This window comes from Marasmius oreades, chromosome 6, assembly GCF_018924745.1.
Source record: "Marasmius oreades isolate 03SP1 chromosome 6, whole genome shotgun sequence".
Classification (NCBI taxonomy): Eukaryota; Fungi; Basidiomycota; class Agaricomycetes; order Agaricales; family Marasmiaceae; genus Marasmius; species Marasmius oreades.
The window spans coordinates 144,146-282,500 of record NC_057328.1 but is presented as its reverse complement, the minus strand read 5'-3'; the positions used below and the strand labels follow the sequence as shown (position 1 = coordinate 282,500).

The 138,355-nt window shown below is 44.5% G+C and overlaps 27 protein-coding genes across 27 annotated transcripts; 11 read left to right on the top strand and 16 right to left on the bottom strand.

The window, feature by feature from the left end:
• Positions 1-17,544: 17,544 nt before the first annotated feature.
• On the bottom strand, positions 17,545-18,099 carry E1B28_009518 (uncharacterized protein; the record flags this gene model as incomplete). The annotated part of the gene is made up of 1 exon (XM_043154414.1): positions 17,545-18,099. The coding sequence occupies one exon, from the start codon at positions 18,097-18,099 to the stop codon at positions 17,545-17,547; it is 555 nt and encodes a 184-aa protein (XP_043006869.1).
• A 7,831-nt stretch (positions 18,100-25,930) lies between these two features.
• Positions 25,931-27,341, bottom strand: E1B28_009517 (uncharacterized protein; the record flags this gene model as incomplete). The annotated part of the gene is made up of 6 exons (XM_043154413.1): positions 25,931-26,048; positions 26,105-26,240; positions 26,294-26,476; positions 26,523-26,944; positions 27,004-27,146; positions 27,195-27,341. 6 exons carry the CDS (start codon positions 27,339-27,341, stop codon positions 25,931-25,933), a joined length of 1,149 nt encoding a protein of 382 aa, XP_043006868.1.
• Positions 27,342-30,850: 3,509 nt separating this feature from the next.
• On the bottom strand, positions 30,851-31,691 carry E1B28_009516 (uncharacterized protein; the record flags this gene model as incomplete). Its single annotated transcript, XM_043154412.1, has 3 exons — positions 30,851-31,087; positions 31,141-31,413; positions 31,470-31,691. 3 exons carry the CDS (start codon positions 31,689-31,691, stop codon positions 30,851-30,853), a joined length of 732 nt encoding a protein of 243 aa, XP_043006867.1.
• A 698-nt stretch (positions 31,692-32,389) lies between these two features.
• On the top strand, positions 32,390-34,993 carry E1B28_009515 (uncharacterized protein; the record flags this gene model as incomplete). Its single annotated transcript, XM_043154411.1, has 14 exons — positions 32,390-32,524; positions 32,581-32,920; positions 32,985-33,111; positions 33,177-33,283; positions 33,336-33,488; positions 33,553-33,800; positions 33,855-33,872; positions 33,932-33,945; positions 34,000-34,223; positions 34,280-34,345; positions 34,405-34,440; positions 34,495-34,554; positions 34,615-34,780; positions 34,843-34,993. 14 exons carry the CDS (start codon positions 32,390-32,392, stop codon positions 34,991-34,993), a joined length of 1,845 nt encoding a protein of 614 aa, XP_043006866.1.
• A 4,927-nt stretch (positions 34,994-39,920) lies between these two features.
• E1B28_009514 (uncharacterized protein) lies at positions 39,921-40,938 on the top strand (the record flags this gene model as incomplete). The annotated part of the gene is made up of 7 exons (XM_043154410.1): positions 39,921-40,015; positions 40,070-40,091; positions 40,151-40,229; positions 40,288-40,440; positions 40,494-40,581; positions 40,651-40,750; positions 40,816-40,938. 7 exons carry the CDS (start codon positions 39,921-39,923, stop codon positions 40,936-40,938), a joined length of 660 nt encoding a protein of 219 aa, XP_043006865.1.
• A 1,799-nt stretch (positions 40,939-42,737) lies between these two features.
• E1B28_009513 (uncharacterized protein) lies at positions 42,738-46,331 on the top strand. The gene is made up of 4 exons (XM_043154409.1): positions 42,738-42,913; positions 42,963-43,409; positions 43,474-43,675; positions 43,753-46,331. Exons 3-4 carry the CDS (start codon positions 43,504-43,506, stop codon positions 45,918-45,920), a joined length of 2,340 nt encoding a protein of 779 aa, XP_043006864.1. The 5' UTR covers positions 42,738-42,913; positions 42,963-43,409; positions 43,474-43,503; the 3' UTR covers positions 45,921-46,331.
• A 6,237-nt stretch (positions 46,332-52,568) lies between these two features.
• Positions 52,569-53,522, bottom strand: E1B28_009512 (uncharacterized protein; the record flags this gene model as incomplete). The annotated part of the gene is made up of 2 exons (XM_043154408.1): positions 52,569-53,294; positions 53,358-53,522. 2 exons carry the CDS (start codon positions 53,520-53,522, stop codon positions 52,569-52,571), a joined length of 891 nt encoding a protein of 296 aa, XP_043006863.1.
• A 744-nt stretch (positions 53,523-54,266) lies between these two features.
• E1B28_009511 (uncharacterized protein) lies at positions 54,267-56,144 on the top strand (the record flags this gene model as incomplete). Its single annotated transcript, XM_043154407.1, has 7 exons — positions 54,267-54,372; positions 54,432-54,482; positions 54,545-54,719; positions 54,771-54,849; positions 54,899-54,946; positions 55,006-55,155; positions 55,224-56,144. 7 exons carry the CDS (start codon positions 54,267-54,269, stop codon positions 55,341-55,343), a joined length of 729 nt encoding a protein of 242 aa, XP_043006862.1. The 3' UTR covers positions 55,344-56,144.
• Positions 56,145-56,226: 82 nt separating this feature from the next.
• On the top strand, positions 56,227-57,705 carry E1B28_009510 (uncharacterized protein). The gene is made up of 5 exons (XM_043154406.1): positions 56,227-56,718; positions 56,773-56,808; positions 56,859-57,322; positions 57,396-57,446; positions 57,534-57,705. The coding sequence occupies exons 3-5, from the start codon at positions 57,208-57,210 to the stop codon at positions 57,581-57,583; spliced, it is 216 nt and encodes a 71-aa protein (XP_043006861.1). The 5' UTR covers positions 56,227-56,718; positions 56,773-56,808; positions 56,859-57,207; the 3' UTR covers positions 57,584-57,705.
• A 152-nt stretch (positions 57,706-57,857) lies between these two features.
• Positions 57,858-60,114, bottom strand: E1B28_009509 (uncharacterized protein; the record flags this gene model as incomplete). Its single annotated transcript, XM_043154405.1, has 11 exons — positions 57,858-58,465; positions 58,524-58,548; positions 58,623-58,920; positions 58,983-59,128; positions 59,200-59,221; positions 59,285-59,345; positions 59,432-59,458; positions 59,520-59,565; positions 59,628-59,690; positions 59,911-59,923; positions 59,984-60,114. The coding sequence occupies 11 exons, from the start codon at positions 60,112-60,114 to the stop codon at positions 57,858-57,860; spliced, it is 1,440 nt and encodes a 479-aa protein (XP_043006860.1).
• A 2,095-nt stretch (positions 60,115-62,209) lies between these two features.
• Positions 62,210-64,626, top strand: E1B28_009508 (uncharacterized protein; the record flags this gene model as incomplete). The annotated part of the gene is made up of 18 exons (XM_043154404.1): positions 62,210-62,384; positions 62,439-62,477; positions 62,534-62,638; positions 62,694-62,732; positions 62,789-62,884; positions 62,939-62,977; positions 63,029-63,130; positions 63,185-63,223; positions 63,280-63,384; positions 63,438-63,476; positions 63,533-63,643; positions 63,698-63,736; positions 63,793-63,900; positions 63,955-63,993; positions 64,046-64,150; positions 64,205-64,243; positions 64,296-64,352; positions 64,414-64,626. The coding sequence occupies exons 1-18, from the start codon at positions 62,211-62,213 to the stop codon at positions 64,624-64,626; spliced, it is 1,488 nt and encodes a 495-aa protein (XP_043006859.1). The 5' UTR covers position 62,210.
• Positions 64,627-66,018: 1,392 nt separating this feature from the next.
• Positions 66,019-66,237, bottom strand: E1B28_009507 (uncharacterized protein; the record flags this gene model as incomplete). The annotated part of the gene is made up of 1 exon (XM_043154403.1): positions 66,019-66,237. One exon carries the CDS (start codon positions 66,235-66,237, stop codon positions 66,019-66,021), a length of 219 nt encoding a protein of 72 aa, XP_043006858.1.
• Positions 66,238-73,345: 7,108 nt separating this feature from the next.
• E1B28_009506 (uncharacterized protein) lies at positions 73,346-73,651 on the bottom strand (the record flags this gene model as incomplete). The annotated part of the gene is made up of 1 exon (XM_043154402.1): positions 73,346-73,651. The coding sequence occupies one exon, from the start codon at positions 73,649-73,651 to the stop codon at positions 73,346-73,348; it is 306 nt and encodes a 101-aa protein (XP_043006857.1).
• A 2,967-nt stretch (positions 73,652-76,618) lies between these two features.
• E1B28_009505 (uncharacterized protein) lies at positions 76,619-79,203 on the bottom strand. Its single transcript, XM_043154401.1, has 3 exons — positions 79,062-79,203; positions 78,975-78,999; positions 76,619-78,920 (listed from the first exon to the last, which is right to left on the bottom strand). Exons 1-3 carry the CDS (start codon positions 79,136-79,138, stop codon positions 76,746-76,748), a joined length of 2,277 nt encoding a protein of 758 aa, XP_043006856.1. The 5' UTR covers positions 79,139-79,203; the 3' UTR covers positions 76,619-76,745.
• Positions 79,204-79,679: 476 nt separating this feature from the next.
• On the bottom strand, positions 79,680-85,517 carry E1B28_009504 (uncharacterized protein). Its single transcript, XM_043154400.1, has 32 exons — positions 85,223-85,517; positions 85,033-85,149; positions 84,658-84,973; positions 84,554-84,604; positions 84,445-84,501; positions 84,275-84,379; positions 84,016-84,207; positions 83,808-83,952; positions 83,609-83,748; positions 83,420-83,541; positions 83,263-83,356; positions 83,127-83,207; positions 82,893-83,056; positions 82,620-82,822; positions 82,511-82,554; positions 82,405-82,452; positions 82,281-82,346; positions 82,149-82,221; positions 82,009-82,080; positions 81,909-81,952; positions 81,597-81,841; positions 81,509-81,530; positions 81,253-81,435; positions 81,107-81,187; positions 81,039-81,043; positions 80,845-80,980; positions 80,600-80,771; positions 80,407-80,538; positions 80,204-80,340; positions 79,855-80,136; positions 79,772-79,793; positions 79,680-79,716 (listed from the first exon to the last, which is right to left on the bottom strand). Exons 3-31 carry the CDS (start codon positions 84,829-84,831, stop codon positions 79,782-79,784), a joined length of 3,282 nt encoding a protein of 1,093 aa, XP_043006855.1. The 5' UTR covers positions 84,832-84,973; positions 85,033-85,149; positions 85,223-85,517; the 3' UTR covers positions 79,680-79,716; positions 79,772-79,781.
• Positions 85,518-86,801: 1,284 nt separating this feature from the next.
• Positions 86,802-89,324, top strand: E1B28_009503 (uncharacterized protein). The gene is made up of 12 exons (XM_043154399.1): positions 86,802-87,052; positions 87,113-87,125; positions 87,200-87,271; positions 87,338-87,400; positions 87,463-87,508; positions 87,580-87,606; positions 87,700-87,760; positions 87,821-87,842; positions 87,914-88,059; positions 88,134-88,437; positions 88,515-88,539; positions 88,619-89,324. The coding sequence occupies exons 1-12, from the start codon at positions 86,901-86,903 to the stop codon at positions 89,224-89,226; spliced, it is 1,539 nt and encodes a 512-aa protein (XP_043006854.1). The 5' UTR covers positions 86,802-86,900; the 3' UTR covers positions 89,227-89,324.
• Positions 89,325-91,927: 2,603 nt separating this feature from the next.
• Positions 91,928-93,432, bottom strand: E1B28_009502 (uncharacterized protein; the record flags this gene model as incomplete). The annotated part of the gene is made up of 4 exons (XM_043154398.1): positions 91,928-92,358; positions 92,408-92,449; positions 92,503-92,637; positions 92,691-93,432. The coding sequence occupies 4 exons, from the start codon at positions 93,430-93,432 to the stop codon at positions 91,928-91,930; spliced, it is 1,350 nt and encodes a 449-aa protein (XP_043006853.1).
• A 68-nt stretch (positions 93,433-93,500) lies between these two features.
• Positions 93,501-93,948, bottom strand: E1B28_009501 (uncharacterized protein; the record flags this gene model as incomplete). Its single annotated transcript, XM_043154397.1, has 2 exons — positions 93,501-93,627; positions 93,683-93,948. 2 exons carry the CDS (start codon positions 93,946-93,948, stop codon positions 93,501-93,503), a joined length of 393 nt encoding a protein of 130 aa, XP_043006852.1.
• Positions 93,949-94,023: 75 nt separating this feature from the next.
• Positions 94,024-94,447, bottom strand: E1B28_009500 (uncharacterized protein; the record flags this gene model as incomplete). Its single annotated transcript, XM_043154396.1, has 3 exons — positions 94,024-94,059; positions 94,118-94,329; positions 94,381-94,447. 3 exons carry the CDS (start codon positions 94,445-94,447, stop codon positions 94,024-94,026), a joined length of 315 nt encoding a protein of 104 aa, XP_043006851.1.
• Positions 94,448-99,826: 5,379 nt separating this feature from the next.
• Positions 99,827-100,312, top strand: E1B28_009499 (uncharacterized protein; the record flags this gene model as incomplete). The annotated part of the gene is made up of 2 exons (XM_043154395.1): positions 99,827-99,878; positions 99,933-100,312. The coding sequence occupies 2 exons, from the start codon at positions 99,827-99,829 to the stop codon at positions 100,310-100,312; spliced, it is 432 nt and encodes a 143-aa protein (XP_043006850.1).
• A 7,165-nt stretch (positions 100,313-107,477) lies between these two features.
• On the bottom strand, positions 107,478-107,914 carry E1B28_009498 (uncharacterized protein; the record flags this gene model as incomplete). Its single annotated transcript, XM_043154394.1, has 2 exons — positions 107,478-107,548; positions 107,599-107,914. The coding sequence occupies 2 exons, from the start codon at positions 107,912-107,914 to the stop codon at positions 107,478-107,480; spliced, it is 387 nt and encodes a 128-aa protein (XP_043006849.1).
• A 4,896-nt stretch (positions 107,915-112,810) lies between these two features.
• E1B28_009497 (uncharacterized protein) lies at positions 112,811-114,340 on the bottom strand (the record flags this gene model as incomplete). The annotated part of the gene is made up of 10 exons (XM_043154393.1): positions 112,811-113,072; positions 113,159-113,262; positions 113,341-113,499; positions 113,570-113,598; positions 113,658-113,671; positions 113,729-113,796; positions 113,854-113,862; positions 113,923-113,955; positions 114,018-114,131; positions 114,200-114,340. 10 exons carry the CDS (start codon positions 114,338-114,340, stop codon positions 112,811-112,813), a joined length of 933 nt encoding a protein of 310 aa, XP_043006848.1.
• Positions 114,341-114,603: 263 nt separating this feature from the next.
• Positions 114,604-115,434, bottom strand: E1B28_009496 (uncharacterized protein; the record flags this gene model as incomplete). Its single annotated transcript, XM_043154392.1, has 5 exons — positions 114,604-114,623; positions 114,688-114,787; positions 114,847-115,047; positions 115,101-115,233; positions 115,289-115,434. 5 exons carry the CDS (start codon positions 115,432-115,434, stop codon positions 114,604-114,606), a joined length of 600 nt encoding a protein of 199 aa, XP_043006847.1.
• A 3,200-nt stretch (positions 115,435-118,634) lies between these two features.
• Positions 118,635-119,240, top strand: E1B28_009495 (uncharacterized protein; the record flags this gene model as incomplete). Its single annotated transcript, XM_043154391.1, has 5 exons — positions 118,635-118,777; positions 118,837-118,844; positions 118,897-118,963; positions 119,017-119,044; positions 119,094-119,240. The coding sequence occupies 5 exons, from the start codon at positions 118,635-118,637 to the stop codon at positions 119,238-119,240; spliced, it is 393 nt and encodes a 130-aa protein (XP_043006846.1).
• An 11,120-nt stretch (positions 119,241-130,360) lies between these two features.
• Positions 130,361-132,227, bottom strand: E1B28_009494 (uncharacterized protein; the record flags this gene model as incomplete). The annotated part of the gene is made up of 12 exons (XM_043154390.1): positions 130,361-130,541; positions 130,599-130,735; positions 130,795-130,901; positions 130,961-131,135; positions 131,192-131,197; positions 131,254-131,361; positions 131,413-131,539; positions 131,604-131,689; positions 131,741-131,760; positions 131,814-131,897; positions 131,953-132,112; positions 132,165-132,227. The coding sequence occupies 12 exons, from the start codon at positions 132,225-132,227 to the stop codon at positions 130,361-130,363; spliced, it is 1,254 nt and encodes a 417-aa protein (XP_043006845.1).
• Positions 132,228-133,250: 1,023 nt separating this feature from the next.
• Positions 133,251-135,498, top strand: E1B28_009493 (uncharacterized protein; the record flags this gene model as incomplete). Its single annotated transcript, XM_043154389.1, has 13 exons — positions 133,251-133,332; positions 133,390-133,510; positions 133,569-133,719; positions 133,771-133,857; positions 133,911-134,025; positions 134,086-134,264; positions 134,319-134,505; positions 134,557-134,593; positions 134,650-134,762; positions 134,829-134,895; positions 134,952-135,074; positions 135,126-135,236; positions 135,290-135,498. The coding sequence occupies exons 1-13, from the start codon at positions 133,255-133,257 to the stop codon at positions 135,496-135,498; spliced, it is 1,578 nt and encodes a 525-aa protein (XP_043006844.1). The 5' UTR covers positions 133,251-133,254.
• A 663-nt stretch (positions 135,499-136,161) lies between these two features.
• On the top strand, positions 136,162-137,755 carry E1B28_009492 (uncharacterized protein; the record flags this gene model as incomplete). Its single annotated transcript, XM_043154388.1, has 3 exons — positions 136,162-136,355; positions 136,411-137,524; positions 137,579-137,755. The coding sequence occupies 3 exons, from the start codon at positions 136,162-136,164 to the stop codon at positions 137,753-137,755; spliced, it is 1,485 nt and encodes a 494-aa protein (XP_043006843.1).
• Between the last annotated feature and the right edge of the window lie 600 nt (positions 137,756-138,355).

Below are 138,355 nucleotides of genomic sequence, written 5' to 3'. Positions count from 1 at the left end.
CATCTCTTTTGTAACCATATCTCGGTTTTCTTGTATTGTATCAATAGCCTACAGCTACTGTAGCTTTTCTTGACTCTTCTTGTACTGGACTATAAGTCCTCCTTTCTTGCATTTTTGGTACGCGCTGTGGCGCCTAAATTCCTTTTTGTAATATCATTTCCTATCTTGTAGTATAATCAAACTTGTTTGATTTGTATACTGTGTGAACTAAGTTCAAATGAGCTCGACTTGAAACTCTAATTGTTAAGTCCAAGTCTCATCGGCCGTAGCTCACTCATCTCTATGCTCGGAGTTAGATGAATCTATCCGTAGCACATTGTTCAATCATTCCTATCGCTATGCATCTCTCGTGTAGGTTCTCGCTTATAAGTTTTTCTAAGCGATGATTATCTTTTCAGGATCCGTAGGTACACCCGTATGTTCATGTAGGTGTCCAAATCGCAAAACTTGAATCTACGGTCAAATTTTCAGGAACCTAAGGTACCTCTCCCCCAAACAAATGAGCAGTCAACTCCTGTTGACGAGATGTTGGATCCGGGAGCCCTTTAGGACCATAAGGTAGAGAAAGTCATCTATGGCTGGATAGTAGAGTGTAAAAGGTATAAAAGGTTGACCGTAGATAGTCAATTCTTCACTACCCAGCCCTACCAGCATTTGTAGTAACCAATTCTCAACTCTTACATTCTCATATCATTTTAAACATGTCCACTCGTACCGAATTCGTCCCCACCAAAATCTGGGTCGAACGCGCTGCTCCGATCGTTGAACAAGTCAGCCAGTTGCGTCCCTACACTAACAAGCTGTCCGCCGAGCTGTTCACCAAACAGCTTCTCGACGTTGTGGTACGTTCAGCACCGCTCTTTCATCTCTGTTTCATTGTAATCCTTCTGCCGTAGGTTCAGACCAAGCTCCAAAGCTACCAGTCTGCCAAAGACGATGTCGCGTTCGATCTTTATCGCAACGTCGTCGAGATGGTCACCGCCGACATCGAGCAGTTCTCTCTCGATAAGAGTGTTGACTTCGCAAAGGCCAAGTCCTTCTACGTCGAGATGTGCGCTGTGCACAACAAGGCATCTGCTATCAAGCGCAAGAATGTAAGCTCTTATTCTATTAATCTTTCTAATTTTTGATATTGACTTCGCCGTAGGGAGCTAGCTCTTCTCGCAACGAAGCTACTATCGAAATCTCTGATACTGAAGAGGCCAACACTAAAGTAAGCCCTTCAGTTCGTTCTAAACCTATCTACGGCTCAATCCTTTTACCAGAATGACGACTTCAAGATGAAGGACGCCACTAAAGGGAAGGATCCTATGAAAATTCGCATTTCCAAGAAGAAAGAGGTCCGTAGATCGCATTATTCGTTTCATATAAATCATTTCTAATCTTTCCGTAGATCGAAGCAAAGCCTGCTAAGAAGGCTCGTATCGATAAGGCAGGCGTAGACCTTACGCCCGAATCCGAGGGTGAGTGTCCACCTTGGGACCATCCTCTCTTTATTCGCGGCCGTAGCATCACTTATGACAACTTGTTGGACAGAGGAGAAGAAATGCAGGGAGTCTACGCATCTCTCTGTACTCAAGGTCATAGCCAGCATGCCGGCCCATTCTGGTATGGACTCTCTTTCTGCGTCCGACCTCGCCGCCATTCAGACCCTCCTCCGTACGGAGGTCAATGCATTGGCCTTTTCGATCCTTCACCAAGGAGCAGCGTACCGGGCAGCCTACGAAAAACTCGTCGAGGCAAATCAGCTAGTCCTTTCCCGCCTCGCCCTTTCCGTCGAACAGTCAGCTACGTCGACTTCAGTACAGGAGAGGTCTACAAACCAGCCTACTGAGGCGGATGCAGGTGCTCCTATGGAGTCTATTCAGTAGTGTATCTTTCCGTAGATCACTCTATAACAATGGCTGGCTGTAGCGATAAACGGTGTCCGCTCCTTTCATATTACTGTCATTTCGTATACTTGTGCACTAGTTAGATTTTATTAAAATCTAACTGGATCTTTCGGTTTCATATGTTCAGTCAGATCTGAGAGAATCTAACTTCCTTCTTAGCAGACCTAGTAACTCTTACTGGATCGTCCATTGGATCCTCAGATTCGCTAGGTAGCTCAATTTCATTATCATTTTCTGCCGTAGCTGAGGCATTACCATTCAGCCTCAAGTTTTGAGCCCTGTCAAAGATGTAGTCCACTCCAAGTTCGTACTCAGTTGGTTCATCTTCGTTAGCCATGGCTTCTAACTCATCTTTAGATAGCTGAATTAAATCTTTTATTTCCGTAGGAAGGTCAATGTGGTATCGCGCCGCGTGAGGTAGGATGCGAAAGGCTCCGTATTTTCCCCGTAGCAACGTTCCATCCATTTCCGCTAAGATATAAGAGCCACCTTTAGTTCGTCGAATGACTACGCAAGGCCCAAAGTATCTAGGGAACATTTTCCTATCCAAGTTCTTTTCAATTGCGGTATTCCGTACTTGAACCAAGTCTCCGGGTTCAAAGTTTAAGGGTTTTATAGTATGTATATATTCCCGTTCGTACTTGATCAAGCGTCTACGCTTTTCTTCTGTAATTCTATCTCGCATAGCTGTTACATGCGTTCTGTGTTTAGCCAGAGCTTGCGCTCGAAAGCCAATTAACTCTTCTCGTGATAGAAACCTATTGGGTAGTTTCACTAGCCACGTAGATTCCACAATATCAAGCGGTAGTATAGGTTCTGCACCGGTAACAAAGAAGTAGGGGGAGCAACCTAGGTCTTTCCTAGTTGTTACTCTATCCGCCCACAAAATATGCTTCAAAAACCAGTACCATTTCGCAAGGTCTCCAGCTACAGCTTTCGAAAGCGCGCTCCATAGATCGAAATGCGCTCTCTCAATCTTTCCGTTTGCTTGAGAATTGTACGGTGAAATCTTAATGCTACGGACACCGTATTTGTCCGTAAGCCACTTTGCCATAGCAATCATTTGTGGTGCATTATCCGTAACAACCTCCTCGGGACAACCCCATCTACTAATGATATCGTCAAAGAACCACTCTGCGAGTATTCTGGCTGTATCACTTTGAATAGCCCTTGCTTTGGACCATCTCGATAGTGCGCATCGTCCGTGAACAATCAGTTTACAACTGTTGCTAGCGGGAGTCATACTTAAAACATCTACATGGATTACTTGGAACAGCGACGGTGTGTGAGTAACCACTGGTGGTATTCTCAAAAGATCAAGCCTTCAATCCTGGCATTCTTGACAGCTATGGACGAACCAATCTATGTCCTTATCCATATGCGGCCACCAAAATCGTTTCTCCATGATCGACTTAGTCGCAAACATTCCTTTATGTCCCAGATGATCGTGACTTGCTACGAGCATCCACATCCTCTTATCAGGAACTACATACAACCTATGTTGTGTAGAACCATCCGTAGATCGTTTGTAAAGTCTCCCATCGGGGTCTAGAAAGAATTTTGATCCCAATGTAATGAAACTGTTCATTTCGTTTTTAGACAACTTGCGTACAAAATCCGCTTCGGGATCTAGAAGCCACTCTTCAATTTGTGGAACTTTCTCATCGAACCTTTTAATCTCATTTGTATATTCATGTATAGGCTTATATGGATGAGAATCATTCCAACTGTCATCTACGGCGGGCGGAACCACTGGTACTTGCTTCAAAAATGTTGAAACATAGTCTGGAGGTTTCCGTAGCGCCCAATTTCTTATCTTATCTACAAAGTTTGCTTCATCTATGGCAGACCGTAAGTCTTCTAAATAGCAAAAGACAGATGTAGCCAACTTTGGTTCTTTCTCAGCTAATGAAACCAAATAACCTGACCGCGGATCTATATCATCCTTGAACGTATCAATGTCAAAAGGTTCATCCTCGATTCCATCTCCCATTCGAAACTTTACTGGCTGACCATCGTCGTCAACCAGGAATTCTTCCCATCCTTCTGGTCTAGGTGTAGATATCCCACCAGGAGGAGGTCTCGAAAGTCCATCTGGACCATGTACAAGTCCTTTAATATGAACTAGTTCAAAATGATAGAGTCTGATCTCTTCAATCCATCGGTTAATGCTAGCATTCGGAGCACTATCCGGATTGTTCAACATTCCTTTGATATAGCTGGCGTCCGTTTCTACGGTCAACGGTCTACATCCAAAAGTTTGATACTTCGACGCTCGTAGTGCCATAAGTAACCCGTAGAGCTCTCTTTTAGGTTGTGAGAAGCGAGCTTCTCTCTCATTGAACGTTATAGACCCAAAGTAATTGTAGAACTTCATTTTTGGATTTTCGGGGTCTACTTGGTACAAGTAATAGCCTACACCGTGCCAAGACGAATCTACAGCCAAAGTGATACCCGTCGGATTCTTATAATCAATGGGCCGTAGCGCGGGTGCATCACAGATTCCATCTTGAACCTCTCGGACAGCTTCACAAGCTTCCTCGTTCATTTCAAATGGTACAAAAGCTCCAGTGAGCTTATTCAACGGTCTTGTCTTCTTAGCATAGTCCTTAATGAACATGCGCATTTGTCCGGCAATCCCCAGAAATGATCGAATATCAGTTTTGCTTCTGAAGTTTTTCGGATCCCAAGAGAGAATGATCTCTGCAAACTTCTCTACAGGTTTTTCACCGTCGTAGGACACTCTATGGCCTACTACCATTCCTTCAGCGCAGCAAATGAAAGCCTTCAGACCTGAAAAGGTACCTCCCGCATACTTCATTCGCTGAACTATTCGATTCACGTTCTGTAAATGCTCCCAAACGAATCTACGGATGCCTGGATTCTCAGGGATCACCTCGTAGCCTCCGTCAGGTAACTCATATCTAGTACTAGGTCCTCGTATAGGTACGTCGTCAATGTATGGTCTAGTAACATGAGGAATTTCTTCCCGTAGGATGTATGTTACATCCTCATGAAACAAAGGGACTGAATTAGTCCATCCCATAGGTAGTTTCACTAATCTATAGGGGCCAAAGGGCGTTTGGAACGTAGTAAAGTCTCTCGATTCCTCGTCGATAAGTCTTTCATCGTATCCAACCCAAATATCTAACATTCCTATGCATGCTCTTCCGGAAAAGCTACTAGCAATCTCAGCTGTTCCAGGTGGAATTCCAGAATGCTGAATCGTGACTGCATTCAATGGTTCTAATGAATGAACCAGCCGTAGACTCTTTCCATCTTTCTTTAGTACCATGAACCACTTCGATCGATACGACGACGTAGTAGGTTCGTATACTCCTGCTGCGATTTTGTCCTTCAAAATCTGGCAGACTTCTTCGTAAATCCCAGGTGGAATAGGGATATTACGCTCAACCCAGGGCTTGTGAGGCAACACTGGAAACTTAATCGGCGGGAAGAAATCTGTACGAAATGTTCCACCTTCATCTGCACTCCAAGCGAATCCTTTCTCTTGGATTTTCGTCAGGTGGTGTACCAACTTCATTTCTTCGGGCCATAGAAAGCCTTCATTATGATTCTTTTCTATGATTTCCTTACGTTCTTCTGTGTACTGTTATCCTGGACTGAACGCAGGAGGGTGCGGCGATAGTACTGGCATCCCTTCAAGTGGATCCCCAGTAATATTCCTAAGAACTCGGAATTCTTCTGGCATCTTAGCCAATTGTGGTCGGACTTTAAGTGCTACTGGCTTATATTTTCCGTAGACCGACTGAACTGTATGTTTTCCAAGCGCCATAGCACCCTGGGAAACATAGTTCTCACGCTCCATAGACTGCGAGCTACTCAAGAATGTGCTATATGAATTTGTAGGAAGACTTTCTCTCGAAAGCTTTCTTTCTAAGTTGCGTAGAGCAAGCCCCATCTCTTGTACACATGCATCAAGTTCGATAACGTAGGCATTCAGAGAGTCCGTAGACGATAGAATCTCATCTATCGGGGTTTCGCCCGTATAAAGGTCCTTAGGAAAGTTGTCTATAGTCCCGTAGACTTGTAACCATCTTTCCCAATGAAAAGCTAGTTCATTGAACAAAGTCTTTCCACGTTTCTCAGGATCCTTAGCTAACCTATCCAAATCCAAGGCTATACATTCGTTGGTTTGGTAGTGATTTTCGTACATCCTTTGGTGATAATCTACTAGCGCAGATGCTTCATTTAGCATTGTATCAAATGCATTTTCATTTTCAACCGCACCCCCTACAAAACTTCGTAGTCGGAGCAACGGGGGTATTAATCCATTTGGATTTTCTTCGATTTTCGACGCATCAGCGAGATCCTTGAAATTCGTACTAAGCGAATCAACAAGTTCACATAGACTATGGGTATCTTGAGCCTTCAAGAGTAAAGCTCTGCTGTCTACGGCGACCTCACTAAGCTCATCTATCTTATCTTGTTGAGAAGAGTCCGATCAATGTGCCAATTTTTGGCTGTTGCAGCCTTCGAGGGTTGAACCTCTTCTAGTAGTACAAAGCAACCGTTCTCGTTTCGTAGATTCACCGTGTATAGAATCTAGGGAATTCGAAACTGGTGCTGATGAATATAAAGAAAGAAAACTGTCCGTAACACAAGGAGAAATAGAAGCACTGTTTTTGTGTTTTGTATCTTCTGTGTGTTTTTGATCTTTTTCGTTTATATCAATGTTTTTCGTCACTCTCGAATCAGACTGACTAGTAGTCCTTTCACTATTTGAAGCTTCTATGAAGGCTCCAGCCAGCTCTGTAGGAGAGAATTTTGTATTTATCAAATTTTTATATTTTTCAATTCGTGGAACACTGTGAGCATCTACGGATATTTGTAGAGCCACCTCTCCTTGATCCTCTATCAATTCATCAAGGTGGACTGAAAATTTGAAAATTCAGTCCCTCGTTGTTCTCTTTCTTTCTGCGCTTCCTCTGAACTCTGCGTCCGTAGGGTTGGTTCCCACTTAGGTTTTATCTTAATGCCTTCCCCTCTCATGTATGTAGGGATGACACTTTGAATTCCTTTGTTTGGGCATGAAACCGTAACCCACTGATCTCCATCCTTGAAGTTTTGCACTTTCGATTCCGTTAGGACATCGAAAGGTCTACCCAAGAGAATCTGAAAGGGAGCTTTCTCCACCACATGAAGTTGCAAGTATACTGTTACTTCACCAAACTTGAAAGGTACATTTCTGCATACTCCCAGTGTCGGTTTCAGTTGGCCATTGGCCGACTGCATGTGAATCACTGAATTCGGATCCCATTGCAAGCCTAATCCTTGAGCAACCCATGCGTCAATCGCGATTATTTGCGATCCACCATCGATCACCGCTTCTACTCTTTCCGTAGAACCGTTAACCTCAGGAAAAACACATCTGAGACCCTCGGACAATCCAGCTACTATCACGACCTTCTGTTTTTCTTCAGAATCTAACTCGGTGCAATAAACTTCTACAACATCTCGGTGAACTACTGATCCCGCTTCCAATCCGTCTTCTTCCTCTTCTAAGGTTTCGAACGAATCTACGGTCTCAATATTATCTACTTTCACAAACTCCACTTCTTCATCAAAAGGTTCCTCAGGCGCCGTAGAGTCTTTTATCGGATAGTCTAACGTTTGAAGGAATGCTTTATAGTTCTTCGTTCGAACGTGCTTATTCCTAACTCGCCGTAGCAATGCCTTTCGGAACTCTTCTGAAGCCGTGAGCTTGTTCAAGCAGACACTAGCCGGATTGGCCATCATTTGGTCAATTAGGTCTTGTATCACCTGTTGCTTATATCTTTTCGTTTCAACATTTTGAAGATTTTCCGTAGACGCTTTCTTCACGTTTTCGGAATGAACCTTCTTAGATTTTGAAGCACCCTTGTCTTCAGGAATTACGCTTCGGGGCAATACAGAATCCCTTGGTTGTGGGACACGTTCTACGGGTTGAATTTTATCGAATACCCTAGGTGGCGGAGTAGAAGGACGTCTATCGACCTGCGACGGAGGTTCTTCTTCATCCGATTCTGCTTCATCTTCTTCTTCAGAGACCTCTTCCTTGAAAGGCTTTCTCTGGGGTATCACATACGGTTGTTTTCTTAAGAACGACGGCGTAGATATCACTACTTGGGGTTTTGGTGGTAATTTTATTTTTTTGGGGTCCTCCGGTCTCCTCTGGGTATCTCGAGATCTATCTCTCTTATCTGAGGAGTCCATCATTGGACCTTTTAGTTTTTTGAGCTGTCGCCCGACTGGCGACAAGTCTCTACCTCCAAAGCAGCAATTCTCTGTAGCAAAACTTCTATCGTAGGCACAGATTGACGGTCTGGGAGATCATCATCAAGATCCAAGTCTCCTTGTAAGAAGAAACTGGTCTTTTCAGCATCTGGCCATCCCTTCTCTCTAGTGATAGCTCTAATTCTGTCTGCTCGCGACTCTTTCTTTACTGGATCAGGCGGTGGGAGGTTATTCCCATTGTACATCTCCAGTCTATTCGTATGTTCATTCTTAACTATCCACTTCTTCTGGGATAGCTCTTGCGCTTGCCTGCATTCTCTCCAGAAATGCCCGGGTTCATCACAAATAATGCAATTTTTGTCCATAGGCGCCCTATATGGCTGCCCCGCGGCCATAGAGTTGGATGCGATCAGGTTCGAAGGCCTAGATCCACCGTTACTCTGCCCTTGGCTTCCATTATGATACGCCATAGCTTGCATGTTTTTGTAGAAGTTAGGCTGACTGAAGTCAGGCATCTTCTTCGAAAGCTCAGAAACTGCACGCGCGAAGTCGTTCATTCGAGTATTCTGTGCGTCTACGGAGGCCAAAAGTTTCATTGTCAACTCGTCAGAAGCTATTTCCTTCTTGTACGAAGACAATGGAGCTATCGTAGGCTCGATTTTTGCACGAGTGATCAAAGGGGTTCCTACGGGAGCCGCCGCTTTCACTCCTAGAGTATAGCTAACAGGATCTAAGCCCTGAGGTGCGTAGCAATCGCCTACTAACTCATTACTTATGGTCAAAGCCATATCCCTAACTTGGGAGAAAGCAAAAGGGTCTAGCTGGGAAGCCACCCACCCACTATTTACTTCTACGGGCTTTTCTGCCTGCAGGTTTCGAACGTAGTGAGGGTCCCGTAGCCTCTTTCTGATCTCTCGCCAGAATGTCGGGTCTAGACATTCCGCAAACTTCTGTACTTTCTCTCGATTCGACAAACTTCCTGCAAGTTTGTCTGCTTCAAATTCAAACTCCATATTAAATGAAGTAAGCTTTTGTAGCTGCTCTTCTCCTATACCAGAGAACCTAGCCTTCAACAGATCTAAATTCTCCAGTGCTCCTATTTCTAAATCCCTAATCGACGGGAACGAATCAAACATCTCTTTCTCAAAAGCGGCCCAACTATAGCCTCTCGTAGATGGTAAATGATGTGCCAGGAGTCGAGAGGTCTCGAACTCCATTTGAATCATTGCTAGAATGATAAAAGATTCATCTAACTTCCAGCCCTTGACTTTCCCATATTGTAGGATAGCCGCCATCCATTCCTGTAGATTTCCAGGATCTAGACGGTTGAATGTGGGAAGCCTCCGTTTCGACGTATCTTTGTCTAATTCTTTCAAAGCCCCTTTAGAGAACTCCGTCCAGGACTTCTTTATCGGTCTTTCTTCATCTGGCACACCTGCCGCTGCTGGGTCATTCGATATATGGGACATACTTGTTAACGGTCTTTCAAGAAATAAACTCAGGTTTAGTTCAAAAGAATAAAACTCTTCTTCCCGTAGGTCGAAGTCTGAACTGTATTCGGAGGGTAGAGATGATAACGGTGAAGAAAACGGTTCAATGTCTTCAGTTAAAATCTCTGGGGTTTCGTATGGGGTTTCTAACGCTTGGTTTCTAGGACCTTGCGTAGATCTTGTATCTCGAAATGCTTCCCTCGGACTTCTGTCAAAAGAGAAACCGGGGTTTCTTAAATTGTTTGGGATAACTTGGGTAGTCTCTCTCCCTTGCGTAGAATTGCGGGTAGATCGAGAAGACTGACCAGCTCTCGGTACTTGAGCTGGGGTACTAGATGCTAAAGCTGTAAGACTATGTGTCTGCAAGACTTGTTTGCCAGCCGCTAGTGAAGTGCGAGTATTGCGTCGCTGTGAACTAATCTTTCTGAGAGAAGTTCTTTTGGTTTTTGCTGTTTTTGTAGTTCTCGCCGTAGGGCTAAAACTACCGGAATTTCACAATATTTCATTTGATACTGAATGTAATCTTATTTCCACCCCCCTGCGGTGGTCACCAGATAATGGGCGAAGAATACCACTCAGGAGTCAACCTAATATCAGAGCTACGGGAGTAGCACCAACACCAAATCAACCCCAAAAACTAGTAAACCTTCGTGTAAAGTCTATCAATAACTCTACACACCAGGAAAGATTGCAAGGGTGGACTGCTTGGCAAAGGTTACGCACAAGATCACAGTCTCAGTATCGTATGAAGTTCTTATGAAATCAAGGTGTAACTGCAAGTGTAAAAACACCACAGCTACGGGGATTCTAAGGTTTGTGGGGGCTTTGTTTATTGTCCAGTGGACTAAGTGGGACTATGAATTTCGTCTACGGTAAGACTAATTCGAACGATTGGAGACTATTGCCCTCGACGGACACGAAAACTAAGTCCCGGCGGACACGAACGCTAAGACCCTCGACGGATCACGAAACAGTAATCAAGACCTCGGCGGCCTACGGACGGATAGTTCTCTAGTTTTGACCTCGACGGTCTCGTATAGTTCAAATCAAATCTTATCGTTTCACTGCACAAAGACAGGGCAAATCTCTCTATTGGTGTCAAGAGCAGTTACTCACAGGCAACCCACTCAGGACTTTCCTACGCACGGGTAGTACTTTTTTTATCTACGGATACATGAGCTGCTTTTATACTACTTCTACGCTAGCTTTGTAATCCTATCTCTACTTGTTCTATCTCTAAAAATAATGCACCGTAGCTACAAATCCATGCGGAGTCTTATCGCTAGGGACTGCTACATGTGCAGAATCTTGTCTACGGAGCTTTTCCGTATTCGAATCATATGTTTTGGACCAATCTGGACCGTTCTTCATTCTTGTTTCAGCATGTAGAATGGACCTACATAGGCGTACCATATGGTATTTCCTGCCTACGGACCTTATCCTGCATTTCGACGTTATCAAATCATATGGACTTTGTGTGTCCAAGTAGTTCCAGCATATGGATCCAGAGTTCCGAATCGCCATAGCACATGAACAGTGTGGACTCCGAGATCCGTTGTTCATTCCTGCCTGGTTCCTAGGTACTCTATCTGTGATCTGGGATCTGTATCATGTCTTTTTGTCTTTTCCTCAGATCGGGACTTGATCTACGGTCATATCAAATTTCTCCTAGTCTGCGTGGTCCTATGTCCGATTTCTTGTCAACTAAATCCCCCGTAGAAGTAGGTACTCCTAGTATGAAGGTCTTTTGACTTTGTTAAGTTCTGCTACGAACGGTTCTGTGAAGACTACAAGTCTTCTAATAGTACAATCCCTTGATATGCCAGTGCATAGTAGAATGTAGAGAGTAGAACTCGGTGAATTACCGCTTAAGTCCTCTGCTCATAGTGTTCTACAGGTTTCGAACGGTCATACAGTTTTCTGACATGATCTACGGCTCTCTCTAACTGGTCTAGCTGCGCCTACGGCACATTCTACTAGCGGCACTAGCTTTAAAGCAAACCAAACAAAAAACAGGGAAGCGCATACAAGGAGCATTGAGGGCGAACGGAAGTGCGGTTGGATGGGAATTAAGGGGGGGTGGTAAGTACCGTCTTCAAGGTAGGTTCCGTTTCGCTCTGCTTGATCCTTCATGCTGATGTTACCCGATTTCTTCATAGAATCGTCCGAGATCATCAACGATGGGCGATGACTTTCGAATATAAGCAGCAACAGCCGAAAAAGGTAAATCAACGTAGGAAGGGACTCTTGTAGACTGGCGACGGTTGGGTTGGAGAGGCCCGAACATACTCGCCGGTTGTGTTCTCCCGTTGCTCTTATTTCTCAGCGTCAACTCAGCGTAGTCAGCGGCCCGATCTTTTGGATTTATCGTCTGACGCTAGTTACTTCAAATTTCAAAGGTCTTTTCACACTGGCTCACGGAAATGAAGACAATCTCTCCCATTCATGGTCACGGGCAAAAGAACCACATTATCCTCACTTCACGCCGTCACCTGCCCGAAGTTGGGATGGAAGGTTCAATCGAGGACCCGGGATACCAAACACTACTAGCTATGCTAAGATTTACCCGTTGAATTCTTCAACCCTCCACTTCCGTTCTTCATTCGAAGATACCCCTTATCTTGTTCTTCATTTTTGTTTTATCTCTTCTGATGCGACTGACCAAACACGTATACAGATGCTGTCTGTAGTGACGTTTCATGCATTTCGTTTAAACGCGAGACGTCGTGACGTCTCTCTCAACTCAAAATCAAATCAAAAATTTTAAATTTGTTGAGTGACCTTTACATCTCAAATTTAATCTCAAATTCTCAATCACAATCATTTTACAATATCTCAATCAATCCCAATCTCAATCTCTCAATTTGGAGTCCAGTGTTGACCTCATTCTCACTTTTGAACACTCAATTTTCAATCAATCTTAAGATCTCAATATATGTTCAAATTAATAGTGTACATATTTAAGTAAAAAACAACCTGTGGCTATGGACCACAGTTATTGGAGGGGAGAAGAGTCATTGCAGTGTACGGGTGAAGCTCAAACATTGTCGGCGTTGGAAGACTGATGCTGTTGTTCTGGAGAGAGCGGGAGCCTTGGAGCTGAGCTTCGTTAGCCATAAAAATAACAATAAAGACAAATACGGACCGGAAAGTAAAGAAACTGGCCGTCCGTCGATATCTGGATGAGAATATAGGCAGTGTCAAGTAGAAGCAAGGGCTCGCAACGTACCATAGCCAAGTAATCTACAGAGCCAAAAGACATGTTTTGGAGGTGAGTCACGACGGTCAGTGAGAAACGAAACCAGGAAAGATTAGGAGGGCGGAAACAGGACGGGACATGATGGGAAGAGAGAAGCTACGGTCTGGTGACACGTCGCCATATCGTATCAAACTCAGGTCCCCGACTGTACCGTCAAGTCCCGATGGACCCGACCCGGCCCTTCATTTTGAGTGAATTTTAATTCACAGCTATGTAGTGCGCTAGATAAACGAAAAGAATAGAACTAGAATCGAAATGGAATAGGAAGTAAATTCACAGTTAGGCCCTGTTCAGTAAAAAAAAGCTGCAGCTTTTTCACAGCTTTTTGATAGCGTTTGGCGGTAGCTTTTCGGTAGCTTTTCGACAGCTTTTTGATAGCTTTTTGATAGCTTTTTGATGTAGTCACGGCGTGATATGCGGCGACCTCGGGGTGACAGTAGTAGTACAAACATGAATAAATATCAATTGCCTTTTTTGTACATGAATCATCGGACAGCTGTCATTGATCGATCAATGCCTCTTCAACGTTCCCCAGTGCAGTACCATCAGTCCCTGCTTGTCCTTCTTGCTGGACATCTATTCCAACTAGCTGGCTATGCAGCTGCTCTCTATCATATTGCTTTCACTACTGTCATTCAGCCATATCACACCTCTGCACTTAGTGGACAAGCCTGGATTGAGGAACTTCGGGAGGGGCATGAGGATAGAATAGCTCATGAGCTTGGGGTTCGGAAGCATATTTTCAATATACTCCTCTCAGAGTTACGCTGGCTAGGAATTGATGACTCCCAACATGTCAGTCTAGAGGAGAAACTTGGCATTTTTCTCTATACATGTACAACTGGGCTATCTGTTCGCCGTGTTGGTGAACGATTTCAGCGGGCAAATGGAACCATATCACGGTTAAGTGGTACATATTGATACATTATAGTGGCACTAATATGAAAACTAGATACTTCAATGAAGTGCTTGATGCATTTACAGAGCCAGATTTCTATAACCGATATGTCTGCTTGCCAGATGCCAATGCACCAACCCCTTCATATATTCAGAACAACCCCAAGCTATTTCCATTCTTCAAGGATGCTATTGGTGCAATGGACGGGACACATATCTGTTGTTGGCCTTCAAAAGAAGAGCGGGATCTGGCACGAGATCGAAAGGGGCAATTATCACAAAACTCCTTGATCTGTTGTTCATTTGATATGCAATTTCAGTATGGAGTTACTGGCTATGACGGGGCTTCAGCAGATGCTACAATGTATGCTCAGTCCCGACTAACTGATCTCTACATTCCAGACAGCAAGTACTACTTAGCAGATGCAGGATTTGGAATATGTGATTATCTTATGGTGCCTTACTGTGGTGTACGGTATCATCTGAATGAGTGGCAGAGGGGTAGTCTGCGGTATGTTTCTGTTTTACATGTGGCTATATTTCTAAGAGGCTTTCAGACCCATGAATCAGGAAGAACTTTCTAATCTTCGACATGCACAGGCCCGTAATGTTATAGAACGAATTTTCGGAGTCCTAAAGGCGAAATGGGGAGTTCTGCTTCATCCCGTTCGATATTCAATGGGGGTCCAAGTTCGGATTCCACTAGCATTAATGGCGATTCACAATCTTACAATGGAATACGATCCGGGTCGAGTCACTTTCAGCCATTCAAGATCCAATCGAGGAGTTCTATGACCCTACTGCTGAAATGGAGACTAGTGACTTGACAACCTCTATGGTTGTATCAGATGAGGAGTTTGAAAGATCACTTCAACGACGGGATGCTATTGCACAGAACATGTGGGATAGCTATTTAATAGAACTGGCAGAACGCGGTGAATAGTAACTATGGATATGATGGAAGGTAGAGATCGAATGGAGGAATGGTTAACATAGTATCTGAAAGCAAATCATAGTACGGTGGGATGGTAATGTTAAGTTTACGGAGAATCCAGGTTCGTCGGAGCAGTTTATCCTTGGGATCCATGCTCCGATAAGAAACAACTGCAGCTTTGTCCTTCTCAAACAAGTCCTGTAACTGGAGACGGAGATCCAAGGGAAGCCAAACCTTTTCACTGTCCAAAGCTTTGATAGCTCCTGCAAGGCGACTTGGGGTATCATTTGCATTGTTCCCCTGCGGCGAGTTGAAGAATGCGAGAGCATGCTGATTGAATTCGGTAACGCCACTACCAATCTGTGCGAGAGCAGTAGCTGCTTTGGCATGGTGATCAGATGAGGCTGGAACACGCTGGTGACGGGGACCTGGGGTGACAGGTGTTTGTGGTTTGACACGCTTGTCCACTGACTTCTCCTTCGGAAGTGGCGTTTCGGAAGCACCGCGTTTTCGGCCAGTAGATGCCGACTCGGACACAACTGTAGCAACAGTGGTGGTTGACGATTTCCTGGACAACTGAGAACAAGTTACAATATTCAATACAACCTGTCATATGAATAGAAGACTCACAGTGGATGTCGCCTCTTTATCTGCATGAAACTGCTTATCCATCAATTCATTGTCCCAGTCTGGACTGTCCAACCTTGGCAATACAGTTGGTTGAGAGTATTCCTGCTCTCCAGCCTCCTGAGAATTCGCATTCCTGGCCACCGGATCAGCTCCTCCAATCCCAACCTCATCCCCATCCTCACTCTCATCCAACTCATCCTTGTTCTGGGCTCGAGTCTTCCGGCGGCCAATACAACATATATTCATCTGTTTGGGAAGAGTAGTATTCAGCGGCATGAGAATATCGAAGTGGTGCTGGTATTCATAGCCCTTGTTCCGGAAACGCGCCGCTCTCGGATTGACCTTCACGTACTCAAGCCAGTTTTGCTCACGTTCGGGTGTGATGTTGGCCCCCTTTTTTCGGTCCCAGGGTGGCCAGCCAGACTTATGATTGATTTTAATGACTTCTTCCCAGTCACGTTTGATCTAGAACGTAAAGAGAAAAGTCTTGAATGAATAGAAATGTCAAAATTGAATGAACTGTCACGTACTGTCCCATACTTGTCCTTACAGCCTTTCCCCATTTTATTTGCTCCGATTTCAGGTGGATTCAGCTCCTCGGCAACCTCGTTGAATACTGCGACCTTGAAATTCCCGCCTTCTCCAATTCTGTCAACCCGTTTGACGAGTCCTGCCAGCAATGTATCCACATCACTGTCAGTCCATATGGCGCGTAGCTTCTTCTCTTGGTCCACGGGTACAGTCTTGAGATGACTGTTGTTGTCGATGGTGCCTTTCTTTTTCTTAGCCATAGCGATAGGCGGGCAGTACGAGGATGCAGAGGATCTGCGAGGACGCAGCGCAGACGCGCGGATGTAAAGAACGTATTAGGTAACATATGTTACATGGTCAGTCACTACATAGTCACTCGTTGTCACAAAAAGCCGCGAGTAAAAAGCTATCAAAAAGCTGCGAAAAAGCTGCAGCTTTTTTTTACTGAACAGGGCCTTACTTTTTATAGCCATCCCTCGTGCGGATAAGTAGGGAGGGTACGATAAGATAACGGGGGGTTAAATATTGCCGCGGCAGGCACAAGACACGCGTCGCCTCGGGACGCTGTCCTTCTCTCCGATGGCATAGACAGCGCTGCTGTCACTTCTAAGTTTGAAAAATTGGTGAGTTTATCTGTCTGTATATTTCAACTTTACTGCTAAAATCCCTGCGATTCAATCTTGGTTTAACTTATTTAAATAAAGATTTATTCGGCAGGATACTCGAAAACTAGTCACTATCATACCTGTCTATAGTAATTACCGGTCGCCTAGCTCTGAAATAATCATTCAGCTTCTCGTTATCACTTGGCCAACACCCAGGGCCAGCAGCCTTAAGGAGTTTCTGCTCGGCATCCTTGGCCATACTTGCAAACAGGGCTGCCTTGTGTGAAGCGTACACACGGTAAGGGTTGCGTGCATCAGTGATCCCAGTTACGCTCTTGGAGAGCTGATATCTGGAGAAGGCTGAGTTGGGAGGACCGAGAGATAGTTTGGACCAGTAGGATGACATGGCCTGACATGCTCTTGTAAGGCACTGTACTCGTTCGGCTTTATTAGATGGCATGAGTTTCCCGCATGAGTTTCCCGAATAGGGCCCTGTTCAGTAAAAAAAAGCTGCAGCTTTTTCGCAGCTTTTTGATAGCTTTTTGCTCGCAGCTTTTGTGACGATGATGTGACTTTGGTAGTGACAGTAAATATTACGTACCGTGTTACTTCCTTCAAGCACGTGTAGCTTTTCGGCCTCTTGATGCCAACTTCGGCTTTACCTTACAGGAGAAAAGCAGCAGAAGCCGACAATTCGGCAATGCTCCTGCCATTTCCCTTATCGCCCTGCCTTGTAAAATCTGCGTATTCACGCTTCTGTCAGTATGGGCATACAGTATGGCTAATAAGAAAGCTGACATCAAAATGTCCCCAGTGACACGGCTCTCGATCGGTAGCTCTGGAGATCAAAGCTGCGTGATGTAGAAGCATTGCCGTACAAAACGTGCAATCATTGTTTATTTAGGTTTGTATGGCTGTCACCCCGAGGTCGCCGTGTATCACGCTATGACATCAGCAAAAAGCTACATCAAAGCTATCAAAAAGCTATCAAAAAGCTGGGAAAAAGCTACCGCCAAAAAGCTGTCAAAAAACTGCGAAAAAGCTGCAGCTTTTTTTTACTGAACAGGGCCTAGAGTGATTGCAATCTAGACCCACCGTCAATCAAGAACTCAGCCTTTGCTTGAGTACCCAAACCCTTCAGCTGCCCATACCGCCAGATCCACGCATCAACTCGCTTCCCATCTCCTAACTCACGAGCCGCCGTTGGATTTTTGGTGTACATGTCCTCATCGTTGAGGACCGGATAATCGGGTGATTCATCTACGCCAAGAAGGCTAAGGATTGCCGACCGTGAAGCCCGGTAATGGGAAGCGTACACCTGCTTTTTGACTTCAGCGCTTTTCAGCCATTTAACTGACCTGGTATTCTGAATAACTCCACGTGAGTTGGCACGTTGATTATCCCGCATTACCATCTTGTAGTTGATGGCATCACAAAGGCCCATGATAGCATCGTTACATTCCCCTTCGCGAAGTTTCAGTTCAATGGATGATAGAAAATCCAGAGAGAGTTTTGTTCGTTCTTGTTGACTGAAATCCGATGGGAGATAGAGGTATTGGGTTTCGACGGAAATGTTGTTGTTGTGATCCAATTGTGCAGATACAAAGTGCTCCACTTGTGGCATTGTTTGGAGTTGAATCTTCCTCCAGTTGCGAATATCGGTGGTGAGTGTTAAGGACGTGCGGAATGACTCGGAACCGAACGGAACCGAAGGGAGAAACGATAAGATAAGATACAAGATATGTACTGAAGGATATACTAAAAGAGGAGTGATCTAAGATGAAGAGAGGAAAGAAACGGATTTGATCGGAGCGTGTCGGAGAGCGACGAGGAGAGTGAAGGAGGTTGAAGAGAATGACGGAGTCTTGACAGTAGCCGAAGTTATTGGACAACGGCTTCCTGAGTCGAGCTGCCTTAGACCAGGTCACTGGGAAACCAGAGTCGAGTTTAATTCTAAAGAATGTAACTACTAAGTTGTACATCTTATATAGGATAGAAATGTACAAGGTCCGAGACGGATTCAATAGTCGGATCCGCATTCGGACTGCGGACTCCCAAGCCGATGGTCTAGGCTTTAATAGGTAGTACGGAGATTAAGGTAAGTGGAGTAAGTGATTGTTACGTCGGTCTGGATCGGTCCGGCATGGATGTAACAGTATCCCCCTCTTAAGGTTCTTGCCCTCAAGAACCTTTCCGAGACGGAAACCGATGTAAATATAGTAAGGTGGAATTCGAAAAAAATGAAGTGAGTCGGATCCGTCTGGAGTCCGATGAACGTGATTTTCTAAGTTGAAAACGATCGAGTGATTGCCGAGAGGCAAAGGGAGACAAATAAGAAAAGGATATATAAAGCGTACCATGAAAATTTCTAAGTCCATTCCCCCTTAACCTCCTTCTTCCACCATCATGAGCGCAGTCCCCACTGAGTTCCTTCCCCTTCTAACTCCTCGACCAACCCTTAACAAATGAAGGCCTTTCGACAAGCGGCGTCCGATTGGAGTCGAGCCCTTCGATGCGTCCAAGTTCACGCGCCCCGGTGGAGTTTCCGATATGGAGTGGGCAAAGATGGTGCGCGACAAAAAAAGTCGGATCCGGGCGGCGCAGGAGGAGTTGGATGAGTGGGAGTGGGAAAAGACTGTTTTTGAGGATGAGGAGTACAAAAAGGAAGTGAAGTCGGCTCATGAGCAGGAAGTGTGGGATACCGAGCAGGCTGAGCGTAGGGAGAAGTTGGCGAAATGGAAGCGAGACGAAGCCGAGCGGGTCCGACGAGAGGAAGAAGAGAGGAGATCGATGGACGCGAGCGGGTCCGGAGCTCAACACGAGAATGAGGATGATCCGATGGAGGAGGACGTGGCCGAAAATGTAAGTGCTTCTGTTATCAATTTAGCCCTTACTAATCTTTTGTCTAGTTGAAGCTAATGACCCCTTTTGACGCGTACGAGCTTGGAGTTGAAGAGGGAAAAGATTGGGCGAGGCGGCCGATCGGAAACTATATGGACGGAGGAAAGAAGAAGCGTATGACAAAAGATGTGGAGTCCAGTCGGATTGTAGCGGCTCCGAAAGGTAAGTGCTTTTGATTCGATTTCCTGTTTAAACAATAGCTAACTTGTTCCTAGTTTGCGATCATTGCTCCTTGAAGGAGCTCGACTGTTCGGTCCCGGCAACCTCTAAACAAGGACACGCCTGCACAGAGTGTAGGAAATCCAAAGTCAAGTGCTCCTTGACTTCTGGTGGATGCTCGGCGCCGATCGTTCACGACAGAGATAGCGTGTTGGAAGAGATACTGGAGGAGATGCGGCGGAGCAACGAATTAGCGGAAGAAAACAATGCGCTATTACGCAAATTGGTTCGGAACCGAACGGTCACAAAGAAGAAGCTTCAGTTAGAATCGGTAGAGGTTCCTACTCGGGCTCCGAAGCAGAAACGATTAGAAGAGGAAGAGGAAGAAGAACCAAGCGAGAAGAAAAAAGGAAAAGCAAAAGCAAGAGAAGAGGTAGAAGTGGATCCGACAGAAACCGGAAGAGAGAAGGAAGGGGACGATATGGAAGTAGAGGAGTAAGGAATATAGACGGCCGATGTCGGAGCTTGAATAGATAAAAATTGTATATAGATTTGAACGTTACTGGCCATTTGGGCCTTAAAATTGTAGACCTTTTCTTGAAATTGAACAGAGTGAAATGAATGAATAAGGATCATAATGATTTGGAAGGACCAGGTCTATTAGGGTACTTAGCGTGAAATTCCGTAATGATCTCCTCGGCCTGGAAATTATCGGCCGGGATCCAAGAGTATTCTTCATCAGTACCTTCATATCCTAACCACCGTACATAGTACTGCAGCTTGCATCGGAACCGTCGGTCGATTTTGGAATCGAGTATCTCCGAGACCTCGTAATGATCTTCAGAGTCTTCGACAATAACGGGTCCGGGCAGGTCCTGGACACAATTAGGGATAGGATTAGGAAGGATAGATTCTAGTTGAGAGACGTGAAAGACGGGGTGAATAGAGCGGAGTTCTTTCGGAAGCCGAAGAGTATAAGCACCTGTGGACGGTTGAGCTATGATTTCAAAAGGACCGAGATACTTCTCCGAAAACTTCTTGGTCAGCCGAGTCGATTTGATGTTTTTGGCTGTCACCATGACTCGGTCTCCGACCTTCCATTCGGGATGCGGTATAAGCTTTTTGTCCTTCTGTTCCTTGTAGTGTTTCTGAGCTGCTGTTAACTCGTCACGGAGCATAGAATGTAATTCGTCAAGATCGACGACAAACTCACGGGCCCGTTCGGATGTGATATCGCGTTCTGGATGGACAGTGATGTTTGGATGATAACCCTTGTTGGCAAAGAAAGGAGAGATGCCGGTGGAAGTGTTCGGAGCGTTGTTATATGCAAACTCTACTAATGGAAGAAGTTTGTCCCAATTGTCCTGCTGATAATTGCAGTAGATTCGGATGTACTGTTCTAAAGTTTGGTTAGCTCGTTCGGTCTGTCCGTCGGCCGAAGGGTGGTATCCAGAAGTGAAGTGAAGCTTCATATCCAGAGCGGTACCTAAGGAGCACATGAATCGAGAGACGAATTCGGATCCGCGATCGGAAGTGACATGATTCGGAACCCCGTGTTTAGAGAAGACATGAATAATAAAGATGCGTGCGAGCTGTTCAGAAGTGATAGTAGTGTTGGTTGGAATGAAAATGGATTGTTTAGAGGCACGATCTATAATGACTAGGATGGAATTATAGCCATTAGAATTTGGGAGTTCTTCGATGAAGTCCATGGATATAGAATCCCACGGACGGGCCGGAACCGGTAGAGGCTGAAGCATACCGTATGGTCGATGTCTCAGAGACTTGTTCCTATTACAGATAACACAGGACTTAACGTAATCACGGACCAATTCACGGATCCGTGGCCATGTGTACTGTCGGCGGATAGTCTCTAGGGTACGATTCTGACCGAAGTGTCCAGCTAGAATATGGTCATGAAAGATGCGGAGGACCCAGAGTTGGAGATCCTTAGCATCTGGAACGTAGATTCGTTCATCAAGACGAAGAAAAGCAGACTCATCTAAAGACCAACGGGATTTCTCGGGATCCGTAGCGGACCGGAAATGTTCCCGAAGGGATTCGTCTTCTGACTGAGCTGTTCGGATGTCTTCGTGAAGTCGTTCAATGTCCATAATAACACTAGCGCGAAGGACGGGGCCTTCAAGGAAGGTAGCACAGAGGGAGGAGGAGAGTTGTTCTTGTGTAAAGACTGGACGGAAGTTATGAGGATTAAGACTGGCATAAGCGGTATCCCCCTCTTTAGGGTAGACGTCCCATCGTCTAGTAAGAGCATCTGGTTTAGTTCCGAGACGTCCGGGACGGAAACGAATAACCATGTTAAAATGAGAGAGATATTCGGACCACCTAACTTGCCGACGGGTAAGAATCTTGGTAGAAGTGAAGTATTCCAAGTTCTTGTGATCTGTAACCACGTCGACCGGATCTCCGGAACCCTCCAAGTAATGTCGCCACCATTTGAACGCTTCGAATATAGCAAGAAGCTCCTTGTCGTGGACGTCGTAGTTGAGTTCGGGAGGCGTGAAAGTGCGTGAGTGGAAAGCAATAGGGTGAATCTCACTGTCCTCGGTCCGAAGGGAAAGGATTGCAGCTAATGCATAATCGGAAGCGTCGGTCTCCAGAATGATTTCCTGATCAGGAAGCCAGTGCGTAAGTATAGGAGCATGAGTAAAAGCTTCCTTTAACGTTTCAAACGCTTTCTGACATTCGGGACCAAAATTCCATTTGATCTGCTTCCGGGTGAGGCGGGTAAGAGGGACAGTGATGGCACTATAATCGTAAATAAAGCGCCGATAGAAATTGCAAAAACCAAGGAAAGATTGGATATCCTTGATCTTACGCAGCGGAGGCCATTCGGTAATGACTTTGACCTTTGCCATGTCCATTCGCAAGCCTTCGGGGGAGAGAATGTAACCGAGGTATTCAATGGTGTCTGTGTGGAAGTCGCATTTCGAAGCTTTACAGTAGAGACCGTTCTTTCGGAGTCTACGGAGTACTTCCTTAACATGCTCCCGATGGGATTCGAGGTCATCCAAGTAAATAAGGATGTCATCCAAATAAACAAGGACATTGACGTCAAGCATGTCAGAGAAAATATCGTTAACAAAGCGTTGAAAAACAGATGGAGCATTGGTTAAACCTTCCGGCATAACACGCCATTCAAAGGATCCGTAACGAGTCCTGAAAGCGGTTTTTGGTTCGTCTCCGGGAGCGATCCGGACGAGATGATAAGCATGACGTAAGTCTAGCTTGGTGTAAATCCGAGCCCTCCGAGGTGAGTCTAGAAGGTCAGATATAAGAGGAAGCGGATACTGGTCTTTCTTCGTGATCTTGTTAAGACCATGGAAGTCGACGCATAGGCGGAGATCACCGGACTTCTTCTTGACAAAAAGAACCGGAGCACTGTAAGGGGATTTCGAAGGAGTGATGAGTCCAGCACTGATATGTTCGTCTATGAAGTCTCGAAGTACTTTGAGTTTGGCTGTGGAAAGAGAGTAGATCGGTCCGTAAGGCAGATCTGAACCATCTTCTAGATTGATTTTAATATCGTAAGGTCTATGCGGGGGAAGTTCCCCGGCTTTCGACTCGGAGAAAACATCAGCGAACTCGTGATACTCCGTGGGAATACGTGCGAGATCCTCATCGGATAATTCCAAGGCTCTTCCGGTCACCGACTTTTCCGTTGTGTCTACCATCTGCATGGTATAAGATCGCACACCTGATTGCTTCGTAGCGTTCAAGTAAGCACGAGCGGAGATGATGGAGACCAGCGGAGTTGAGTTGGAAGGAGCGTTAAGAAGATCTGCATAGGAGTAAATAGGCTCAAAAGGAAAGTGAGAAGTTTTAGAAGCGTAGCGGAGTTTAGCCTGTTGGCATTTGCTCGGGCCCGCCGGAATGGATTTGTCTGAGTCCTCGACAGAGGGAGTCGGACGGTCGGCCGGATTCGGAAGCGTGTCGGTTCGGAAAGTGATACTGTTTTCAGACCAGTCAATCAACGGATTGTAGCGGTTGAGCCAGTTGTATCCCAGAACTAAGTTGCAAGTAGAATCTAGAGAAGTGACGTAAAAGTTGATTAGAATGGTTTTGCCTGTAGAGAACTTCATCAGAAGCGAGGCGGATGAGGTAATAACGGAGCCGATGGAACCGTCGAGTAATCGTAAAGATATAGGTGAAATAGGTATTGTATGTACTAGATTCTTTGTAACAAAGCCTTTATCAATAAAGCAATGGGAAGAACCGGAGTCCACTAGGGCCAAGAAATTATATGTATCGGAGGTAAGAGGAACTGTAAGCGAATTAGAAGAAGAGAGCGCAGCTGCGTTGAGTGTAACCTCAGGATAGACACAATCCGGTGCAGTGCAACTCTGAGCTTGTGTCGAGGCATCGGAGTTGCAGCCTAGTTTCCCGACTTCTCGTCGGACTTGGCCTTCTCCGGAGTAGAAGAAACTGTCGCTGCACGGGCTTTAGCATCCTTCGCAGTCTGATTAGTCTTCTTCTTTTGACAATCCTCAACTTTATGTTTACCCAACCCACAATAACTACACAACCCTTCCTTCAACCGTCGGGCTTTCTCGTCGGCGTTGAGTTTTCCATCCGTTCCTAACTTCTCCAAGAATGGGAGACGGGGAGCGGCGGAGGCCGAAGCGGAAGCGTTGGAAGTGGAAGAGTTCGAGGTCTGTCCTTTGCCTTTCGGTTTGGACTTGGATTGCGAAGAGGAAGAGGAGTTGTTGTTGGAAGTAGAGGTAGAGGAAGAGGATTGTTTCGGAGTAGAATTGGAATTGGAATTGGAATTGGACTGGCGATTAGCTCGGGATTTTTCGGCCTCGCGCTGCCAATAGCAAAGATCTACGGCTTTAGCAGCCGCTTTGAGAGGATGATACAACGCCGGCTTCCTGCCGGTGATGTTACTAACTCCGTCCTTTAGACGTTCAGGAAGACCTTTATAAAAGGCATGCTGAAGAGCTGCGATGTCGTTGAATTTAGTAATATACGGCGTGATTTTCTCGTTCGACCGCATAACCAAGTAATCCAGCTTATCCGCCGCTTCTCCGGCGGCATCCACTTGACCAAAGTTGGTTTGGAGTTCTACTACCCAAGCTCTGTAACTAACCATCCAAGCCGGCGGATCCAGCTCGGAAAACTCACTACCTAACAAATCAGGTTCAAAGTAATCGAGAGCTATACCACGGAGGAAGGAAAGTCCATAGTTGACTTTGGAAGCGGAGTCGACGAAGGATTCAGAGAAATAATTGAACTGGAGTTGTAGACCAGTGAGGAAGTTTTTGAGTTTGGTGGGGTCAGAGCCGTTGAAGGTTTCGGGGTCCTTCGGTTTTGCTTTTTCACGTAGAATTTGCTGAAGCAGAAGATTGTGAGTGGTGAGGTAGGTAGCATAAGCCGAAAAGAAACCCTCGGCTCTGCCACCTTGTGGCGGACCATGACCACCACCTCCACCACCGCTAGGAGGACCACCGCCTCCTGAACCACCTCCTGAGCCACCGATCGGAGGATTAGACGGATCCTCCTCTGGGTCAGTACCATCGTCAAAAGAGTCATCCTCGTCGTCATCCGCTCTACCCTTGCCTTTATTCCTCCTCGGTGTCTCCGGAACCTCCTCGATATGCATTTCGGAGATGATCGGAGATTGTCGGGGGGTGCGTTGGTTGGAGCTGCGATTGCTGGAAGAGCGTCGGGGACGATTAACGGTACCTTGGAGTTTGCTCGGAGATAGTAAAGTATTGTATGGGTCGTTGGAATCAGAAGCATAAACGCTACTGACCCTTCGTGAAGAACTGGGAACTTGAAGATGGGATATATGAAGATGAGACCCGACATGGGTCGTAATCGGAGTAGGACGGGAAGGAAACATAGAATCGAAGATCTTGAACTGATCAGAGACGTCGTCCGGAGTGAACGACATTTTCGACTCAAGAAAAAGAATTAAACTACTGTTAAGGACGTGCGGAATGACTCAGAACCGAACGGAACCGAAGGGAGAAACGATAAGATAAGATATAAGATATGTACTGAAGGATATACTAAAAGAGGAGTGATCTAAGATGAAGAGAGGAAAGAAACGGATTTGATCGGAGCGTGTCGGAGAGCGACGAGGAGAGTGAAGGAGGTTGAAGAGAATGACGGAGTCTTGACAGTAGCCGAAGTTATTGGACAACGGCTTCCTGAGTCGAGCTGCCTTAGACCAGGTCACTGGGAAACCAGAGTCGAGTTTAATTCTAAAGAATGTAACTACTAAGTTGTACATCTTATATAGGATAGAAATGTACAAGGTCCGAGACGGATTCAATAGTCGGATCCGCATTCGGACTGCCGACTCCCAAGCCGATGGTCTAGGCTTTAATAGGTAGTACGGAGATTAAGGTAAGTGGAGTAAGTGATTGTTACGTTGGTCCGGATCGGTCCGGCATGGATGTAACAGCGAGGACTGTTTTACTTCGCTTTATTGTTGATATTTCTGAGTCTGTTGATGCCTGTTTGACAGACGCTTGTAACTGACGCCTGTAAATGGTGTCAGAAAATCGTATTTCTAGCTAAAACCTAACCCCGTGACGTACTGTCGTTCTTGTATCTGTATACCACTGAGAACGAACTTGATCTCGTCAGATGCGTCACAAAATAGCTCGTCTTTTGCTGTTGATTTGTCTTGCTCTAGAGCAAGCATGTTCATGTAAATGTTCTCACGAAAAGGCACTGTTTTAGCTAGTTGAGAATGACATATATATTTAGTGGGACTTGAAACTCACAGCGTCGTGTTTTGATATGGTACACACTGGTCCAATGGTCCCCCTCCTTCTTTGGTTCATCGCTTTCCTTACTCCACTGATTGACATTGTGATTTCCTCGAAGTCGTGACAGACCTATATAATGCTCAATAGCATCGTCTCGAAGTTTCACTGACTCTGAGTATTTGTCCGTAAGATAAGTTGCTGAGAACGTGGTCAGTTTGTAGAATTCAGATGCGCGTGAACTCACCCATGTTCACAGCCTTGCGCCAGTTCCAGAAATTATGAAGATCATTGATGGTATCGTGCCTATGACCATGATTCATCTGCCTTGTACTTCCACCAGACTGCTTCGACTCTGCCCATGATTGCTCGATTCCCTCCCCATGCATCCGTGCCGCTCCCTTGAGGTAATTGAGTGAAAACTGTACGCGGCAATCAGAATTATGACCGTCAAGGTGCATCTTGGGTATCATCCACCGAACAAAATCTATTAGCCATACCATGTCTGGGAACTGTTTGGCAGTCCGCTGGAAAAAGTAAACTCCGAATTGACAGGCTATGTCGTAGGTGCTAAGTATCCGGCGAAAGAACCTAGCTCGGACAAGCGACTTGGCCCCTACAGCATATCGTTGTATAGCGCGGACAAACACGAAGTCAGCATTCGCAAACCTATTGGGTTCTTAGCTACTAATCTTGAACACAGCTGGCCAAGATTGGTTGTTACTCACCTTTCACCCTTTTGAAGGTCAACCATCGACAGGAAGACACAATGCCGTCCACATTCAACGGCTATCACGCCGGTAATGACACAGCCCTTGAATTTCAATTTATTCTGCATGTCGACAGCGTGAAGACGGGAGCATGTGGATTTCTATGGCCACAAATCAATAACTGAGAGTAATGCCATGCAGTCTCTTACCTCGTCTTCTGGGCGAAGGACTATGCTAACAACATACTCGTTATATTCATCATCCCGGGGGAAGAAGCCTAAACCATCCAGTAGGGAGATGTCGTCAGGATCATCGACCTTTGCAAATCTTTGCAGTCCGAAGTGCCCGTCGACCATAGTTGTAAGTTGAATAATGTGCCTTACCAACGTAAATTAGCCTAACCTGGATCATAGAGAAAGGGACCCACAGGAAGTTTTCATCAATCTCATTCCAGTAACGATCGGGCACATTAAAACCTGGTTCCGGACAAGCAAAGCATGGGACTACCACACTTCCAGCTGGTCGATTTGGGAAAAATTGGTCCATACCATGAGCATGCCCACTTCTCTTCACTGCTTGTGCAACGCGAAAAATCCGCTGGACACGAAGAAACTGTTGATACGGGTCCTATACAATAATAAACACTAAATTTAATCAGTTACATAACAAGTAAACAGGACTTACGGGGATATTTGCAAGATCCGGCGAGAAGTTACATGTCTGCAGGCGAAGGGACTCAACGAAATCATATGGAGATTTCTTTGACGTAACGGTATGTAGGTGAAAGTTGGAAAGAACATTAAATGTAAAACCCGTCTCAGCACGTGCAACTGTCGCAGGAAATATTTGACAAGCTAGAAGGTCCGTGAATCGATGCTCAGGGCGTCCGTGTCCTGGGCAAGTACAGAAAACACATTTGATTCGATGAACACCATTAATGTCGACGAGAGTAAAATCTAGTGGCTTGAGGTAAGCACCACCCGCCTCGGCCGCTTTGCACCGACGGCCATGGTGATCATGACCGAAGGTGTAAACATAGCCTAGTTCACAGATATCCCGTTTATCATAGAATTTCCCATTCCAGACATGGGCCCAGTGAAGTGGTGAGGAGGAATGGGTTTCGAGGAAGCAAGTTGGGCATGAAGGTTCGAAAAATAGGCAGTCAAAGCAAAGGCACGATCGGACGGCTCCTCGACGTTGACATTTGCAAGGCTCTCCAACCGACATCCAGGATTCTCGGAAGAGCAGATAATCAACTATAACATCGAGGTTTTGTTTGAACCCTTCCATGTGGACTGATGCACCCTTTGTGGATCAATATATATTAGGGCCGTTGAGTTGGTGAAAGTCTGAAAGTACCTCACGCACCTGCCCCTTCCGAATGGATGGCTCCTGCTCATCTGTTTCCCTTGAAGTTCCCTCCAGTGGAAATCCGTGACTCTGATCATCAGAAAGGATAGTCTGAGAGCGGGGTCGCTTCAGTGGGCGATGAAGATCATCGTTAATCACCTGTATTGGCATGTCATGTGTAATAACCCGCCCCGTACTATCAGTTGTTTTGTGTTGGAACTGTGGGGCTGGGATAGGGTTAAACTCATCTGTACTGGCATTCCCAGCATTCCGCTTTCCTTTTTTCCTCGGTGAGCGTGAACTAGCCATGGGGTTGAGACAAGGAAACTGAAATCAGATAACACAGTACACGGTATATGGATAAATGTGGTTCTCACGATCTCTGCCTGCTTTGCTTCCATGATAGACCCGGTGGGGTAGATTATATATAAATCACAAGTATTTAATAGTTCATCGTGTATAGATACTTATCCTTAAAATACCGAATACTAATACTTCTTCCTGGTCAAAGACGCCAGTGGCATGCTACACTGTTATGTTCAACCCGTTATATTTCTATTCATCATAATCAATCGTTGCTCTGAGAGCCCCACTGCCAAATGTTGGCCAGAAGGTACATATGTATTAGCAGAAGATCGGTACGCAGGTCCGAATCTCTGCTCCAATGATATTGTTTCAAAACACCGCCGTATAGCAGACAACTGTACAGGTGACATTGATGCATTTGTTATGCTGGGATAGACTTAGGCAGATACCGTTCTTAGGCTAGCGCAAGCATCCCATTACTTCCCTGCTTGCGGATGGAGTGTGGGCATTTTTTAGTCCGATTTCCCGACAATCAACTGATGGTTTCCACCAGCTCCTACAGGCCACACGTTCCACGCCTGGAACTTTTGCCGTCTAATTCTCGACATCAGCCTGGGCGACTCAGGTCTCGCTGCTGGAACAAGCTAAGCATCTGTCATCCTCAGTGCGCCTGCAGCCCAATCCATGGAATCCAATCAAACATGTATTGTACATATACCAACATATGATACAATCGATACCTACCACCACCTTTTCTCTCCCGGAAAATCATTCATAGATGATATTATAAAGTGCCGAGGCTTTGCGTTCCTGACTGTTTTCGTTTTCATTGACCGTCCTTCGCAATTCTCAATTTCCGATCCCGCTGCCTGTCCGTAAAACTTTCATTATTAGTCCAGTTATTTTAAAGGGAAGTGAATATAACCACATACCTAAAACCGAATGGTCAGAAACCATACTTAGTCCTTTAGAAGTCTGATAGGAAGTGAGGGAATTAACGGAGAAAGGGAAGTACGTCTGCGCAGCGACAAGATCGTGTGAACATTGGCCTAGACAATTGCTTACGTGGTTGCACTGCCACAACATCCCACTCTTCTTCGTACCTCCATCTTGCATGCATCCACTCAGATCGATGCCTCTTCCACCTATCGCACCATCTTCAAGTCAGCAAGAACGGGAAAACTAGGAGAGAGGCGAGAGAAACAATTGAAAAGTTAGATGGTTTGTTAAAAGATTGAAAGGTGAGTCCACCACAGCAGCTACACTCCGCCGTATTATCCTGAGCCAGGCTTTAGTCAACTACTTCCTGAAAACCATGTAACTGTTTATTTGTTTTGATTGAAAACGTGTAATGTTCACCGGGTCTATTCACAGGTGATACAAAAGCAGAAAAATCAAAATCTCGTTCTCAATCTGGAAGAAAACCGAATGAATGGTCTCGATGGGTTCGAACATTGATGAGGCTGTGGGGCGCTCAACTCTATGTGCGTCTTGTCTAGTATGCGGAAATCAGTGCTATTGTGACTCAACTGACTGGTCCATTTTTAACATTTGTATTACCGTCGCCTATCTATCATTTAGATACAAATGAAAGCAAAGCATCAGATGAACATCACTCAAGCTCGGGTTTATTCATCCCAGTGCGAACCTTACTGGTCAATGAACACTTGCACATTCACTTCATTTAACGTGAAGCTACGCAATTACCAGGCAAGTCACATTCGACTTTCTCAAATGTCAACCTCAACTCACGGCACGGTAGATATAGTGATCGCTCATCACTGTCGGGCAGTTGATTTCATCAGATATGGGACATGTGTAGAATGTATAGAGAATGTGTAAAATATCCAGTAAATAGTGAGTTCTATCGTCAGATCTCTATGAATTGGATGCAGTCAGCGTTGTCGGAAATGTCCTCAGTCGGTGGTCGAAAGAAGAGTGTTCCGGATGGTCACCAGACTAGCCCAAATATTTGTCGATGTTTACTGATGTGGTTTCGGGGACATCGGTTTGATCGGTGTCCACTGTCTGGCTCGACTACACGGTGCAGCTGTCACTTGTAACACCCAAAAACTGGTGTGGTCATTCTATTATATGTTCTTTATAATATCTGAGACTCCCTCTGATTCGAAGTTCCTCTAGCTAAAGTAACTATGACTTTATTCTGGACTGTGAACAAAGGTACTCAAATTAATACTCTAAATTGTATCTAGTGGATTTCCAAACACGCCAACTTCAGGCCCAGTTGCCGGATTAACACTAACCCTTGATCAAACACAGGAGTTATGTCTGACCAAATTAATGCTGTCCATCGATGCTCGACTGTGGAATAATATTCCAAAGGTATTTTCTCCACACCCTTATCACCCAAGGTCCTTTTATGGTCCTCCATTCGAAGTCCCTCCGACTTACAATTAACGACAACTTCGATAGGCTCTTTTTGACTCTAACGGATTCATCTGTTGAGCTGTTGAGAGTAACAGGCACTAAGGTACGCACCTTTAGCCAAATTACTAGACTAAGCTTCTTAACATAGTCGTCGTTATCATCTAGTGTCAGGTCTATTAAGACGGGGAAAACAGTCCTCATGGCCCGAGAGCCGCTGAGGCCGTGTTGGACAACTGGTTGAGTAGTAGAGTAGCGGGAGACAGGTTTCAACTCCTCCTCGATAGCATAAAGCTCCGGAAACGGACCAAGTGCTGTGTGTACTGGATCCAAGGGCTGAACCAGGTAGTGAGGCTTTTCACATTCACTACCCTCTCGGGGCTTACACTGTCGACGAGGTTAGCATTCGACGAATTTGTTTTTTTTTTTGAATCAAGACTCACCACTTGGATCCAGGCTCCGGCCAATGCTCGTTGTGTGCATAAGATCGGTGCTGTGACTTTGTGACCTTGATGATGAGGTTGGTACCAACGGCTCCGGGATGGACAAGGAGAATACAGTGCAAGAGTCGACCTCAGATGCTTCTTGTTCTGCTTCCGCATCTGGGCCTTGGTCCCATGCAACCCGGCAGCTGTAGCAAGGACATAGTCAGATTGAGAGGTCATGAATGAAGATAGCCCAGGAGTAAGAGGGCCCGTACGTTCTGGACTGATCTACTGTGCGTGTCTATAAGTTAGCTCATCTCAAACATAGAATCGACCGGTCGGATCTCTAAAACTTTCTTCTCAAACTCAACAAGGCCAGCAAAATGCCAGATTCACGGTAAAGTGCTCAAATCGCTGGGCAGATCTTTAACCATAGGAACGGCATTTACAAAATTATGACATGGCGAACAGCGCAAATTTGCAAATCCTATATCCAAGCGTTTGTTGGACCATTCAACTGACATGTCCGACGAGAGCCTGCTTATTAATTGGAACGGTCACTGTAAGGAGATTCAGCCTAGTTTAGTCTCCGTGGTTTTCACTCATGACTTACCGTAACACATTGTTATTCCCTTTCTCTCTCGCAGGTGTCAAATATAACGGAACTTGAAGTCGGCTGAAATAGTTGGCAACAGGGACCTTCATTCTACGGTTTCCCTGTCGACCCTTTTTGGCACAATCTTACAATTCTCGATTCTTAGATTTTCAATATGAGAACATATGGATAACTTGATGTGGGCTGGCCAGCACAACCCCGGTTCCCTTTCTTACATCTATCACCTCTTTTCCAACCCGTCATTTCACTTCCTGCCCGTGATCCAACCCATGGGCCGCAGATCCCCTCTCCCCCCGAAGACCAACTTGCGTGGCTCGACAGCATGAGTCAGCAGCTGATATGCAAAGTCAAGAACAATGACGCCGACGTTGATGCCTTTATCGAGTCTGCGCAAAAATACTGGGAGGAACACTGGGGTCCGTTAACGCCTAAAGAAAATGTCATGCAGTATAGAAAGGTAAGTTATCTTCTTGCTCAGTCATTACGTGGCATTTTGACTACAAACCTCCTCAGTGTGTCGAAGACAGGTTCAAAAATAACCGCTTCCGAGCGAAAGGCGGAAAAGAAAAGTTGTCACCCGGTCCAACTGGAGAGTCAACCTCTCTACCGACGTTTTTCTCCCTCACCCAACAGCCTGATCCAACCCTGTATGAGCTTTTTTGTAGTGAAAGATCTGAAGATATCAACAAAGCAGTCAACGAGCAACGTGAGAAGAACTGCACGGGACATCAGCAACACCTCGGCATGCTTAGAAAGGAGCTTTCATCCGAGTACAAGTCCACGAAGACCTTATGGGTAGCAAAAGCCTGGAACGGGAGCAAGCGATGCTATCAGATGTGCCTTCTGAATCTCGGTGAACCTTAAGTCTGTCATTGTTCCTTTCTTGGTCTAACACAGTCGTTTAAGGTGCCAGGAAGTCTTCACAGCGCAAATGGAGGACTTCCTGGAATCAATTCTTGGCCGTGGTCGAGGGAAGATTGGTAACGGTAGCTTTGTGCTTTTATATTCTTACCGGGCAGCTGACAACGCCTTGAAAATGGGATGGTACGCATTCCTCCCGTTGGTCACCTGAGACCATTCTTTCTCACAACTGAAAAATTTTCTATCAGTATCAATGCGACAGCCAACAAGGCACCGAAACTCCCGGCGCTCTATCCGCTTGAGTATAATCAAATCAAGAATATTTGGGGAAACTACTGCAATCGGATTATTCCATGTAAGTTTGCCTTCGCTGATTTATGTTTTGCCACACTGATGAATTCTATTAGTAAACCAAGACATCACTCTCACCCGTTCTCAAAAATTATTTACTTGTTCCGAGGATGGATGCCCTCACTTTCCCATTGGTCAGCTTGATCTAGCCAGGACTCCACCCGTGGAGGTAGAGGGCATGCTCCGGAACTACTTACAGGCTCAGTATGGTGAGCTTTTTATTCAAAGCTACCAGCAGAAAGCAACACTCGTCCCTCATTCTTTCAATATCAGACTATGCGTGGTATAAAGCCAGAGGAGTTGGCATTGGGCCCACAGATTGGGAGCATGTAGAGTACTCCGACATGCTCCCTGAAGGTTTAGAGCTGCGAGTTCCTATAGACGGGGACTATGGCTACGTTTTTCAGCTCTACAGTTACTTTAGCTCACAGCTGAAGCAGCCGATCCAGGTCTTCAAAATTAAGGATGCAAATACTAACATGTCGATCTCCTCTGGTGTTGTATATCAAAATAAACACGTGGTATTAATCTCCGTTAGTCTATATAGTTACTGAATACGTACAACCACACCTCAGTGTCTAACCGTCACTGAGGTGTAAGTCGTCTTCTCTTCTTTTCCCATATTCAGAAGTACTCATCTTATCCTCTATAGTATACTCTCTTTAGGTACTATATCTTAATACAAGTGTCTAACCGTCACTGAGGTTATACTCTCTTTAGCCACTCTCTCGCACTCCGGAGCTCCGACGGACTCCGACGTTTCTCCGTTCTTACACTCTATTCAACACTGCGCATCACATCTGGTTGCCCAGAAGAGCCTGGTAGTCCAGCTTCCGAAGCCATTCAACCTGAGCCCGAGAGCTCCTCTGAAGCCCCCGAAGTCCCCGGATGTGATGACTCAGTCATTCCATATGAGGCTGCCGGCAGCAAGTTTTTCCCGCTAGGTACGTGCACAAAATTCAACTGCCAGTTTTCAGGTGAGACTTACGATTTTCAACAGCTGATCTTGATATTGGTGGAGATATGACACCGGATGTCGTAAATGTAACTCAAGTCCCTGCCAGCCGTTGCCAGGTACGCAACGTCCATTCTGCAAAATTGTATTCCATCTGATCGCTACCGTAGCCTCTGCTGTGCAAGGATTGATCGAGGGACCAAGAGGTAAGTATCCGATAATTGTAACAATGTACGTTTACATCTAATATGACTTTTTAGATGATCAGGTCACCCCTTCACGACGGCAAGTCTCCCCAAATGGTCAACTGCACCTTCAAGGTATGTTATTCCAGCTTCATGAAGGAGTACAATATTTATGGTTCATGAATTGAGGCGCAGACGGAGTTGATAAGTCGCAAATTGAGCTTGATCATACTCCCGGCAAGCGAGCCCAAGAAACTTCGCACAAGTCGGTTTTTGTCCCGAACAAACAGCGCAAGTCTTCCCAGCCCACGAGGAAGGCAGATAGTGGTCCAGCCAGATCATCATTGGCTACCCCGACCAGGTGAGTACTATAAGTCCTTGTATAATAATACACATTGCTTAAGCTCCGAACGCCACCAAAAGGCAGCGTCGTTCAGCTCGCGTGGCATCGCAGAATGTCGTTGAGGTCTCTGCCGAATCCTCGGACCCCAGGTCACGAGTCATCAGGAGTGGACGAAGTGGTAAAGGCACATGGGAGGAAGTTTCGGTCTGTTCGGATGAAGGAGAGAATTGAGAGTTTGGGCGTAGTTTCGCTGGTATCCAGTATTTCCCATGTTTGCCGACAATTTTGAACAGGTTGAAGTTTGGGATCAAAAATATTGAGAACTCAGTCTCATATTGAGATTGAGATAGATTTATCAAAACAGGGATGAGGTATTTAAATTGTGCAAGCTTTCGAAGTTCAATATTTCAGCTCAAACTTCGGATGTGCATGAGCTCAATTTTGAATTGAGAATTGAATTGAGATTGAGAATTATGAATTGAGAATTGAGATTGAGGAGAATTGAGATTGAGACATTATGGTACTTAAACGCGTCAAAAAATCATTTGATTTTTTTGCGTGGATTTTTCCCCCGCAAAGTCAAAATAATGTCGCGCAGTTTGGGATGTTCGTGAACTCCGTAATTCCGCACAGTCACGATTTCCGAAGTCAATCGCACGATCGAAAAGAATCTCACCGCACAATCGAGACTGCGTTTCCACTCGCGCAGTTTCGAGGTTCAGTCATGATTTTGATTATTTCATTGACTTTATCAGTTGTATAGGCTAGGGTTGAGGACATTGATATTTTGGTGTCACACATACTGAAGTTTCGGTATGTAGAGTAGTTACTAGTAAGAAATAGATGAAGTAATTAAAGGTATACTGTGGTAAACTAGGAACATCCAAAGAATTCATTAACAACAAGATCTGCAATCTTATCAAAGAAAGCATGGATATGATAGGTCAACATAAACAGGACTGCCAGTAGCGATAAAGTTAACGCCCGGATAAGGCAAGGGATGGGTACGGACACAAGGAGGGACTGATAATAGGGAGGTTAATCGACTTGGAGGTGAAGTTGCAGCCGGTTACCAATGAACGTTGATGTTGAATCCTGACGAGGAGTCAAATTTGGGATGAAGGGCTCTGAGGAGGAAAGCATTTTAAACTCACCATTGACCCTTGTCGCCAATAGAACAAATATGCTCCGAATCCTTCATCCAGTCTGATTCCGAGTTCAAAGCAGATTTTGAGCAGGTTAGTTAGGTTGGGGTTGTGAAAAGATCAAATTGAACTTCGTGGCCATACCTTACCGTCCTTGATCTTTGCCAATACCTGGAGGAGCCTGAAAACTGGCCATAATGATGAAGGGATGAGGAAACGTGTTAGACAAGGCTGCCAGCAAAGCGTTGTTGTCAGCTGTTTACTGCATGCAGCGGTCCGCCGCTCGCCGATTGTCGGCTTTTGCCGGATAACTTGTGCTGGATACGTCACTGTTATGACTGCCGAAGACTGCCGAGGCACGCCATCACTAGAAAAACTGACCGGCTTGACCGGGTTATAGTAGCCGGACCGTCAAGATCTAAACATAAATAGTGCGACGAAAAGAATTGCAACTGTGCGGAGAAAGCGCACAATCCCGACGGTGTGGTGAGAATTTTTCCGATTGTGCGATTAAGTCCTGAGATTGCGACTGTGCGGATCTTACAGAGTTGAGTTTGCGACGAATGTCCCAAACTGCACAATGCTTTTTTGACTTTGCGGGGAAATTTTTCACGCAAAAAAATCAAGTGAATTTTTTGTGCGGATTTTTTCCCCGCAGAGTCAAAACAGTGTCACGCAGTTGGAGACATTCGTCGCAAAGTCAGTTTTGTGAGATTTTGTGCGGATTTTTTCCCCGCAGAGTCAAAATGGTGTCGCACAGTTGGGGACGTTCGTCGCAAAGTCGGCTTTGTGAGATCCGCACAATCACAATTTCCGATTTCAATCGCACAATCGAAAAAAATCTCACCGCACAGTCCGGATTGTGCGTTTTCTCCGCAAAGTTGCGATTATTTTCGTCACACATTGAAATTCATATTTTGACGGTCCGGCTATTATTACCCGGTCAAGCCGGTCAGCTTTTCTGCTTCGGCACTCTCTTCGGCAGTCACGAGTAGCAGTGACGTACCCAGAACAACGTGTCCGGCAGACCGACGATCGGCGAGCGGCAGACCACTACGTGCTGTAAATAGCTGACAACAACACTGGTCCTAACACATTTCTTCATCCCCTTCATTGTATTGTACATTGTACTGATTATCTTTGGTTATCTTCTTTGTTTACCAGTTGTTTATTTGTTTAACTACAGCTTTAGTTTATTTGGTTACCTTGGGTTACATTCTTTTAGTAGATTGTCGCTCGTTCTCATACTTTAGTCTATCTTGAAATACCAGTGGTCATCTCAGTTCTCTCAAGTAGTTCTTTCTTTCTTGTGTGTGGTCAGCATTTCATGATGCTGCCCCCACAGTAGTGATAAAGATCAAGGATAGTAAGATATAATGGCCATGAAGTTTAATATGAGCTTTTCACACATTCCAACTTTGGAATAAGACTAGATGAAGGATAAGCACATTGTTTCACTGGGGTCTTCACCCAGCTTAACCTCCCTATAATCAACCCCCCCTTCTGAGTCCTTACTTATTTCTGCCTTAATTTTATCAGTACCAGTCCCTTTTACATATACCCCAGTCACAATCTTCCTCAAGCCTGTCACACTGCATTGAGGAACACTTGTTAATATTTGGCTGATTTATGTCAGGAGATAGTAGAATAATCAGTAAGTACTCAAATTATTGCTATTCATTAGAAGACATTAACTGACAGCACCCAGAAATTACAAGACTATACCTGAGGCAAGATTAATTTTTGAAGCAATCAGTCACAGGGAGATATGTGAGTGTGGAGGAAAATTGCTACTAAATATTCTAACTATGGTATTCTGTAGAAGGTAACTGTTTCTCTCTCCCTCTTCTCTTTCTTTCTTGTTTCTTTCAAAGGGTGTATCTATAAGTATGTAAGGCTAAGTAAGAATACAGCAATTGTCAGTATGTAGCTTGAAAATACCATTATCGTGTACCCCAAAGAGAATTTTACCTGTACTTGAATATCCTCTCTCTCGGAAACTCAGGTGAGTGTTATGTCATCACAGAAAACTTGACCGGGTAATAATAGCCGGCAAATAGCCGGATCGTCAAAACCTGAATTTCAATGTGCGACGAAAATAATCGCAACTTTGCGGAGAAAACGCACAATCCGGACTGTGCGGTGAGATATTTTTCGATTGTGCGATTGAAATCGGAAATTGTGATTGTGCGGATCTCACAAAGTTGACTTTGTGACGAACATCCCCAACTGCGCGATACCATTTTGACTCTGCGGGGAAAAAATCCGCACAAAAAATTCACTTGATTTTTTGACGCGTTTAAGTACCATACCTTCCCACATCCTTTTCTACGATGGTCGATATCTGTGAATAGCGCATGGTGTTGGAACTCTCTTCCGGAGAATTCAATGCACTGCCCCATGGTGCCCGCCATTCAGTGCGATATTTTCTGAGTCTTGGTCCACTCGCTGCACTACGCCACGCCAACCTCTTCTATGGTGGATGGTGACTTTGGTTGGGAATCTTGGGATCCTTCATATCTGTTTGCTTTTGAGAGTACGCGGGAGGAGTTGAACCTTTAAATGGTTCGATATGCGTAGGTCAGTTTGAGTTTGAAACGATTCTGTAGATGTGGCGCACTCAGAAGTCGGACATTTGCCGTTCGTAGTAAAAATGCATATTGTTTCTGACAGAAGAGTAATTGTAGTATGAGGGGAAGCGAAGGAAGAAGCGAGGCTGCGTGATGATTGTTGAACGTTGCGCGACTGCAAAAACTCGTAGTATGAGCCCCTTTCTCAGTCTCGACACGCCCAGTTCCTACATTTGAACCTCAGCAAATCTGTAACCCTCGCCTGCACCAAATCAAGGCCGCCCGCTTCTGCTCCCACCGTCCCCAACTTTGTGTCACCCGAAGAAAGCGTTCAGTTTTGAGGTTATAGGGTAGAGGAGTATACATATGGTGATCCGACGAATCCGGTTCGGTAGTCAGGATGATGTATGATCTAACAAATGTCTTAATCACGTCGGAGGCGACTTGTGGAGATGAAAGGGAAAACAACAGTATTGGTGACAGCACAACGCTAGAGAAGACACGCAAGCCACTGCCGCCGGTGTGAAATTATGAAAGCAGGAAGGAGGAAGTATGATAATCGAAAGTTGCGCAACAGCGACCTCCGAGGTTTATGTTTGTAAAGGTGAAAAAAAATTAATTGTTGCTTACATCTGGCACAACCTCACCTGTACCGATCATTTTCTCCGGAAACGATGTTTTGACGTTCTGTATGGCAGAAATATTCTGAGGAAAAACGTCGCATTTCTTTCCAGATTAGCGTCTATTATCAACTTCACGGTAGAGAGGTCCAGGATTTTACGGAAATTGGCCTTGTTCCGTTTCGATCACTTTCGACTTGTTGACGTACATACAGGACGCCAACCAAAATGTGAGTCAATATCAGTGGCAAAGTAGTACTGTCAGTAGTTCGGTAGCCATGAATGATGGTCCGGATAGCTATTCTTGTCTGCATTGAGATATAAAATACATAGAGAAGGTCCTCTGACACACTTCTGAGATTTTGCCCCCAACTCCCAATGATCCTTCCTCGACATCCTGACGATGTTCAAGACTCAGTCCTGTTTGAAAATTATAGAATCTCACTCGTTATCAAGCCCATTTTGGATATTTTTGTAAGTAGGTATTCTTTGAGTTTGAGTCACATTTTGACATTCATCCCGTAGATACCTACTTTCCTCTATGGCAAGAACTGAATTCTACTTCTCAGAATCCTTGGGCTTACCATTCAATTAGGTGTATATGCCATTTTGTACGGCATTTGCATTAAATTGCTTGCAAAGAAGAAGAATGTAAACAGGCCTCTTTACATCACTATCTTGACAGCCCTGTTTCTTCTTTCCACTGCAGACCTTGTCCTTGATGTCATCTCCATTGTCAACTACAGCTCTAACATTATAAAGAACAATGTCCTGAGCCAGACAACAGTAGATGATAGGGTACAATTGTATACTCCAACAATGTATGTTGAATCCTGACTTTGGAGAGTGGACTGGTGGGCTCATAGATTTTCTTTGGTTCCCCAGGCGTGCAAACTTTTGCATTTTTGTGTTATCAAGGTTTGTCTCAGAGTAATCATGTCAATTCCTCCCTTGCTTAATGTGTATAAATAGCTTCCTTGCTGATATTGTTCTCGTCAGTCATGCTGTACTCTTGAACTACCCACTGTAACTGTTCACTGAACTTCCTAACAGATTCTACGCTGTTATTTCATCTGGAACCAGAGTCTTATAGTGGCAATCATACCAGCCATTATCTGCATTGGATGTAGTGGTAAGCCACTCAGACCATCTATCCTGGATGCTAGTTTTCAATGTCTTGAGTAAATCAGTGGGGGGATTCATTACTGCAGGAACTGCAGACAAATTGATACTAAGTGATAACCACTCTTGGCTCACATTACATGCTCAAGGTGGGAATGCCCTTTTTGCGGCATGGGTCACAGCAGAACTGGCCATCAATGTCATTCTAACATGCATGATCGGTGAGTCCAGAAACCTTTGCAATTACAGTAGTTCACTCATCTCCAACTTGTAGCTGGGAAAATCTTGATAATCCATAGGCAAGTACGAAAGATTCTGGGTAACAATGTCCAAAGTATGCACCAATCAATCGGGATCATTGTGTAAGCCATAGCCTATTGGTTACCTTCCTTTCCTACTTAGCTTCTAATATCATTCCTGTGTTATTTCAGGATTGAATCTGGGATGATGTATCCTATTGCACTTATTCTCATGCTTTCACTCCCAAGTACTCCAAAAGAATATGTGTCATACTCAGTGATTCATATTGTGGTGAGTCCTTATCAGGCAAACTTCCTTACAACTTCATTGACATGATCATGAACTCAAACTTTAAGGGGATTGCACCAACTCTTATTGTGGTCCGTGTTGGCCTTGGGATTATTGTCCAAGATGTTCAGTCAGGCCTCAAAACTATGCAAGCAGTAGAACCAAGTGGGAACAATTTAGATTCTCAGTGAAGTTAGGTTGGTCAGTGTAGGGTTTATTGCATCAGTTGCATGCCAAATATCTATAAAAGGGATCAAGTCCCAATGTGAACTTTGATGTCAAGACTTTTTTTTTTTTTCTCAAAATGCCATAATATCAACTCTCGTCGAACCTTGACCAAGTACTTACTTATCCTTCATCCCAGCCTCTGGAACGAATAACGAAACCGACAATCGTCCGAGTTAGACGGAGGGCTATACTTAACAGGATGAGGAACCGTATCACGTTGATATCACGCTTGATCAACTGAAATGATCTGAACAAGAATTTTCGCATTTCGCATATTCCATTGACTACATGTATCCCATGCCACATGGATAAAAAGTTATGGAAAGCATGTATGTAAAACGCCATCCGAGTAATATGCTGCCCTGCAGGATGCCGACGGTCATTGTATGAATCTCCCCATCCCAGGATATGTACTAGTTGAATTGTTCGGACTAGCTGAAGTATAGAGTAGCCTAAGTTTACATCTACGTAGTGCAACCTTGATAGGCAATCATAATGGTGCCAACGGTCACTGAATGTGTATGGTGACTTGTATACTCAATGTTCTAGAACCGGCAACCGACTGAGTTGAATTCATATTGGTTTAGCGCTCCGATGAGACTCCCGACCCTACCTGAGTCAGTACATAAAATCATATGCTACCGTCTACGTGGAGTGCCAGCCGTGTAAAGTACTTGCGACGGATGTAAGTACATACCACTGCCCAAGCCAGTGCAGTCTGCCGCGTTGCAAGTATGTAGCCCCAAGGTGCTAAGAATCGGGGAGTTGACGTTACGTCGGGGACGGGGACTCTAATCGCTGGGTGCAGCGCGTTCCAAGCAACCTGTAACCTCTGTGTTACGCGGAATTCAGATATTCAATGCCGGGCCTCGAACAGAGATTGTTGTTCACCTTCGGCACTACGCAGGGTCTGTATTGGAGCTGTCGACAACTTCATGTTGTTACGGTGGCTGACCCTAGAAACATTAGCATTACGGTTGAAAAAATAAGCACAGTAGACGAAAGCGAAAAGCAATCGACTGTCACCTCATCCGGAAATCTGGTCAATGGGTTATCGAGAAAATAATCCTGCTCAAGTCCACCTCTTACTTGAAGACAAATCGGTGGACGTTTCAGCGTAGTCTTGGCACCATCTCGACAATCTTTCCAACACGATGACGGCGTGGTTGTGAGGAACCTATAATTAAGTAACGACACATGTCAGAGGTCCTCAGGTCATCCCTGGATGGTACTGCAATGACAACTGCGACTTGAGCGAACGTGGGTTACGGGGTCGCACGCGCCCACTGACACTGGTCTTGTCCGGTCATGGCGAGCGCGGTGTCGCTGGAAGAAAAGAACATGTTTCATTTTGTGTGAGCCATGTGATTTTTTTACGGCGGCTAGAACATAAGAAGTAAGTACATCCCTCGTAACATCTACTCTATACCAACGCAGGGTCGACAGTGCATATGCCAACCCAATGTCAATCGATAAAGTTCATCCACTACGGCATGTTGCGGCATACGCAGTGACAACCTGAACGGCGAACAGCCAGGCTACACAATGTAACACTCCAGGGAAGGTGAGGCGAAGGCAAATCAAGCGAGGGAGACTGGACAACGCGACAGACAAGTGGGTAGAATAGAATAGAAACTTATGAACGACGAACGGCGGCGGCCTCGAGACGTCAATCGATACGAAACGAAACGACATGATGGTTGAACGTAACGTGACGTTGTTATTGTCGTGACAGCCGATGTGACTGTAACTGAGGTTCCGTTTGCTGTACACCGCCATGATCGGAGGCCGGGACCCGCACTCGCCACTCCTTCGACTGCCTTCATGCTGTATTTTTTTTACCCTTGAAGAATATGGCCAACGCCCTGAATTTGACTTGAAGGTTGTTTAAATCTGAAGGCTGTCAGATTGTCGCACTTGTATTGTACTTGCATATGGGTGAGTGGCCCGGTTTTCCGTTTCCATCAACGGCTGATGAAAAATTAAGTACAAATGTACAGTATCGTAGTGGCGAAGGGGGAAAGGGAGGACCGAGGTATCCTTTCAGCATTCATTCTATCATTGCCCGTGCAGTCTGAAGCAGTTACAGCTAAGGCGTAGAGACCGTTTTCATGCCTCTGCGCATAGCCGCCAATCAGTCCAGAAACGTTCGCAACTAACCCTCCTTTCCTGGAGACCGATCAACGATAGACTTTCGCTGCCACAAACTTCGATCATAATTTGTCGGAACATGTGAACATTCAACACGCTATCCCGTCCATCATGATGGAAGATGGTATCCAGGTCCAACCAGTTTACGGGAGGAGCGCTACCTAATTCCAACCGGAATGGCTTCTAATGGGGAGGGTATATTATATGTATACTGGATGCCAAGGATCCCTGCCTTTTGTTTTGTCCCTTTTTTGTCCCCCCTTGGTTCGCAAGCGCAAGTCAGGTGCGTGTCGGCTTTCTCTTACACGAACAGTGACACAGGTATTCACACAGGCTTTATTTTATAGTATTAGGACCGCCAATCACTTCTTCTACATATGAGTTCCGCAGCTGTCGCATCGGGCCTTGTTTCCACCAGTGCTCGTCGTACCACACCATCATCGCGTTCACATTCACATTTGCGCTCAGACGGGCGGACTACAGCTACAGATCCAGATGCAAAGAGAAAGCGGGAAATGAGAACTAGAGGGGCGGATGTCAATTGCAATGGTATGTACCCCTAAAAAATCTTAAATGATCCTCGTTCTCCGGTAATCTGATTTCCCTCATAAAAATCCAACTCTTAGGCGACGCCGCTTTCAAAACGGGGAAACATTCAAGAAGTTCAAAATCGACTACAGCACTAACACAAACACCGCCTACAATTCCGAGTCCGACTTCCTTCCGTTTCCAATCTACCAAGACCGATACCAGAACCCAGCTTATTCATCGCGAGAAATTCCCCACTGCATCAAGTACGAATGCTACGGACACGGACAACGGACAGTTCAGGCGTGACACCGAAACACCCACGTACTCCGGTGACCCCAGGATCATACAAATACAATCATCACCGTCTTACCAACATGTGGCTAAAACGCTAACGCTAACATCGGCAAAGAATGATGAGGCTATGCCGGGGACCCTGAATACAGAAACCCGGCGTCGTTCGCCGTCATTTCCAGTGCCATCGTTATATACATACGGCGTTCATGCTCAGGGTTTTACCTCCCCCATTTCCACTTTGGGGTGTGCTACACCCATTCCCCCTAAGGAGGACGAGATGAATTTCCATTTCCTTACGAATACGAATACGACGACGAGGAACCATAGTGGTGGGGAGGAGGGAAAGTCACGACGGCAGAAAGAGAAAGAGTCGTCCGTTCGAGGGTGGTCAGGTCTTAGAAAAAGTGCGTCCGACGCGAACTTTACCCCCCAACCGTCGTCGTCGTCGCCGAAACCACCAGTTCGTCCTTCTACTTCTCCCTCCATCTACCCCCTCGCCTCCACCGCCACCACCACTGCTGTTGGTGCTGTTTCTAAATCCAAAATACCGTTCATCACTATTAAATGGTTGACAAAGCGGCGTTACGGTGATCGCAAGGAAGCAGAGTCGCAGGGTTTAACAATACCACATCCACATCAGCGACTGTTGCCCCACCCCATCCCCGTCTCTACCTCTGAGACGAAGACAAACACGTGGAAGGTACCCCACCCACCGAGTCCACCTCCCTCCTCGACCTACGAAGAGTTCGAATTAACCACGGTTGCACGTACCCTACCCCGTCCCCGATCCCGACGACGTTCGAAATCAATCATCCAGGAGAATAGTACTACTACTAGACAGACCCGAGTGTCCCTGATTATCGATCATGTGGAGGACATGTCAGATTCGGAAGAAGACCCGATGGTGCCTGCTACACCACCACCACCCCCTCCTCCACCACCAGCATTACCTTCGCTACCAAAGGGGAGTGGTGGTGCGAGTGATAAAGTACAAAGACTCTTCCCTTACGATTCACGTCACCTTCCCCACTCTGCATCCAGACATATGGGAGTGGGCAAACGACCTCGACCGCGTTTGCATTTGAATCTTACCTTTGCACGTCCGAGTTCGCAGGCTCAGTTTCCCCACCGCAACCGGTGTGATTCGCATTCGCCGGCTACACCGACGTATGATGAGAAAGATGGGTGGTGTATAGATGATAGGTATCTAGCTGGGGGAAGTAGTAGTGGTGGAGGGAATGAGTACCACGATGGTGGGGGTGACGGTAAGGAGGAGGAGGAGGATGACGATGGAGGAGGTATAACCCCTGTTTCTGATATTGTGTTTGGGGAACGGCCGTCTACGCCTACGCCTACCGCTACGTCTAAGCCCCCCCTGATGAAGAAAGAGGGTGAGGAGGGGTCCGTGTTGAGTTCAGCAGGGGCATCGTCATCGGCTAAGACGTTGAATTCTTCTTCTTCGACTTCTTCTCCTCGTTCTGGTTCTAGTTCTCGGTTTCGTGCGTTGCCGACCCCACCTCCTTCTCGTCCTCCTCCCCCTCTTGCATCGGGTGTAAGTGATCCTGGTTGTCCCGGTGCCCCCTTTGCTTTTCCTACACTCCCAACACCACCTCCAACCCAACCCAAATTTCAAATTATCTCTCCAGACGAGGATCATAATCATAATCACGAAACCTTAACTCCACCAACTCCACCAACCAAAGTCGACTCCAACAGTGACCGTAGTCTTCTTCACCCACTCCCCTCCTCTCCTCCTCCGACTCCAACGTTGACCACGAGCACGAGCACGAGCACGACCCGCTCAAGCTCCTACGGAGCAATCTACTCCCGAGCCACTTCCCCTACACCTGGTCTTTGGAATGTACTCGATTCGAGAGAGGTGGCTGTGGAGCCTAGGTTGGGACCTTGGGTTGGGTATTGGAATCGGGGGTCGTTGCAGGAGGTTATGGAGGGGTTGAGGGGGTTGTAGTAAATGGTGGTGCGTGGGTTGGTTGGTCCGCCGCTGTCCTCTCATCGTCTGTTTACATTTTTTTTCCCCTTCGTTTGGTACTTTCCTTTCTTTTTTTTTGTCTCTTCTCTTCTTTTTTTTGACATCATCGAGGTCGCATTTTCCCAGAATCTTAATTATCTTTCGCACCGAGTTGTAAAAAAATCATTTGTACTTTTTGCAAACATCGTTTTCATCTATGGTTTTCTTGTTATCTTATTATCATACTTCCTCCAACTCCTAGCTTACTTCCGGGTCCGCTCATAATGATTAATAATCCCCCTAATCACAACGGTCTGTTCCGAAATGTACATATATGTATGTAACTCGTACCGTACATGAGCAACTAAACTAAGTAAAAACGGTACTATCTTGTTTCACAAGTGTCCAACGAGCCGCGTTTTTGATTCGACAAGAAAGATGGCGGTTGATTTCGTTCGACCCAGTGGGAACCATCGCTCGGACCTTTTTTTACGAGGTCTAATCAACTAGTTGCTGTTAACCTGTTTAGAGGGGCTTGTGTGTGTGATTCGATCAACATCAATAGATGTGCTCAGCTCAGTGGACGCTGGACCGTGCTGGACGGGGATACTTAAAACTACGACTACAACTAGCGTCAACTTCTCCATCTGTCCTAGCCTGGATCCAACAGTTTGTTGTTTTTTCACTGTGGGCCTTGCAGTAGGTGCATTGGCATACATCATTTAGCGAGGGCCGTCGATCGGAGGTCTGTGCCATGTCTAGAGACAACGACCCCATCTTTGTAACAAGTTGATGTAAACGTTCAAGCATTCGTACTCAAGATCCCACTCGATTTGGCACAAGGGACCGTGTGCCCCGGCGGTAGTCAAGTAAATTGTAACCTGCAAGAGCCTAGGAACGACAACTGCCCAGTCCGCCTATTTTTATTGATTCGATATTGAGGCCTATAGTACTGTAGGCTACTTATCCTCGTTCTGGCCCCACGGGTTGCGACTACGAACTATATCCACTATCATGCCGCGCCACAGGGACTCCGTCGTACTTTGGGCGCTATCATGATGTTAGTCCTTTCCCGCGACAGTAACTAGTGGTCCCCGTTACTTAAGTTTGTGAGTACATACTGAAGTGATGAACTTACTAAAATCCGAGTCGTCGTCGTGGAGGTTGATTGATCTGATCTCTGAGTCTGAGTCTTCGGACATGCCGGTTATTGAAAAGTTTCAAAGTGGCGCGCCTCGAGATCTGTACGGCGGCCCGGAGGTTTGACTTGCGGTTATTTTTAGTTTTAGTGTGAGTGAGAAGTATTGATATTCTGTACTTAGACCGTCACACAGTCCGATCCTCGTCGTCCAGTGAGGGAGAGGAAGTATTGTACGACGAGCGTGGGAGATGTCCAAGCCTGTGAAATGGGAATTAATGTGATCCGAGTCTTGACTTGGGTGATAATCGAGAGATCAAAAGAGTAAAGTTGGGTGGGTTGGGCTTCTTGATGATCAACTCGGGATCAGAGAATACATTTCGAATTGATGAGCTGAGTAATTGGAATAAAGAAGGAGTAAAAAAAAGCAATGGCAGTCCACGCGCACGCCGCGGAATGAGATCTTGAGAAGCAGCGTTCGGGAGGGTCATTATTTTCGAGGATGGGACCCGTTGAAACTTGATACGGTTGAAACAACCGAAACAACCGAAACAACGTGATGCACGAAAGGCCGTGATACTCGCACAGTGGGGGGTGTATGTTTTCACTTTTGTTCCGCGGGCGAAGGCTCGTAGATGAGCAACGAAAATGAATTAATAAACGTTTGAACCTGCATATGATTAGGCTGCATAGCATCCACTGACGTCTAAAAGCATGCATGATGTGAGCGAGTCAACAGACGTAACCGAGGAAGTCAGAGGGATGGATGAGTCGCTTTTGAGAAATATCACAAAGGTGAATAAAAGATCGCTGTTCGAGGACCGAGGTGGAATATCTGAATTCCAGGTAACACAGAGGTTACATGCTGCTTGGAACGCGCTGCACACAGCGACTATAGTCCCGTCTCTGGCGTAGCGTCGACTCCTCGATTATTAGCACCTCAGGGTTGCATACTTGCATTGTAGCATTGGCTTGGGCAGTGGTATGCAAGTGGTATGTACTTATGTCTATCAGAAGTGCTTTCAAAGTACTTTACACGACTGGTACTCCACGTAGCATCATGATATGATTTATCATTTTATATACTTTATGTACCGGGTTTACTGACTCGGGTAGGGTTGGCAGTCTCATCGACATCCTGCGCGACAGTATATTACTTGGATGGCATTTTACATACATGCTTTCCATTCTTCATCCATTTGGCGGGGAATACATGTTGAAATACTATGGGAAATGTGAAAATTCTCATTCAGATCGTTTCAGTTGATTAAGCATGACACCAAGTGATACAGTTCCTCATCCCGACAATTGTCAGCTTGGTCGTTCATTCCAGAGGCTCCGAGAGGCTATATTATAGCACTTTAAGAAAAAAAAAGATTTTGACATGAAAGTTCACATTGGGATTTGATCCTCTTATATATACTTGGTATGCAACTAATGCAATAAACCACTAAATTAGCTAACCTAAGTTCACTGAGAATCTGAAATGTTCCCACTTGTTTCTACTGCTTGCATAGTTTTAAGACCTGACTGAACATCTTGGACAATAATCCCAAGGCCAACACGGACCACAATAAGAGTTGGTGCAATCCCCTTAAAGTTTGAGTTCATAATGATCATGTCAATGAGGCTTAAGGAAGTTTCCCACTAAGTACTCACCACAACTTGAACAATTGAGAATATCACAGTTTCACCCCCACCCCCAGAGTCTGTGAATGAAAGCAAGAGAATAAGGGCAATAATATACATCATCCCAGATTCAATTCTTAAATAACCCAAGGATGATATTAGAAGCCAAGTGGAAGAGGAAGAGAACCAATGGCTTACACAATGATCACAATTGATTGGTACATACTTTGGACATTGTTACCCAGAATCTTTCGTACTTGTCTATGGATGAGAAATATTTTCCCAGCTACAAGTTGGAAATGAGTGAATAACTGTAATTGCAAAGGATTCTGTACTCACCGATCATGCATGTTAGAATGACATTGATGACAAGTTCTACTGTGACACATGCTACAAAGAGGGTGCTTCCACCCCAAGCATGTAACCAATGAAGGTGATCACTTAGTATTGACTTGTCAGCAGTTCCTGCAGTAATGAATCCCCCCACTGATTTACTCAAGACATTGAAAACTAGCATCAAGGATAGATGGTCTGAGTGGCTTACCAGTACACCCAATACACATAATGGCTGGTATGATTGCCACTATAAGATGTTGGTTCCAGATGAAATAACAGCGTAGAATCTGTTAGAAGGTTCAGTGAGCAGTTACAGTGGGTAGTTCAAGAGTACAGTATGACTCACAAGGACAATGTCAGCAAGAAAGCTATTCATACACATTAAGCAAGGGAGCAATTGACCTGATTACTCTGAGGCAGACCTTGATAATACAAAAATGCACAAGTTTGCACGTCTGGGAGACCAAGGGAAATCTATCAGTCCAGTTCACACTCCGAAGATTCACATACAATGTCAGAGGGAACCATGATACCCTGTTATCTACTGCTGTCTGGCTCAGGACATTGTTCTTTATAATGTCAGAGCTGTGGTTGACAATGTAGATGACATTAAGGACAAGGCCAGCAGTGGCAAGAAGAAACAGGGCTGTCAATGCAGTAATGTAAAGAGATCTGTTTGCATTCTTCTTCTTTATGAGCAATTTAATGCAAATGCCATACAAAACGGCATATACCCCTAATTGAGTGGTAAGTCCAAGGATTCTGAAGAGGCAGAATTTAGTTCTCGCCATATAGGAAAGTAGGTATCTACCAAGCAGTTGGAAGAATGTTAAAATGGGATTCAAACTCAAAGTGTACCTACTCACAAAAATAGTCCTAATGGGCCTGATAACAAGCGCAGTTCTATAATTTTTAAACAGGACCAAGTCTTGAACATCATCGTCAGGATATCTAGGAAGGATCATTGGGAGTTGGGGGCAAAATCTCAGAAGTGTGTCAGAGGACCCCCTATATATATCAATGCAGACACCCAGTAAGAATAGATATCGTAAGATCTGAATGATCATTCTTCACTACTGAACTACTGCTTTACCACTGATATTGACTCACATTTTGGTTGGCATCCGGTATGTACGTGAATAAGCCATTCGTGAAATCGGAATCAGAAAATCAAAACAGAACAAGGCAAATTTCCGTAAAGTGCTTGACCAATAACAGAGCCCAATCACTGCTATCTAATTCGGGCAGAAAGACAACGTCTTTCCTCGGAAGGATTCTACCATACAGAATGTAAAAAATATTGCCATCGTTTCCGGAGAACAAGGTACCGGTGAGGCGACTCGGAGGCCCGACGTAAGCAATAATTATTGATTTTTTCATCCCTATAAACTTCATAAATGACGCTCTCGCGCAACATACTTCATCTCATTAGATCATACACCCTGACTACCGCCCAAACGATTCCGTCGGATCACCATATACACAATTCTCCATTCTATAGCCTCAAACCTGAACGCTTTCTTCGGCGGACACAAAGCTTTCAACGCTTCAACATTCATCACGCCTCGCTTCTTCCATCGCTTCCTCTCATACTCTTCTGTCCCCGTATCAAGTCTCTGGAAGTTCCATGACGCCGGTTTAGGACTTGGCGCATTCCCTTTACCTTCACACCCATCCCCGGGCTTGGGCCTCATCGCCAGAACCCACCAATCGCCTTTCTCGAACCCTACACTAGCGCAATGCCATCGCATTCGTAATTCACAGTTACCTCTTCTTCACTCGTGCACGCTTACTTCCTCAGAAAACTGGGATATTTCAATTGCAGAGGTGCGTACTCATACCTACCCAAAAAATTCCAATTTCTAACCTCATCCCCAGACAGACGAAATCGAACGCAAACTCCAGATCGCCGCATCTGTCTCCGAAACTCCCTCCAACCCATATACCGCCTTCCACCCCAACCCCTCTCGTCAAAGGCGGCATCCGATCCTTCGAAATCCGCTCATGGCGGTCCATAACCGACGTCTGTCGACACTGACACGGCGTCGTTTCCTCCCCCCAACCACTCTGGAGACGGAGGCTCCATCGACAACATCTGTGGAGGTATGAATCCTGAGGTATCCCTGAAACCATCTCGCAGGGCGTTGCTGGATGTTTTTCTGTCAATTACTGGACCCTGAGTTTTTGCCCATTTCGGAAGATCTGGTCAATCACCCGTCTTGGTACAGTTGCCTTCGCACTCCTGAGAAGCCCGAAACGCCCAATCTTAACTGTTGCGACGAGGATTTTCGTTTTAGGTTCATTCAAGTAAGGTATCTTATATAGTCACTGCCTTTGGTCACCGCGGGTTGCCTGTACATTGCAAAACTGGCGGGTCAAATACACATGGATGTCCCAGGAACTTTTGTTCCTCAACTGCGGCGTAAAACCTTCACGTCCGTCCGTTCGACAAAGGTAAAGACAAACGATAGAGAAAGTCGGAAGGATCGCATGGAATCAGATTGAGAGGGCGTGGGAGGGAAAAGAAAGATGATCCGGACGTTGACCAAGATTCGATCCGTCAACCTGATCTAGGCGGTCTGCAGGCAGAAAGGTATCGGAACGAATCTTATCTACATGGAATGAGTCGGAGGTTGTAAAAGTCTCAATGAGTCACGTACCATGGGCAGTGTTAATGAGGACTGCTGTTCAACCCAGGTTTTCGAAGCTAGGGAAGGACGCCTTGTATCCTCGCTCAGTTTGATTATCAAGTGACACCATTCCGAGTAATGGAGTTTGAATCGGAGGGATATGCGAAAGGTATGATCCAATGATTCCGAGAATTGAAGTAATTCAAGGGGTGATGCGGATCGGAGGAAACTGTGGGGGTGAAAAAAATAGGAAGGGAATGAAAAAGGGATCACGAGATGAAGAGAAAACTGAGGATCGTTCCACTGGAAAGGCTAGGCAACGTGGTGGGGGCATGTTATACACATGTACCGGCGCACTGAAGTTCGTTTAGGTAGGTGTGAAAGTTGCTGAAATCTTCTACCATAGCCTGCATAGTTTAGTAGGCTAAATCTACAGACAAAATTCAGGCGACGTACCACTGCTTCCTAACCCCAACTGTAGTCACATCCTGCAGTAAATTCGATTTGTAATACCTTCGACTCAATCAGTTTGATATGTTAAGTCGAAATAACCGCGGTAGATGAATTCACAAACACGTTTTGACCAGCGCAGGCATATGGAATACGGAGGATTGAAAATTCCATGGATAAACTCGTGTGACGCGTCAACATTATCGGGAACCTTACTTGAAATGAGTAAAGAACAATAAAATGGCATGGGAAAGCTGATGGGGTGGGGGATTTGAATTTGAGTCCTGAATGAGTGTTGTTGACGAGCCAGATCGCCATCCGTCACAGTCACTCACAACGCCTGAAAAAATCTGCCACGTTGTAAAGGCTATGACGTCAAATATATATGATGGGTCCCGCTTCCATTTTTGACTACTACCACCGGCAAACTTCTGGATGCATTAGATATACAGAATCCTTTCAAACTTAAGATCTACCCATACCAAACCAGTTAAAGTTCGCCCTTCTGTTCTTAAACTCCTCCGGCGTACTCTCAAAAGCGAAGAGATCTAGAGGGTCCGAACCAAAATCACCATCCGCTGTAGATAAGCTTGGACTGGGAGGAGGATGTGGCGTAGTGCAGCGAAGCTCAGGAAATATCTGCATCATCTCATCGATGTCAGTTTCATCCGAGGTTTGTTGGATAAATGATGTTTGGATTTCATCCCGATCTCGGCGTGTAGGTGCCGTTGGGGTCTTCAGATCACCCTCATCGTAGGTGTCGCTGAGGATGAATTCGGGTTGGCATTGACCGATGCTCATTGAGTTGGAATCGATCTCCTGTGCATCTAACGAAGGTAGCTCAGACGTCGTGAAAGTGACAGTCCTTTTACGGAAAGAACTTGGAAGTTCGTTAGGGTCCTTATTCTCCTTGGATTCACGACGGTTGGACTTGGGCGAAGAATGTGGAGTCCTAGTGGTCGATAAAATGGATATGTTCGGTTCAGATTGTGACCGGGGTAGCATCTCGTGGACACCTTTCAGTGACTGTGAAGAAAGGGCCGACAAAGACAATGGAGGCGGTCGCCTCGGACCATTTCTGGATCCACCTCCCTGAGTGGCGAGCTGTTCCTTTGTCCAATAAAGACCGTCTAGAGGATACCAGTGGCACTTGACGTCTTTGAACGTGTTATGAAGCGCTTCGTCCAGCTCCTGCCGTCCAGAGAAAGAGAATATGAGTGACGGTTCTAGAAATTGCGGTAGAAAGAAACACACCTTTGGCAACACTACCGGCTTCATATCTTCCAAGTCCTGGGTGATCTGTCGTTCCTCGAGAGCCTCTCTGTACTCTGATTGTGATAATCTCCTTTTATTTCTGGAACGGATCGAAGTCCTCGTACTGTGCTTCTTGTTGATGGGTTGAGATTTACTAATGGTCATGGCAGATCTTCGAGGGTTCTTTCGGTAGGAAACGCGATCCACTTATTTCGTGTCGTGAAGTTATGAAGGTATAAAGAAGGTTGAAAGAGTGTTTTGGATGGGCTATTGCAGTAGAAAGGAAAAGGCAATAAAACGATGGATGCTGGGGAAAGAAGAAAGAGGAGACTTTTGTTATTAAATTTATATAGCACGGAGCCGACTCCTCAAAAGCCAAAGACTCCAAGTGAATGATAATCGACGTGGCGGTGAACAATCGAAGCAAAGAACAAAGGAGGATGTACCACACGCAGCCTCGTGGTATCAATCACACTGAATGGCGGCACCATGGGGGCAAGTGCATTGAATGATCCGGAAGGGAGTTCCGACTTTCTGCCGAATCTTCAGCCGAAGAATGCTTTCAATGGTTCGAAAGTTCTCCATACGTACACCGAGCCACTCAACAAGGAAACGATCAAGCGGGGCGCAAGATTGAACTCTAACCGTATATAGGTACTCGGTTAGAAAGGGAGGGGTCGAGTGAACTACTAGCTAAACGCAAGCTACGTGCCATTCCTGGTGAACATGGCAGCGGCGGGATAGCGTTCGGCTTTGGATAAATGAGAATGAGCCCTTAAGTAATGGAAGTGTTTTTGGCGTATAAGGCCTAAGCGCTAAAGCTTAAAGCGTCATTCACCCGAGCTGGCCGTGAAAAAAACCCGCGTCCCTTAAATTCGGAGAATCCCGGCACCAATAAGTGATGACTCGATGCCACGCAAACCGTCGTTCTCATCTCCGACCTTCTCCCAACGTTACCACCAAAAGATGAAGGAGAAGGCTGTGTTCGCGGTTCACCGTCTCCTAGAAATGACTGGTACAATTTGTTAAGATACACGTCGTTGATTCACTCTCTGACCGCCCCGAATACAAAAGAGCAGGAAATGGATCATGCCACGGAGCTCTACAATCAAGCATTCTTCGAAGGTGAGTTCAACGGTCAACCTCGAAGCAGGGAGCGAGAAAATATAAATGACTCCTCCCTTTAGACAGTTACATGAAGGCTATTGTTGGTGGGAACTGGTCTCTAGCTCGCCTGCAAAGACGCTCTGTATTACGGGCAGCCCTACTGGAAGGAGAGGTCTACGCAGTCAAAGATACAGATTCAGACCGCATTATCTCGATGGGGATATGTTTTGCACCCGGCAGAACCCTATTTGGGACGTAAGTTCTCCATTTTATCGTTGAGATTGCCTTACACCATTCCCCGACTAGGGAAGCACAACGTTCCTTGGGATACGACGATTGGATCAAACATCTCAGTCCTGAAGCGTTACATTGGAATACCCATACTGTAAGCTTGAATGCTTGGCTTTATAGCGGCACTGACGGCAATTCTGAAGGTTCCGGAGCTTAAAAAACGGGAGGTAGACCCCATGTTCACCAAAGAGGCGAGTTAATTAACATCCCCCGATCATTAAACCCCATCCTTGCTGAAACTCAGACACAGGAAATGAAGAGAAGATGGTGGTGTTACGCACTATTCACAGATATCGACCATCGTGGCAAAGGATGTGCGAAAGCGATAGTGAACGAAGTTACTAGACGTGCATCACAGGCGGACGGAACTCTCGGACTACTTACTACCCTTCCCATTAACGTATGTTGATGTTTTCGTTCTTTCAACTGTCACGCTGGCAACGAGCCAAATTGATGAAACTTCTTTAGGTCGTCAAGTACAAAGCAATGGGATTTCAGGAGAGAGGAATGTACACGGTACCTACGAGTTTCGGAGACTTGAAGGCCTATGTCCTGACGAGGAAAAATGGAACGCCTGGTTTTGCGTAGCTCATATACCCGAAACTCAATCGGCAGATCAAGAGATTTACAGACAGCATCTGGATTTGTGTTTGGTCAGTCGCAAGACCAAAATGCAGAACACGATACGGGGCATCTTCGATAAAAGAACGGAGGTGGAGGGTTGAAGAATTCAACGGGTAAATCTTAGCGTAGCTGGTGTCGTGTATCCCGGGTCCTCAACTGAACCTTCGCAACGTCTGACGAGGAGCTATGACGGCGTGAAGTGAGGATAATGTGACTCTTTCGCCCGACAATAGGAAGATTGTCATCCGGCGATATTGCGTGAGTCAGCGTGAAAAGACCTTTGAAACTTGAGATAACCAGCGTCACGGCATGCTACCCGATATTAACTTAATGCTTAAGCGTTCGTGTTCTGTTATGGGTGGATCTGTAGATAAATCAGTCACTTAAGATCGCAATAAGTAATAAGTCACCACAGTCGGCCGATGGGTCCAATTGATGACAATCCCGATTCCCTGTGCTCCGCCGATTCCGATTCCCTAAACTCGCAAGAATGGTTGACTGAATGAAAATATCGTATTACGTGCGGAAGGCTTGGAGCATGAGCTTACGATATGTGAACATCAAATAACATCCCCGCCAAATCCAAAAGATTGCGTCGGTGATTACGTTGTGTTGGAGTTGACGCTGAGAAATGAGAGCAGCGGGAGAAAAAACCGGCGAGGATGTTCAGGCCCCAGCGCTCCAACCTGACCGCGAATCTACGAGAGTCCCTTCCTAGGTTGATTTACCGTAAGTTACAGTGGGTGTAGGTGATGGAAGTTGAAGTTGGAACGGACCGGGCGCTATGCGTCACGCGTCACCCACTGTGTCACCTCGGAGTTTGGTTCGGACTCTGAATTTCGCAGAACATCGTTCAACTTTTTTCAACAACAACCGTGAATCAAAATACTGGGGTCGTACTGTCGGATGAGTTCGGGCGGGTAGGAATGGAAGAAGGTTCTGTTTCTTTGTTGAATCGAAGAAGGTTTTTCAGGCGCAGGCGTCCAAATCCCCGGCTACTTAACGATATCGCCAGGTTCGATTCAAGATGGCTTTTGCAACACCCTTACTCGTCGATGGAACCTTATATCGAGGAGTGGTATTTTGCACGTTGACATCAGTAAACGTGGGGCTGATCGTAATTCAAGAAGCTGCAGACGCTCCTTCGGCTTGGAGAGGCGGGCAGATGGAGATGATGGAGTCTTGGAGATGAGAATGACGGAACCGGCGTTGTATTTACTGCAAGTTCGTCTGTGTTACTCGTTCTTTGCCTGATGCACAGCTTACTCGCTTTTCGGCTCCCGTCAGCTGGTTTGAGCTTGGGGAATATCACTACCAAGTTGGGGAACATCAATCTAACGTGCGTTTCATATCCGCTCAGTTCAAGCGCAGGCAGACTCATTCGTGATTTCAGAGTCACAAACGTTACTATTGCTCTTGGGAACTTCGAGTCAGTTCATATCCCCACTTGCTTTCCCACCATTCTGTAACTCAAGTCAGGCTTTTCGTACAGCGTCGAGAACGTATCAATCGGTAACATCAATCATCGGATCTGTTCCTTTACCGGGCGCCAGTCCTGTCCAGGCCTTCAGTGCATTCGTCTGTCATCTCTCAACATCATCCTAGGGTCATTCACAGAACTAATAACACGTATACCTACTTCCAGTCCTCTTCAACTTCAATCAGCACATCAACAGCCTCAGGTACATCCACTGTTGTATCTACCAGTGCTTCGCAAACAGCTACCACTTCCTCAGGCTTCCTTCGACAACGACTCGGTAGGCAAAAATCAGGTGTAGGAGGAACGGATACAGCCTCCGACACAGCAACTCCACCTGTATCTGTACCCATGGCTACAGCAACTGTTGGTGGTGGGCCTATCAGTCTTGACACAGGGAGCGTGAACACAGAAATCGGGAATATATCAATTCTTGTTGGACATGTGAATGTTAGTGTCGGAGACGGTGCGTTCGTTTAGCATACCTTTCCAAAGTCACCCGAACTGATGACCTTGGGGTTTCGGTATTCAAAATCAAGAACATTACCCTCGGGAATATTTTCGTTTTGGTTCAGATTGGACAGCCGGATGTATGTGGCTTCCCTTTCCCCGAGTTTCATTCTTGTTGGATGTTTTCTTTCCGGCTGATTTATGACTTTTGCGTTTCAAATTTACAGCTGACCGGGGCGCTGGGAAATCTCAAAAATACGTTACATGGGATCGGTGATAGGTAGAGTGAGCGGTGCTCAAGCAGCTCGAGGGACTCTTGGCTATTTATACCCAATATATATGTCTAAATCGTGCGAAGCTTCCTTTCAACGCAGTTCGCTCACCTTCTCTGTTCGAGGGGTTACTACTACCGCCGGGTCGACGAGGATCAGCACCATTTCTCTCCATCATCGAGCGGTTTATAAATCCTTCCGAGAAACTGATAGAAAGATGGTGTTACGTTCAAGGTTACTCAGCCGACTCTTTCTCGATTATGTGGTACTAAAAGAACATCAATCCACCCAAGTCGTGCATCTCTCGTCAAAACTCGCCTTTGGCACATATCTCTGCCCATTTTTATACCTGGCTTCCATCCTCAATTTCACACTCCTATGCACCTTTACCCCCTCCGTTTCCTGCTTAGGAATATGTCTACCCCGTCCAAGATTCCACCCCAAATACGATACCCGCGAGTTGCCCCCAGATTGATATCTAATTCGGATAGGGAAAAATTCAAGAATCCACCAGAACCAGTTCAACGAAAGCTGATCATAGATCGGCGAAAGGGCATCCATTAGCTCGAGTTCTTCCTCGGTTGGTCGTTGGCCGGTAGTGGTTACCGTCCCTTCATCCAGGCTCTCGGTCGAGGTCTTCGACTTGGCCGCATCGTCAGATATAGATCGAATATAATGCCCTTGCTCCTCACTGACCTTCAACGCTGGGGGTCTAGGAAGAACCGTCGGATAAAGAACTGCAGGATCTACACCCATAATCTCTTCCAACATATCAGCATAGAACATGATACCCGTATTGGTTTTGAAACATTCCCGAATCATCCATCGGAGTGGGATCCTAGCAAGGTTGGGTTTGGTGTCGTTGGAAACCGAACCACCGCCGATGTCTAATAAATTTTGGTCAAACGGGTGGAGATGGGGGGCGATAAGGAAACTTGAACCCACCACAGTGACATCCTGCGAACCAGACCTAGACAGGTTCGAAACATCAAAAGGTTGAGAACAGGTTGCAAAACAAAAACATAGGAAATGAAAACTCGATACCTCTTCTACATCCGTCGGAAGACTACGATCTTTTGAATACTTTTGCTCAAGTTCCCACATTGAATGTGGCTGCTGACGGAGTGGGTGATTTTCTATCGCAGATCCCAACCCGGGAGTATTCCCCTTTTGCACCAAGCCAAGTTTAGCCTCGCCTTCGTCAGGGCGGTTCCACAAGTTCGCTTTGAATTTTGCTCGTCGTTCATCAAGTGAGACCGCATGCCGGAATGTCCGAACGTTCGTATTCGACATCGTGAATGGGAGGCGTCTTGGGATGAGGCCGACGGAGTTGACAGTGTCCCTACGGGAGTTTCGCAAATGTCAACCATGATAATCTTACAAGATGATCCCGAAACCACTCACCAAACGCCAATAAAATCAATATCCGCATCAATTGAAAACGCTTTCTTAAACGCATTACTCTGTTGCCAACCCACTTCATCCGCTCGTGTGTACATCTTGTACGCGAACGGCACTTGTTGCTTATTGCTTGCGGGTAGGATTCCGACCTGGAGGGTATGAATTGCCAAATCCACAACACTCGAAAGACACAAAACAGGTTCAAGTTAAACGAACGAACCTTGTGAATCATGCCCGCTAGACTGGGAACCGAAGAAAATGGGCCTCAATTATGTTGTGAAGCAGAAGGAATATTACGAGCTTACCTTCGAGCCGTATACGCCCCCCTCGAGAACCCAAAAATACATATTCTGTCACCTGCTGTGTCTAAGTTGGATACGCAGGACAGAGAAGCAAATTTATCAGAGACAAAGAGCGGTGCAAGAGGGATTGAATATCAAAAGGAAACTCACAGTTCTGCATCAAGAACTCGTATCCACCTTCCGTCGAAACCACATCAGTCAGTTCATACGATCATTCGGTAGTTGAACTGGAAGTTACCCATAACGTGCGCATCCAAGTTCCAGGCTACGGCTTCGTCGACAGCCTGAGACAAGAAGGTGTCCACGTCAACCCTTGTGAGAAGCAATGAAGAACAGCATGACGTACCTTGGCCATCCTCGCTCTAAAAGGCGTAGCAATCTCAGGGGTGGTGTATGTGCCGATTCCTGCCTATAACCCAACACGTTTCACTCGTTAGTCTAAGAGGTAAGGTTTAAAAGTTTAAACTTGCCTGGTAATAAACCATCTGCTTGGACCGGTCATCTTTTTTCAGCATCGAGAAAAATTCCACAATGTTCGAGTTCTGCATCGAAAAGAAGTGATTTAGAAATTAGAATCGGCCTTTGCAAGCTCCGCTTATCCGAGAGAGGTGTGCGAAAAATAGACAAACATCAGAGTCGAATCTATGCGCCCACAGTCCTTTAAGTGAAATGATAATCACATTAAAAAGGCCATCGACGTACTGGTCCCCAGTGCCATCAAAGCATAGTACCAACGTCCTGTACGGATGTTCAGGTGGGATAATCTTCTCCTCTCCGGACGCAGTATCGATAAGTGTAGCTGCCGATACCCATCGTTCATGGGAGTCGCTCATAGTCGGCAATGGTGATGGGGGGAAAGAAAGAAAGTACTTGTCCGAGTTTGGTCCTTTAATAAGGCACGCGCAACAGAGTCTCTCATAACGAATCAGGCTGTCAACGTTTAACGGCTCGATGTTCGATTATATCTTGTGATAAAGGTCTTGATTACAGCTGAATGCGAAATTGTAGCGCAATTATGAATCAATATTCGACCCCGCCTTTGTTTGTAGTGATCAGAACAAAATCCAAATTTGGTAACTGTGAGGTAATTGCCCGACGTCAGCACTCCATCCCACTCCATCAACATTGAATCGAAAAGGACTTGTAGACAGTTTTCAGAGAGCTTTAGGTAGATACTCAGTCTTTTTAGTCTTAGAAGTGACGGCCTGCACCTGCACTGGACGTTGAGTGGAAAGAGGCGGCGGTGGGTCAATGTTTCAACCTTCACGTGAGCGTCGGGCAATTACCTCAGTTACCAAATTTGGGTTTTGTTTACAAATAACAAATAAACAAAGGCGGGGTCGAATATTGGTTCATAATTGCGCTACAATTTCGCATTCAGCTGTAAACCCTACGTGAAGAAGTCGTCGTCTTCTGCCGCACCGAATGACAGGTAGGGTTACATAAATTACCACGAGGCGAATTTACCCACGCGTCCCGGTCCCGGTGCCTTTGCCCTGGATAAGTACGCTTAAATTTTACGCTCACCACGACCTTCAGGCAAGTTTTTAACGTTTGACTTTCAGAGTCTGTCAGGTTCCCGGATGACCTGCACTTATTTAGAGCGATCTCCCTCTTCTCAAGGTTACGAAGCACTCCGTCCTGGGGTTGATAACTTGAATGTTAGACTTGAGTCTTGAAGCCGGGAATGCAAGATCGACGAGAATATAAATTTTCACAGGGAACGACGGTGGCAACAGCGGAAGGCTGACTATTGGCATGTTTCTCATCGTTGACCACTTCGTTTGGCTTACCATAATTCAGTACCTTGACGTTGAATGAAAGTCGTTGAGAACAACGCGAGGAGCCGAAGAAGAACCAAAGTATCGTCGAGAAAATTGTTGAGGGCGGGTATAGACGCGAGACAACAGAACAATCTCACAGAGATGAGGACAACCGTGAGGCGAACTCGAGACGCAACGATGCGATGGAGGAAGCAAAAAGAGGGATGGATTGATTACATACGCAGTACCTACGAACATGACACAGTACCTACGCCGGTCCCGGCATCGGGGCGAAACCACAGATTCCAACAAAAATATGAATGTAATATGCGCAAAAAAACCACACCATCGATGATTGTTCGATACACACCCCTTCGTCGTTCGTTCTGAACCCACCATTACGATTCTACAAGATATTAGGGTATGCACGGTAAGCTTTCTGCTCCGGGTTCTCAAACTCACAGTGTTGCCTTTCTTTCTTCGGTACAGGTTTACACAAGTCTTATGAAAGATGCAAGTTCGCTCTAGAATCCTTCCAACGGTTCAGAACTCGTAATGGAATGTCGGTCAGCTGCTGTTTCTGCAATAGGCAGCAAGCCTAGCGGGCAAGTTGTGTAGAACACACCATGACACACATTCAGGCTGTCCGACTACATTCTTCAATCGAAGTTGGAGCCTTCTTCACGTCGGGTCATTCAAGAGGTTGTTCGGGTCAAGTTCGGGTCCGAGGAATGGGGTTATTCTGCACGAGAAAAAGGGACTGTTTCGCCAGTAGGGTGACTCACTTCCAGGTCACTTCTATCATCCGATGGTCTGTACCTGTCGATGAAAACAAGTCGAGGCTAGACTATTTTCAGGATAACCATATCCCACAAGGTTCGCCACATTCAAGGCGTGGCATCAAACTTCATATCCGGCGGAATCACACGATCTACCTTTACCATATCTTCAAAGGCAAGTCAAAGTTTATGTTGTCCTTCAATCTGAGGCTCATGTCATTAGTATCAGCCCCACAGCCTGAGGTGCCGAGATCCGTATCACCAGATGAGTGGTCTAGCTGATTTTCCTAATGATCGGAACTCCATTAGAGGAGTAAATTCAATGGCTGGCTCTCGGTTAGTCCATATAAGTGACTCGAAAGTCCAAAATAACTATCCTTCCCCCCAATGACTATCTCACCTATCGGCGTCTTCACTCGCGTTACGGACTCAGTCCATCTCCACGCACGGCCTTCAGTGCCCACCGCACCAGATAGCCAGTACGACGCCAAAGGCACCTCAGAAGCCAGTGGTCCCGATGCAAGTCAAGGCCACTGGCCATTGACGAACGTTATCCACAATGTGCGTCGAGGTTTTTGTTCACGGATACGTATATTAATCTCTGTTTTCTTTTAGGTGCAAGCTCAGATCTGCAAGGGACCTACCACTGTCGTAGTGAGTAGACATTCTTCCTACCCAATATCCAGGTGCATAATACTTAAACACATTAGGCTGGCGTTCTCGACGCAGTAGGAGTCCACCAAGATTTCGTTGATAACCGTAAGGGTCCTGGTGGAAGCCAAGATCACTCGCCGTTGACAAATGTTATCCACGATGTGCGTCGGGTTTTTCTTCATTGATAGTACATGTATTAATGGCTCCTTTTGTCAGGTGCAACCTCAGATCTGCAAGGAACCTACCACTGTCGTAGTGAGTAAACATTCTTCCCACTCAATATTCAGGTGCATGATACTTGAACATATTAGGCCGGCGTTATCGACGCAGTAAAAGTCGATCTAGATTCCGTTGATGACCGTAAAGGCCCTCAAGACCACTCGCCGTTGACAAATGTTATCCACGATGTGCGTCGGAGTTTTTCTTCATCGATACATGTATGAATATCTCCTTTCCGTCAGGAGCAACCTCAGATCTGCAAGGGACCTACTACCATCGTGGTGAGTAAACATGCTTCCTGCTCAATTCCAGGTGTATGATAGGCATGTTAGTCCGGCGTTCTCGACGAAGTAATCAATGCGGATTCCGTTGATGACCGTAGAGGTCCTGGTGCAAGCCAAGACCACTGGCCATTGACGAACATTATCCACAATGTCTGTCGGGGTTTTTCTTCACTGAGATGTGTATTAATCTCTGCTTGCCGTCAGGTGCAGGCTCAGATCTGGAAGGGACCTACCACTGTCGTAGTGAGTAGACATTCTTCATACTCAATATCCGGGTGCATAACACTTAAACATATTAGGCCGACGTTCTCAACGTCTTAAGAGTCAATCCGGGTTCTGGTGATGACCGTAAAATTCCTGGTGCAAGCCAAGACCACTCGCCGTTGGTAAATGTTACCCACGATGTACGTCGGCGTTTTCTTCATTGGTGCATGTTTTAATCTTTCCTTTTTGTCAGGTGCAAGCTCAGATCTGCAAGGGACCTACTACTGTCGCAGTGAGTAAACATTCTCCCCACTCAATGTCCGGATCCATAATGTTTAAACATGTTAGGCCGGCCCCGTCCTCCGAGACACCGTAAGGGTCAATCCAGATTCTGTTGATGACCATAAAGGTCCTGGTGCAAGCCAAAGCCACTGGCCGTTGACGAACATTATCCACAACGTGTGTCGAGGTTTTTGTTCACAGATACATGTAATAATCGCTGTTTGCTTTTAGGTGCCAGCTCAGATCTGGAAGGGACCTACCACTGTCGTAGTGAGTACATGTTCTTCCTACCCAAGGTCCAGACGCATAATACTTAAATATATTAGGCCGGCGTTCTCGACACGGTAAGAGTCAACACAGACCCTGTCGATGGCCATAAAGGCCCCAGTGGTGCAGACCAAGACCACTGGCCGTTGACGAGCGTTATCCACAACGTGTGTCGAGGTTTTTGTTCACGGATACGTGCATTCATCTCTGCTTTCTTTTAGGTGCAAGCTCAGATCTGCAAGGGACCTACCACTGTTGTAGTGAGTAGACATTCTTCCTACTCCATGTCCAGGTGCATAATAAGCATATCAGGCCACTGTTCTCGACGCAGTAAGAGTCCACCCGGATTCCGCTGATGACCATAAAGGTCCTGGTGCAAGCCAAGGCCACTGGCCATTGACAAATGTTATCCGCAATGTGCGTCGAGGATATTCTTCACAGATACATGTATTAATCTCTACTTCCCTTTAGGTGCAAGCTCAGGTCTGCAAGGGACCTACCACTGTGGTAGTGAGTAAACATTTTTGCCAGTCAAGATCCAAGTGCATAATAAGCATATCAGGCCAGCTTTTTTGATGTAACCAATCTGTATTCTGTTGGTGACCATACTAAAGGAGTGGTAGGTCGCTTCCCCCCTCTTCTGCTCTTGCTCTTTACTCATCATACATTCTTGCTGTCAGCTTGCTGCCGGCTTGAGGTTATTGCCAGGTTTGCCACAGTTGCCACGGGTACCTTCAGTCGGTGATGTTGCCAAGCACATGTTTAAGTTGGCCATCAGAACATTATGGAACACCTTGGTTCCTTATATCAGTGTTTCTCTAATCTCCAAAATGCTTCTTGGTGTACTATTCTTGGGGGCATATATGATATTTTTCCGTAACAGAGGTGTGTAATGTTACTTACCTGAAAGTGAGTAATGCACCAGCAAAAATGTATGGGTATCATGTACATTCATGAGCATTCACAGCCATTTATGAATGTATAAAATACTTGATATATTACATATGTATATGAATAATTGAAAGAATATGGTTTTATATAAACCAATCTGAATTTCATAGTGCAATATGCTGACGTTTCATGCATTTTGTTTAAACTGAAGACGTCGTGACATCTCTCTCAAATCAAAGTTTAAACTTTTTTTGAGTGACCTCTTGAGAACCCACTGCAAAAAAATATTGTTATTAGCTTTGAAGCCTGTATGTTGTAGTGTCTTATGACCCATCTCAATCATGCTCTCAAAAATTAAATTAAATCTCAATGTCAATCTCAAAAATTCAACTCAATGTCAATCTCCAAAAATTCAACTCAAACCTCAATGTCTCTAAAACTCAACTCAATCTCAACCTGACATGAAAGGTTGAGAATATGAAGACAGTTATATATTTAAAGTTCAAATGATTGAGAGTAAGTAGATAAGTCTATACTAAAGTCAATGATTATTATAGATAACAAAGGTAAAGTTATTAGTGTTGCCTGTATTTAAGCAAGGGTGAGATGAAGGGTAATGTTAGCTGTTTTGATTGTGTTACACCTGCACACATGCCATAACACATACTTACAAAAATTTGCTAAGTACTTGGTGTTGTGGGAGAATTTTTATAAGTACGTGTTATAGCGTGCATGCAGGTGTAACATAATCAAAACAGCTAACATTACCCTTCATCTCACCCTTGCTTGAGTGCAGGCAACACTAATAGCTTTACCTTTGTTATCTATAATAATCATTGACTTTAGTATAGACTTATCTACTTACTCTCAATCATTTGAACTTTAAATATATAACTGTCTTCATATTCTCAACCTTTCATGTCAGGTTGAGATTGAGTTGAGTTTTAGAGACATTGAGGTTTGAGTTGAATTTTTGGAGATTGACATTGAGTTGAATTTTTGAGATTGACATTGAGATTTAATTTAATTTTTGAGAGCATGATTGAGATGGGTCATAAGACACTACAACATACAGGCTTCAAAGCTAATAACAATATTTTTTTGCAGTGGGTTCTCAAGAGGTCACTCAAAAAAAGTTTAAACTTTGATTTGAGAGAGACATTGCGACATCTTTGGTTTAAACAAAATGCATGAATTTACTGCAATATGAGTGAATATAAACTCTGGAGAGTTCATGAATCAACATGAATGGGCAACAAAAAGTAAAACAAAAGAGATATGGTATAACTACACTACTTATCCTCAACTGCATCAAAAGTTCTTGATTTTGTCAAGGTTATCATCATGTGAGGTGTAACCATCATCAGACAAGGCCTCTGAAAGATTGGACTCTGTCAATGACCACTGTTTGCCATTGTTGTCTCTTCCTCTTCCTCTTCCTCTTCCTCTTCCTCTTCCTCTTCCTCTTCCTCTTCCATCCTCTCTGGTACCTTGTCTATTGGATACAAGGAGCAAATCAGGAAGATCCTGGTATTGTGATTATATACAGATAGTGGGGGTTCCTTGAGGTACACTCCATTAATTTCCTGTGTGGTTTCTGAAGCATCTGGCATCTCAATGATGCTGATGGTGAAAAAGCAATCAATTGTGTTGATGTCAGGAGTCGATCCTTGGGTGAGGCGAGCTGACAATTGAAGGGAAAAGGAATGACTCCTAGGTCGGATTGACCAGACAAGAGTGAAGTTCTACTATGCACTTGGAGTACTTATATACTACACTACTTAAGGGGTAATGTTATGAACTGAACCAGGAGTAGTACCTACCACTGACTTTTCCACCTATATGGTCAGCTGCAGTTGGACTCGGCGTATGATCAAGGGAAATATCATGTGAAATGGGTTGATTCATAGGAGAGTACTCCTAATCTTAGAGAAGGGGTCATCGGTATAGGAGTACAACCCTTTCTATTAGATAGGTATATAAGGAGTACTTAGTGGTAGATAGTTCCCTAGAATTTGATCTCCTTTGTCCTCTGTCCTTTGTTCTTGGTCCTCCTTTATCCTTTCCTATCCTTACCTTTCACCTCTGCCCCATTCATTCTGTCACTCTACGTTGTCCAGGTCGCCTTTATGAGGGGACTCACCGTCTAATTGGGGTCCGGACTTGTCCTAGAGTCCCTTCTCCCGTGTTAGAGTACAGGATGGGGTACGCATGGATCAGGTATGTGTGTTACATCCATGCCGGACCGATACGGACTGACTGGTCACAATCACTTTCATTCTATTCTTACTTACTCCACTTACCTTAATCTCCATACTTCCCATTAAGCCTAGACTATCGGCTTGGGAGTTGGCAGTCCAAATGCAGATCCGACTACTGGATCCGTCTCGGACCTTGTACATTCTATCCTATATAAGATGTACGACTTAGTAGTTACATTCTTTAGAATTAAGCTCAACTCTGGTTTCCCAGTGACCTGGTCTAAGGCAGTTCAACTCAGGGAGCCGTTGTCCAATAACTTCGGCTACTGTCAAGACTCCATCATTCTCTTCACTATCCCCTTCACTCTCCTTGTCGCTCTCTGACACACTCCGATCAACTCCGTTTCTTCCCTCTCTTCATCTTAGATCATTCCTCTTCTAGTATATCTTTCAGTATATATCTTATATCTTATCTTATCATTTCTCCTTTCGGTTCTGTTCAGTTCCGAGTCATTCTGCACATCCTTAACAATGTGGTACACTACAGTGGTGTACGTTGGGTACCGTCTATTGTATGCTCTCGTTGTCATTGGAGTACTGGCTCGTGAGGATACATTCCTCATCGTAGGGCGCTCTCATCACTGAAGGTCTACTCTTGTTATAGGAGTATGGTTCGTCGTATGGTTCACAGATATTCACGATGCCAGACATCATCATTATTCATTCTCCTTGGTCGCCAGCTCTTGTCATCCTCTATTGCCAATAGGCCTGTAGGATGGTCCACTAGCATTAGTCTGGAGTGATCTCATAGTAGGTCAGAGTACCAGGGTTTGGTACCCCTCGGAGTACGCCCTATTTGGGTGTTGGGTTGTTTTAGGCATATGCTATCCTCAGCGTCAGGGCTTGAGGCCCGGCATATGCATAGGCGGTTCACCCTCCTGACAGGTAAGGGGTCGAGGGGGCAGGGGTCTCCTTATCTATGATGGTCTATGGCAATCGCGAGTCGGACAGAGTGGTCGACGGTGAGGAGCTGAAGGGATTGAAGGGAGGATGATCGCAGAGATCAAAACAATCAAGCGCAAGGATGGGAGGAGTTGTGATAGCATGTGAAGTACTTTGGAGGAGTACTCGGAGTACGGCGAGTTCGTGACAGGATAGCATATGCCTATAACAACCCAACACACACATGGGGCATACTCCAAGGGGTATCACCCCCTGGTACTATGGCCACAACAAATTCAAGTGACAGGGTAAGTGACAGTAAGTGACTGTATATTTTTCACTGAACCATTACTTACATGTCACTTACCTGTCACTGAACTTCACTGCTACCAAATCTGTGGTCACTGAACCTGTGCACTTGACACTGCCACCAAACCTGCCCCTCACCAGAGAATGCTGCCACCAAACCTGCCCCTCACCGGAGAATGCTGCCACCAAACCTGTACTGTACCCTGATAAATGTAGTAATAAAATACTAGAGCATCACACGCCTGACACTGGGAGTCTAGTCCAAGTCCAAGCGCTCTCAGAGACAAGCATTTACACCACTTTTTTGAGCATACATGTAAGGAGAGCATTGATGTTGCTGGGACTCAGGCCAGCAGATGTGCAGATGTCATATATGAAGGTAATTCTCTAATAACTTCTTGGTCTCTCACTTACCCATCACTTACTATCACTTATTATCACTTACTATCACTTATTATCACTTACTATCACTTACCCATCACTTACCTGTCACTTGCTATTTTTTACCCATCACTTACCTGTCACTTACCTGTCACTTACCCATCACTTGCCCATCACTTACTTTCATTTACCTCCACTTACCTAGTCACTTACTTTCACTTACATAGTCACTTACCCTCACCTAAGCATACTTACCCTCTCTCAAATGTTGCTTACTGTCCCTCATATATAAATAAGGTCCAAACAGGTTATGGAACTCATCAGATCTATAATAAATACTCGATAAATTCTAAATTCTAATTCTTTAAATACTATTGATTTGTGCATTGAGAGTTGATTGAGAGAACTGCTCAGGTCCTTTCGCCACTATTGGGCCATGGCTGACTGTGTCTGTATTGACCCCCAATTGAGCCATGCCAGGATAGTGCACATTGCTCACTAATGCAAGAAAAACACACAAAGCAAATAGATCAATGAATCTATCGCTCTTAGTATTCTCTAATTTTGGGGGTTCAGAAGTTCAGCCTGTCAAAGGTTATGCCTTCTAAGAACTCTTGAGATGGATACAAAATGAAAATCTGACTGTGAAGTCTGGTTCTAGATAGAAGAAATCTCTACTATTGATCTGTTTTTATCTGTATTTATGTAAATCTAACTGTCACGAACTCGCCGTACTCCGAGTACTCCTCCATAGTACTTCACGTCCTCGCGCTTGATTGTTTCGATCCCTGTAATCATCCTCCCTTCGATTCCTTCAGCTCCTCACCATCGACCACTCTGTCTGACTCACAATTGCCATAGACCATCATAGATAGGGAGACCCCTGCCCCCTTGACCCCTTACCCCTTAAGTAGTGTAGTATATAAGTACTCCAAGTGTACAGTAGAACTTCACTCTTGTCTGGTCAATCCTACCTAGAAGTCATTCCTTTTCCCTTCAATTGTCAGCTTGCCTCACCCAAGGATCGACTCCTGACACTAACAATCTGAAGCCTACTTCGGCTTATGAAACTCGAAACAATCTCTGGTGTGGCCCAAAATGCCTAAAGTTCCCAAGTGAACTATACCAAATACCAAATACCAAATCTGACTAAAGTCCCCAAGTGGACTTAACCAAATTCCAAATGTCCCCAAGTGGACTATTCCAAATAAAACTCACAAGTCAAACTGCTCAGAGTCAACCAAATCTGTGTTCTGACCAAAACCAATACACACTGACAGAGTCAGGGCAAATCTGATCACTTTGAGAGTTCCTGCTTAATTGCAAATACAATTTAGAGGGTACTAAACTAAAGAATCCTAGCTTTTACAGGGCTACTTATATACTGCTCAAGAACTAGAAAATACAAAAAGTAAATAATAAACTGACTTTCTACATAATCTTTGATTTCAGATGAGAAAAGAGTTGGAATAGATGGTGAATTTCCTCCTTTGGTCATTCTCCTACAATTTGAGTATAATGTTCTTCTTTGATTTCAAATTACCGGTCTTCTCAGTTTCTACCATGCGCAATTCTTGTAGGCCCAAGCCCCTCTTTCTGCCAGTCTGAAGTCGGATGCATGATCAGCATATTTGATTGCTCCATTCCTCCCTACATCTTTTTCTTGGATGTGATCGAATGAATCTTAAATTTCTTGTTCTCCAAATCTGCTCTATGTCTGAAACTCTCTTTCCCTCAGACTTATTCTAATCTCTTTCTTATCTTTTGATCCTATCATATCTTCTGGAATAATCTAATCTGATCTATCTTACTCAAAGTTGTGATGTCTGAAATCTGTAACTTCACTCTAAGTCTCCAATGTCTTTATAGTCTGTCTGCTATCTGTCTTCTTCAGGTCTAATCAAAATTAAAAGAAAATAGTATAATATCCCTTGATTACCCAAAACATAATACAGAAGGCAGAGAGGCCAACGAACATAGAAGGTTTGGAAATCACTGTCTTCTTAAAGTCCTACAGGTTTCGGATTTGTCTTCTCAAAGGTCTCTCTCTATTCAATTTCCTTCAATCAGAGGTCTAGGGTTTTGACTATAGCATTGATAGATTAGTTTGTTCTTGAGGATAGAGGTTGACATATCATTCCCAGCACCCATTAACAATGCTGTTGGAATTATATGTTGAGTGAATTGTGGAAGACTCTACAAGTAATTAGCGAGCTTTTTCAAGATGAGCAAGATGAGTGAGTGTGGTGTATAACATATGGCAAGTTTCCTGTATAGCGAGTTTTAAATGAGAAGTGAGTGTCAGATTAAGGGTGAGTATTGAGTAATGACAGGTATCAAGTGGTATATTTGCATTGGGTTGAACAAATGAGGAACAAGTAGATATAATATGATGGAACACAGAAGGGAAAGTGTGAGATGAAGCCAGAAGTTCTCAGATATTATGAAGGAGTAATAATGTGCATGGTCAATTGATTGTATTAATAAGATTGGAGGAGATTCACAAGTAGAGTGAAAAGGTGAGGTGTGGATAAAAATGAGGACTTATGTCTGAACTGATAATGGGCAAAATATACCACTCAAGAATCAACCTAATATCAGAGCTATGGTAGTAGCACCAACACCAAATCAACCCAAAAACTAGTACACCTCCATGTAAAGTCTATCAATAACTCTACACACCAGGAAAGATTGCAAGGGTGGACTGCTTGGCAAAGGTTATGCATAAGATTACAGTCTTAATATCATATGAAGCTCTTATAAAATCAAGCTGTAAATGCAAGTGCAAAACACCACATCTATGGAGTTCAAAGGTGTTGTAGAAGACTCTGTTTATTGTCCAGTGGACTAAGTGGGACTCTGAATTACATCTACAGCAGGCTAATTTGAACGATTTGAAACTATTGCTCTTGACAGACACAAAAACTAAGTCCTCAATGGATTACGAAACAGTAATCAAGACCTTGGCAGTCTATAGATGATAATAGTTCTCAAGCTTAGACCTCGGCAGTCTTGTATATTCAAATCAATCTTATCAAGTAACTGCACAAGGACAGAGCAAATATTCGCTATTGTTATCAAGAGCTACACACAGGCAACTCACTCAGGACTTTCCTACGCACAGGCAGTACTTGCTTTATCTGGGGCTATACAATGGCAGCACTCAGCATAGTGAGTGCTAGTTGCAGCATACTCATCTCCCAAGCAGCACCTACAATTGGAAGTTATTTTCCAGCTTTACTGCATTTACCTCTGGGTGTGCTGTGAAAGGGTTAGTGCTACGTACATTTATACACTAACTAGTATATGACAAGTCACTATGTCAATGCAAGCTAGTGGTGACAACAAAAAAAAATCGTACATGCCATGTACTGTGAGAATAATGCACATGCCTCCTTCCCCCCAAACCCCACACTGTTCATAAGTGAGCATGGGACGCAGCAGCACAGCATTGCTTCTCTTCCTCTTACCTCCATCAACCCTTCTTATTGTTGTTCACAACACTTACTGCAGCTTGTAAATATTTTAGTTTATGTCCATAACATCTCATTTCTTACTTAAATACCTACAAGTAAGGTAGACGCCATTCATAACCCACTAACCCCACATGATTGAGGTCACATCGTTACCGCCTTCCAAATCGGGCCTCTGCTCCCTGGTACTTCACTTTGGAGTACCTCCCCACATAGCTACATTGTTAATTCAATGTGTTTGATCTCTGATAATCATTTTATATTAGTTGACGAGGCTGTATAATAAGTTCTATAGTAAGTAAATGAAAACTGAACTCCCCAATAGCCAAACAGTGGGAAAAATCAATGGAAATCACATATTTGTAATTTTTTGAGATTCTGTAGGCACTCCAACTTCTCAAAGTCCTTCAAATAGTCATTGGGTATAGCACAGTGACCCCTGTAATGCTTTGCACCATATGCAGCTTCTTTCCCATTCAGTCCCTCATGTACGCATCAGTATAGCAGAGTGCCCAGTTGAAAAATCCAGTAGAGATAAGACATGAGTCCACTAGAAGAACTTCACCTTCCCTCCTGCCTTCATTAAGTTTTCTCATCATGCACTGGTTGATTTTTTCGGGGGCGCCATCTAATACAGTTCCTCGGGTACTATTTCTATATCAGGGAATTTTTGAATTGATAAACTGAATAAATTTTGCCATGAGTGGATAGGACATACCAAACTCTGTAGTTCTGAGAGAAGAAAAGCTCTGATGGATGGCACAGATGGGAGTTGTGTTAAGAAAGACAGTTACGAGTACAAGCAGAGGCCCAGTATGGAAGTGTCACACTAAATCACGTGGGGTTAGTGGGTTATGAATGACGTCTACCTTAGTAGAATGTCAAATATTGTCTTTAAACAAAAAAGCCAGTAAAAAAAAAACCAGCCAGATTTTTTTTCATCATCACTACTGTTATGTTCACATAGTGACTCATCATATACTAATACATTTTCATATAAATGTATGTAGCACTAACCCTTTCACAGCATACCCAGAGGCAAATGCAGCATGGCCAGAAAAAGCACCGGAAATTGAGTGTGCTACAGTTGAGGCAAGTGTGCTGTATTTAATCTGAGTGTACAGATGCAGCACACTCATCTTCTGGGCAGCACACCCAATCAGAAGTTGTTTTCTGGGTGTGCTGCATCTCCACCTGTTTGTGATGCATTTCACACTGCCTCACACCACTATAATTCAATACCACACCTGCTATCTCAGTACCTACATTTGACATGCCTTCAAACCCCAATTCACCATTCTCTCCTGTCCCTCCAGCCATTTCACTACCACCTTCAGATGATTCAGCTATTGATTCTATTCAGGACATTATTCTAGAGCAATTACTGAAGAACATTGCCCAGGAGACAAAGGCTGTTACAAACAAGAAGGCACAAAGGCAGCCATTGCATAGGCCATCCTGGTCTCCTGGGCAATGTTCTTCAGTAATTGCTCTAGAATAATGTCCTGAATAGAATCAATAGCTGAATCATCTGAAGGTGGTAGTGAAATGGCTGGAGGGACAGGAGAGAATGGTGAATTGGGGTTTGAAGGCATGTCAAATGTAGGTACTGAGATAGCAGGTGTGGTATTGTAAGGAGGACAGTGTTCAAGGGCAGACAGAAAGGAAAGAGAGACAGCAGTGATGGGGGTAAGAATGAAAGTGGTGATTGTTCCACTCATGCTGATTGCGATTCCCACTCACTCTCATGACTCACACATCAAAAAGTGTCAAAAATACCAAAATTTGAATTCTTACTATATTACAGCATATTTTGACGCTGTGAATTATATCTATCACTCTATTTCAATAGGTGGGAATGTTTTTGTTACATTTGACATTACTGGAGGGTTATATGAATTGCCCAGATCTCAATTTGAGCCCAAGTCTAGAAATATATCTACTGTATCCCCTGTCTATATCTGTCAGAGAAAATCTATAAAATCACCAAGTATGATTAAAAGCCTTATTTAGTAGTGTATTTCAGATCCCTGAAGTCTGAAGTTTGATTGGATAAGAACTTGACTCACAATGGTTCTGTCATTGTTTAGTCGAAAGTGGGGGAAAGTGGAAAGGTTCAGTGTTAAAAACTCTGCATGAGCTAAAGGCCCAATATCACACCTGCCAGAACTTGGGGAGTATCTGTAGAGCATGTAATAATAGGGAAGAAGGGAATTTTATTAAGAGTGTCCCTTGTGCTGATGTGCGCTCACATTGATCTGTATTCTAAATTAAGGAATTTGTGCCTGATTGGACAAGACATACAAGAATTGCCATATCTCCCTTAGCAATGCAGTCCTTGCCCTTTAAGATTATAAGAGAGGTCAATTAGATCCTAAGTTACATTTTCACCACTAGAAAAATTGTATGTAACTGACTAATAACAAGGATCTATTGATAAGATGAAGACTTAGAAAAATTAAAGGCTGGCCAGTACTATTGTTGGTTGGGGTTCAGCTGGCATAATCAGTTCATGACACTCTTATTCCACCTTCAAATTCTGTAGATACATATCTTCTTTTCTTCCAGTTGTAAAAAGTATATAACTTGGTAATGAATACCTTCTTGTGTTCATTACAAGTGAACTAAGAAGACTGGGCCAAATAGACCCATTCCATAAAAACTATAATAGATTTGTCATTCCCTTGATATGGCTACAAAGTCCATGGGAACAACTGTTACTTCCAATTTCCACTTCTACAGTTTTTGAAGTTGGTTTATTACCTTGGCAGGAAGATTGTCAGGATACACAAACTTCTGAATCCTCCTCTTAGAAGCATGGGACTCAGCCCTAGTACTTGTATATTCCTTCAGATTTACCCATATTATCATTATAAAACATAGAAAACATCCTATATTTTGTTAAAAATGGTGTGCAAGCATAACAATGGTATATAATTGGTGCCATGCTCAACATCTCACCAATGCAGAGTGCTTGATACAGTTAGCAAAGAGGAACAGAGGCACAAGGCAAAGGACCTATATAAGAAGGTCAAAAAGGCTCATCAGACTCTTCAAAAGTAAATGCAATTGAAGAACAAGCAGGAGCAGGACAAAGAAAAGAAGAGAATAGCAGGGGGGAAAAAACTGGAGTAGGAGCAGAGTAGAGACACAAAGCAGTTGGAGAAAGAGAAGAATAAGCAAGAAAAACAAGCTGAGAAGGAGAAAAAACAACAAGAGAAACAGGCCAAACCAAAATGTGGACAGAATCAAGGTCAGCGAGCTCAAACCAGTAGAGATTGAGACCATAGTCAGGGGCATAGACAGTCCACTACAATTTCATCATCTGAAGGTGAACAATTTGACTTCCCAGATAGTAGCTCTAAAAATCCTGCAACTCAATCATTGTCACTGTCACCACCACCCCAACCCAGCTGCTAATACAGTACCAGAAGACTTGAGCTTGAATCCGGTGACTGGGAGAATGAATATGAGTCGGGAAACATGTCAATTGTTGATATAATGGTGAAGCAGGATGAGGAAAAAGGAGTAGATGATAATGGGAAGCCTGAAATCCATATCCTGGAGATAATCAAGCACCCATTGCAAGGCTGGTATATTCCTGGGCAGATGGTGACAAAACTTGGGAAGCATTGGACAATGTTGAAGACCTGGAGGCATTGGATGAATATCTGAACATTAAAAATAACCAATCTGTATTTATTAAATTCCCTATATAACGAGCCCCTACTTATGCAATTTGGTACAGTACTGAGTTAGAAATGCCGGTATATGTCACTGCCACATAGCTACCACAAGTGGCTGCCATCTCGATGTGCATATGTCTGGTTACCCAATCTAACCCGACATTTGGGGGTTGCATGTGAAAAATATTCATAAGTTAGGCTGAAGGCCCTCTAAATTTTATGTTTTAGTGAGGGCTACCCAAGATGTATGGTGAGATGCTGAGATAAGATTTAGTATGATATATTATATAGCCATTGTAGAAAACATAATTTACCAATAAGCTGCCCAGTATCTGCAGCTCTGACAGTATGCACAGTCATATTGACTCATCTCTTATCTCTAGTAAAGCACAGCTGTACTCATTTATTAATTGACTCATCAATGACTCATTAGATAGATAACAAAAAAGTATATATGGCCTGAGGTTTGCAAGCAAACCCCAGCCTTGATATTTACAACCCTTGTAACCCTTTGTCCATTTTGTCCCTTTGTGTCTTTCTGTCTCTTTCTTTTCTCTTATTGCTCAATATATTCTGTTTCCTCTCTCAAACCAATCTCTGTCTGAATTCTACTGCTCATATAGCATCTCCAAGCCCTCTGAAACCATTCAACAAGCCCTTGGATAAGTATTCCCATTCATAAATAACACTCTAGTCTGTAAAACTGTAGAGAACCTCTAGTATTCATTATACATCCCTAATCCCCTTGACTTGTGTCAACTTGATGATTCTCTGAGTAAGTCTTGAAACCTCATCTGCTGAGTGCATCAGAAGAATTTTCAATTCCTGACAAAGAGAGGCTATATGTAAATATAACGCCCTCAGAGATGTGAATAGCAATGGACAGCACGTTCTATGACTTGCCAGTCGGAAAACCACTAGCATGGTTAGTCGTTTGCTCAAAGTGCCGACCGATTTTTCTTTGTTCTCCGCATCGTGTATAAGGCCACCTGTTTCAAAAAACACCGTAGTCAAAAATTTCCAATAAACATACACGATTATCGTTACTAACGGATACACACATATATCCATATCGTCAATAGTCATAAAAGCGTCATCATTGACAGTCCATACCCCAACCAAAACCCCCTCACGGCCCTCCTCTAGTAGGCAACGTCCACCGAAACACCTGATTAGGCCACTCAGGCGGACCCACATCCGCCAACTTCTCCTTACACACATCCACCACAACCTCATCCACATACTTTCCCAACAACCTATAATCGCTCTCTGTAAACCCACGATACTCAGGATCAATCCCTTCGTCTTCTTCTTCTTCCGAAACTTCACTAGCACTAGCACTAGCACTCCCCTGCTCTTCACCGACGTCACCTGCCGTAGCAGCCGTAGCCGTAGCCGCATCTGTAGCAGTAGTAGTTGTGAGCGTAGTGGTAGTGGTAGCAGTGACGCCCGTAACAGGAGGATTCCCCACCGTCCCAACAGAACTCGTACTCGAACTAAACCTCCTCGTCGATCCCCCCCATCCCGCACCCGAAGTAACACTCCTCGGAGGGTTCAACACAGAATCAAGATATAACACTTCAAGTTTCTTCAACGGGCTTCCGCGATGTGCTCGAGATTTGGCGAGGGAGCTTATGAAGAGCGTAGGGATGTGTGGGTTGTCTTCGATACGGATGTGGGTTAGGTTTGGGCAGAGGATGGTTGGGGTGGGTGTGGGTGTGGGTGTGGGTGTGGTACTGGTACTGGTGCTGGGTACATCGTTTCCTCCTCGATCGGTGGTAGCTTCGCCAGGGCCATGCGATTTGAGAGAATTGGCGTGAGGAGGGGAGGTTTCGTCGGGGTTCGGTTTGAATGGTTTTTTCCCTGTATGGGTTCGTTCTGCTGGCCGCCGATCCCTAGTAACCTTCCCTCCAACACCTCTGACCAATACCCCCTTCATTCCACGATTCTCCTCTTGTTTCTTCGGATACAACCCACCCAGAACACTCCTCGTCACAACCGGACAATCCCTAGCCAAAACCGTAATCGACTCCAACGCATCCATCCTCTGGAACCACCACTCCCTCCACATCCTCTCCGTCATCCTATCCGGATACGGGAAACAATCCCTCAACTGCATCTTCCTCACCGACCGCAACGGTACTTTCTCCGCCAACCCACGGATTTGAGATGTCGAGTAAAACCCCCACAGGTACAAAGCCCCGTCGAGAATGGCGATAAACGGACATTCACCTCGAGCCCATGTTTCTGGCATACGCGTTATCCATATCTCGGATAACCCAAGTATAGGATGGAGATGGGATGTATCATCCGGTATCCACGATCCCAAATCCCCACTCCCACCAGAAGGGAAATGATGGCCCCAAATAAACATCTTCGTCTCCTTCGGAAGACTCAAATGCTCCAAAAACCTCTTCACCACACCCATCGAGGGCCAATCCCCCAAACTCAACTCTCTCAGTTTCCCCAACACAACTTTCCTCTTCCCTACCACCCTCGGCACATCATCCTCATCCTCTCTGGTCGGCCCAGCCCTAACAACAGCAAGCTCTTCCAACCCCGGCGACCCCTCCAAAAAATCCAAAAACTCCCTAGTCGAAGGTCTAGCCACCGGACCCTCATTCCACTGATCAAAAAGACACAAATGCGTCAAATGTCTAAAATAACCCGCAGGCCAAGATGTAAAATGCTCCAAGGTCACCGCTCTCAACACCGGCATCCTATCATCAAATATCCTCGGTAACACCCCACCCACCACATCTCGTCCCTTCGTCACAATACTCAAACTCTCCAAACACATCGCGCCGCCGCCCTCCTCTCCCTCTCCCCTATTGAGGAAGCCATAGATGGGAGTGGAGTTGAACCATCCGTCGGTGTTGATGTGGAATTGTCGGATACGTGGGATGTGGGGTATGAGGTGATGGATGAGATCTTCTGAGATGGGTAAGAATTCAGGCCCGGTGATGGATAGGAAAACGTCTAATAAGGCTCTCCGAGATCGTTTGAGGGATAGCTCGGGATCGACACCTCCACGGAGATTGTCGATGGTGCCCCAGAGTGGTGGAGAGGAAGCGACGATGCCGCGCCAGTGTCGACAGACATGGGTTAAGGAGAGCCAGGAGTGGTTTTCGAAGGAGCGGATGCCGCCTTTGACGAGAGGGAGGAAGGAGGGTAGGTTTTGTTTTGTTTCGAGGAAGATTTGGGAGAGGAGTTCGGGGGGAAGGCGGTTAATGGGTTGGAGAGAGTTTCGTAGGCCTCGGAGGACAGATGCTGCGATTTGGAGTTTGCGTTCTATTTCGTCTGTCTGGGGATGAGGTTAGAAAATGGGGGATTCTAGGGTTAGGTATGGAGTACGCACCTCTGTAATTGAAATATCCCATTTTCTGATGAAAGACGAAGGAGTTATTACAAGCTTACTTCTCTGAAAAAGAACAGGCTAACTTACTTTCCCTTTTTGGAGTCGGACAAGAGGGTTGACAGCAAGGCGTTGACGAGCTGCTGGAGGTTGAGCTTGACTGCCATGGTGGTTGCAGGTCAAGCCTGAATGAATTCATTTATGTAACGGCCATGATGGACGTCGACCCATTGTAGCCTCGAGGTTGCCGGCGGCGGCAATATTTACTCCAACTGCTTACGGCCGCATTCCATCATTATGCCAACGGATCAACCTCGGACTGAAGATACACAAGTTCTAACGTCGCATGAAGCAATCCGGTAAGAGTAGGTACATACACCTCTACGGAACGACCAAGCCGACTGATTAGACGAAGGCTAGCGAAGGATCATCGACATCGATCAGGCCGAGGAACCGTATCACAAAAAAAGAAAAAAAGAACGCTCGAACGAACATCAAGAAACAAAACTTGAAGCAATCCGAACGAAGAAAGTTAGAGGACTCGGGGTACCTCTAGATACCAGCTAACAGGTCTCGAATATCTCGGTCACTTTGAACTCAATGCATGAATTTACCGATGAAGAATTGATGAAGAGGCTACATTTTCTGTTGTCTGAGCCAAGGGTCCTCTCTCTGTCAGCTTTCTGAAACGGCCATCAGATCCTGTAGGAGCGGGTCAAACCAAGTTGGTCCAAATTTCGGATTTCTATTTCCAGCATAATGAGTACATTTCATACAAGTACAAGATCCTCTTCTCATACATTCAATTTTTCAGGCATCGTACTGGAAAAAACGAGGTCAGATCCTCAAAGAACCAAAACCAAAAACTTTCAAAACAACTTACCGTCAAATACATCGAACCAGGCCAGGGCGAAGTGGTTCCATAGTCCGTGAGATACACCTTGGTAGGTGTCCCATTCTGTATATCAGTAAACCCAAGCAGTTTCCCATCATTTCCAGCCGCCCTTCGGACGTTCTTCAACCCGAAAACAACCTTGACGATCTCAGTGATCGTCTGTTCGGCAAACGCGATCCCGAGACACTTGTGGAATCCCGTTCCGTTGTAGGAATATGAGGACGCAGGGCGTGTTGGATCAGCTGTTGTGGGGTTCGGGAAATCTGCCGGCTATGTGATGGTAAAGGTGAGGATACAGGAAGATAGCAATAGAGATTGGTGTGATTCGGAAACCCACATTCAAATGAGCATTCTTCAAACTTCCGAATAGCCTATCCCCTTTTTTGACATTGAGATTAGGAAGGCCATTTCCTTGTGGGATAGACGCGTCCGCGAGAACATCTCGATAAAGACCGGTGACTTGAGGGTTCAATCCTACAGAGCCGGACAATCATAAAATACATAAATTCGAAACGCGAATAATGAAAATAAGAAACTTACTCATAGCCTCGCGAACGTATCCACGAAGAGTTTCCAAACTTGCAGCATCAGTCGCTTTCGCCAACGCAACAACTTTCGCTCGCTCCGCAGCACGTTCATCATCAAAGTAAAAGTCGATGACGTGGACCGCGGCTGTCCAAGATTAAGGTCAGTTACCTCCAATCTGATTAAAAGTAAAACGTGGAACTCTAACCTTGAGCATAATTAACCGAAGAGCCAACCGCCAATCCTACGACCGTCGCTACGAGCTCGTTAACGGGACGCCCAGTGTCGGCAAGCTTCTGCAAGAACGGAGCACAAGGTCTGCTGCTAATCACACCTTCAACTGTGTTCGTAACAGTAGATATCGCACCGAGGAAGATATTCTATACGTCCCAAATAAGAAAAACGAACGTTGTTCAAAAACGACCAGAGGTGAATGAATGAGATAGTACTTACGGTAGATGCAGCGCTTTTCGGTGCACATTCCACAATAGATTTTGCCACCATGGCTTGTACAACTCCACCAGCTTGGAAGACTTTCTGGCGTAACGAGAAGCCATGTTCGTTTTCGCCGATTGCCAGGAAAATGAGTCTGGGAATGGAAATGGTTTAATTTTCTGAACAACCTGTGGCAACGTGAAGGCTCTTACGTGAACTAGAAAAATCGAATGATTAACTCTGAGGAAAGAAAGAAATCTGACGGACGATCGAATCTCACCATTGACGTAAACATATCATACACCTCCTGCTCAGTGTACATTCCGAGCGGGTTAGCCTTTGTCTTCACGTCGAGGCCACACTAAGAAATAAGCCAACGGAAGGGTCAGAGCTATGATACTCGATTAAGGAGTAACGAAAACATACGAGGAGATCAGCAGCCCAATGAATAGCAGCATTGTTAACGACATCATTCACAATATCCACAAACTTCCCCGGAACCCCATCATAAGTGAAGGATTTGCTGGTTATCCTCTGCGTAACGCCGTCTCGATACCACTTGCAGTATTTGTCAAGAGAATCTTTGGCCGGGAATAAAGCGTGCAGTGCCTAAATTGAAATCAATAATTATAATTGTTTAACCACGGCATCCCTCGAATTCGGGAAAAATGGGTGAACTCACAAGATTCTTATCCGCATCGTGCCTAGACGAAGAAAAAAGAAAGTTATACGTCAACAACACCGTTTAGCTGAGAAAAAGAAATCCTAACTTGGCAGCCTGATCAAACGTCAACATGAACCCATACCCATTCCCAAGTCCCTTCATATCATAAACAACCGGGAACTGCGTAGAGTTGTTGAAAACATAATTGATTCCCGTGAATGTGTTCAACACTTGCACCGGAACGGCAGGTTGAGGTCGGTCAAAGGTGTATTGAGCAGCTTTGCCTTGGCGTGTAAGAGATTCTTTCATTTTCGTTGGTGTGAAGAAGGGGTAACAGCCGTAAACGGAGTTCTAAAAACCTCGGAGGGGTTTGTTAGTGGGGAGGGATAATGACCTCAATAAGCACCGAACAGCGTACATATGGATAATGGCGAGGCAAGTGGCGCATTAGAAGTTTAGGCACTGGTGGAGGGAGGGTAGGTTAGGCTCCATGAACTCCTGGAGAAATCCATACTTACTCTCGCCCCCGAGTCCACCGTTGTTAGGATCCCTAAGGCAGTCCTGGTATCCCCATGTCGTCAAATTGGCAGCTAAATTTTAGATAAATGGGCGTTAGCTAGAAGTGAGGGGGGGGCAGGAATAGAGTGAAAACTCTTACGAGTGAATGCGGTGGTATAGAACCTATCTCCACGAATCAGGGCAATGGCGTCACTAAGCACGGCTCTCGTAGTCTTTGCCACGCGGAGGGGGGAATTCAATTAATGACCATGAAGGAAATCAGAAGACTTACCGTGTATCCGCAGGCGAACCGAAGACCTCCTGAAAGAGGCATGATAGCCTCACATTGAAGACCGGTCTGAAAGATATTTCACGGGATAAATCAATGGGACTTAGGTGTGAGAGGATGGTCATACGTAGAGCTCGAGGTTATCGACGTGTTTATAGAGTTGGCGAGCCGCGCCCTGTAATTCCAATTCAGTTGTTATAATAAGTAGCCTCAGAATAAGAACAAATACTCACTGCGATGGCGGGATCTGGATTCCACTCTTCAAACGTCTTGAATTCTACACGGTGTTCAGCGCCAGTAATTAGTCAAGCCATAAGCGAGATATCCAATTGTTTTCCTTACGTTTAAGACCAAGCCATTTCCTAAACTCGTTCATCGTACACACCCCCCACTGTCGAGCTTGCTTTATTCCCATGGTTTCAATAACTTTCAGTGAAGCGGGCGTCCCTCGTGCGCCGTAAGAACATGCGACATTCTCGGTCGCATCTTGAAGGACCTTGGCAAGGTCATCGTCGGAAAACTTGCCATCGGGACCCCGTTTCAACCTAGAAATGTAGATGTAAGTGTTAATGAAGAACCGAGATTTCAAGTAGGAATGGGGATGGGACGACTCACCATGCAAATTCACGCTTACTAGGGTCCGGATTGAGGTCGGCAATTGTCTTGAGAAACCCTTGCCCAAAGTCGGAGACTGTCAGCGTTTCGAGAGGTTTGTCGAATGTTTTGTTGAAAAAGTCATTGATCCACGTTTCGTCCGCTTGAGAAATGGTTGCGTGCCACTTTTATGTTTTTTGTTTCAAACGTTGTAAGTGGATTTGTTAGATGTCGTGAACAGGACCATCAGCTCACCCTATACAGAACGTTGAACTCAACGCTACAGTGGTTCCCTTCACCTCGGCTGACTGGGTTACCGTTTTTATCTTTGATGGGCTATGTCCGAAAAGACCGAGGATGAGGGACAAGATTTCAAAGTCTCGAAACTCACGTCGAAAGCATTCATGTTCCACGCGTTTCCTTCCGAAAGACCCAAGAAACCAGCAACGTAATCTCCCATAATCAAACTCATAAAGTGCCCACCGCTGTTGATAGTCGTTAGTTATTGTTGGCGGAGATAAACGTTATATGAGGGGATTTCTATTCACTTGATCAAGCGGGCAGTCTGGAAGATTTCCTCATCCTGTTTGGCACGAGCAGTGGGGTCTTCAGGCGGTGGATCTGTCCAGCGTCCCCGTTCGTTGATTTTCAGAAGCCTGTCAGCGATGTACTACAATCGTCGCCCCCAGAATAAGTTATTGAGTTATTGATCGATGCTAACCCGGGCCGGGACTCACGTTATGATTTCTTGATAAGATCACAAGTAAAGCGCTGGATGCCGGCGGAAGGAAAAGAAGGCGCTCTTCGGAGAACGTATCCGGATATAGAAGACCCCGGCCGGCAGCCTTGTCCCGTACTTGATCTTGTGTTGCTTGATCTGTAATATAGATCCGTTGAGGGAATTGAAAGAATAAGACTGAACGAGATATAGCATACTGATTCCGTACAAAGGACTAAGATCCAAGTACGAGCTCGTCGCGTTGACGTTCCAGTCCTTCACATCGGACCGGAACAAACTGTGAGTGACAAGGGTAGCAAAAGCAAAAGTGAGACTGGAGTTCCCGTTCGGGTGTGGGGTTATCTAGAATGGTCCAGGTTAGTCTTATATATCATATGAAAATGAAAATGAGAGTAAACTGCATACCTTCCGACGCTTCAACAGCGTTTCGAAGACAAGCTCGGGATCAGGAAGTGCAGTCGGAGCCAAGCACCATTTCCCTTGAACGCTCCTTGCATACGGTATACCTGCACGTCCTATATCCGGGGCCAGAAGGTTATTATTCCCCCCGTCGGCTTGACGGTACGTGTACACCGGGGTGAGGAGAGTCTCAATGGGCTGTAGAACAGGATCAATCGATTACGCCAAGAACCATTTTGGGGTTTAGAGAAAAACTGAAACTGACGTGAGGAATGGTGTTGTACAACATTCCGATGGCCGAATTAGACATGTTCTTTGCAACATCACTGTCTGGAGGTAACCGTGACAACAGTGTTAAGCCGGCGGCGAACTGATAGCGAGAATGTACGATGAGTAAAGAGAAAGTGAGCAGGAGAGGGGGCATAAGAAACGTACCGCTCCTTTACGGTCATCAACAGAATCCGGATTGATTACTGTGTCGAGGAAGCCGGCCTAATATGCTTATTATGCATCTGGATGTTGAGTGGGAAGAAAGCCTACTCACTACGACAGTGGGATCAGCAGTGATAGGTCCCTTGGAGATCTGAGCTTGCACCTAACGAGAAGTAGGATTAATACAAGTATCGATGAAGGGAAACTTCAACGCACATCGCGGATAACGTTCGTCAACGGCGAGTGGTCTTGGCTCGCACCAGGACCACTGGCTTCTGAGGTGATTTTGGCATCGTACTGGCCATCTGGCGCGGTGGGCAAAGATCGCGCTTTGAGATACACCGAATCCGCACCGAGAGTGAAGACGTCGACAGGTGAGATAGTGGCCATGTTGGATAGGATAGTTAGTTCGACCTTCCGAGTCACTTATAAGGACTGTCCATGAATTCACTCTTCTAGTGGAGGTTGCCGATGATTAAAAAAACCAAGCAGACCATACTCATCCGGTGACATAGATCTCGGCACCTGTGGGCTGAGATTAATGACTTGAGTTCCATATCAGATTGAAGGACGACATAAACTTCTACTTGCTTCGAAGATATGTTAAAAGCAGGTCGTGTGATTACGCCGTATATGAAGTTTGATGCCTTGTCTTGAATGTGGCGAACCTTGTGAAATATGGATATAATGAAAGTAGTCTGGCCTCGACTTCTTGTCATTGACAGGTACAGACCATCTGATGATAAGAGTGAGTCACCCAACTCATGTGGCGAGACAGTACCTTTTTTTATGTAGAATATCCCCATTCCTGGAACAAAGGTGGACCCGAGCAGCTTCTTGGATGACCTGAAGGCGAGTAAGGTCTGACTTCGATTGAATAGCATAGTCGGATAGCTTGAATGTTTGATGCGCCGTGGTTCTGTGTCCTACAGTCACATTCCCACAATTTCCCTGTTGTCTCCTACTTCAGGCCAGCAGACTGTTGAGAGCTGATATAGACGTGACGAGACACATACGAAGACGAGAAAAACCGTAGGGTGAACTCGAGACGCGATGATGGATTTGGAAGAAAAAAGGGATGGATTACATAATTTTCTCCCATGATCGGGCCGCAACCACACCAACATTCCATATCTGAGTTCTTTAAGCACGTTGCGGCCTTCAGTCGGGTCCGACGCGAGCTGTTTTCCAAGGGCTCAACGTCATCAACAGGAACTGGAGGAATATTCTTCGTACACCTTGAGTCGGAGAGTGAGAAATACCTTGGAAATATGGGCACGCCATTACCTCAACTTTTGATACAGGAATGGAAATTGAGGAGATTATCGATGGAATTCATCTTCCAATTTTATTCAGGGTACTAGGTAGACCTGACCGGGGTACTAGGCCCGAGCTGTTGGCGTAGGAAATGAGATCGTACTAGATAATTCACACAATGTGACTCGTATAAAATTGGACGAAGCACTGTTTGAACTTAGATTCAACCGCGCGAACTGCGCACCTTACATCAAGACTTGTGTAAAAAAGACTACGTGAGTTGAGAAATCAGAGCACAAGGCCTACCGTATATACCTCAAGACCTTCTGTTTGCGTATCCCTTCCTGCGATGGTAGCGGCGTTCAGGTGAACAACGAAAGCAGTGGATTCGACCAGTTCAATGGGTGATACTTTCTTTGTACTTTCTTCTTCAGTTCGTCGTGTTGGTTTTTGAAGAATTTCAATTTCGAAGTTCTGAATTACGAAGATAAGCTAAAATACTCGGAATCGATTGATAATATAAGAAAACGTGCCAATTCTTTGATTCAAAGCACCAACCTTCTGGAATATCTTCAAACACAAGTTGAACACAAGAGGGAAAAGTTCAGGCGGATCGCTCGCTCTGGATTCCCCCGTTGTACGAGGCAGTCAGGACCAAGTCAGGACGCGACTATTTCGTAGTATTAGAAGGGTCGTATCGATATAAATATGTACAGGTCAGCCGGGAACCTGAGGGCTAGAAAAGACGTCGCGGAGAGCGTAAAAAGCGTATCCAGTGCCAGTGCAAAGGGTCAGCGGAAGCGGCGGCGGGACGCCGGTCCGCTATTTCGTCGGGTGTATTCGAATTTCGTGCGTGCTAGTTTATGTAACTAGCCATTTTCTCCCACTTGCCTCCAACTTGCCTCAGGCCGACCTCATGTCAAAGTCGTCAGTACTTCAGTAGGTGCTGTAGAAGACGACGGCTTCTTCACGCAAGGTTTAATTAGAACCTTTCAATCACAACATGTACATCTGACATCGAAGCGTTGAACGTTGAACGTAACATCGACAGCCTGATTCCCGAATATGAATGTTTGCTCAAAAAAAAAGAAACCTTATGATCAGCAGCACGTGCCCCCCGGATTAAACCCCCGCGTATTCAGGTATAATTCAGAACCGGGCTCGGATGAGTACTTTCTTTACCCCCATCACCACTGCTGACTATGAGCGACTCCCACGAACGATGGGTATCGGGAGGCACCCTTATCGATGCTGCTCCTCCAGACACGAGAACCACCTCCGGAGAGGAGAAGATTATCCCACCTGAACACCCGTATAGGACGCTGGTACTATGCTTCGATGGTACCGGGGACCAGTACGTCGATGGCTTTTTTAACGCGATTATAATGTCACTTAACGGACTGTGAACGCATAGATTCGACTCTGATGTTTGTTTATTTATCTCACACCTCTCCATAAGCAGAGCTTGCGAAAGCCGATTCTAAACTCCTTTTCCATGCAGAACTCGAACATTGTGGAACTCTTCTCGATGTTGAAGAAGGATGACTGTTCCAAACAGATGGTTTATTACCAGGCAAGTTTAAACTTTTAAACCTTACCTCTTCGACTAACGAGAGGGAAACGTGTTGGGGTACTATAGGCAGGGATCGGCACGTACACCACCCCTCAAATTGCTACGCCTCTGGGAGCGAGGATATCCAAGGTACGTCGTGCTGTTCTGCATTGCTTCTCACAAGAGTTGACTTGGACGCTTTCCTTTCTCAGGCTATCGATGAAGCCGTAGCTTGGAACTTGGATGCACACGTTATGGGTAACTTCCAGTTCAAAACTACCGAATGACAAAATGAACTGACTGATTTGGACTGTGATTTTTGACGCAAGGTGGATACGAATTCTTGATGCAGAACTGTGAGTTTCCTTTTAATATTCAACCCCCCTTCCACGGCTCTTTGCCTCTGATACACTTTGCTTCTCTTTCCCATCCCACGTATCCAACTTTAGACACAATAGGTGACAGAATATGTATCTTTGGGTTCTCGAGGGGGGCGTATACGGCTCGGAGGTAAGCTCGTAATATTTCTTCTGCTTCACAACATAGTTGAGTCCCGTTTTGGGTTCCCAGTCTAGCGGGTATGATTCACAAGGTTCGTTCGTTTAAGTTGAACCTGTTTTGTGTCTTTCCAGTGTTTTGGATTTGGCAATTCGTACCCTCTAGGTCGGAATCCTACCCGCATGCAATCACCAACAAGTGCCGTTCGCGTACAAGATGTACACACAAGCTGATGAAGTGGGTTGGAAACAGAGTAATGCGTTTAAGAAAGCGTTTTCAATCGATGCGGATATTGAGTTTGTCGGCGTTTGGTGAGTGGTTTCGGGATCATCTTGTAAGCTTATCGAGATCTCATCATTCATTTATATTTTCGAACCTCTCGTAGGGACACTGTCAACTCCGTCGGCCTCATCCCAAAACGCCTTCCCTTCACGACGTCGAATACGAACGTTCGGACGTTCAGGCATGCGGTCTCACTTGATGAACGACGAGCGAAATTCAAAGCGAACTTGTGGAACCGTCCTAACGAAGCCGAGGCTAAACTTGGTTTGGCGCAAAAGGGGAATACGAATTCCGGGTCTGGATCTACTACGACGAAAAGTCAGCCACACCTTCAGAAGCCACATTCAATATGGGCACTTGAACAGCAGTATTCAAAAGATCGTACTCTTCCGACGGATATAGAAGAGGTACGAGTTTTCATTTCCTATGTTTTTTTTTGCACCTGTTCTCACTTTCCCCATCTTGATTTTTCGAACCTGCCTAGGTCTGGTTTGCAGGATGTCACTGTGGTGGGTTTAAGTTTCCTTATCGTCCCCCCATTTCCTCCCGTTTAATTCCACCTTTTTCCAATATCAAAAACTTTATCAGACGTCGGGGGTGGCTCGGTCTCAAACGACACCAAACCCAACCTTGCTAGGATCCCACTCCGATGGATGATTCGGGAATGTTTCAAAACCAATACGGGTATCATGTTCTATGCTGATATGTTGGAAGAGATTATGGGTGTGGATCCCGCGGTTCTTTATCCGGCTGTTCTTCCTAGACCCCCAGCGTTGAAGATCAGTGAGGAGCAAGGGCATTATATTCGATCTATATCTGACGATGCGGCCAAGTCGAAGGGCTCGCCCGAGAGCTTGGATGAAGGGACGGTAACTACTACTGGTCAACGAGCGACAGAGGAAGAACTCGAGCTCATGGATTCTCTTTCGCCGATTTATGATCAGCTTTCTTTAAAATGGTTCTGGTGGATTCTTGAATTTTTCCCTATCACGATGAGATACCAATCCGGGGACAGCTCGTGGGTATCGTATTTGGGGTGGAATCTAGGACGGGGTATAATTATTCCTAGGCAGGAGACGGAGGGGGTGAAGGTACATAGGAGTGTGAAATTGAGGATGGAAGCTAAGTCTAGGGACGGACAGAGGTATGTGCCGAAGGCGAGTTTTGATGAGAGGTACACGACTTGGGTGGATTGATGGTCTTTTGATACTACATATTCGAGGAAAACTCTATCTTTATATCAGTTTCTCGGAAGGATTTGTAAACCGGTCGATGGTGGATAGAAATGATGCTGATCCTCGTCAACCCGGGAGCATTGGTGTGAATCGCCGGGAGTCCCTCGAGCTGCTCGAGCATTGCTCACTCTACCCACCGATCCCATGTAACTTATTTGTGATTTCCCCCGTCAGCTGTAAATTTGAAACGCGAAGCCACAAATTCCCAAGTCCGTGATATACTCACTGCCAAGAGGAGTCCATGTAGGAAACATATAATGATTACCAGGAAACGTTGCCGTACTCGTTATAATGATTGGCGGTAACCACCAAGGAAGAACCTTTCATTAATTTAAGCTCACTAACCATCAATGAACAAATTTGTTCTTTAATGGCTACTTCCCTTCGTTGGCTCACCAGGCTCGTCCTTTAATGGACTATTCTTCTCTCCCATACTTGATCTTTAATGGACCGGGTTACTCAAACCTTCCCGCGCTCCTTCTTTAATGAAGCCGAGCTTTCTAATGGACCAGTTTTTCCCCCTTTAATGGACAATTGTAAGGTAAGTCCCTTCTGTTCTTTAATGGCTTCCTGCTTTTCATTCTTTAATGGATAGTAGGTACACCTGTTTATCTTCCTTTAATGGTCCTTTTATTTCTCTCGCACCCGGCGGGCCGCACTCGACCTTTAATGGATCCGCCGTAGTCAAAACCTTCCCGTGCTCGTTCTTTAATGGTCCTCCATGACGGTCTTTAATGGATCCTGCCCGGGTACTCAACCTTCCCGCTTGACCTTTAATGGATCCCGCCCAGATGCTCTTCCCGCACTCGACCTTTAATGGATCCGCGGTAGTCAAAAACTTCCCGCGCTCATTCTTTAATGGTCCTTTTCCCTCTCTACATGACCTTTAATGGTCCTTTCTTTCCTCCTGCACCTACGCTTGACCTTTAATGGATCCCGCCGTACTTGAATCCCACGCTCGTACTTTAATGGATCCACCCATAACCAAGCTTTTTAATGGACTGATTCTCCTCCTTTAATGGATAATTGTAAGGTAAGCTTCCCTTTTTTTCCGAATGGTTTCCTCCCTTTGCTCACCAGTGTGGTAGAGCCCCCTGGCTCTTTCGTAGATTCCTTACGCCGATGAGTTTTTCCTTTTTTTATTTAACTTCTTGCGCTTTTCTCTGTTGTCAATCCCTTTATAACAAAAACCTTATTTACCTTTCATTTCAAACACAGTTGCACTTTTCTTACAGCATATTCCCGCTATCAGTCTTAGCTTCAAATTCTTACTTTACGGTGAGCCTTTGATCTACTTCATTCCCGTTCCTTTTCCCCTCCTACCAGTCCGCTCCCGCAAGGCCTTGTCCACCTGGCGGTAAATAGCCTTGCGCCGCGTTGGGACCTCATCCACCCCAAAAGCGAAGTCTTAGCAGCGTTGACTGAGGTGGAATCGGCTCGGCAATGTTGTGGGTCAGAGGTCTAGCCTCCCAGTTATCTTATCAAGGAACTATGTAGATAATCCTTTTTAGACCTAGCTTTTTTTACTTACTTCTTTTACTCGTACGCTCGGACCCATAGTCCTTTCATAAAATCTGTCAAGTTAAGTACAAGTTAGTCAAGTACTCAGACGGTCACACGGTAGGTGGAGTGACTGAGATTCTACAGTACCTGTCAAGTTAAGTACAAGTTAGTCAAGTACTATAGAATAATAAATCAGTATAAAGATGTATAGTAATAGAAAGAGAATATAAACACCTCAGACGGTCACACGGTAGGTGGAACGACTGAGGTGTTAGGAGTCCGTATTCGAATATAAATAGTCAAAGAGAAATAGGGTCCATAAAATAAAGGAGTAGGAGAGTATAGGGGAATATACCAACGAGGGACATTCATTTCCGACAAAATCTGTCAACGTCGGACAGGAATACACTTCCTTTCTTCCCTTCCCTCTCTGATCCCACTCTGAGCTGAGCAAAAACTTCGAATTAAGAGCCCTATCTACTACATCGAGCCTCAACGACGACTCCGAGCCTCATATTCCATTCCATTATCACTGATCTCCATGATCTCCACCATCATCCTCGTGTTCTGCGGCGCCTTTCCTTCGTTACGACTCACCTCTTGCCTTGTGTCAACTTTGGGATCTTTTTCATTATTCTTCCACTTCTCTGTCAGATTTCTGACCAGTAGCTCTCGCATCCCTTTTTACCAGCAAACTGCTATATCCTGCCACACCAGGTCCTGATGAACACACCTTTTTGTCATCCCAGGCTTGTCCCCCAATGGACCCCTCTCTCCCCCCCTACTTGACCTTAAATGGATCCCAACTTTTTTTTTCTCCTCCACCCTGTACTCGATATTTAATGGATCCCGCCGTACTCAAACCTTCCTGATCCGGTCCTTTAATGGATCCATAATAGCTTTTCTTAGCCGCTTTCCGTTTTTTTTTCTCACCCCGGATGTCCCTTAATGGATAAGACATCCAGGCTCATTCTTTTTTTTTAATGTAATGGTCAAAAAACCCTGTTTTGAGCTGTATTTCTTTACATTAATGCAGCCATGAATAAATGAATAATGTATTGGTATTTTATAAGTCAAGTTGGATCAAAACACAAACCGACAACAAGAAAGATGATTAGCTACGTAATAAAGCAATGAGTCTGTTTGCCTATATCAAAATCTATGTGGGCTTTGACTTCTTCCCTTGCCCTTTTGTTTTTTGGGTACTGTTGGTGGACTTTGTCCCTTTCGACTTCCCTGCACTCTTCTTGGATGTTTCTTCCACTTCCACTGCAGTAACTGTCTTTGGTTCGCACACAGGAGCCTTCATGTTCCGTTTCCTTCGACCAGTACCCACTTCCTCTTCTCCTTGCTTCTTATTATCATTTTCGCCGTCTCTTACTTCGACATCCTCTCTGCCAGCCTCTTCTACAGTAACAATCTTCGGGCGTTTGGGGTCTTTTTCGCTACAATCCTCCAGTTTCCATTTCAGGGTATTTTCCTTTCCGTCACTAACCAGCTTTGCAATATTAGGTTGAATTTGCAGAGGGAGTTGGGTGAGAGCGGGCCTTTGAGATGCAAGGGGGTAGGCAGAAACACTCGAAGTAGGAGCTGTGGAAGAGTTCTTGTCAGATGTCTGAGTAACGAGCTGATAACGTACCGTGTTGTCCCATCAATGAGTCAATGTCAGCCCCATAGTTTTCTGAAAACTTTAGTTTAAACGAGGCAGTTGAAACACACCAAGCAACAACTGACCATTGGAAAGGATCATTGGAGTTTGGTGAGTTTCAGATGTTAGCTGAAGCCCAATCAATGTCGGAGTCGGGTTGCCCACAGCACTGGCTCCAGTTGAGATCAACGTCCCATCAACATCGAAGGTTACCTCATGACCTGGTTTTCGAAAAATTAGCATTGTGAGAATGTTAGCATCAATGTCAGCTTACCTTGCTCGCTTCCTATCCCCCTCATCGTCTGCATCGCCTGATTTTTGGAGTCATACTGTGCCCAGTCCCACCAGGTATTCATGTCCATGTTCATACCCATAAACATATCAGGATTGTTATACTGTGGGTCGAGTTCTCGGGAATTGGATAGCAGGTGACCATAGGTGTTAATGTCAGAGCTCGTATGATTGTGGTAGGCCAGAGTTGGAGAGCTCAAGCGCAAAGGAGCGCCATCAAGAGAAGGGCCTGTAATTGGTGGTGCCAATTGCCAATTGGTAGAAAGGTCAACTGTTGGCGAGGCAAGCAAAGATGGCGTTGTAGGTGGATCAACAGTCTGTACGGTAGTCGTGATTTTCCCAGCCTTGTTAGTCGATAAGGATGATACTGCTGGAGTTATGGAGGGTGGAGCTGCAGTAGCTGATGTTGGGGTCCAGGACGTCGTAGTGGGTACATCAACAGCATGTGACTCTGGGCCGGCTTTGGCAGCCATGTCATTACCAGGTCCATCGTCCTGCCCCACAGACTCTGCTTCGACTTCGGACGCTTTGACTTCACCCACATTATGGTTCAAGACACGGGTTTTAATGTATTCAGAGGCCGTCAACAAGGGTAAGTTTGGAGAGGTGAAGGTCAAATGGGTTTTACTCACAAAATGCTGCATCAGCGTATCTTTGGCAGAGAGAATGCATGCCACTATACACCTTTTCGTCAAAGTGCTTGATGTCTTTGCTTGTTTGTGCATCGGGAATGAGAGAGTAAATATTGTTAAAGGTTGGTTAATTATTCATTTGAAGATCTAGACTGTTCTGCTCACCTGCTGACATTGGTCTTTCCATCAGCACAAGGACCATATAGAAAGATGGTACATCCTGCACCGAACAATCTTGCAACAGATTCTGAAAGAACAGGCAAGATCTCGTTAGCCTTAGTCCAAGCCCTAGGAATGCAGGTAAGTGGTGAACTATAGTCGAAAATTGAGTACGAACACCCACTTTTCATATCCCTGCGCATCCCCAGCCCATTGCTCTCGATTCTTCCGAGCATCCATGTCCATCTTGTACCTTGTCTCATTCTCTTCATGCAGCTGCTCCTTGAAGTCCTGAGGCTCCCTCTCCCACTTCAAGGAAGCGAATGAGTTCATCTCGTGAATGCGGAATCGCTCCTCAGTATGATCCTTGATGGAATCCCAGTGTTTGTTAAACTTGTTCTTGATTTTCTCATCATAGTATTCTTTTTGATAGAATTGTAGGTCGGACATCTTCCTTGGCTGGACAGAACAAGCCTGCAAGATACTGGATATCATTGTCTCAAGTCCATCAGAGTCAGCAGGCTTTCAGTGCCAACGATGATGTGCCCAATTGGCAATTTTCTACAAACAATCGGTTGTGAGTTCCTAGCTTTCAGATTCCATGGGATGTAACATTTACCTCATGCAGTTTGTGATGGAAGTCTGACTGCCTGGTCTCTTCATCGGTTCGTTGCTTGCCATCTCCAAAAGTGTTGATATCCAGTACTGTGTATATTTTGTTGGGATCTGGCAGGTTGTTTGGAGCAAGATCATAGCCCCACTTGTTGATGAACGCACTCGTCGCTTGAGCATACATTGCACTTTTATCCTTGAAGAATAGCGTTTTATAGCCTTAATCACCAGTGAGTAAAATCTCGATTTCTGTTCAAGGTGTCTACTCACTTTCAAGCAGATCAAGCTTTTTGCCTTTAGCCCATGTTTCACGTCCTCGGCCTCGGCCTGTGCCCATGCTTTTCTTTTTTGCTGAGTTGTGTGACCCATGATTTCATGTCATGGAGCGAACAGTAATAGAGGGACAAGAGATCAAGAATAAGAGAATGGTAGGAGAGGACCAGTAATGGGGAGACATGAGGTGAGTATTTCAGTACAAATATTCAATCATGACTCAGAGGTGCAAATCTGAATTACCCTCAGGTTTAATGGATGATATTAGGAGGGGTTAATCTGCCTAGACCGAATCTTCAATTAGAAGTAATGAGTCTAGGTCAATTTGTCCCTCTGTTCAATTTTTGTTACTGTTCAATCATTTAAACTGTCGTTACTAAAAGATCACTGAAACTTCTTGAACATCTAACACCAGCACATTGTGTATGCTATATCTTGGAAACAATTTATTAACATCCCACCCTTGTTGTCTTGTGCATCGAACAGAGATTTGACCAAAGCTAACAAATGCAACAATTTTCTGGATCCATCTTTTCCATTCAAATGGTGATTCTCTAACCATCACCAAAAGACCTTCAGCGCCACATTGTGTCATCACCAAAACTTCTTAGAAGCACAGTGTCATTACCGAAATTTCCTGAACTCTGGCACGTCACAAACAACCAGACTTGGAATAATTCATTATAGATTCAACTCACAGGGAATCAATCCAAGGTCCAGACCGTCAATTGATAACTTTGGTCCACTGTTTCGTGGATTGTATTCAACCATTAATGTCTTATCGCATTTTGAATGTGATACAGATATACTGGTTTATGTTACTCGACAACCTTCGCAAATGCAACGACTTAGGTTAGCAGTATCCAGGCAGCCAACGTTCCCAGGGACTCATCCTCAATCCCAAATTCCCAAGTGTAAGACAGTATGGGTGAGAAGAGAGGTCTGAAGACTGGTTGACTGTTGACACTTGGAAAAAGGATGTCCAGGAGAGATGCAGTGGTTGGGGAGCTTAGGTTGGGACTTGGAGGGGGAGTACCTGGCTGAGAGCCTCGCTGAACCATTGGAACCCCATCCAACTCAAACAATCGCATATCGTAGAAGCATAAGATGTTCTGTGCAATATGTGTCAAAGTCAGCTGCAAGCCAAACTGATTTACTCACTCGTAGTGTGCGACTCCTTAAGTATTGTAGCTTTCGCCATGGCCACATCCTCCAGGCTGTTTTGTTGGGAGGAATTTCGTGAGCCAAATATTGATAAATGAGTCCATATAGTGCAAGAACCGTGCATTTGAGGACCACTCAACTGACTCAGCCTTCATCAGCCCAAGTTCTCGCAAGTTTTCTTCCAGATGTTGCCTCTGACACGCAGTCAAATGGTCAGTGAACATTCAAATACATTTCTTCTCCCGAGTTCAGAGTTTGCGATTGATAGGCCTAGGTAAATATGAGTCAGATGTGAAACATTTTACCAATGAAAGTGGGAACTCACATTTTTTGACCAGGTTGAAGTGGTCTGAAAGGAAGATCGATGAAAAGGATATTCCAGTATGTTAGGACTTAAGGCTCGACGGCCATCTTAACTTGAGTTAGATAATTTTGCAGATCTCATCTTACTTTCAAATTTCAATTGATTCGGCGATAATTAACTGCTCCATTTTCAAGTAAATAAGCACAGAAATAGAAATACATCACCAGAAGAACCTGTACATATCAGTTGAGAAGTGTTTATAACAGTTCCTTTGGAATGTGAGGAACAATGGAGCGAGGATCAGGCTTCCATTGCACAAGCCATACCATTTTTTCCTCCGTAATTCAATCGTCAATTTGCTCCAGGTAGGATGGAGGGACCTCTTGCCTCATGCGTTAATAACGCTGCGTAACACCACTAAATATGGCTAGTAAACACACCTCAAGCACGAAGTGCGCAAACCAAAACCACACCAAGAAGAGTATACACAAGTGTAAGGGGTGGAGGTCGGTATTCTTAAGGCTTTAGTTTTCACTAAGAGGCACCAAGAAAGATAGAATATGAGGGGTCTTCGGTTTTATAGTTGTTTCAATCAAGGTTATTTCACTACAAGGGTGACAATATGATTCACAAATCCCAAAATTCGATATCTGACTTTTCAACAAAGCTTTTACAAGTCTTCGCCGAAGTTCGGTTTCAAGTTCAATATCCAAACTAGACGATAGCAATCCAAATTCAATATAAGTCCAAATTGACTTCAATATCCAGAGTTCAATTCCAAGACAATATGCCAATACCAAATTCAATTGCAATAATCTAATCTATCCTTCCAAACACAGAACACCAACTTCAGTGAAGACTGGGGCAAAGGTCAAATCTCGAGCGAATCCTAGTAGGTGAACTGCGTCTCCTCTCGTAGGTTGCTGGGGGAAAATCCCTCTTTCCTGCCCTCCTTATATACGGTTTTTCTAATAAATAATAGTAAAAGTCCAAAATGTGTGTGAAACTAGTAAATAATAATGAAATCCCTTTCAGTCAAACAGAAACTCGCTTAATCGGGTATAATACAAGAGTTTTATGTGCTGAAGTGCCCAATCGAATATTAAACTGAATATCTATTCCTTGTTTCCTGGTTGCGATGTAGGGACTTGACTTCGCCGAAGTACCCGACATATCCACATTCTCCTGTTTTTCCTAGGGAACGAGTCCCTGTTTCAGGCGTATCCATTCTTCCTGTTCCTGTTCTATTCCTTTTTGGAGAAGATCTAGCCTCGATCCTAGGCCCTGTCCCCAAGGTTTCCCTCTTGCAATCAAATAACACGTGCACTTCGCTGAAGTCCGTGTTTCCTTGGTTTTCCGAGAAATTCCTATTCTTTCCATTTTCCGTTCGTGAGAATCGGATGTTCCTTCCTTTATCCTTGTTTGGATTTCTATATCCGAGAATTCCAATATCCGAGCAGTCCAACCAGACTTCGTTGAAGTTTCAATAAATTGTATAATAAAATCCCTATGTTTGCTATGAGCATTCCAGGAGTAAGAGGAGGCCTTCCAATACAAGAACGAAGGTTTTTAAACGGCTGCTTCCTGAAGTTCGTACAGTTTTCTGAACTTCAGCGAAGTCTCTCATCTTTCCTAATTTTGTACATTTCGTACGGATAAAGTCTCTTGTAGAGGCTCATGCTTTAACTAGAAGTGCGGGCTCACTCTAGTCCTATTAATCCCATAATTTATAACTCATAAGTGTTAAAATTGTATAAATATGCATCTTTAAGGTCTTTTCCGATTTATATCGCGATAGCGTGCCCAAGCCTGTAAAGGAGTGTACCAGTCGAGTTCCCGGCCCTTGAGCGACGTCAAACAGTTTGGATAGGTGCAAGTCCACAAAAATTTCATCGACTAGCCCGCCGCGGTAAACAGAATCTCTCCTGGCTTCCTGGAAAAGAACTGATGTATCATCTGTCCAAAACAAATGGTGAGCTAGCACTTGATAATATGAACAGCATTCACTTGCCTCATTTTGAATGTAATGGTTCTTGTCATCTGTTAGGAGTCGTGCACTTTGCACACTCACTACGACTATCAGGACTAGGTTGGGATTAGAGGCAAGATGTATATGGTTAGAGTATCTGCTTGTACAGTAGGTTGGTGAATGTTAATGGTGATCTTTGCAAAGCAAAGGGTGCTTGGGTAGTGTCTTTGAGGGGTTTGATGCTTGTAACAATGTTACAAGGCTGTAATTGAGGTTGTTCGCACAGTGAGTGGGCTGGTAAGGTTGAATATTATATATTCAGTAGTAAAAACAAGAGGTAAGGGTTCAGAAGAGAGGTAACTTGGGGGGAAAAGGGTGCAAAAAATATCTAGGTTGAGGTTTTGAGAAGAAACCTCAAAGTTTATATAGTCTACTATGTATGTACTTATTTATATACTTATATTTCGAGATGAGGTGTACATTCGGCATGGGGTTCTCGGGGAATTTAATAAAGGGGAACTCGGGAAATAAGGGGTACTCGGGAAATGAAGGAGTACTCAGCGAGGCTGTACAGCTGTCTGTATATGGCCGAATTGAGGGGGGATTGGTGGTAAAAATTATGGGGGGACTGTCCCACTTCAGTGGCCAGAAAAGTGCACGGATCGTAACATCATCAAACCGTGCAATATTTGTGACTGGCACTCGGAATTGTTGTTGGTGGTTCCCCATCATGGCTTTCATCTTGTTGATACCAGCAGGGACATCCTCATTCCACACATGTGCTCCTGGAGAAATTGCTTGGCATCTTTGCACAGAGGTGGAACCTGAGGTCACACTTTCTGAATATCTCATGTGTCAGTGACTGTCGATATAGAGTGTGTCTGAAGCTAACCGGAGGAGGTGATCATATCTTCGGGGGGCATCCTCCAGTTGACATGCGGAGCTGGTGTATCATATGTCAATGATTGTCGATATAGAGTATATGAAGCCTAACCGCAGGAGGTGAAGTTGATCGTTTTTTGGGTGGGCATCTGCCAGTTGACATGCGGAGCTGGGTGTTTTGTTTGTCAGTGACCGTTGATATAGGGTGTGTGTGAAACTCAATGAAGGAGGTGAAGTTGATTGTTTCTTCCGGGGGGGTCCGCCAGTTGATGTGCAGAACTGGTGTTTTTGCAATTTTGGAGGTTGCTAAAGACCCATAATGGACAGCTTTCAATGGTGAGAGTGAAGTATGTCCCTCCTTGATATTTTGCTGTTTATAACTGACTGCTTCCTCCAGGCAGTCTGTTCGTGCCTTGTTATTGAAGAAGAAGGAGCTCACCGACTTTCAGCAATGTACCCAAATCACTCACCAAACCTCACTCTTGCAGTGAATACGAAAGTTTCGCAATGCTTTGCTCATTCACATTCCCAACCTCTGGCCTCTTGTTGAATCCGAATCTCAGTCCAAAAGTTCAGAGCCAGAAACAACGAAGCTGTTTCTGCCCAGCAGCCTCGACATACAATCCTGAACTCTTGTTCGGGCAGGGTTTATTGAGATCGAAGATCGTCTTCGCTTTGCTCAGGCATGCAAAGCACTCAGCCAATTACGAGCTCAGCTTTGGTCACAATCTGTTGTTTACAAGAATACCTCTCGTTTACAGCCTTCCCAAGGCATGTATATGAAACTGATTGCCCTCCAGGACAAGATCGAAGATCAGATATCTACTATCACGTCCACCTATTGAGCAGCATGTGCAGCATTGTTGGAAATGCAAGGACATGGGGAGTGGACAAACTTGCTCAAAGTGCTGTTGGATGAGGATATCTGAGGGATTAGTGAGGTTTTGAAGGAAAAGGAAAGGGAGGACTGGCATATAGCTCGGGAGCGAAGCGGAGTAGGTGCCAATGCCATCGACGAGCTCTTGAATGGAGGCAATGTAGCCACATTTTCATTCGATCTGGTTCTGGCTCTTGGTCAGAGCAAACAAACCCTTTTATGGATTTGGTACACTCATGTTACAGTCATGGATGGTGAACAGATCGCTGATGGTGCCAGTTATGAAGATATTCAAGACAGTAAGTTCACTCTTTAATGTATCAGTCTCTGATAGATTGTTAACCATGTCCCAGGTCTCCATTCAGAATGGTGTAAGGCATGTGCAAATGCATATCAACCTCGAGAGGAACTTGAGTTAGTGGAGGAGGAGATGCGACGTTCAATTGACTATTGTTACCATCTATCTGACTGGTGGCAAAGACAAATTGGGCATCGGGAGGGCTTATCTTTGTTCTTGCAGGAGGGTTTGACCGCCTATGCTAAGGAGCATGCTCATGTTGAGCGCAGTCATGGTTGTCACTGGGCGCAATCATGGCACCCAATATGTGATTGGGCTAAGACCATTCTCAGCTACCTCTCAGATGCTCGACGTGACTCAGTGGCCCGTATGGCTCCATTAGAGGTGGAGGTTGAAATGGACAAGCAGGTAGAGGATTTGGATAATGAAGACTGACCGTTCGTTACCGCAGCTATCTCTTGTAATGAAGTAGTAGTTCAATTTTTTTACTTTTTCCCCCCGTAATGGACATATTATGACAGGACCAGTAATGGTCCGATTTGGTGCTTTTTTTCTCCTGGGCAGTAATGGATGGTATCGCAACAGGACTACTAATGGTCCAAATTATAAAGAAAACTAGTCTGAAAGGACCAGTAAAGGTCCAGAATATCTTTTTCTTCTAGGTAGTAATGGATGTATCATGACAGGACCAGTAATGTGAAGAAAACCAGTCAGAAAGGACCAGTAACGGTCCGGGTTTTTTGTTTTTTATTCTCCCGGGCAGTGACCAGTAATGGTCCAATTTTATGCTTTTTTTCTCCAGGGCAGTAATGGATGTATCATGATGGGACCAGTAGTGTAGGATCAGTAGTAATGGTCTGGATTTCTGTTTTTTATATTCTCCTGGGCAGTAATGGATGTATTGTGACAGGACTGGTAATGGACCAGTTCTTTTGCTAGTTTTCTGCCGGGCAGTAATGGATGGATTACGCCAGGACCATTAATGGTCCATATTCTAAAATTTGTTCTCCTGCTTTGCAGCAGGAGCAGTAATGAAAACTAATGCACAAGGACCAATAATGGTTCCATTTATTTGATTCCTTTCAGGCAGTAATAAATGTATTTTGAATCTTGTCAAGCAGTAATGTTCCTGTCAATGAGAACACTATTAGTGAAGTAAAAAATTCTCTCGCAGTTGTAATGGACTTGTCATCGACGGGACCACTAATGAATTCTTTTTCTAGCAGGGACCTGTTTGATAGAGCAGGAGCATTAATAACAAGCCAGAACTAGTAATGGAGGATGCAGCCAGTGGAGGAGCAGTCTACTGTGCGATCTTCAATGAAGGATAGGACCACTACTGGAAATTACCCTGTCTATAGTGGGCAAGGAATTGCTTGACACTACACGCCAATCATTATAGCGAGCACAGGATAGAATTCTGCCAATCTTTATAATGAACCTACATGGACTGTTGCTGCCAAGAAAAGTAATGGCTATTATGTAAGAACACATGCATGTGGTTGATTTAAAAAAATACCTTTTGGTCGTATGACGATGTCCACACTCACTCGTTCCTATACTCGTCATGATAGTCCATGGATGAACTGTTTCGTTGGTGCTGTTGTGGCTGGCCTCACTGTAAAAACAAGCTGCAGTACAGGAGAATATTCCTTACTGGACTGCATGCAAGATCATCAAAAAATTCAAACAAACTGGCTTGACACATTCACAACCACATTCTGGCCAACCTCCAAAGGTCACTCCACACCTCGAGCGGGTAGTTGTCAGAACAGCACAAAAAAACCACCAAATGCCTCTGAGGGACATTGGTAATACTGTGTCTCCCAGTTCGCAAAATCCTCAACAACCACAGTTACCATCAACAGGTCGCAAAAGTTGTTCCATATCTCACCAAGGACCAGAAGCATGCTCGGAAAGCATGGGCAGTTCAAAATATGGAATGTGGGGATGATGGTTGGGACGATATCATCTGGTCAGATGAGTCGTATTTCTGCATGGGGGAAAGACCAGGTCAGATCTTTGTAACATGACGCACTGATGAAGTTTTAGAGGAGGACTGTGTAGTATCATGCTTCAAGCAGTCTTCAGTGCATGTTATAGTTTGGGGTTGCATTATAAAGGGGAAGAAGGGACCATTTGTTGTGTTGGACTATCCAGGAGGAAAAGGGTGGGGGTATGTCATCACAATGCTATCAGGAACAAGTCCTGGATGGTGTCTTGCTCGACTTTTTCAATGAACAGAAGCATTCAAAACCCTCACTTAAGTTCCAGCAGGATGGAGCACCATCACACTGCAGCAAATCAACTAGTAGATGGTTTACAAAATACAAAGTCCCACTCTTCCCTCACCCTGCCTCCTCCCCTGACATGTCACCCATTGAAAATATATGGCATGTCATGAAGGCTGCCATCCGTTGCCGACACTGAATTCCAACATCAATTGAAGAGCTTAAAGCAGTGGTGCAGGAGGAATGGGACAAATTGGATGCTGATGACTTCGAGAAGTACATTTCAAACATTGGAGCCCGTGTTCATGCAGTTGTCAAGGCCAAGGGAGGGCATACCTGTTACTAAATGCTCTGTATATATTATTTTATATCTAATTACACATACTTCGACAAAACACAAACATTAAGCAGAAGGTGTGTCATAAAAAATTATATAATAGCCATTACTTTTCTCAGCAGCAAGTATGGTGTGCAAGAAAAACCTCAAGAGAGGCTATCAAGCAAATGTGAGATGTGAAAGAAACATGAGGAAGTCAAGCATGTGAGAAGAACTATATACTGAAGAGAGGTGTGGCTATTACCACAGACAGTGGCGAGGCATGCTTTACCAATGCCCGATACAGTGGAGGCAAGATGTCAAAGGGATAAGGTTGGCACATGCCTCCTCCACATAGACCTCAGTCAAAGGTATTTGACCAAAACATGAGTGTAACACAATCATAATTGCTAACATCACTCTTTGTCTCACCCTAAGGGAATTAACACCAGTTCTAACACTTCAGATTGGTAAGTTATCTAGTGCTTGGTCCTTATATACCCTGCTTCTACATATTGCCTACTAAACTATACAATTTGATACAAACGTGCAATTGACTTCCAAAGTACTATATTTGGGTGTTTCCTGAAGGGTTTCTGTATTATTCTCTGCTTTTGACTCTCGAAGACACATAGTAGAACATTTATCTGCCTTGGAGGATCTGTCTGCATTGTCTGCCTGTAGGACTAGGTGACCCTTTCATTCTTACTTATCATTGCATTCCCTGGTACCCATGGGGAGGTCACGGCATTGGATAGTCAATATCCTTGCTTAGATCTACTCCACTCATTCTTCTGTCCATGTTGCTTACACTCCTGAACCTATATCTTATGGGAGGCTTTACTGCAGAAGCTACTACACATATATCTCATTTCTGACACTATATCTTCAGAAGTACCGCCACCAGTTCCGTAGCTCCCATATTGATACCATTTGTTTCTATGGTCCCCCGAACATCTCCAACATTGACTCCTTGTCCTTGGCAAGTCTCATTCATTCCTAAGTAACCCATTGTACTTATTAAATTCCTGACCCCGAGGTTTGAATTGTCTCTGCTATAGACAAACTTTATTCCTGTATCCTTTTATAGAAAGTTCCTTACCTCTTTTGCTTACTATAAGCTGTTCATTCCTTAGTATTCTTTGTGTTTCCTTATCTCTTTTATTGCTATAATGGGAATCATTCATTCTCTTCCAAGGTATGCATTTCAAACGTCAGAAGTAGTCTTCTTTGGACATACACAGCTAGTTGGAAATTGCCATTTTCAGTTGTTGCCAGGCATGTGCCTATGTGTCAGATTTCTATACTCATTGGAAATTCTGTTCTGCAGATCACCTTGGATGTAGGTCTGCATATCTGAGCAATAGCTAGACTTATCCTAAGTTGATTCGGAAGTTACCACTACTTTGGCAGGGTATTCTGACTGGCCATCACCAATTCAGTCATTCCCTTGATATGGCTACAAAGTCCATGAGACCAACTGTTACTTCCAAGGTCCACTTCTACAGTTTTTGAAGCCGGTTTGTTACCTTGGTAGTAAGACTGTCAGAATATGCCAACTTCTGAAGCCTTCTACTAGCAGCATGGGACTCAGCCCTAGTACTTGTATATCTCTTCAGATTTACCCATGTTATCATTATAAAACATAGAAAATATCTTATATTTTGTTAAAATCAGCATGCAGGCACGATATCAGGTTGTAAGAGCATAAATGATGCAGATTTGTTCAAGGAAAGAGGTGAGGTGGTCATCTGCTACTGGAATCTGTCTACATTTACTTCAAATTCAGATATTCAATTCTTTATGCAATTGCTGTCGATGGCATAATCTACTCCCATGTAAAGGCTGGTGGATACAATGGGAATGAATTCCTCATGTGGTTAGATAGTGTGTTGGAGGAGATGAGCCCATATCTGGGCCTCTGAAGCATTTTGGTTCCTGACAACTGTAGCATTCAATAATAAGAAAGTCAAGGCAAAAAGCAGTATGAGTGGTATGTGATAACAGTAGTAACAGCAAGAATCACTTCCCCTTCCAAGCACACTTCAACTGCTGAATCTCCTTACACTAGTAAGTAAAAAATTGGTGTTACCAAAGCTGAGGCCAGAGTCAGACAGCTGAATAAGCTGTTGAATTGAGAGATCAGCTATTTTGTTGATGTAGTAAAGGTCTTGAAAAGTGAAGTGGTTGCACTAGAGATCAAGGTGTCATTTTTCTTCTGTGGCGAGTAGAACATTGATAAAGTTGGAAATCAGAGGATAGTGCTTGGCGAGTTCAGGAGGATCACTAGAAGAAATATCTGATGAGACTTGAGCTAGTTGAGTTGGTTGAGTGAAAGTAGGGTTGAAAGCCTGAAAAAATGCAGCAGCATCTGTAGCAGCCAAGAACAGGTTATTGAACATGTCATCAGCTGCAGTCAACATGGAAGAAGAGGTGGTGGCAGTTGGTGGCAGCTTCAGGTTCTTGTGAAAGTTTGTGAAAAGATCGCTCTTGGATGGTGTTTGAAGTGTTATGCCATGGGTCCAAGTGTCTAAGTTAGATATAATATGGTCATGAGGTACATGGTTATGAGGTGAAAGAGATATGTTCAACATAGGTGGATAGACTTACCAGTGATGCCCCCCATCCATGAATTTGGGAATGAGAGAGAAGATGGTGCCCACCATTTATACCAATCTTGCAAACCTTACATTGGGCAGTTGAAATACTGTTTCGTCAACTTGCCAACTCAATCTCGCTCAGTTTCTATCATATCCATCTCATCGCCTTTGTTGTCAACTGTCTCCTTGGCACTGTCACCAGTGGCTCCAAACAAGTCCAGCAACAGTTCATCCTTTTTCTTGCGACTATTCTTGGTATTTGCAGAAGACTAGGAGCTGGACTTTTTCTTCATCTGCTTCAGAGCATTGGCAAGTGATTTCATGTACTGTAAAGATGGTTAGTTATAGGAATAAAATCTCAGAGCATGAGAAAATACTTGATCTGATATCTGAATCATCACAGCAATGGTGTCCATCTTTTTCTTCTGCGCCACCTTGACATCCTTGAGACACCCAATCCAATCACTTTCACTGGAGAGTAGGACAGCAGGATTCTTGGCTGGCAAATGTGACAGACAGTAGCTAAGTTTGTGTCAGAAGTCGATCCTTGGATAAGGCGATAATGCGACTTAGTTGACTATGCTACAAGGTTCTTTTTGCACTTTAAACAGTGCTACGGAGCGATATTTATCGTATTAAGGACTAGAGTGAGCCCGAATTGCTAGTTAAAGCTAGTGCCACTAGTAGAATGTGCCGTAGGCACAGCTAGACCAGTTAGAGAGAGCTGTAGATCGTGTCAGAAAACTGTATGACCATTTGAAACCTGTAGAACACTATGAGCAGAGGACTTAAGCGGTAATTCACCGAGTTCTACTCTCTACATTCTACTATGCACTGGCATATCAAGGGATTGTACTATTAGAAGACTTGTAGTCTTCACAAAACCGTTCGTAGCAGAACTTAACAGAGTCAAAAGACCTTCATACTAGGAGTACCTACTTCTACGGGGGATTTAGTTGACAAGAAATCGGACATAGGACCACGCAGACTAGGAGAAATTTGATATGACCGTAGATCGAGTCCCGATCTGAGGAAAAGACAAAAAGACATGATACAGATCCCAGATCACAGATAGAGTACCCAGGAACCAGGCAGGAATGAACAACGGATCTTGGAGTCCACGCTGTTCATGTGCTATGGCGATTCGGAACTCTGGATCCATATGCTGGAACCACTTGGACACACAAAGTCCATATGATTTGATAACGTCGAAGAGCAGGATAAGGTCCGTAGGCAGGAAATACCGTATGGTACGCCTATGTAGGTCCATTCTACATGCTGAAACAAGAATGAAGAACGGTCCAGATTGGTCCAAAACATATGATTCGAATACGGAAAAGCTCCGTAGACAAGATTCTGCACATGTAGCGGTCCCTAGCAATAAGACTCCGCATGGATTCGTAGCTATGGTGCATTATTTTTAGAGATGAAACAAGTAGAGATAGGATTACAAAGCTAGCGTAGAATTAGTATAAAAGCAGCTCATGTATCTGTAGATAAAGTAAGTACTACCCGTGCGTAGGAAAGTCCTGAGTGGGTTGCCCATGAGTAACTGCTCTTGACACCAATACAGAGATTTGCCCTGTCTTTGTGCAGTGAAACGATAAGATTTGATTTGAACCATACGAGACCGTCGAGGTCAAAACTAGAGAACTATCCGTCCGTAGGCCGCTGAGGTCTTGATTACTGTTTCGTGATCCGTCGAGGGTCTTAGCGTTTGTGTCCGCCGAGGACTTAGTTTTCGTGTCCGTCGAGGGCAATAGTCTCCAATCGTTCGAATTAGTCTTACGGTAGACGAAATTCATAGTCCCACTTAGTCCACTGGACAATAAACAGAGCCCCTACAAACCCTAGAATTCCCGTAGCTGTGGTGTTTTACACTTGCAGTTACACATTGATTTCATAAAACCTTCATACAATATTGAGACTGTGATCTTGTGCGTAACCTTTGCCAAGCAGTCCACCCTTGCAATCTTTCCTGGTGTGTAGAGTTATTGATAGACTTTACACGGAGGTTTACTAGTTTTTGGGTTGATTTGGTGTTGGTGCTACTCCCATAGCTCTGATATTAGGTTGACTCTTGAGTGGTATACTTCGCCCATTAGCGAGCTGACAATCGAAGGGGAAAGAATGACTCCTAGGTAGGATTGACCAGACAAGAGTGAAGTTCTACTGTACACTTGGAGTACTTATATACTACACTACTTAAGGGGTGAGGGGTTGAGGGGGCAGGGGCCTCCCTATCTACAATGGTCGACGGTAAGGAGCCAAATGAATCGAAGGGAGGACGATTGCAGAGATTGGGACGATCAAGTGCGAAGACGGGAAGAGTCGCGATAGCACTTGAGGTGCTATGGAGGAGTACTCGGAGTACGGCGAGTTCATGACAGTTTGGGTTTAGTTGGAACATTGGCACATGTTACACTTGTATGTATAAGTGACAGAACTTCCTCTCAATCTGTACTATACAAAACTTCCTGGTGGAGAGAGCTACCCTCAACAGTTGGGATGCGAAGGAAAACAGCTGAATAAAATTGAATGCAAAAGATAAGCATTATGCAATGGAACACATACCATTTAGAATATCATTCTTCTTGTCCATGCTCTTTGTCACCCCTCCGGATGTGTTTCTCTTCTTTATGACAGCGACCTTTTCTTCCTCAGATTCTGATTGAGTAACATCAAATCTGATTCCAGCAATTCCCGGTCCCTTGTCCAGATTGTTTTCAGTATCTATGTCACTCAGGGGTGTGAGAGTGATAGTAGGAGAACCAACATCATTGGGAGGAAGAGTGACACAATCTGCATTGAAATTCTTGTTCTTGTCTTCAAGGGGTTTCTTGCATGGTTGCCCTCGAGGTTGCTTTGTGGCTGTCCTTGAGCTCGCCATGATGGTGTGAGAGCAAGTCAAGTCACTGCTTGAGTTGCGGCTGCAACTTTATATGGGCCACATGTGTTGGTTATGACAATGATAACTTGTTGGAAAGAAAACTATACCATTCGAAAGGCCTGATTTTTCTCTTTACAGCCATATAAAAATGTTTATTTATCATGCTATATTACGGACACTAAAAATTGGGTACTCTACACCCACTAGAAAATGGGGCTCATGCAGGAAAAAATCTGGTCATGCCCTATGTTCCATGAACAGCTGTGAGCTAAGGTTGAGCATAATCCTGGTGCTAGCAATTTTGATTGTGTTACACCGATGTGTAGGGTCATCCGTTATATGCTAAGTTAAACTATTATGAGGGGTGTAACACAATTAATATTGCCAGCATCAGGATTATGCTCAACCTTAGCTTAATATACAAAATAGCAATCTCAGTAACGTAGAAATTGATCCTTGATTCATGAGATATTGAGATTGAGATTATATTTGAGATATTGAGATTAAGATTTCTCTTTGAGATAATGAGATATTTTTTGAGATAACTAGATGTGAACTTTGAGATAATGCCATGTACTGTTGAGATAATAAAATATGAGAAGGCCTATTTTTATTGAGATTTTTGAGATATTCTCAAGATATCTCAAGGCATCTCAAGTTGAGAGCAATGTTGCAACAGTGAGATTATTACTCAAAATGTATGCATTTACTGCGCTATTTAGTTTGTTGGCATGGCTTTGGTCCTGAAGATGACAAACAGAAACTGCTCTCCAAACTCAAAGATTGTGAAGCACTTGATAAATGGATTATTAATGGTGATGATGCTCCTGCTGACATTAAACAACAAGTACTACAAAATGATACTGGGAATGTTATTACTTGTATTTATTCATACTTTATCCCTGGTGTAAATGCTGAAATCTTAGAGATGGATTTTCCTTCAGATTAGGGGAGCGTGTAAGCCTGCTCCTCAATCTTACCACTGGACAACCATGTGATGCTTGTGCCATATCTCCTACCATGTCTATGTGATCCTCAAATCCTTCATTGGATCCCTTGTATTTATATTATCATCTTTTCTTCCTCTCCTCTCTTCCCTCATCTTCTCTCTGAGAATAAACTGCACTTCACCTTTGTTTTCTGCATGTCTCCTCCTCTCACTATTGCAGCTTTCAGTCCTTTCCTCCTTCTCCTCTTCTACACATCGGTTAGCGTTTCTAACAACAACGGGTTTCCAACTTTTATATGTCAAAGAAACCTGTAAGTTAAACCCACAAGTCAACCTGCGCTTTGGTTTACAGCTTGGGCTCACTCTAATCCTCATTGTTTGTTCCCATTTTTACTTATAAAATGTTTCAAAATGCTAAAATTGCATGTATTCAGGCATAAACAGAATTTATTCATAATAGTATGACAGTGGGCCACTCTGGCTGTACACTACTCAGAGTCAGTGTTGCTAATAACACTTCGAGGCATTGCAGGCATCTGAGCTGGTGTCCAGTAACTCTCTACATCAAATGTTTCTTCCCAAGTAGCATTTCCACTTCTGCCTTCCTTCATTGCCGTGGCCCGAAGATTGAGAATGAGGTGCGAGCCCTAAAGAATAAAAGAATCACTGAGTGAATTGGCTCAACCAGATAGAATAGTCAAGTAAACTCACTGAATATGAATATGTGGCAACTAGCCAACTTCATCACACAACAAAACAAAGAATCAGCCAGTAAAGGTATATATGAGAGGAGTGATAACATACGATGCTGCTACTGTAGTGTATGGACTTCTTGTTACAGCTGTAATGGTTGTGGCTAATAGTGCCCCTTGTGCCATGACAATAAGATGAGTACCAATGAAACAGGGGGGGATTGGCAGATTCCATACCCAAAATGCTGGTTATGATGAGTTAGACATTCTCCAGAGTTTGATGGGGGTGTGTAACACTTACAGAAAGAAAGCCAGTGTTCCATCAGTGTAGAACACAATTACAAAGGGTGTGAAGGATTCCGACATGCTTCTCCATCTTGATAGCATCAAAGAGTGCTTTGCAGATTGCCAGAAACGATAGAAGGTCATCAGAAAGAAAATCGCTACAATTATGTGTAAGTCAACCTTGCAGAACAGCAAAGAGATAAACAGACTAGAGTCAGTGAGGGCAGGAACCCTGGTAGTGGTGGATTTAGTCTGAAGTAGTCCCCAACAAGATCATGCACAAACCAAGCTATTAGGGACTGTGGTCCTTGCCCCAAATTCAACTGAGTTGTCAGACATCCTGGTATGTGAACCTCTGGGGGAAGGACAAATGCTGCCTTGGTTATAACAACTGATGTGCTGATAGCTGCAAAGAGTGAAGCCTGTAGAGGTAATACCTGAGTAATACATAGACCAGTTTGTCAAAGATGACTGACTGTGATATGAACTAGGAACAACTTGAGCACTCAGATTCTGAACACAGTTCAATTTGTGAACATCTCACCTATAACTAGCAAACTGAGGCCAAGGAGCACTAAAGATACAGGGAGTAAACGATAGATCACACTCTTGACATTGAGTGTCTTTCTTGACATACCTCTTTTACTGCGTCCAAACAAGGCATACAGCCTCATTACAAGGACTGTATTGACGATGACACTTGTGAGTGAAATCCCAAACCTAACAGCACCATCAAAGGTCAATTAAGTTTTGAAGACAGATAACTTACACAGAATAATATACAAAATAACCACGGCAGCTGCAGAGTCCACCAAAATTGTGGTTTTCAACCAAATTCAAACAGTGTATGAGAATGAAGCTTACAACTGCAGAGATATTGTTAGCTGGACATTCAAGAAAACAGGTGCTTAAGTGGGAATATACCTCAACAGAAAGGCCATAACTGGCAGAAACTGTTGATAGTGTTAGACAGGAATACACATTACATGTCAATGTACCAGTAAACACAAACTTGAAAATGTGAAACTGGAATAAAGAGTAGTAGTAAACACACAAAATTAATTCCAAATGCTGACTTACATGAGCCAAAATAATGGATAGTATCTTGTCAGAATATAAAGCGTCTTGGCTAGAGTCCATTTTGTCCTAGCAAAGATGTTAGGGTGGCAAAAAATAAGTCACTGGCAGGCACCCACTGCCAGACACATTTGACCTATATGCCAGTTAGTTTTCAGCAAATTGTGAGGAAGCCAAGGTATTGGTATGTAGCTACCTCAACCGAAAACATTGTGCATATGTCGTAGGCCAAAAATACAAAGGATGATACTATGTTTAAATGGCTTTGAGAGGAACAACAGGGCAGTACAGACTGTACAGTTCACATACAACATGCATAACGGGTTATTTGGCCAATGCGAATGGCATCAAAAAGGGCTTCAACATCCATTCCAAGGGAGTCCACCATTGTGTCCAAGGATACAATATCTGAAGGAGATGAGGGGAAAGGAGACATGTTCCCATGATAATGTGGGTAAACCTGATTATATGAAGGAATCTGACAGATCAATGATCCTTCTCCTGATGTCGGCCACTAATTAGTACACCACTTCTGTGATGGTATGGTAAATGAGGGATCTCAGCCTCCCGGAATTGTTGATAGAAATGAAGGTGGTGTGAGATTGGAGATCACCATGATTTGGGGATGTTCTTGTACTTATAGTGACATCATCATCCAAAGCACATTTCTACTTGACTGTTCCCTTGGAATCAGTTTCTGATCAGAAGGCTGTAAGGATGAACATATAGCCGAGGTGTCCGACTTACATTGTGACCGTATCTTGTATACGGCAGAAGGGGAATAGCATCTATCAAACCTTGCTGGTATGCATCAGAGTAACGAGGGTGAGAGGGTTGGTGCTTGAGTCCAACACTGAGAAAAACCACAAACGATTTCCACTCAGGAACTGCCAGTGTAAAATGTTCTATCGGTTCGATGATACAACAATCGTGTACTAATAGAATGGGAGCCGTTCTTTGTGGGTTCACTGCTAGTTCAATCATCTTTCTCTACATAGCGCCTTGAGGTATGCGCTGATGACTCGAAAGATATATGAGCTGTGCAGAGATTTCGGATCTGAACAATCTCGGTGCAAAGCGTCATTGTTCTTCCTTACTTCCTTCCATTTTCCCCTATGCTCATTGACGGACAGCTGGTTTTAAAGAAAGGACTTTCAGATATCAGAATACGCGAAATCTCATCTTTCTGGAATCATGATCATTGACTGAGGTTCCGGTAGAATGTAGTGATGGATCATTGTGTGATGACCTCAGACGAGGCACAAAGGGACCACGGTATATGGATGGCATGTACGATTTTTCACTTCAGGTCCGATCGGATATCAGTCGAGTTGGGTTCACTTTCACGACGTTCGCGTCACTTGCTGTAATACGTCGGAGGTACACTGGCGACCGTCAACAATTAATAAAGAACTCCGGGGGCAGAAACACATTGAAGTGGGAGATTTTTTGAAGACAACTGCAGGAAGGGTTGTCAGAAACTGCCGCCTAATGCGAACTAGGCCATGACCGCAACTGGAGGGGTTTTCAAAGGACTTGTGCTCTTCCTCCCGTGCTCTAAATCGTGCACGAGGATCGAGTTAGCCTGATGTCTCGGTTCCAATCGGAGAAGTTCACGTTGGGAACGGTAAGTTTCCTCTCAGCACTTGATCTGCTATATACTAATAGGGATCCCGCATCGTTATCGCGTGTACTTCCTTGGCCTAATAATATTCGCAGATGGAACGAATATGCGTTGGGCAGAAATGAACATGTATTTACAATCTCAACAATCTACCTATATACTAGTCCCAACTTTGAACTTCGTCGACCGTCAACAATGTCACCATTCAAAGTTCAAACAACTACTTATAGCCCAAGCTCAGGCTATCCTCAGGCCTCAGGAGTCGGTACCTAATGCCCTTCAACCTTCCTGATACGCTTCCTCGTAATAATCAGCGCCACCATCGCAGCCAACGCAGCCGACGGAACACCAATCAACCACACACGCTGAATAGCTGCAACATACGCACCCGATGCTTCCTGCTTCTGAGGATCCGGTAACGAGAATATTGCCTCCACGCTGGATCGGACAGCACCAATTTGGCTGGGTGATAAACTGGGGAGGGTGTCCAATCGGGATTCTAAACTGGCCGCGAAGACGGCACCCGCAATTCTACGCGTTTATAAAGTGATTTTGAATTAATGGTAAACTTCGACTTGGGGAGAGAATGATGCGAAAACCTGAAAGGAAAAACTCACGCAAGGCCAGCTGAGCTACCGATAATTTGGATGAAGGTAGCCAGGGATGTTACTTGAGGCACGAGGTGCTCCTCGTTAACGTACTCTGCTTGTGCGACCACAATCTGCGAGGGCGATGATCAACAAATGTACATATTACCCGGCTAGCCTTCAAGGGTGAGGTCTGCGTGAGAAACACATACCGGAAGTTGAACAACACATCCAAGTCCAATTCCTACGAGAATCTGAAGGCCGGCAATATGCGACGAACTCGTATTTTGGGAGACCTCGAAAAACAAGCCGAATCCGACTGCTGCTAGGAGCGGTGCGAATACGAGGAAGGGCCAAGCCCAGCCGGTTTCCTGAGAACGAGGACACACTAAGTGAGAGGGACCGAGTATCCTTGAAGAAGACCCATTAAAAGGAACATACGGAAGCGACTCCTCCAGCTACCATTGAGGCTGCAATAACGGTGTGTTAACAGGACATTAGTTCAGTATTTTTTGACAGGAACTCGTACAGACGACACCGGATCTTTTTTTAAAAAAGATTTGAACGCGAAGAAGCAATCGTGAGTATTCTGCGACTCACATCATGAAGGGTATAATGTCCACACCCGAGCGAGTGGCGGAGTGTCCTCGTACTTGATAGAGTAGCGGCTGAGCCAAAACTTGCGTAAGTAAGGTACTTTCGAGATTCTAGAAGTCTGGGCTCACCAAGTAGTACTACGATCAAATGTAGATAGTTTCTCTGACGTACACAAATCGGCATGGAAAAAAGCTCACGGTAAATATGACAAAACAAAGATGTCCAAAGAGCTAGAAAGCGATTCAGTGAAATAGTATCTGTCAAGAGGGCATCGGAATAACGGCCAACTTACCGCTGAAAACGACGACGCAAAGACGTTTTTTCGCAACATCATGTCAATGGGAACCAACGCACGACTCCCAAGCCGATGCTCCCAAGCCACAAATGCGACCATCAGGACTCCAGACTGACAGCCAAGGACGACAAGTTAAGCACAAGTTGAGATGATCGGATCGGACGAAAGTTCGAACACACCAGAACCAGAAACACAATGACAACTGGATCGCTCCATGGTCTTTCATTTCCACCCCATTGCAGAGCGATCAGCATGAACGTGACGAAACCGAAACTCAAGAGTGTCCCAATCCAATCCATATTCAACCAAGGAGAGAGCATTGTCTCACTTTTTTCCATCGCTGGCAGCTTTGGAAGAAAAGCGAGGATCATCACAAACGCAAAACCACCGATCTTTCCATCCCGAGGCGTTAACCAGTACTTCAATCACGGTAACATTGCCAACCACTCACGGGGAGGTTTACATCTTCGAATAGCTGCATGAGCGAGTAGTAAACAATTGATGTGATTATGGCTTACAGAAACACCACCTAAACCCCGTGTCAAAAGAGTTATCATCTTGGATACGCGGGAAAAGTTGAACTTTACCTCCATGTAATATTATCTATAAAGCAATTAGCGAAATCTGAAATTTCCAGGGGGATGTGCGCTTAGAAGTTGTTACGCACCTGAGAATGCTCCGCCAATAACAGGTCCCCCTAGGGAAGAGGCAGCAAAGACGGCCCCAATGATGCTCATCATGAGTGGTCTTTGCTTCAAGGTCGTGATCTATTGGGATCTCTGAGTTAGATTTTTTCCAAGGAAAGGATCGTCTGAAAATAACGCACACGTGCGATGAGGGACATCACGGCGATGAATAACGCGGACGCCCCAATACCTGATATGACGCGGCCGAATATGAGGGCGAAAATGGTGGGTGACAGTGCCGATAGTAGACTGCCTAGCTCGAAGATAGCAATCGAGACGAGTAATACGACGTTGGGAGAAGTAAACGCAAGAACTTTGCCAAAAAACAACATGAAGGCTGCCTGTAGAACTGTTCAGAAGTCTAATTGTCGGGTTGAATCTATACTGTGTTTACCTGGGGAAGGAAATAGCCACTCGCGATCCAGGAGAGCTCGGAAACGGCATCGAAGTCCGAAGCTATGCTAGGGAGTGCAGTTGATAGAATTGTCTGGTCGAGTGCGATAAGGAAAAAAGCGAGAGAAAAAGCTCTGTTAAGGGAAGAAAAGTCAGATGTGACGCGTGTCGGAAAGGCTCGACACATACACGCATACAACCACGAGCTTGGGACCGCGCAATACTTCAGCTTCAGTGTTCCCAACCTTCTCCGTCTTCTCCAGCCCTTCAACGGGGGTTTCGCCAGAGCTTTTGGGTTCATTGCTAGCGTTAGTGGGAGCCTCGAATGAAGGCATGGTGGGTTGGCGGTTTGAAGGAGTCGTGGGAGCAGGAAATATGTAAGGAGGTAATGTGGTATGATTCGGAAAAATTGATGGCAGCAAAATGGCAGCACGCCTCGAAATGTGCCGAAATGCGCGCCGCCAAATCTCCGCTCGGCTGTGTGTTGATGGAAGTTATGCGATTTTGAGGGAGGTTGTCAAATAAACTCCCCAATAAAGATCCGTTATGCCCGATTTCTTTCTGAACAGCACAGACGCGAGAAGCTGCAGAGAAATGATGCATGCATGCTGCACGAACGTGTGTTCCATCTGATTCAATCTGTCAGGAATCCCGTTCAAAGGACTCTGCGGCAGTTGTACGCTTGTCGCCGCCAGCGGGATTTACGTTGCGGTGAAAGGATGACCCCGAAACCCTGGCTCACCGGCGAGCGAAAAAAAGGCCGGGAGATTCGTGACATAAAGGTGAGCTTACTCTCCGTATTGTATCTCAAACTGACAAGTCACTGACTCGTGGGTCTTAGTGCTACAATGGCCAGCGCCTGACAGCGGGAAAGAGAACCCTTGCAATCCTAAAAGTATGGGGCTACAGTGGCAACGGGACTTGATAGATGATGATCGACGTCGATGGTACGCGTGGCCCAGGTCTATTGAACTTTCTGCCCTTCCCCTTCTCCGAGGCTTGAGCTTCAATATAGAGACGCGACCACGACGAAATTTTGACGTGGGCTGACATATATGATTGTGGTTGCCAAGACCAAATCTTGGTAAATCAGCCATAGCCAAAAACGGTATATTTTTTAACGTAGAACGTTACTATATCTAGATTACTTACCCTGAGTATATACAAGGACTCAAAGCCCGTGTACACGTTACTTGAAACCTACGTCGCGTAAGGGATACACGGATCGTGGGGGAGTGCCAGCGGCTTCTAGGGCGGTGGTGATGGGTCGAACAACGAGAAAGACCAGATGGTACACACTGCTATCTTTATCCACAGGGCAGGAGGTAAGTTGACGGACCCGAGCACCAGTTGTTCAGCACGCTTTGAGTCAGGCAGGCACTAACACCGGAGAGCGTTTCCGACAGTACATTTCTCTGTGCAGCGTTCAGCGATACTATTATTAGGACGCCAAACTCGACGAGCGGTTATTGAAAATTAACCGGATTATGATTTAGCAAGCGAGAATTCTCACTCCTTTCAGGAACTGTTGTAAGGTAGAGGTATATCATATTGGTTTGGTACAACAATCGTAAATTAATAGAACGGAGCCGTTCTTCGTGGGTTCACTGCCCCTGTGAAGAAGTTCATCTTTCTCTACATCGCGCCCTGATATGTGCCAATCACTCGGCGTATGGAAAGCCATATGAGCTGTCACGATTGATCTGATCTCGGCGCAAAGCATACAAATCAGCTTGATGGCGCGTTAAGACCGACTTTTTGTTTCCCCTCTGCATCATGCACAGGATTCTCATTGATTGCCATCTGGTCAGATGCAGGATTGTAACTCGCTGTGTAGAGATTTTCCCGAGGAGATTTCGATACCCCGTATGGTTTGTTGAATCAGGAAATAAAGATTACCAGACGAAACGTAGAAGGTAACCCGTCAATTATAATTTATCGCAACGGAAATACACATTACATTCGCGCAGGCAGAAAAAAATACCAATTGGGTGCCATCAGAGCGACTGAAAAAGAAATAAGATTAGGTAGAAAATCCGTGCGTTCGACGCACATAGACCTTATCTATCAGTCTGCCAAAACCAGTATGGCGGGATCAACGTGATTGAATTCCATGATGCTGGCATAATTTATATTCAGCGGGTTATAAGTATCGCAGTGTACCGTCACCCTTTCATCTCCGTTCTCTCCTCCATCATTGATGTCTGCAAATACTACGATCCCTGACCCTCAGGCTATAGCCCAGGCTATGGATGCCTTTAAAGCAGTTCTGGTAGCGGCAAGCCAAGTTCAAACAGGGAACTACATTGAAGGTTAGTGACTCCACTTGTATATTCTGTTTAGAATTATCTCATGGTACCTTAGTATCTGCTCTTGCCTGGCTAATTTACGACATGATCTTGTCCTTTGGAAGGGAGGTATGTACTTTTTGTTTAAAGATCACGGGTTATTGTGGGCCTCACCAGAAAGCGGCCACAGTATCAATTGATATGGAAGTGAGTGGTGATTACTATTTATTCGGCCTTTCCTGATTCTCCTCTTGAGGTCAAAATGGTCAATAGTAAAGGTGATGTATCTCTTTGCAAGATACTATGGTCCTTCTTATCTTCTGTAAGCTGTATGGATCATTTTACACCCTGATTAATTTCTGACCTTTCGATAGGGCCACAACTGCTGGTGAACTTTTAGGACAATTATTTCATGTATTGAGTGCTCACATATAGTTCAGTATCAGTGACACCATCATCAAAACTATCAGTAAAAGTAGGCCATATTATTGAATCATCATATTAGCTTTCTCAATTGTTGATATTATCAGTTGTGAGGATTTAATACCCATGTCATCCCTGTGCTAAGTGAATACTGCATCCAACAGCTGTCAACATTATTTTTGGTACTTTGCCATGTGAGTATTCCAAACTTAACTCAAAATTTGATATGCTCAACATAAGTAAAAGGGGTGGAGAGGTCATTTTCACAACATTGGTCAATTCAATCCTCATATTGCGGGTTTGTGCTCTATATGCATATGCAAGGAAAGGTATGTGGTTGAAGATTAAGTTCTCTGAAGTAGACTAAAGGGATTTCTTCCATGTGCTGTTATAGTAACAATAATTCTCATTTGCTGTCTTCTCGGTAAGGGTCACCTGTAAATTTGAGCTAAATAATAACCTTTTTGTCAACCATACCAGTGGAGTTTGGGGTATGTCAAAATTCTCTCTGTTATATGTACAAGTTTCTTATTTTTTAAACACTAGGCTGAGCTCTGGGTCAGTCAAGAAATTGCAAGTGAGATATGGAATGTTGCATCAATTGCACCTCCTGGTATTCCAATTCCTGGATGTCTTGCAGCTCCAACTCGCCGGGCACTTCAATATGCATCCTGGTATGCTGGAATTTATATTATATATCCATTTCTAAAGCAATATTTAACTATTTTCCAGGATCCCATGTTTGGCACTTGCAGGTTTGAACAGTTCATCACTTTATTCATTAACAATTTTGATTAACGTTATATCTAGCTATTTTCTTCTTGATGACAATTTACAAAGCATACAGAAGTGCTGGAGATTTGATCACAAATGACAAAAGTCTACATGGCATGTCAATCTTCAGTGTGAAATCCCTTTCACCTTTAGTTTTTGGAATTGTCCGAGATGGCACAATTTACTACTTCATGTATGTCAAGAATCCTCCATTGCTAGAGTCCTACTAATTGTATGAATGAAAATAACCAGCATCACTGGTAAGTATTTTTTGTTGCTTAAAAATCTCTCACTCACCACCTTTATGTACAGTAATCCTTCTGATCTCCACCCTGACTACTCAACTTATTCCTGGCCCTTATGCTTCAATATCCCTACCGTAGGTTTTAAAACTATAACTAAGTGAATATCCATTAACCACTTTCTGCTCAGGTGGTTGATTAGCATTTATTCATTTGCGGTCAGTGTCAAGTACTACTATTTCACAAATATCCTCAAAATAATTTTAGGGCACTCGGCTTATTCTAAACCTTCGTGAAGCTGCTCTAGCCAAGTCATCCATTGCTACATGGCAGGAAACAGTTGAGCTGGAGACATTCAGAGTTCGCTCTCGTACTCGTCCCACCAGCCAGCTTGAGGAAGATGAAGATTATTGAATCTAAAATGCTATCTTTCAAAAAGATAAATAGGTCAATGTTTTCTTTGATTTCATCTATGTAGCTTGTAATTTCTTCACTTGTTTTTCCAAATATCATATATATCTATATACCAGCCTGGTATTCCAACTCAAGAAATAATAATCAACTGAATATGTCTTAGCAAGTAGGGTCAGGCTGTGGAGTTGTTCAGTGTCAGTAAATATATGCTGGCTGGTTTTGTTTCTCATATTTTTGAATATCATTACATCTCAGCTCAAGAGGAGAATCAAAATCTTGATTCATACTCTAAAAGTACTCTTACTCACCTATTTAGAGTCAACTTTGGAGCTTCAGCACTACCTTTGATACTAGTTGTAAGTGAAGACGATACGTGAACTAGGGAGTGAGTATAAGAGAATGAGTGAGTTCCTCAGTCAGACACCATGTGTCAGGAGGGTGAACTGCCTATGCATATGCTGGGCCTCGAGCCCTGACGCTGAGGATAGCATACACCTAAAACAACCCAACACCCACATAGGGCGTACTCCGAGGGGTACCAACCCCCAGTACTCTGACCTACTATGAGATTGTACTCCAGACTAATGCTGGCAAACCATCCTACGGGCCTATTGGCAATAGAGGATGACAAGAGCTGGCAACCAAGGAGAATGAATAATGATGATGTCCGATATTGTGAATATCCGTGAACTGTGCGGTGGACCATACGACAAACTGTGCTTGTATATTGAGAGTAAACCTTCGGCAATGGGAGCATCCTGTGACGAGGACAGTATCCTCACGAGCCGGTACTCCAATGACAATAAGAGCATACGATAGATGGTACCCAAGGTACACCAATGCAGTGTACCACATACCTAATCCATACGTACCCCATCCTGTACTCTAACACTAGAGAAGGGACTCTAGGAGGAGTCCGGACCACAACTGGATGGTAAGTCCCCTAATAAAGGCGACCTGGATGACGTAGAGTGAGAGAGTGAATGGGGCAGAGGCGAGAGGCAAAGATAGGAAAGGATAAAGGAGGACAAAGGAGATCAAATTCTAGGGAACTATCTACTACTAAGTACTCCTTATATACCTATCTAATAGAAAGGGTTGTACTCCTATACCGATGACCCCTTCTCTAAGATTAGGAGTACTCTCCTATGAATCAACCCATTTCACATGATATTTCCCTTGATCGTACACCGAGTCCAACTGCAGTTGACTCTATAGGTGGAAAAGTCAGCAGTAGGTACTACCCCTGGTTCAGTTCATGACACCATGATAGTGAAAGAGTCTAGAATACCTAGCAAGTGAGTACAAGATAATGAATGAGCTAAGTATATGGTCATGTCACAAACTTGCTGTACTCCGAGAACTCCTCCATAGCACTTCATGTGCTATCACGACTCCTCCCACCCTTGCACTTGATTGTTTTGATCTCTGCAATTGTCCTCCCTTTGATTCCTTCGGCTCACCATCGACCACTCTGTCCAACTCGCGATCGCCATAGACCATTGTAGATAGGGAGGCCCCTGCCCCCTCAACCCCTTACCCCTTAAGTAGTGTAGTATATAAGTACTCCAAGTGTACAGTAGAACTTCACTCTTGTCTGGTCAATCCTACCTAGGAGTCATTCTTTCCCCTTCAATTGTCAGCTCGCCTTACCCAAGGATTGACTCCTGACAATAGACAAGAGTACCCCAGGGGCAACCTGACATTTTCTACTCTTACCAACCTTTAGTTTGGAAACCTCTCACCTTGATCACTGTGCACATGTCTGCCACCTTAGATCAGGATACCCACATGAACCCCAACATCTCTCAACATGCTGGACCGGCTCTCCCCAATCCAGATGTTCTCGCTCAAGGAACCAAAGAATGGTTCCAGGGTCTTAACACACAGCAGCAGGATAGGGAACTCAATGTCAACATTTGGCGACAACTTAGCCAGTTGAATACTCAGAATGAAGTCATTACCAGGTTACTCGAGAAGAGTCATAGCCAGAGTAATGAAAAATCCTCTGCTATGAAGCCCAAAACCTTCAACAGAACTCCCGAAGGCATTGATCCCTTCTTTGCCCAACTCTATATTTATTTTCAAAGAAAACCTGAGAAATACGCTGTGGACCATGCAAAGGTCCTCGAAACCCTTGCCCATATGACCGACGGAGTACTACCTCCTAAATGGGCGACTAATAAAATCCGGGAAATTGAGAATGGACAGTGGCCAGCATCATTCAATGACCTAAAGGCAGAAATCCATCGAGATTTCGCTGGTGGTGACCAGAAGGATATAGCACAGAGGAAACTCCACAGCCTGATCCAGAAACCTAGCGAGTTGGCTAGTCAATTCTTCCTCAAGTTCGAGGAGTACCGAGCCAAATCCAGGCTTGAAGAGGAGGGACTCCTGATGCTTTTAAAGATGAATCTCAAGCTGTTCCTCATTAATCATATCTATGCCATGGATCCTATGCCACAGACCTATGACAAATGGAAGGAAGCAGCAATTTGGTTCGACCTTCAGGAGCACAGTGCACAGACTCTGAGAATGGAGCATAATGTGTGTACTCTGGCAGCCAAACCTGCAGTGGCAGTACCCTGGAGTACTAACAACCCTTTCTGGAATCAGGTATCTATGGTACCCACTGTGTCAACCACGACCTCGGGACCTGCAGAAGCTAAGACAGGCACTGGTGTAACCTTCAGAGGTCAAGGATGACCTATTGAAATCGATTGGGCCCGTGCTCGTTCTAATGCTTGGAATGGAAACCGTCAGTGTTACAACTGTCAAGAAGTTGGCCATGTTGCGCGGGACTACCTTCATCCTAGGGTTAATTGCATGTCTCAACTTCTTAACGATATCCAATCATTTAGTACTGCAGAGAAAGCAGAGTTCAGGAAAATTGGAGAGGAAGCAGGTTTTTAAAACCCCTTAGGAAGAAAGATACGCCACCTAAGGGACCCTTTGTCTGTAAATCCAATAACAATCGGTTCAGTGTTTTAACGAACGAGAGTGACTTGGTGAAAGACAAAGACGTATCAGAAAAACCCATGCCCAACTTATCGCTAAAAGAAAAAAGGGCTGCAGTACCTTCGTGAGTACCTGCTTGAGTACCCCCTAATATTAGTAATCCTGAACTCCCTTACCCTGCATTAAAAAAGGATGCCTATTGGATCTATTGGAACTTATGTCACAACGAGGAAAAGGGATGACATCTCCTGAAGAAATGGTCGCATGAAAGCAGGACGTCCAAAGTCGACAATGACTTAGTACACAATATTCTCCAGATGACAGTACAACCTATACCTCAAACTGGAAAAGTGCAAATTCCATAAAGCTGAAGTGGAGTACCTGGGTTTAATCGTTGGGAATGGCTGTCTACATATGGATCCTGTGAAGGTTGATGGAATAAGAAAGTGGGAAACACCCGAATGTGTTAAGGATATTCAAAGCTTTCTAGGATTCACGAATTTCTACCAAAAGTTCATTTGTGGGTACTCCAACCTCTCCTGACTCTTGAATGACTTGACAAAAAAGCAGCATATATGGAAGTGGGAAGGCCCTGAGCAGAAAGCATTTGACTCGCTAAAGAATGCAGTATGCTCGGATTGAGTACTCCATTTACCTACTGATCATGCACCATTTAGGGTTGAGGCGGTGTTGCGCCTGTTTTGTGCAATACTATAAAAGACTTCAATTTTTGCTTTTAAGAAAGAAGAACAGATAATAATTAGTGGAAATAAGAGGACTAGAGATAGCCCGATAATGGGCGAAGTATACCACTCAAGAGTCAACCTAATATCAGAGCTACGGGAGTAGCACCAACACCAAATCAACCCAAAAACTAGTAAACCTCCATGTAAAGTCTATCAATAACTCTACACACCAGGAAAGATTGCAAGGGTGGACTGCTTGGCAAAGGTTACGCACAAGATCACAGTCTCAATATTATATGAAGTTCTTATGAAATCAATGTGTAACTGCAAGTGTAAAACACCACAGCTACGGGGACTCTAGGGTTTGTAGGGGCTCTGTTTATTGTCCAGTGGACTAAGTGGGACTATGAATTTCGTCTACCGTAAGACTAATTCGAACGATTGGAGACTATTGCCCTCGACGGACACGAAAACTAAGTCCTCGGCGGACACAAACGCTAAGACCCTCGACGGATCACGAAACAGTAATCAAGACCTCAGCGGCCTACGGACGGATAGTTCTCTAGTTTGACCTCGACGGTCTCGTATAGTTCAAATCAAATCTTATCGTTTCACTGCACAAAGACAGGGCAAATCTCTCTATTGGTGTCAAGAGCAGTTACTCACGGGCAACCCACTCAGGACTTTCCTACGCACGGGTAGTACTTCTTTATCTACGGATACATGAGCTGCTTTTATACTACTTCTACGCTAGCTTTGTAATCCTATCTCTACTTGTTCTATCTCTAAAAATAATGCACCGTAGCTACGAATCCATCCGGAGTCTTATCGCTAGGGACTGCTACATGTGCAGAATTTTGTCTACGGAGCTTTTCCGTATTCGAATCATATGTTTTGGACCAATCTGGACCGTTCTTCATTCTTGTTTCAGCATGTAGAATGGACCTACATAGGCGTACCATATGGTATTTCCTGCCTACGGACCTTATCCTGCATTTCGACATTATCAAATCATATGGACTTTGTGTGTCCAAGTAGTTCCAGCATATGGATCCAGAGTTCCGAATTGCCCTAGCACATGAACAGCGTGGACTCTGAGATCCGTTGTTCATTCCTGCCTGGTTCCTAGGTACTCTATCTGTGATCTGGGATCTGTATCATGTCTTTTTGTCTTTTCCTCAGATCGGGACTCGATCTACGGTCATATCAAATTTCTCCTAGTCTGCGTGGTCCTATGTCCGATTTCTTGTCAACTAAATCCTCCATAGAAGTAGGTACTCCTAGTATGAAGGTCTTTTGACTTTGTTAAGTTCTGCTACGAACGGTTCTGTGAAGACTACAAGTCTTCTAATAGTACAATCCCTTGATATGCCAGTGCATAGTAGAATGTAGAGAGTAGAACTCGGTGAATCACTGCTTAAGTCCTCTGCTCATAGTGTTCTACAGGTTTCGAATGGTCATACAGTTTTCTGACACGATCTACCGCTCTCTCTAACTGGTCTAGCTGCACCTACGGCACATTCTACTAGTGGCACTAGCTTTAACTAGCAATTCGGGCTCACTCTAGTTCTTAATACGATAAATATCGCTCCGTAGCACTGTTTTAAAGTGCAAAAAGAACCTTGTAGCATAGTCAACTAAGTCGCATTACCGATCTGCTAGTCAAAACCCTAGACCTCTGTTTGAAGGAAATTGAATAGAGAGAGATCTTCGAGAAGAGTAATCCGAAACCTGTAGGACTTTGAGAAGACAGCTAATTCCAAACCTTCTATGTTCATTGGCCTCTCTGCCTTCGGTAACATGTTTTGGGTAATCAAGGGATATTATACTATTTTGTTTTACTTCTATTAGACATCGAGGAAAACAGATTACAGACAGATTGTTAAGACATTGACAGATATTAGAGCGAAGTTAGATCTGGGATTGAAAACTTCTGAATAAGATTAGATTACTCAGAGATAGGATAAGAGAAGTCAGATAAGAGGAGATTAGAAATTGTCTGAGGGAAAGTGTTTTCGGACATCGAGCAGATTAGGAGAACAAGAGATATGAGATTCATTCGATCATAGCAGCGGAAAGATGTGGAATGGAAAGGAGCGATCAAATATGCAGACCATGTGTCCAACTTCAGACCGGAAGAAAGAGGGGCTTGGACCTACAAGGACTGCACATGGTAGAAACCGAGAAGACCGAGAAGAGAAAGGGAAGAAGAAGATTATACTAAAAAGCAACAAAGAAATGGCTGAAGAAGGAAATTTGACGTCTATTCCAATTCTTTTCTCATCTAAATCAGAGATTCAGTAGAAAATCCATTTATTATTCACTTTTCATATTTTCTAGTTCTCGAGCGGTATATAAGGAGCCCTGTAAAAGCTAGGATTCTTTAGTTTAGTACTGCCCAGTTGGTGCAATCAAGCAGTTAGTACTGCCCAAATTGTATCATTAAGCAGGAACTCTCAAAGTGATTGGATTTTGCCCTGACTTCGTCAGTGTGTGTTGGTTTTGGTCAGAACACAGATTTGGATTTGGAATTGGTTAAGTCCACTTGGGGACTTTTGACAGATTTGGAATTTGGAATAGTTCACTTGGGAACTCTAGGCACTTGGGCCACAACAGATTGTTCGCATTTCATAAGCCAAAGTAGGCTTCAGACTGTTAGATTCATATAAATATAAATAAAAACAGATCAGTAGTAGAGAATTCTACTATCTTGAACCAGACTTCACAATCAGAGTTAGTTTTGTCTACATCTCGAGAAATCAAAGAAGGCGTAACCTTCGACAAGCCGAACTTCCGAACCCCCACCTTTAGAGAATACTGAGAGCAATAGATTTGTTGATCTATTTGCTTGGTGTGCTTTTCTTGCATTAGCGGATAGCTCGAACTTTGCAATGGGAGCAATCTTATCCCAGAAGCAAGAGGATGGGTGGGTGCCGATCGCATTCTTATTGAAAGAATTGAACAAAACCAAGAGAAACTACGATATCCACGATAAGGAAATGTTGGCTATCATGCACGCACTCTCGGAATGGAGGCATTATCTCATGCTTCATGATGTTGAAAACACTCAACCGACGACAGGCACGGTGGTTGGTGACACTAGCACATTACGACTTGTTCTGGTTCATAAACCCGGAAAGTTGCAGACTAAACTGGACTTACTTTTGAGACAAAAGGGCCATGAGAGGGGGGAGAATGATAACAGAGACATCATCCTCTTAAAACCCGAATTCCTTCACACCATTCATGCTGTGAGTACCAAAGGTACTCCTGGGGATCACTTTCTGGAAGAAATCAAAAGACACAAGGCATGAGAAGTCAAGGTCTTGGAAATGGGAGAAAACAAGGGCAACGTCGAGAACCACGGAGACTACTTGACCAAGGACAACCTGCTTTATATACCCCCTGAAAAGAGCTTGCGGCACGAGATTATTCAGTTTCATCACGACACCTACTTTGCAGGACACCCAGGACCTGCAAAAACCACCGAACTTATACTACAATATTATTGGTGGCCCACAATCTATCAGGATGTCAAAGCATACACTAGGGAATGCCCTACCTGCCAGAGAACGAAGACCTTCCCTGGTAAACTGCGAGGACTTTTAAGTCCTAACGTCATACCTAGTCAACTGTGGCAGTATATATCCTGCAACTTGATCACCAAGCTCCCGGAAGCTCATGGATACACCACTATACTGGTAGTGGTTGATTGACTTAGTAAAAGAGTATGTGCTGTACCCATCTACGACAAAGTTGATAGCGAAGGAATTGCGAAGCTCTTCCTTGATCAGGTTTGGAGAGATTTCAGTCTCCCAGAATGGGTGATCAGCGATTGGGGTACAGTATCTATCTCCAAGTTCTTGAAGGTGCTGTACAATATCATGGGTATCAAGATGAACATATCAACAGCCTACCACCTGCAAACAGATAGCCAAACAGAGCATGTCAATATGGAAATCAAGCAGTACCTGCGAGTCTTTTGTAATTGGAGACAAGACGATTGGGACAAATGGATTCCCATGGCGGAATTCTGTTACAACAATTGTGCCCATAGTTCGACCAGGTAATCCCCATTCTATCCAACATGTGGCTTCCACCTTCGAAACGCAACCAAACCGTTCACAAAGACAAACAATGAAATGGCATAAAAGTTCTTTACCCGGCTTAACTGAGCCCGCAACAACGCACAATCATGCCTCCGTCATAGTGCAGAACTTATGAAGAAGTACTACCACACCAAGCGAAGACCGGCAGAGGACTATAAGCCTGGAGGCTTAGTTTACCTCAAAGGGAAGAACATTAGAATAGAATGACCATCCGTGAAGCTTGGGGATAAACGCTACGGTCCCTTCAAGATTATTGAGAAGGTCAGCAGTTTGTTCTACAAGTTGGACCTCCCCATGACATGGGAGCGAGTGCACAGTGTCTTCCACACAGTACTCCTCACCAGTCATCGACCTTCTGTCGCTGAGCACCAACAAGAAGATGTGTCACCAGAACCAGCGAGTGTTGAGGACAGCGAAGCTTTATGGGACATGGATGAGATATTGGACTCCAAGATGGTGTACAATCGTTGGACAAAAACCTCCGTCTTACACTACCTCGTCAAATGGCTCACTTATCCATTATCAGAATCCACATGGGAACCGGTTGACAACCTTGGCGATGGTTGTAAGAAAATGATCGAAAAGTTCCATCGTTCCAACCCGAGTGCTCCACGATGGATTAATGCAATCCTGCCATTTCGACTGTGAGAAAATTACACCAAAAGTACTCAGAAAAGTCAGCCTTGGGTATATGGTATAACCAGGAAGCCTTCAAGGGCGAAGGCCCTTAAGGGGGGGTAATGTCATGAACTTGCCATACTCTGAGTACTCCTCCATAGTACTTCACGTACCATCATGACTCCTCCCATCCTCATGCTTGATTGTTTCAATCTTTGTGATCATCCTCCCTTTGATCCCTTTGGCTCCTCACTGTTGAGCACTCTGTCCGACTCGTGATCACCGTAGACCATTGTAGATAGGGAGGCCCCTGCCCCCTTGACTCCTTACCCTTTAAGGAGTGTAGTATATAAGTACTCCAAGTGTACAGTAGAACTTCACTCTTGTCTGGTCAATCCTACCTAGGAGTCATTCCTTTTCCCCCTTCAATTGTTAGCTCATCTCACCCAAGGATCGACTCCTGACATTTAGCTTTCACTAAGAGGCACTAAGAAAGGGAGAATATAGGTATACTCAGTCTTTAAGATTCAATCAAGGGTATATTCTTTTCTTATCAAAATGACAAGACAAAACACAAGTTTCAATATTTCAATATCAATGATTCAACAAAGCTTTTATCCAAGACTTCATAAAGTTCAAGTTCAAGTTCAAATTTCAATCAAATCCAAGTGCAATTCCAATTCAATATAAGTCCCAAATTGACTTCAAAATCCAAGTGCAATTCCAATTCAATATAAGTCCCAAATTGACTTCAAAATCCAAGTTCAATTTCAATAACAATCCAATCAAATTCCAATTGCAAAGATCCAATCAATCCAAACCAAACACAGAATGCCAAACTTCAGTAAAAGTGAGGGGCAAAGGTCAAATCCTCAGCAAATCCTAGTAGGTGAACTGCATCTCCACTTGTGGGTAGCTGGAGAAAATCCCTATAACTCTCCCTCCTTATATACACTTTTCGAAATAAAAATAATAAAAGATCAAGATATGTAAGAAAACTGAAAATAATAATAAAATCCCTTTCAGTCGAACAGAAACTCGCCTATTCAGGTATAATACAAGAGATTGTGCCAAAAACCATGAAGAAAAATAATAAACCAACAATCCTTGTCTGTTTCTATGTTACGAGGACTGAGTCTAGACTTCCTAAAGTCTCCAAGCCCTCCACATATCCTTGGAAACATATATTCTGTTTCACTTGTATCCTGTTGCTCCCTTAATCAGGAAAGGTCCAGTCACCGTTTCTGACATTTTCCTGTGTTCCTGTCTCCAGCAACAATTGTCATGTAAACTTGGCAAAGTATGGGTTTCCTTTATTTTGATATGTTATGATCCTATCCTTCCTTGTGACTGCATGTGATTTGGATATTTCTATCCTAAATCCACATGTAGGTCCTTTGTCTGATATATCCATTGTTATAATTCCTTTAAGTCCGAGTTGTCCAACATTACTTCACAAAGTCAAAGTAAAGTGTTCAATAAATTCTGTATGTTCACTCCAAGCATTCCACAAGTAAGACGAGGCCTTCTAATGAAAAGTAGAAGGTTTTTAAGAGGCTGCTTCTTGAAGTTTCTACCGTTTTTGAAACCTCACAAAGTCTCTCATCTGTCAAATTTGTACTCTTTGTGCAGTTTAAAGTCTCACATAGAGGCTTGCGCTTTGACTAGTAGTTCAGGCTCACTCTATTCCTACACTCCCATATTTTATAACTCAAATGTTATTAAAATGTTTAAAATTGCATTATTAAGGCTAAATCCGATTTGCATCGTGATACTGGAGTGCAGGATGGGGTACGCTACAGCTCAGGTGTGTGGTATGCTACATTGGTGTATGTTGGGTACTGTCTGTCATATGCTCTTGCCATCGTTGTTGGAGTACAGACTCTTAGGAGCATGGTCCTTGTCATAGGACGCTCTCGCTACTGGAGTACACTTTTGCTATTGGAGTGTGGTTCATTGCAAGGTTTATTGCATAGTTTGCTACATGGTTCACAGACATTCACGATATAGGACACTATCACTATTCATTCTCCTTGACCACCAGCTCTTGTCATTCTCTATTGCTGATAGGCCTGTAGAATGGTTTGCCAGCACTAGTCTGGAGTATGGTCTCATAGGAGGTCAAAGTACTGGGGGTTGGTACCCCTTGGAGTACACCCTATGTGGGTGTTGGGTTATAGGTGTATGCTACCCTTAGTGTCAGGGCTCAATGCCCAGCATATGCATGGATGGTCACCCTCCCTGACACTTAGTTTTTGTAAATGTCTAGCACAATAGTCTTCAAATCTTTCAAAATAGTCTGCCATAGGTGAAATTCAGAGTCCCACTTAGTCCACCGGACAATAAACAGAGCTTTCTACAAAGCCTTTGAACCCCGTAGCTGTGGTGTTTTACACTTGCAGTTACAACTTCATTTCATAAGACCTTCATATGATATTGAGACTGTGATTCTTGTGTGTAACCTTTGCCAAGCAGTCCACCCTTGCGATCTTCCTGGTATGTAGAGTTATTGATAGACTTTACATGGAGGTGTACTAGTTTTTGGGTTGATTTGGTGTTGGTGCTACTTCTGTAGCTCTTTGAGAAACAATTACCAAGTCATAGCACAATGGCAAATTAAAACTGATTGAGTTATGCTTCCTGCACTTTGGTATCAATTTTGGATGTGAAAGTGGCAATACATAACACTACACAGATCAAGGGCTGAGACTAAACCCATATAAATATTTTACATACTCAATGGGTTCTTTCACACTCCCTTTAAAGTCACCTTTCGTACCAATACTTTTGCAGAAGTATTAGGCATGTTGTTGACAGAGAGCCATTCATTTGGAGGCACTTCTCCTTCTCTTTCAAATTTGATATCATACTTGAGAATGAGTGATGCGAGAATCAGCTTGAGAACATTGACTGCAAAGAATCGGCCTGGACTTGGAATGACAAAATATAAGGATCATTACTCGCCAGAAAGGACTGAGAAAATTCACCATGAGTGATGACCATGCCCAAAGAGCAACCAGCTGAGATCAGGGGTACTCATTTGATGTTTGATACTTTCACCTTGTTGCTCTCGAATGGAAGAAAAGCGGTAGCCATTGAAATTGTTGGCATTTGGGTATATGGCCTATGAAAAACTGTTAAAATTTCTCTTGAGAATAGAACTAAATGGAAAAAAAATCATACATCATCATGATGAACTGCATTGACAGCTACAGCCAAAATAGTGCCAGCAGGCACACTAGTTCCATTCGAGAAAGTGAATTCTTTAAGTGCCTTCCTATGCATGCTTACTAGAAGAGACATTTGAGTCCAGTTAATGTATGATCATTGTTAAGGTGAATCAACGTACCAGCACTTCCACCATTTGTTCGCTCAGCTTCCTTCATAAAGGAGTCTAATTTCCACATTTTTGATATAGCAGTCTTAGTCCACCCATATTCCTCAACAAGGCCTTTTACTTCTTCTCTCAAAGGTTGGATATACTCTGTATGGGCAGCAAGAGCATAGAGGCAATTGACCAATACCTGTTTAATAGCTTCAGTATTGCATGTTATATGACAACAGACACAAACAGACTCACAATGCTCTAATAATATGTTTTCATGAGTATCAGCTCAAATTAAAAATCAAATATTCACATACAGTTGTGTGAATTGTTGCAAAATTGACTGAAAGAATACGCAGTGTAAGATTTTCAATGGTTAATTGGTTCCCTTGAGCCTCTGACATAAGCCAGGTCAAAAAATCATCCTGGATCTCCATTAAGGTTATATCTCAAAACAAGAAATGAAATAACTGTACTGGTTTTCCTGGCCATTCACCATTGTACTCCCTTTCTTTGTCTAGCCGCTCTTGAATTATAGGACGAAGATGCTTGACAGCTTGATTGATTGTTCTAGAACTTGGAGATAACCATTTGGCAACTGCACTATAGATTTGATATCATGTTAGCAATTTTTCTCTGTAGTCAAGTAGCTGGATTGCAAGCCTACACTTTCAAGAATCCCATAAAACCTGGTATAAGATTCATAATTACTGCTGTAAGAAAGACATTGATTGCAAATTTTATGTTGAGGTCCTGGTGATTAAAATTAGTATTTTTTGATTGCATTTAAATTTTGTTGCTCACCATATATTCTGGGTTGTGACCTTTGGTTTGTGAATCAAACAATCACAACATATGACATTAGAGGAAGACTTACACAATGGAGCACCAACAAAAGCTCTATTGGTTGCTCTGCACACAATTTTCCTGATTGCTCTGAAAGCATGAACTTCCTTCCATTCTAGTGTGGAATTTATCTCAGGTTGTATCCATTGTGAATCATTAGTCAATCTCACCAGTTTCTTCTGGAAGCTCTGCTGCTAATGCCTCCAAAATCTCAGCATGAATATCAGGGAGTTGAGTGCTGATATGCCGAGTCAAAGTGCCTTTGATAACCTCTATGTGGTAGGGATCATATTGGAGCTCCTTGCCCATGACATGTTCCAGCTGCATCATCTAAAAATGTTCTCAGAAAAGTTTGAACATTCTTTTAAAGAGTGAAACATACATCATTGATAGCATCTTGTAAACTGAGACTTTCTTTTGGTGCATTGCGAATATCATTTATCATGTCTGGGCTTGACACCACAACTTGCCAATAGCTTAACATTGGGACTCGAAAAAGACTACTGTGATACTAAATCATATTTCAGCAGTAAGTAGTATGAAATATTTTTAAGCTGTACCTTGGTATATCCTTCTTGGACCATTTCTTGACCTTTGGAAAACAGCCGGAAAGCACTAAGGTACGAAGTCAGCACACCAGAGTGACCTATAATTGGAATTGTGCTGAGCTGTGACTTATTTCAGATTATTTCATTGTCCAAAGGTGTAGTATTACTTACATCACAAGAATGACGGTAGGAATTGGCAATGCGCACTATGATTGCCCCTCCAAGTGCAAGTAATATGATTGTTGTCATGGAAATTGCTGGTGGTTCCTTCAATAGGGTGAAATAAGGGGAAATCATGAGGGAGATGAGAAGAAAACTCATTGCAGACATCAACCCTATTAAAGTACTGTGACTTACTGATGGCATTGTTTGGATCTCCTGTCTGTATCATGGTACTCCAAGCCTACATGTGGTTTTTAGTCAACAACGATCAAAATCCGTGTCAGGATCATTTGACGTTGACACTTCTCACTTGCATTTACTTTGAGCTCACACGATTGGAAGATTCAATCTTGGTTCAGTCACAAATCTTGATCTACATGTGCCTAAGTGTTCCTGATATATCCTTTAGCCGAGACCGGCAAATTTAAATAACTCGAACATTCCCGATCAAGCGGCGCTTATGAGCATACGAGAAAAAGATCCGGGATGTGTCACAATCAAGGCTGTACTTACCTGCACGCGAATTTCTTGAATCAACCTAAATTTGGCCTCAGAAAGCATGAATTCTGCGAAACTTCTTTGAGGCTGCGCAAGCTTCGTTCTTCGGCCGTCCGCTACTAAGTTTGGAGCGTTTTTCACAGCGTGCATCAACACAGGCGGTCGAGCGGAGATTGACTGGGTCACAACTTCGGTTATCAACGTATACGCCGGACATCTAGTGAGTCGCACGTTAACGACGCTTTGACTCTACCCGTTCCCACCATGTTCCTCGCAACACTATCCTCTCTCATCGCGTCTCTCGTCGCTTTCGCGGTCTATAAACTACGAAAAGGTCTTCGAGTCAGTGTTTCTTAACGATTTGATCTCCAGCTTGTAGACTAATGTGTAATAATTCAGGAAGTCAACTACATACCTGGCATCAGATCACCGTTCTCTCCTCTCAGCCCTCTTGGAGCGTCTTTACCTTGCACTTTCTGGAATCCCACTCACGAGTGGCCTTGGTATTGGCGTAAAACCGGTAAAATCATGTAAAACTCTTGCGAGTGGTACATACCAGGCTAACCAGAATGCGTCAGGGTACTTCAATCAGACGCATGATATCGTTTCGACAGTCCCATTTCTCTTGGGAACCCCCTCCCTCTACACCAGCTCTTTGGATGTGATGAAGCAATTACTCAACTCGGAAGGCACTCGGCTCGAAAAACCGAGGGAATTGTCGTCAGCGTTGTGCGTGCTATATATCACCTATATTCACTTTCAACTTACCCTAATTCTTAGGCAATGGGGGGACAACATTACATCGGTGAATGGCGATGTATGGCGGACTCATCGACGCATCGTAGCTCCTTCATTTACCACCAGAATGTGCGTTAATGCAGCCCATCATTCCAGCTACAGCCGACTCACGAGAAGCGCAGGTACGGGGACGTGTGGAAGTCTGCGCGGAATGTTTACAGCGATATGATCAACAGCGAGCAGTGGAACAACAAAACCAAGGTATCAATTCCCCAATTTAACACCACAATGTGCAGGGTACGTTGACAACTTACCTCTGCCTCCGTTTTATTGACGCGACATCTGAATTTCGACTAGGTGACGATTACGATCATATCTAACTGCGGCTTTGGCTTGAGTCTCAAGTGGTCCGACAAGGATGGACCTGTATCGGAAGCTCCCAAAGATGATTTTCCTGAGGCGCTCAGGATTGTATCGGAGACCTCTCTCCATCGTCTTCTTATTCCATCTTGGGCCTTCAACCTACCGATCAAACGGTACGTGTCTTCCCCTTCGGTTTAATGTGGTATCTCACCCGACCTCGTCATTAGATTGCGCGAAATTCAGAACGCTTGGAACGTGGTGGAGACATTCATTCTCTCTGCGATAGACCGACGCAAAGAAGAGGATCTCGACTCGGAAAGCTTAGATGACACAAACGTTCCAGGGGATATGCTCAATCGATTGGTGATGGGTTGGTTGAGGGATGACAAACACGGATTGACTAAAAAAGACGTCGTAAGCTTATTGATAAACATTGTGCAAGATTGATACTGAAAGTAGTTTTAGCTTGCTGACATGTTCACATTGGTGTTTGCTGGCCATGGTGAGTCGCGCTTGAAACAGTGATTCTACAAATGATCTCACGAATTCGTCAAACAGAAACCACAGCCAGTGGACTTTCAGCAACGTTTGGATATCTCGCTGTGAATCCAGACATACAACAAAAAGCGTTTGAAGAAGTTTCCCGAGTTTTCGCAGAAAATAATCCCGCTGTCAGTGCTTTTTCATCCGCTCAATCATTCATCATTGAACTTATTTCCGTTTACTCCGATGTTCAGGAACAACTAGACCCTACCAAGTTGTCGTATACATTTAACTGTTTCCTCGAAGCTCTTCGACTCGTCCGTGAGTCCAAGATGTTTTATTCTCCAACTGAGTTCTGACGTTTGATTCGTCCCAAGCATCGGGTTTCTTCCTTCCTCGAAGGGCAACAGGGGACATTACCCTAAAAATTTCGCGCCCGCAACCGGGAACAGTTTTCGTGAAGAAAGGCACGCTGATAATGATAGACCTCATCGGAATCCGTACGTCGTTTGATGACAACGTTAATCAAAAGTTCACCAAGCTTCGGTCAGACCGGAACCCCGAAATCTTCGAAGATCCGCACAGCTACAAGCCTGAGCGTTGGGCGGGTGTCGCGGAACATGAGACTGCACTGTTCGGATTTGGCACTCGTGCATGTATTGGTATGCACCATTTGTCACTTGCCGTGCTAAGTTCGCCTATTCATGATCGACAGGACGTAAATTTGCCCACACGGAAGTGTTGTGCTTCATCAGTTCCTTTTTGCACGATTGGAAAATTGAGCCGCTTTATGGGAGCGTACAGGGCGAGACGAAGGAGGTGTGGGAGGAGAATGTACTTGGGCGGGCGGGGCTTACTGGAACAGCTTTTGGGCTGAAAAGCGTGCCTCTCAAATTTGTTCGCCGTGTTGGGAATTCCGCTTGACACTGATCTATTACAGTAGTTTCCGACAATAATGCGAATGATACATTTTTTGGTCAACGCTTTGACTTGCTTAGGATCGGAAGGAGTGATCTACATCTGTCATCTAGTAAAGAGGTCAGCAGGCCTCATATTTTGACCCTCATCGAGCCGTATGCGCGAAGAACAATAGTGATTCTCTTCCAGAAACGAATGTGAGGTTATACATGTCTTAATTTTGTTCAACAGATCTTTATTGATGGAAATCATTCCTTGATTCACTTCTCCTCGTGAAGTAGCCCAACTTTCTCTACATATCGCGGCTCCGATCGGCGATATGCCCAAACTACCGCGTGGAAAGATGTGAAAACATATGTACCTGCTTCAGCTATGCAGAGATTGATTTGTGATCTGGTGCGCAGAGAACGATTCTCCGAGGGTCAACGTGGAACAATCTTGACGGTCTGATGGTAGCAAATCACTGTTGTGAACGTATCACCGGCACATTCCCTCAACATACGACCCCAGACACCGCCAGCACGCTTCAGTCTGAAGATTTTCGAAATGAAATGCTATTTGCAGCGGTGCTGAATAGGTCTATCCCAGTGGCATGTCTTGATTTAGAGTTTATAAATGTACAACTTTGCGGTTTGATAGTAATCACCCTCTGAACTCTGGCACTTCACCATGTTGACTTTTGTTCAAAATCCAAATTTCTTATGCTCTCTCCTCGTCGTTGTTATCGCTTGGTGTATCCATCGCTTCAGGATTACACCGCAGCCTCCCCCAAATTCACCTCCAATTGTTCCAGGTGGCCTCCCATGGATTGGGTTTGCATACCGATTTATCTTCAAGCGCCACGACCTGTTACAGGAGTGCCGGTCTGTCCTCTCGAACCTGCCACATTGTATACCCCTACTGATAATGGGTTTTAAGCGCAAAGTATGGGCCAATCTTCAAAGTACCTATTGCTGGGACCTACTGCACCGTGGTCTCATCGCCTACAGCTATCGCAGCTGTCATCACCAAGTCACCTAGAACCCTCCAATCCTTGAACGATCGTGCTGTTCGCACAATAACTGGAGTGGCTCCCCATCGCGTATCTACCATCGCATCCTTGCTTCAGCATCACGTTTTTGGTATCATATCTGCGAAGATGAGCAAACGCGCCATGGGATCATTTTTTGTGGGTATGAGCCAGAACCTATCGAAGCGCCTTGACCACTTGGTACCACTTGGTACCCATTCTCAAGTCCAATTTTCACTCCGTGATCTAATCATGGAAAACTTTTACCAAATATCAGCCCCCACATTCTTTGGTACGAACGTACCAGACGTCTATTCTGAATTTATACACCTTGACAACCACATATTCCAACTCTTGAACGATATCCCCTTCATTCGTCGTGGTGCTTATCATGCATCGGAACGGCTCGTGAAGGCATTCATTCCTTACGTTCAGCAGGCCTCTGTGGGTGATGGGGACATCTATGTCGAAGGGGCGTCTGTTCCTCTTATGGACTCACTGCAGCAGCTGATGAAGGCAGGCATCTCAACCGAGGAGATTGCTCGGATTTTCGTAGCCGTAACTTGGGGTTTCCACTCTAACATTATTCACACCCTCATTGATGCATGTGCATATCTTGCATCAGATCCTATAGCTTGCCGCAGCCTCACCAAACACGTGCGCAGTGTAATCACCAAACGTTGGACCGATCTGGATACCTTCCTGAAGGAGGAGCCCCTGATCCTTGATGATCCCGAATTTGCAATTCTCGACTCACTTTTGCAGGAGACACTGCGAGTTGTTTCTGTTGCTTCTAGTGGTCGAAAAGTTCTTCGAGATACCGCCATACCTAGAGAAGATGGCACACTGTATTGGATACGGAAGGGAGAATTTGTTCTTGCAGATGTGGCTGCCTTGCATAATGATCCAGAAATCTATCCAAATCCAGAGAAATTTAGGCTGGACCGATTTCTCAATGTGGAGGTATCCTATTCTGCTCGGAGTGTTAAGAATCTTGTGCCATGGGGGGGTGGTCCATTTGTGGTATGTGATTTTTTGAATGCTGTTTTACCAAATAACTGATATTTGAGATGGCAGTGTAAAGGTCGTGAATATGCAGAATATATTTTCAAGGCATGGTTTATTCAGCTGTTGCTCAAGTATGATGTATCCATGCCTTCAGGATATAAACCCTCTCTTTGCCAGAATATTTCTCCAACTATAGCACGCCTTGCTGGTAATCCTCATATTATTCTACAGAGGCCAACACCATGACTGTCCTTTGTTTAAAGATTTTCATTTATTTGAATTAGATCTTGCAAGTTGCAACTGTTGTATTTAGAATATATATTCAATATTACAGCTACCTTGGATCTATTTTTTGGTGAAGAATTTGAAGTGTTTCCAAGCATTGAATCCCAGTGAGATGTGCTTGGATGTAATCTGATGCTACCAGACTGTATGCAATGATTCATATGAATTCTGAGAAATCTGGATTCTGTATGTTCTTCAGATGTTTCCTGATGGTGCATCGGCATCTTCGTTATTTCTTCTTCCTCTCCTCTCCAGCTGTTCATCGACATCAGTCTGATATGAAACTCACCTAAGACAACTTTGACTGCTTTCTCCAGCACAATCAAGCCTTCCACTCACTCCCTTGCCCAAGCTCATCCACATGGTGCCTGTCATTGGCTCTCATCACTCAAGCTTCCTCTTCCTTCAACGCTTTTTATGGCACTTTGTCGTTGCTTGTTGATACCAATGATGAAGGTGTGATGTAGCCTGCCTTTTCCACCCTCAAAACTGTTATATAGAAGAATGATGTGAGAACACCCTTGTCATTTCTTCCCTTCCCTCCACCACCACCTTCCATCC

Excerpts from the sequence above, each read along its gene's own strand:
- E1B28_009513 (XM_043154409.1), top strand. The coding sequence starts at position 43,504 with ATGAGTTCCGCAGCTGTCGCATCGGGCCTTGTTTCCACCAGTGCTCGT. Across the intron at positions 43,676-43,752 it reads GGCGGATGTCAATTGCAATG|GCGACGCCGCTTTCAAAACG; the intron begins GTATGTACCCCT and ends TCCAACTCTTAG.
- E1B28_009503 (XM_043154399.1), top strand. The coding sequence starts at position 86,901 with ATGAGCGACTCCCACGAACGATGGGTATCGGGAGGCACCCTTATCGAT. Across the intron at positions 87,272-87,337 it reads AACAGATGGTTTATTACCAG|GCAGGGATCGGCACGTACAC; the intron begins GCAAGTTTAAAC and ends GGGGTACTATAG. Across the intron at positions 87,761-87,820 it reads GGGGCGTATACGGCTCGGAG|TCTAGCGGGTATGATTCACA; the intron begins GTAAGCTCGTAA and ends TTGGGTTCCCAG.
- E1B28_009510 (XM_043154406.1), top strand. The coding sequence starts at position 57,208 with ATGGCTACAGCAACTGTTGGTGGTGGGCCTATCAGTCTTGACACAGGG. Across the intron at positions 57,323-57,395 it reads GAATGTTAGTGTCGGAGACG|AACATTACCCTCGGGAATAT; the intron begins GTGCGTTCGTTT and ends TTCAAAATCAAG. Across the intron at positions 57,447-57,533 it reads TTCAGATTGGACAGCCGGAT|CTGACCGGGGCGCTGGGAAA; the intron begins GTATGTGGCTTC and ends TCAAATTTACAG.
- E1B28_009505 (XM_043154401.1), bottom strand. The coding sequence starts at position 79,138 with ATGGCAGTCAAGCTCAACCTCCAGCAGCTCGTCAACGCCTTGCTGTCA. Across the intron at positions 79,000-79,061 it reads TCCGACTCCAAAAAGGGAAA|AAAATGGGATATTTCAATTA; the intron begins GTAAGTTAGCCT and ends GTCTTTCATCAG. Across the intron at positions 78,921-78,974 it reads GGGATATTTCAATTACAGAG|ACAGACGAAATAGAACGCAA; the intron begins GTGCGTACTCCA and ends CCTCATCCCCAG.
- E1B28_009504 (XM_043154400.1), bottom strand. The coding sequence starts at position 84,831 with ATGGCCACTATCTCACCTGTCGACGTCTTCACTCTCGGTGCGGATTCG. Across the intron at positions 84,208-84,274 it reads TGTACAACACCATTCCTCAC|CCCATTGAGACTCTCCTCAC; the intron begins GTCAGTTTCAGT and ends CCTGTTCTACAG. Across the intron at positions 83,208-83,262 it reads GGAACATGAATGCTTTCGAC|CCCATCAAAGATAAAAACGG; the intron begins GTGAGTTTCGAG and ends TTTCGGACATAG.